At 45.3% G+C, this 144,179-nt stretch overlaps 3 protein-coding genes and 1 non-coding gene across 5 annotated transcripts; 3 read left to right on the top strand and 1 right to left on the bottom strand.

Annotated features, from left to right (window-relative positions):
- Nucleotides 1-71,420: 71,420 nt before the first annotated feature.
- On the top strand, nucleotides 71,421-88,162 carry CHRNB4 (cholinergic receptor nicotinic beta 4 subunit). The gene is made up of 6 exons (XM_069560037.1): nucleotides 71,421-71,639; nucleotides 76,032-76,180; nucleotides 81,816-81,860; nucleotides 81,964-82,073; nucleotides 82,835-83,828; nucleotides 87,200-88,162. The coding sequence occupies exons 1-6, from the start codon at nucleotides 71,585-71,587 to the stop codon at nucleotides 87,338-87,340; spliced, it is 1,494 nt and encodes a 497-aa protein (XP_069416138.1). The 5' UTR covers nucleotides 71,421-71,584; the 3' UTR covers nucleotides 87,341-88,162.
- A 3,378-nt stretch (nucleotides 88,163-91,540) lies between these two features.
- On the top strand, nucleotides 91,541-112,584 carry CHRNA3 (cholinergic receptor nicotinic alpha 3 subunit). The gene is made up of 7 exons (XM_069560120.1): nucleotides 91,541-91,940; nucleotides 93,531-93,670; nucleotides 93,784-93,828; nucleotides 94,951-95,060; nucleotides 101,252-102,263; nucleotides 107,310-107,434; nucleotides 112,320-112,584. The coding sequence occupies exons 1-7, from the start codon at nucleotides 91,856-91,858 to the stop codon at nucleotides 112,321-112,323; spliced, it is 1,521 nt and encodes a 506-aa protein (XP_069416221.1). The 5' UTR covers nucleotides 91,541-91,855; the 3' UTR covers nucleotides 112,324-112,584.
- On the top strand, nucleotides 97,903-97,975 carry TRNAE-CUC (transfer RNA glutamic acid (anticodon CUC)). Its single transcript has one exon. It is a non-coding gene; the product is annotated as a tRNA-Glu (tRNA).
- On the bottom strand, nucleotides 111,761-138,334 carry CHRNA5 (cholinergic receptor nicotinic alpha 5 subunit). Of its 2 annotated transcripts, none has more exons than XM_069560121.1 (6): nucleotides 137,990-138,334; nucleotides 124,710-124,861; nucleotides 120,360-120,404; nucleotides 118,625-118,734; nucleotides 115,802-116,633; nucleotides 111,761-112,426 (listed from the first exon to the last, which is right to left on the bottom strand). In XM_069560121.1, the coding sequence occupies exons 1-6, from the start codon at nucleotides 138,114-138,116 to the stop codon at nucleotides 112,265-112,267; spliced, it is 1,428 nt and encodes a 475-aa protein (XP_069416222.1). In that variant the 5' UTR covers nucleotides 138,117-138,334; the 3' UTR covers nucleotides 111,761-112,264. The 2 variants fall into 2 exon arrangements, with proteins under 2 accessions (XP_069416222.1, XP_069416223.1); XM_069560122.1 differs by lacking the exon at nucleotides 111,761-112,426 and adding an exon at nucleotides 115,512-115,598 and having other exon boundaries at nucleotides 137,990-138,286.
- Between the last annotated feature and the right edge of the window lie 5,845 nt (nucleotides 138,335-144,179).

The following is a 144,179-nucleotide window of genomic DNA, read 5'->3' as shown; positions in this document are numbered from 1 at the left end:
GAATTTAACCATGTTGGTTTATTGAATTGCAAATAGACAAGTCCCATTAAGCAGGATTCTTGTATTTCCAAGATCATCCTGTTAACTCCATTCAATCCCAAATTAGCATGTCATTTATCCCCTTGTTTCTGAATCCTTTTCACTTAATAGTCTCACAAACATCCATCCATTGCAACAAGGGCTCAAACTTTTCTCACTTCCATTTTTAGTTGATTCACTGATATCCAAGTAATGGTTTTGTCAGGGGGAGTCATTAGGAGAGAACCATGCCCTTAAATGTATTTTTAGAGTTGGATTTTGCTAGTTAATAGCCTACCTCTTTGTCATTCACATTCACTACAAATGACTAAAGATTTCTGTCTTAACCTAAAATCTAAGTTAGGCATTTTGTTTTATCTGAATAGAGTAGATACTGTGAGAAATAAAAAGTTTTTACTGAAATGTTCTCAGGTGGCTCAGGACAGTAAAGAATCTGCCTCTGATGCAGGAGACTTGGTTTCAATCCTGGGGTCGGGAAGATCCCCCGGAGAAGGGAATGGCAGCCCACTCCAGTATTCTTGCCTGGAGAATTCCATGGACAGAGGAGCCTGGAGGCCTACAGTCCATGGGGTTGCAAAGAGTCTGACACTTGACTGAGCGACTAACACTTTCAAGAACCACATGGTCACAAACATGCATGTAAGCAAGAGGAAAATTAGGCTCTAAATGTTATAGGAAGAGAGGGATCCCTTTCAGGGCCTGATAGTGGGCTCTTGCCTAACACTCAGAAATGAATTGTCTGAGGAGAAAAGTGCTAACCAAGCAAGAAACTGTATTGGGAGGGGGTGCCTCGTGGAGAGCAGTAGAGTAGGGGAACGCAGGACGACTGCTCTGCTATGGGGCTCAGTCTCGGGTTTTACGGAGATGGGATTAGTGTCCAGGTTGTCTCTGGCCCATCACTCTGACTTCAGGGGCCTCTTTCCTGGTGGCTCAGCACCACTTAGCCAAGATGGATTCCAGCCAGAAGGATTCTGGGAGATTGGTAGACATGTGGACTGGACTTTCCTCTCTCCTTTTCACGTTTTCTGGTTTGGTGGTAGCTTGTTAGTTTCACATTCTTTACCAGGATCTCCTGCTGCAAGATAATTCATGCAAGTAGCTAATATCTTCCCTGGCCAGGGCAGGTGGTTTCAGTCAGTGGTTCCCCTAACATAAATATATAAAATGTTAAACTGTTATTTTTAGAGACAAGATTGTCTGTGTTTATTTTTTATTAGTGAAGTACATTTTACATATGGTGAGGTAGACATATCTTAAGTGTATAACCTAATGACTTCTTGCATATATATATATACACTGGTGTGGTCATCCCACTCCAGTACTCTTGCCTGGAAAATCCCATGGATGGAAGAGCCTGGTAGACTGTAGTCCATGCGGTCACTAAGAGTCGGACACGACTGAGCTACTTCACTTTCACTTTTCAATTTCATGCATTGGAGAAGGAAATAGCAACCCACTCCAGTGTTCTTGCCTGGAGAATCCCAGGGACGGGGAAGCCTGATGGGCTGCCGTCTATGGGGTCGGACACGACTGAAGCAACTTAGCAGCAACCGTGCCCAACTCAATATAAAGTTTCCATTACCCTAAAAGGTTCCTTCATGCCTGCTCCCAATCTCTATCCACCTCAAAAATAACTGTTCTGACCTCCACAATCACAAATTAGTTTTGCCTGTTCGTGAACTTCATATAAATGGTATCATGCACTATGTGCCCTTTTGTGGCTGACTTCTTGCTCTCAGCATAATGCATGTGTGATTTATCCATGTCACTGGAGTGTACTGGTAGTTACTTATTTTTCACTGTTGCAGTTTTCCATATTTTATTACTCTCCTATTTATGTCTATGGGCTTCCCAGGTGGTTCAGTGGTAAAGAATCTGCCTCCAATGCAGGACACGAGGGTTCCATCCCTGGGATGGGAAGATTCCCTGGAGTAGGAAACGGCAACCCACTCCAGGATTCTTGCCTGGAAAAACCCATGGACAGAAGAGCCTGGCAGGGTACAGTCCATGGGGTCACAAAAGAGTCAAATACTACTTTGTGACTAAAACAACAGCAATTTATGTCTAACTCAGTGTCTTATGGCATCTGTTGTTCCTTTTAGCCGCTGCTGCTGCTAAGTCGCTTCAGTCGTGTCCGACTCTGTGCGACCCCATAGATGGCAGCCCACCAGGCTCCCCCGTCCCTGGGATTCTTCAGGCAAGAACACTGGAGTGGGTTGCCGTTTCCTTCTCCAATGCATGAAAGTGAAAAGTGAAAGTGAAGTCGCTCAGTCGTGTCCGACTCCTAGCGACCCCATGGACTGCAGCCTTCCAGGCTCCTCTGTCCATGGGATTTTCCCTTTGGCTAGATGGATATTAAAAACCTTCATATCAATAGGGCTTAGAAATTTTTAGAAAACAAAAGCCAAAATCATCCAGCCTCTTTTTTTTATAGTTGTTAAAAAGCCATTTATTTCAAAAACTGTTGATGATTTATGTAACAGTCATGAAATAAAATATATGAAATTAAAGCCATTTTTAATATTGTAGTATATTATGAATTACACATATTTGAAAGTTCTTCTTAAATGACATTGTAAACATAGCTAACTCATTTTTTTATGTATTAGTAGCAATAAAGTCTGAATATTTTAAAAATTCCATTTTCTTAATAAAATTAAACATGAAAAAAATCAAGTTTAATTAACTTTTTCCATATATAGGTCTCCCCAGCTTGGATCTTGCCCCAGAAAAGAGAATAAAAACTATATGAAAACCTTAAGCATTAAGATATTTCAGAGTAAATAAGAATGAGTATAATGGAAATCAGTCCTGAATATTCATTGGAAGGACTGATGTTGAAGCTGAAACTCCAATACTTTGGCCACCTGATGCGAAGAGCTGACTCATTTGAAAAGACTCCAATGCTGGGAATGATTGAAGGTGGGAGGAAAAGGGGACGACAGAAGATGAGATGGTTGGGTAACATCACCGACCCAATGGACATGAGTTTAAGTAAACTCCAGGAGTTGGTGATGGACAGCCAGGCCTGGCGTGCTGCAGTCCATGGGGGCACGAAGTGTCGGACACGACTGAGTGACGGAACTGAACTGAGTGGCTTTCTCTAAGAGGTAAAATGATAAATTTTTAAAATAATTTCATTTATTTTCCATACTTTCTACAGTAAGCATGTACTGCTTCTATCATGTAAATTACCCAGTTCTTCAATAGAAAAGTTTCCTTTCTGCCTTAATACAGATGCAGGTGAAGGGAACAAAAATGAAAGCTATAATAATTCTAACAGCAACATCACAATTTTACAATTAATTTAGTTTTCAAAATTTTTTCTTTTTAGTTTTTATTGGCGTTTAGTTGCTTTACAACATTGTATTCATTTCTACTGTACAGCAAAGTGAATCAGCTATACAGATACATGTATCTCTTTTTTGGATTTCCTTCCCATTTAGTAAAGCACTGAGTAGAGTTTTACATGAGATAGGATCTCTTTAGTTATCTATTTTATACATAATACCAATAGTGTATATATGTTAATCCTAGTTTCCCTATCCACCCCATCCCTCCTTTCCCCCTCAGCACTCTAACGTTTGTTTTCTATGTCTGTGTCTCTATTTCTGCTTTGGAAATAAGACCATCTATATCAATTTTCATCTGATTTCACATGTATGCATTAATATAGATATTTGTGGGGTTTAAAATTTTTTTAAATTAATTTATTTGTGATGGGTCCTTGTTGTGGCACAGGGATCTCAGTTGTGTCTCTCATTGCAGTCCATGCACGGACTCGAGTTGTGGCACGTGGACGCCAGAGCACATGAGCTGAGTAGCATGGGCTTAGTTGTTCCGAGGCATGTGAGAGCCTAGTTCCACCACCAGGAGTCAAATCTGCATCCCCTGCATTGCAAGGCATATTCTCAGCCACTGGGTCACCAGGGAGTCCCCATACATGATATTTGTTTGTTTTTCTCTTTCTGACTTACTTCATTCTGTATGACTGTCTCTAGGTCCATCCACATCTCTATAAATAACCTATAAATAACCTTTTTGTGGCTGAGTAATATTCCCTTGTGTATATGTACTACATCTTCTTTATCCATTCCTCTGTTGATGGACATTTAGGTTGCTTCCATGTCCTGTCTATTATAAATAATTCTGCAATTAACATTGGGAGACATGTGTGCTTTTGAATTATGGTTTTCTTTGGGTATATGCCTAGTAGGGGCATTGCTGGGTCACATGGTAGTTCTATTTTTGGTTTTTTTAAGGAACCTCCGTAAGATTCTCCATAGTGTCTGTATCAATTTACATTCCCACCAACAGATCAAGAGTGTTCCCTTTTCTCCACCCCCTCTCCAGCATTTACGGTTTGTAGATTTTGTGATGATGGCCATTCTGACCCACGTGAGATGATATCTCATCATACTTCTGATTTGCATCTCTCTAACAATTAGTGATGTTGTACACCTTTTCATGTGTTTGTTGGCTATCTGTATGTCTTCTCTGGAGAAATGTCTATTTAGGTCTTCTGACTATTTTTTGATTGAGTTGTTTTTTTTTTTTTTTTAAATTGAGCTCCTCGAGCTGTTTTTACATTCTGGAGGTCAACTCTTTGTCAGTTGCTTTGTTTGCAAATATTTCCTCCCATTCTGAGGGTAGTCTTTTCATCTTATTTATGGTTTCCTTTTTGTGCAAAAGCTTTTAAGTTTAATTAGGTTCCACTTGTTTATTTTTGCAAAACCATCCAGTCTTAAACCAAGTTTCCTCCTCATACCTGCAGCAATCAACCTTCTTCTGATGGTACTTTTCCTCACAAAATTGGTAGAAAATCAAGGAAACTTAAAGCTTTTCATTAAGTTATCAGCTGAGGGATACTTGCTATCTGGACAACAGGACAGAATATTTACAATTCGAAATGCTAAAATAACTGTAGCAGACCCTTACATAGCACCTAATAGAATTCAAAATACTTTACATATATTGTGCTGTGCTGTGCTTAGTGGCACAGTCGTGTCTGACTCTTTGCAACTTCATAGACTGTAGCCCACCAGGCACCTCTGTCCATTGGGATTCTCCAGGCAAGAATACTGGAGTGTGTTGCCCTCCTCCAGGGGATCTTCCCAACCCTGGAATCGAATCGGGGTCTCCTGCATTGCAGGGGATTCTTTACCAGCTGAGCTATCAGGGAAGACCTTTACATATATTATTTATCCTGAAAACAACTCTGTGAAGTAGATACTATTATTGTCATCCTCGCTTTTGCAATGGGGAAATTGAGGCAAAGATAGTCCAAGTAACTGGCCCAAGGTTGTGGAGCCAGAATTTGAGCTTGGATGGTTCTGGTTTCAGAGCCCTCACACTTCACTACCATCTTGTGCAGCATGAGCCTTTCTGAAGTATTTTCTTCTATTGGCCTGGGAGCAGTTTCTGAATAATTCAAATCTTATAAATTTGCTTCAAAGAATACAACTAAATTGAAGTGGAAGATCTAATGTAGAATGTGTGGCATTCATGAATAAATTATAAGATGCTCTGGTTTTAAATAATAATTATTTGCTTATCTTGTGACTTCTGCCAGACGGGATGATGATGTGCCAAGCCTCATTTCCCTTCTCTTCCAGGAGAGGAGAAGGGCTCAGTGAGAGGCATGTTTTATCATACAAATCTCATCAGCTTTATCATCTGGAAAGCTGTAGACAGGTTTGTGCAGTCTTAACTGGTTGAGACAGAGCTGAGTGCTGCCACTTGTAGCAGCGTGAGCTTAAGAAAGCTGGTTTTGCCCTCAGTTCTGTTGCACAGGGTCATGTGAGCTTCGACAGTTACCGTAAGTAATCAACAGCTTTCACAGAAATGATCAGGGTTCTAGGTGAAGTTGTCTTCAAGTTTCCTTCTGTTGCTAAAGACAGGAGGTGGGGGGCAGGCTGACTCTTCCGCTTCTAGAAATCTGGTTATGAGCTTGATGGGGAAACGACCGTGGTAAAGGGGAGAGAGTATTTTAAAAAATCATTTATTTTTCTATTTCTGGCTGTGCTGGGTCCTCGCTGCTGTGCGAGGGCTTTCTCTAGATGCGGCGAGCCGGGGCGTCTCGGGTGCGGTGCTCTGGCTTCTCATTGCGGTGGCTTCTCTCATTGCAGAGCACCGACTCTAGGGCGTGTGGGCTTCAATAGCTGGCAGCTCTTGGGCTTAGTCTGGATCTCCCCAGGCCAAGGATCAAGCCCATGTCTCCTGCATTGGCAAGTGAATTTTTTTTTACCACTGAACCACCAGGGAAGTCCAGGGAGATGGTGTTTTAATTCTCCAAGGCAACCTTTTCCCCTTGCCATGCTCCACTCCGGAACTCAGCCCCTTTGATCAGCCTGAAGCCTGCACTCGGGGCCATACACCCAGTTTCCTGGCTTGTTTCTCAGCTTCCAGCTGTTGCTTGCTTGTTAACCTCTCCCACCACTGGTGCAAGATCCATCCCCTGAATACCCCTTGCAGCATGTAACCTTACCTCCCACCCAAGGCACCTTGCACCCTACAAGAGATATCTCCAACTTCAGCCTGGCATTCAAGGCTCTTCCTGATGTGGCCTTACCTCTTTCTACTCCACTGGGTCTCCCCTTGGCCCCTGCCAATTTGGGCCAGTTTTCCCCGTACACAGACTGGGCTTTCCCACCTCCAGGCCTTTCCTTTCACTGCAGCTTTCCCCTGAATGCCTTCTTCCTCCCTCTCTCCAAGTCCAAATCATATCGTTCCTCCAAGGGCCTAACTTAACTACTAGGTCTCCAGAAAGAATACCCTCTCTCTCTCTCTCTCTCTCTTTCTGCTCTCTCTCTCAATAGTGGCCCTGTGTGTGTACTTTTCTTGGATGTTTTTTACAGTGAGCTTTGGGCTGGAGTCGTGTCCATGCTGCATTAATCCAATTAGGCTGGAAAGCTCCATCAGGACAATGACCTTGTCTTTTCAGCTTTGAGTACCCTGCCATCCCCAGCACACTGTAGGCATTCAAAAACTTGAATGGATGCATAAGTGAACAAATGAGTGGGTGATATGAAACAGAAATAAACTCTCCCTGAGATGAGAGGAGAAAACCCACTCCTGTAGGTCATGGTCAGAAAAGGTTTTGAAGGACAGTGAGGATCTGGACAGGCAGGGGAAGGAATTAGAAAGATCCCAGAGATGAGATCATACAGGCGTGCTGGGGACAATGAAAATGCATCTGGCCAGAGCAGAGGTTCCCACAGAGAGGCAGGAAATGGCCATGTTTGCAAACTGGAGAGAAAGGTTTGCTATTGTTGCTCCAAAGGCAAGAGAAAAGACTTGACCTGTGGACATAGCGATTCGAAATTCACAGTCAATGCCAAGTTTTTACAGTGAAACCTCTGGGGATGGCTCCTCAAAGATGACACCTTAGCTATACAGGAAAAGAAATTGAAAAAGAGCAGATATGTGCTATGTATAACTGATTCACTTTGCTGTACACCTGAAACTAATACAATACTGTAAATCAACTATATTCTAATTTAAAAAAAAAAAGGTGAAGGCTTATGTTGAAAAGGAATGATTCCAATCCACCCAAAGAAGGCTGTGTACTCACTTGTACATTTTGGAGGAGAAAGGGCTCTTAGAAATGATTTGGTCAAACTCTCTTATTTGGCAGGAGAAACTGAGGCCAAAGAAAGGAAGACAGCCAGACAGTGATACAGACAGGATGAGACAGAGACAAGTGCCATCCAGGCTTCCTTGCTGAGTCTTTCTCCCTGGGGCAGCCTAGGCAAAGGAAGCAGGGTGGGAAGATAGCCTCAATTTGTGCTTTTTTTTTGGTTCAGCTATTCCCAGGGAGATGAGACAAGTTAGGACAAGCAAATCCGACAGTAGGCGCTCGAGGTGTTATGTGGGTTTCAGCCCCAAAGGCCACTGCTATAGATCTAGAATGCATTTCACCCATAGTCACGGTGGGATCAGAGAAGGCCTTGAATGCCTCTGAGAGCTGGACCTTAATCAGGCAGATGAAAGCCTCTGGGGAGAAGGAGAAAGGCAGGGACTGGAGAGGCTCTAGCAGCTGGTGAGGAAGCACCTGTGGCAGCTTGGGGAGGGGGGCTCCCTCCTTGTACTTCCAGGTGGGTCAGAAGGAGCCACCTCCCATCTGGCCTTCTCTAAGAAGAATTATATTTCCTTTCCCAGTTCTGAGCTTGTCTCTCTCCTCACTCAGTGATAACATTGTTTTCCTTTCCCAGTGATCAGCAGCCCTGGGAAGCAGCAATTTTGAAAGAAGAGGCTGGCAAAGTGAATGCAGCATGAACCCACCCAAAGACCAAGATCTATTTTGCAGTCTCTGAGCACCCTGCACCACCCCCCCCGCACCCAACCACCCCTGACCCCGTGTCTGGCTGAAAGACAGTGCAAACATTTGTCATTAGAGGCTTTTGTTCCTGTGGTGGCTCTAACAACAAGTTGCTGTATGACTGTGGGCAAATCACCCAACCTCTCTGAACACAAGTTTTCTCCTCTGTAAAGTGGGGAGAATGCCACTATCCTCTCTAGGTGGAGTGTCAAATGAAAGTTCAACTCTACACCCCTTGCCACTGTTCCATTTATGATCTCACTCCACCACCACCTGCAAGTGATCGGTTTCTGCTCTGCTGGGCTGGAGATGAGAGGGCCAACCAGGAAGCAGCTGAAACTTTGGCAGAAGTGCCCCTGGGGAGCAGATCATAGGGTGTGACCCACGACTAGGATTCTCAGTGATGAAGGAGAATGACAGGAAGGAGTGGGGGAGAGAAGGAAAGGAAGAGGACTGGGTCCATTCATTCGGCTCTTGCTTATTTGAGCCTACTGTGAGCTGGGCCATGGCCATGAAGGAGTCGAGTCCTAACCACTGGACTGCTGGGGAATTCTCTTTCCTTCATTCTTTGAACAAACTGTTGTTGAAGGACTTCATGAATATGCCAGGCCCTGGAATACCCCGGGATGGAGAGAGAGGTGGGCAGGCAAATGAGCCACTGGAGAGAGGCCTCCTGTTCCGTTTCTGGAGGGGAGGGGAGCAGGGAGGCTGGGAAGGCCAAGGAAGACTCTGAGTGCCCTGACACGTTTGGGCTACATGGTCACAAGGAGCTGCTGAACCCCTTCTGGGAAGGGAAAGGCCAGCCTCAGGTTCTAATTGGCTGCTGTGGCCAGTGAAATGGAAGTGGAGGACGAGGCAAAGATGATGGGAGGAGGAAGGGGTGAGAGTCTGGAGATGGTGGGAGGATCCGGTGACTGCTTGGCTCTCGGGGGTAAGGAAGGGGAGTGGGCACCATGACAGCATGTGTTCACTGCAGCCGAAGATAAGTCGCGGGCTAGGAGAGCAGAGCCTCCACTAGCTCAGGTTCCCCATTCCCACTCCAAGACTTGTCTCATGGAATCAGAAGGGAGTGTCTGAATGGGCCTGGATGGCCCAGGCTGTTCTGTTCGGGGGGAGAGTGGGGTAGGGTGGACGGATCACTTCCACAGGCCCTCCCAGTCCTACCCTTCTGTGGTCCTGTGGTTGTGACTGGATCTCCAGGCTGTAGCTTGACTTTTATTAGTCTAAGCGCTGAAGATATTATGGTGGTCTTCCTTGGGAGTTGGAAAGGGGATTCACAATAAAAACAAAACTAGAAACATGAGAACACACAACATTTGTACGGTTGCTGAAAATAAAATGTCTTCTAAGTTTTCCAGTTGCAACAGACAGAATAGTTATGCCAAATAAGTATTCAGAAGCCAAACTTCTTTTGTTCTTTTTTGGAGGGTGTATGGGCTTTGGAGTTACATTAGGCCTGCCTCAGTTTACTCATTTATTGGGTCACTCTGAGGACCTTTCAGTTCCAAGCCCTTGGGGACCCCGTGCACTTCAGGGGGTGGGAAAGGCTGTAGGAGCCTACACTGTTCTCCCTGGGGCAGGGGACCTGTTGATCCCTCTGTGATATCTGGCATTGCCCTGCCTGTACCCTGAGGGCTCAGCAGGTTCATCCAGGGGAGAAAGGCTTTGATGCATTATTAAGGGCTCGGCCTGACGGATCAGCCTTCAGCTGATTCCCAGCCTGTAACTCACATGGGCTGGAGCTCAACTGAGTTCAGGGGAAACCCTGGTGAACAGAAGCTGTCAGGCCAGGACTGGGAACAAGGGGAAGGGGAGACCATGATTGGAGTGAGCTCTGCTGTATGGACTGCAGAAGCCTGGGGATTTTTGGTCGACATGTCCTGGAGCCTCTAGCACAAAGATGGGCATCTAGAGAGAGAGGGATGTAAGCTATGAAAACTAAAGCAGAGCCAAGAAATCCAGGCCAGAGCAGAGCACACAGTGGCAGCTGGTGTGATGTGGTATGCCTGGGGCAAGGCTTGTGCCTGGCACTTGGTAAGAGCTCAAAGAGCAATGATGAACTAAATTCCCCACCAGCAGACCTCATGCAGGGTCACTCAGGACTCTCCTACCACTCTGGCCCCCACAGTGGAGTTTGGCCTTATGATGCTAAAGATCTGACACCATTACACAGTCAAGCAGCCAGTGGCCCTCTCCCGACCTGGTCCTTCCTGGCCTCAGGCCACACACCACCTCCAGGAAGCCCTTTGTGTTCACTGTAATCTGGCTTCTTCTGCTCAGTGTGTGGTCTAGGGCAGCCACACTGGGCAGACCCCAACCAGCCCCATGGTGTAAGCTTGACATGGAAGTCGCTTGCCTGGATTCCGACTCTAGGTCCCAGTATGGCAATGCTGTCCACTAACCATGTGGTCTCAGGTAAGCTACCTAACCCTTCCAAGGTTCTGTCTCCTCATCCATAAATGAGAACTAATAATAGTGACTATTGTTATTGCTCCTGAGCTGTGTAAGGTTTCCGTGAGAAGAGAAGGGCCTGGCATAGGAGAAGCACTAAATATACATGAGCTGGATGAATGAACGAGTGAATGAATGAAGTGAGACCTTCCTACGGCAAGGCCTAGAGAAACATCTCCTGGCTGGCGAGCACCAGAAAGGTCTGGGCTAAACCCTCCTTATCACTCAGAAAGCAACAAGAGCCAGCAGGCAAGGGCACAGGAAAGAGTGAGAGTGAGGAGGATACCTTCAGGAGGAGGTCTGCGGGGGGAGGTCCTTCCTGACACCAGGCACTGAGGCAGAAGAGGGTTAAAGGCTGGAGCCATCCCAGGCCTACATGAGTCATCATGAAATTGAATTGTAGGCACCCAATTTACATGACAAAGCTCCTTTTGGCAGGAGTGGAAATAACTATGGTTCTAAGAAATAATTTAGCCACAAAGAAAGACATTAAGAGACAGAAATAAATGTGAATGCCCAGTTCAAATTCTCTCACCTCCAAAAATGGTCCAACTCCCTGGAAGCTGGTACTTATAAGAGGCATCTCCATCACTCCCACCCAGACTCTGCCTCAGAGGACCCCACTCAGAGGTAACATGCCTAGTCCTCTAGCAGGGAAAACAGTTCCATTTGCTGCCAAACCTTACATGCCATTTCTTTCACTTAATTCTTTTTCCTATGGTCTTTGTCATGCCACCTCTTTCAAAAGCTATGGTCTGTGAAGGTCATGGGGTAACATCAAGGAGGCAGAAGCTAGCACATCTCATGAGATTTAAGGAGATTTTATTGCCATCTCCTATTGCTATTGGTGAACCTGTGAGGTCCTGTGACATTCACTTTAATGTCTGAGTGCCAGTTCCTCCAGCATGATGTCCAGTATCAACAGGTCAGTTGAATACCGAAATACTATAGAAATCCTACAAGTCAACCGGGAAAAACTAAAGGCCAACCATCCAAGGCAAAATGAGTAAGTGATGTATAACCTGTTGATTCAGGTTAATTAAGGAAATACAAGCTGACAAAGGACTCAGAACTGATCCCAAAGAAGTGTGGGAAGGAAATGCCATCTCCAGCAGCTTTGTCTTTGACAGAGAAGAATCGGCATTTGCTGTTGCAATTCTAATAGAAGCCACCTATGGTAAATCCATTGGTGACCCCTAGAAAACACTGTTCCCAGGGTTCCGGGCTTTGTGTGGCCCCTCCCACTCTGGGCGTGGCCATGTGACTTCCTTTGGCCAATGGAACATTAGCAAGTGTGATACACACAAATTCCTCTTAGAACCCAGCTGCCCTGCTGTGAGGTAGACAAAGAGAATCACATACAGAGGCCCTGGAAGGTAAGACACTTCATGAGGAAGAGTTAACATGAATGATAGAGAACCAAGACACTCCAGCTGAGTTCCCAGGTAAATTCAGTCACGTGAGTGACCCCAGCCAACTGCATCTACATGAAGAAGAACCAGTCAACCTATAGAATAGCATGAAAGAATAAGTCCTTTTAGCCACAAAGTTTGGGGGTGGTTTGTTATGCAGCAATAAATAACCTTAGAGTTTTATGAAATTGAGGTGGTGAGTTCTCCATTCTTAAGGCTCTTCAGCTAAAGACCTGGTGGTGCCAAATGTGGAGACAATGTTTGCAATGAGTAGGAGGTTGGACCAAGATTACAGAAACCATTCATCAAAGCTTATCTGCTGCTAAGTCGCTTCAGTCGTGTCCGACTCTGTGCGACCCCATAGACGGCAGCCCACCAGGCTCCCCCGTCCCTGGGATTCTCCAGGCAAGAACACTGGAGTGGGTTGCCATTTCCTTCTCCAATGCATGAAAGTGAAAAGTCAAAGTGAAGTCACTCAGTCGTGTCTGACTCTTCGCGACCCCATGGACTGCAGTCTCCCAGGCTCCTCTGTCCATGGGATTTTCCAGGCAAGAGTACTGGAGTGGGTTTTCATTGCCTTCTCCCAAAGCTTATCTAAATCATACCAAATTCCACCCTATTGTCTCCATCAACTAGGAAAGTAGTCATATATGTTAGCTAGGCAGTGAGTATGTTGGTCAACACCCTAGACTCAAACTTTCAGGGTTCAAATACTTACTCTGCAATTTACTAGCTATGTGACCTCAGGCAAATTACTTAACCACTTTAAGCCTTGATTTCTCCAACTGTAAAATGAGAGAGCAATTGTGTCTAGTTTTCACAAGGGGATTATAAAGACTGGGTGAAGTTAAGTATATAAAGACCTTGGAACAGTGGCTATGACATAGAAGTTAGCTAATATTACCCATAATGTTAACACTTATTACCTCCCAGATGGTCTCTCATACAGCAGCTGTTCCAAAACCTCTAGCAATGCCACAAGTCCAGGTTTCTGTCTCATATAATATGGTCCCAGGAAATAAGACGGTCCCCACGCTTTCTTGCTCCTTCTTTCCCTTTCTCTTCCTTCCTATCACACCACCATGCTGCTCCACTTTGCAGTCTTTGTGACTTACTAACTTTCATATTCCCTCTTCTCAAGGGTGAGTCCAAGGATACTGAGGGGAATGGGGCTACAATGGCAAATAGCAGAGCATGTATGATTAGGCCAGGGACACTTCCTACTGCCTCTCAGTAAGAGTGATCCCTGAAGAAGAAATTAAGAAAATAATCTCACTTATAATTGCATCAAAAAGAAAAAAATACCTAAGAATAAATCTAACCAAACAACTAAAATACGTTAATAAAAGAAACTGAAGAAGATACAAGTACAGGTTTCCTCTGCTATCCAAAGGTAGAGTATTCTTAGGAAACCTTTTGTAAGCTGAAATAGTGTAAAGAGAAGAAACAATTACCTTGGGACACATCTTACTTGAGTGTAAAAAATAAATTTAGATAAGCTACAGATGCTCACAGACACAATTCAAAGCTATGATAGCTTGATGATGAGCTGCTGAGTGCAGCTCCTGGGGCAGGAAATTGGTGGTGTCCCTCTCACTGCCTCTATAAGGGCTTTCTATACAACAAACACTGAATACTATTTCCACTTTTCACCTTTTTTATAAAAGCAAAAATCCTCTTCAGGTTTCTGTCAGTTAGTGAGAACACATACTAATGTAGTAGGTCTTTGGTAAAAGCAAAGTAGCACAAAGCAAACTTTCGAAAAGAGGGGATTCCTGTAAATGGAAAGATACTTAATGTTTATAGACTGGAAGAATTAACATTGTTAAAATATCCATACTACCCAAACCAATCAACAGATTCAATGCAATCCCTATCAAAATTCCAGTGGCATTTCCCACAGAAACAGAACACACGACCCTAAAATTTGCATGAAAACACAGAAGACCTTGACGAACCAATCTTGAGAAAGAACAACAAAGCTGGGGCATCATGCTCCCTGATTTCAAACTATATTAAAAAGCTATAGGAATCAAAACAGTATGTTATTGGCATAAAAATAGACATATGAATAATGGAACAGAATAGAGAGCCCAGAAATAAACCCAGTAGGTGGCCAACCAATATATGACAAGAGGGTAAGAATATACAATGGGAAAAGGACAGCCTCTTCAATAAATGGTCCTGGGAAAACTGGATAGCTTCATGCAAAAGAGTGAAACTGGACCATTACCTTACACTGTAAGTGAAACTTAACTCAAAGTTGGTTAAAGCCTTGGATATAAGGCCTGAATTCATACAACTGTTAGAAGAAAACAGGTGATAAGCTCCTTGACATCAGTCTTGGTGATGATTTTTTTTTTTTTGACAACAAAAACAAAACTAAACAAGCGGGACTACTACAGTAAACTAAAATGTTTCTGCACAGAAAAGGAAGCCAAAGTGGAAGCAACATAATGAGAAGGCAACATACCGACTGGAAGAAAATAATCATGTATCTGAGAAGGGTTAATATCCAAAATATATAACGAACTCCTAAAACTCAATAACAAAAAAAATCAAACAACTCAATTTTTAAAAATGGGTGGAGGATCTCAGTAGATATTTTTCCAAAGAATACAGATGGCCAAGAAGTATATAAAAAGGGGTTCAAGTTCACTAATCATCAGGAAAATGCAAATCAGAACCACAGTGAAGTATCACCTTACACCTGTTATAATGGCTAGTATTGAAAGAACAAGAACAAACTGTTGGTAAGGATGTGGAGAAAAGGAAATCCTTGGGCACAGTTGGTAGGAATGTAAATTGGTGCAGCTACTATGAAAAACAGTATGGAGTTTCCTTTAAAAATTAAAAACAGAACTACCATATGATCCAGCAATCTCACTTCTGGGTACTTATCTGAAGAAAATAAAAACACTAAATCAAGAAGGTATGTGCACCTCCATGTTCATTGCAGCACTACTTACATCAGCCACGATATGGAAGCAACCAAGTGTCCACTGCTGGGTGAATGATTAAAAAATATGACACACAGATATAGAAATAGATATTCCATTACACACACACAAATATGGGATCTTGTCCTTTGTAACGACTTTGAGGTCATTATGTTAAGTGAAATAAGACAGAGAAAGACAAATACCATATAATCTCACTTATATGTGGAATCTGTTTTAAAAAACAAAATAAAAACAACACCAAACTCATAGATACAAAGAACAGGTTGATGGTTACCAGAGGTGGAGGGGGGGGAGAGGATGAAATGGTGAAAGTGGTCTAAAGGTACAAACTTTTAGTTATAAGATAAATAATTCCTGTGTATATAATGTATAGTATTGTGACTATAGTTAATAATATTGTATTGAATATTTGAAATTCACTGAAAGTAGATCTTAAAAGTTCTCATCATAAGAAAACAGTTGTAACTGTATATGGTGACAGATGTTAATTAGACTTACTGTGATCTTTTCGCAATATATACAAATATTGAATCATTATGTTATGTACCAGAAATTAATATAATGTTACATCTCCATTATATCTGAAAAAAAATGACTCTGAGCAAGACTCCAGGAGCTCCAGGAAAAAGATCTATAGACCCTGAAGGGCAAACTAGGTCAGGAGGAAGACAGAGGACAGGTGTGTTGGAGAGAGGAGTATTTGCTGCCTTTTAACTTCCTTTATTCCAGAAAAGGTAATGGCACCCCACTCCAGTACTCTTGCCTGGAGAATCCCATGGACGGCGCAGCCCAGTGGGCTGCCGTCTCTGGGGTCGCACAGAGTCAGACACGACTGAACTGACTTAGAAGAAGCAGCAGCAGCAGCAACTTCCTTCATTCAGTCCACAAGTGGACAGTGGCCTGATGGTGACCACTCATAAGTAAGACACAATCTCCAAGTAACTCACAGACTTGGGAGGATAAAAGGATCACCCAGATAAACTTAGAGATTCCTTCTGAGTTTTGGGTTCCTGTGTTCAAAACCTTGAAAATCTGGTTTTCAAATTCACTAACTCTCATAGAGCCAGGATACTGGACAAAGTAAGCAAAGCTTGCTCCATGCATATGTAAAATAACAGCCTCAAGATCCCAGCTTCTCCCTACTCTTTCTGCAAGAAGTCACTAATATGGTTGATTGGATTCCAAGGTGCCATGAGGTCATGTTTACCAGTGGGCAGGGTCATTACCATGAAAAGATTCTGCACTTGGACAAGGCACATGAGGGTTCCTCTGCCTCCGCGTGTCTCCCTTCCCAGGACAGGCTGACTCTGCTTGGCTTAGTCATCTCACTTCCATTCCTGTTCTAGGCCAGAACTATCCTGTTGCCTTCATCTCCTGCCCCACGTGCCTGTTGAGGGCAGTGCAATTTTCAGGTGCCTTGGGTCAGAGCAGTGGGTTTCAACCAGGGGATGTGTGGCCATGTCTGGATATTTTGAACTGTCATAACTCCGGGGAGGGTGCTGTTGGCATCTAGTGCGTAGGAGCCAGGGATGCTGCTTCACTGCATTCTACCTTGCACGGAACAGTCTCGCAACAAAGGACCACCCAGTCTGGGATGTCAGAGCTGAGGTGGAGAAACCCTGGGAGAGTGGAAGCAAAAGCCCTCTTAGGCATCCTCCTGAGCGCATGGCCTTGGCTTTCAACCCCTCAAGAAAGAAATGCTGCTCATCTTTTTTCTACATCTCCTGTGGGGCCACGAGAGAGTGAGAGAGCGTTTAGAACACAATAGGATTCAAGCACTCCTGTATCCCCTAGCCAAATATAGTTCTCCAGGTAGCATAAATTTCCCCAACACAGCTAGAATCGGGTAGATAGGAAAAACACCTCCTTCCATCTTCTTGTATATTAGATTTGAAAGCCCACTTAAAAAATATAACAAAGATATTCACTGTAGCACCACTGATACTGAAAAGATTTTTTTAAACCCCTAAATGTCCACTAATAGGGACCAGATAAGTAATATATTCAATAGTGAAAGATATATTTACAGAGTAAAATTCCATGCAGTGGCTGAAAAGAAGGAGGCAGCCCATAATATGAGATAACCTCCAAGACCTATTGTCAAGAATGCCAGCGAGATGCAGGAACGATGTGCTTGCTTTCCTAATATTTGTGTGAAAATATATTTGCTAATGTTATTTAAATGTACTGCTGGATATGCATTGACTCTCAGAAGAGATGCATAAGAATTCAGTCACAGCACTTGTCTGACTGTCTCCTGGGAGGGGATCTGAGGCCTGGAAGGGACAGGAGTAGAAGGCGTTTTTCTTCACTCTATGTCCCTTTGAATTTTATGTTCTCTTCGTATGTTATCTTGTCAAAAACAAATACATGCCATAAGTTGGGTGAGGCCTGAACGCTTTAGGCTAAGTAAAAGAAGCCAGACATAAAAGGTTAAATGCTATTTCCCACTTATGTGAAGTACCTAGAATAGGTAAAGCCATAGAGGTGGAAAGTAAAGTGGCAGTTTCCAGGGGCTGAGGGGAGAGGGGATGGACAGTCATTTTTTAATGGGTGCAGAGTCTTACTTTCAGAAGATAAGAAAGTTCTGGAGATGGATGGTAGTGAATATACAACATCATGAATGTACTTAATGCCGCGGAACAGTAGACTTAAAAATAATTAAGATGGTAAATTTCAGGTTGTGTACACTTTACCAACCGCAAACATACATGGCATGATCCATTTAAAATCCATTTTACATATTTATTGTCTAATGATTATAAAGATTTTAGGCTTTGCAGGCCATACACAATCTCTGTTGTAAGCAGTTGATAAAGCAGCAAGTGTTGACAATATATAAATGAATGAAAGTGTCTGTGTTACAGAAAAACAGGCACAGCTGATCAGATTCAGTGCGCTGACTGTGGTTTGCCAACCTCTGCTCCATGGCTCTCAGTCCCCTCATTTGTAAGAAAGGGACAATAATGTACTTACTTCATAAGTTTGTTGTGGGAATTAAAAGGAGTAATGTGTTAAGTACTTTGTTCATTGCCTTACACACAAAGAGCGGCCAATAAATGTTCAGTTCAGTTCATTTCAGTTCAGTCGCTCAGTCGTGTCTGACTCATTGCCACCCCATGAATCGCAGCACACCAGGCCTCCCTGTCCATCACCAACTTCCGGAGTTCACTCAGACTCATGTCCATCGAGTCAGTGATTCCATCCAGCCATCTCATCCTCTGTCGTCCCCTTCTCCTCCTGCCTCCAATCCCTCCCAGCATCAGAGTCATTTCCAATGAGTCAGCTCTTCACATGAGGTGGCCAAAGTACTGGAGTTTCAGCTTCAACATTCCCTCCAAAGAAATCCCAGGGCTGATCTCCTTCAGAATGGACTGGTTGGATCTCCTTGCAGTCCAAGGGACTCTCAAGAGTCTTCTCCAACACCACAGTTCACAAGCATCAATTCTTCAGTGCTCAGCTTTCTTCACAGTCCAACTCTCACATCCATACATGACCATAGGAAAAACCATAGCCTTGACTAGGCGGACCTTAGTCGGCAAAGTAATGTCTCTGCTTTTGAATATGCCATCTAGGTTGGTCATAACTTTTCTTCCAAGGAGTAAGCGCCTTTTAATGTTAGTGGCTATTATTGATGTGGTTGCTGAGGTAGGTGCTGAGCATGCAGAAGGAGGTCACATTAGCTTAGCACCTACTGTGTACATAGCAGGCCTGAGTCTTAAAGGGACAGGACTTCACTGTTATTTTATGTTCCTTAATAAAAACATCTCATATTGGCAGAGAGCTTTCTGCATTTGGTCCATTATCTCATTTCATCTTCATGATTACTCTCTGGGGTAAATTTCCAGATCAGGAAGCCAGGCCTCCAAATTCACTCTGCTAAGAGGAGCAAAGGGAAGGTTTGAATCCTCAGCTATTAATATTCCAAAATCCATGTTTTCGACCAGGGGTCGTACTGCCCCCCAACTCTACCCAGTCCTACTCTCACCCCAGGAAATTTGGAAATGTCTGGGGTGTTTTGGTAGGTAGGGAGGTTAAAGAATGGAGAGGAACTACTGGAGTTTAGTAGCTGGGATCCAGGAAAGCTGATATCCTAGAGGACAGCCCTGTAAAATGAAGAATTGTCCCAAAGGCCAGTGGTACCCTGCAGAGGAACTCTGCTCCACATCATACTGCTTGGTTGTATGAGGAGATAGGCTCAGTAAAAACACAGAGGGAGGAACACCAGCAGGGAGAATGGGTGGGCAGCAAGAGGGCCTAGAGGGCGTGTGCTCAGATCTGTCAGCAGTAGAAGGGACAGGTGGTATGAACTGTTAAAGTTTGAGCTCAGTGGATTTTTTAAGTTTCCCTCTAGATTTGCCTGAAAGAAGTAGTGTAGTAGAGTAAAGAGAGCACTTAGTTTTCAGGGGCTGAAAGCACCAACCCGCTGTGCAACTTGGGGCAACTGAATTGACATCTCTGGGCTTTGAGTGAAATGAGAATAATTGCCCGATTCTGCCCCCTTGCAGGGCTGTAGAGAGGATCCAATGAACAACACAATGAAAACACATAGCTCTATACAAAGGGAAAGAATTTTACTAAATGAATCATAAAGCAATTGTCAACAAAATCGAGTTCTTCCCTTTTAAATCTTGATTTTGGCTTCCACAGGCTGTGGGGAGGTTTATCTCACAGTGCAGGTGCTGGCCTGCTACCAGCTGCCCCTCCTGCTCAACAAATTGAGATTTAGTTTTGATTGCATCTGCAGCAAAACCAGGCAGCATGAAAAATGAGCCTAGGAAAGAACGACCTTGCTTCCCGTTGGCTGTAACTCCTGGGAGCCATGGAGAAGTCATCCATATCCAGCCAGATGTTGAGCTACAGAAGGGACTGGAACAGCTTGATGGGGTCACCTACCGGTCAGGCCCCACAAGCTGTTTTCCCCCAGGGAGAGGAGGGGCTAATAGTTCCTTTGGTCAAAATGTCAAGCTGAAATTAATCTATATAAATGTCAAGCGGGCTCTGTGAGCAAAAATGAGGAGGTTCATCATTGCCAAAAGCCTGTCTGTATGATAAGGAATAGACATTTTATCTATGGAGCTCTGATTTCTATTTTTCTACCCAGAGACCAGCTGGATCCCCTGCCTCTAGTGATGTAGTTAATCGTGGTCCTAGCTTGTCAATTCTGCACTTTCTGAAGCCTTTCCTTATCTGCAAGGGTCTGGGGGCTGTGGGCTTCCCAGGTGGCGCTAATGATGAAGAACCTGCCTGCCAATGCAGGAGATATAAGAGGCACTGGTTGGATCCTGGGTTGGGAAGATCCCCCTGAAGGAGAGCATGGCAGCCCACTCCAGTATTCTTGCCTGGAGAATCCCTTGGACAAAGAAGCCTGGAGGGCTTATACTCCATGGGGTCACAAAGTTGGACACAACTGAAGCAACTTAGCAAGCACACACGCTGGGAGCTATATCTCAAGACCTCTCCTCTGCTTCCCCTTTGTCTTTTGTCAAACAAGCCAAGAAACTTGACCCATTCTCTAGTTCTAAAAACAGCACCAGAAAAACAATCCTAGAAGGATCCAGAAACAAGAATAATTTGAGGACATTTCCACCATGCCAACACAGCAGTCAATCTTGTTTTGCAGAAAATAGATTTTGGAGTCCAGCTTCTCGGATAGGAACACCAACTGCCTCACTAATGGGGTGACCTCAGGAAGTCACTTCGTTATTGGCTTCAGTATTTTCATCTGTAAAATGGGGCTGCCAGTCTCTACATTAAAGAGTTGTTGTGAGGACTAAATTAGATTAGTTCATGTAAATAGTAGGCACCTATTATGTGGTCACTTCACTTAGAACTCTTTTCTCTACAGATTGGTTTAAACAGAAGGAATGGATAGGCTGGCAATTGGTCAGGCTTCAGGCATAGTTTGATCAGGGTCCTGGCTCTGGCTCTTTACATTCGCTGGGCTCTGCTCTCCTCTTTGTAACTGTCTCCTTCTCTGTCCAGCATCCTTCAAGATTACAAAATGACTCCCATTGTATTGGGTCTCACATCTACCCTCTGAAACATCCAGAAGAAAGCTCCTCTTACTTTGACCACTGAACAAAAGTCCTGTTCACCTTGATTATAATCCTTAAGGTCAAGTACTCTCTTCTGAACCAGTCACTGCGGCTGGGGCTATGCTCTGCCCTGATTGGCTTGGGTGGCGAGGGATTGGATTACACTCAGGTCCCTGAGGTCTAGGGATCACCCACGTGGGATCTTGCTTGTGTCTCCAAAGCCTGGCACAAGGCACAATCTTTGACATATGAGAAGATGCCCAGTAAGAGGTTGTTGAATGAGGATTATAAAATCTGAGGCAAGAGGAAGTGTGTGGTTAGAACATCTAATCATTCTCTGAATCAGTTGCCCAGTTCATGGTAATTTCCCAGGTACTCTCCTCAATGAAATCCCAAATTACAAATGTTGACCTTCACTGTTTCCCAAAGAACATCCTGCTTAATTCAGTAACACCAGTGAAAGCCCAAATAACCCCCCTTGTCTGGGCCTCCTGAGCTGTCTTTACATAGCTCACTCCAGCAGGGAGCATTGGAAATAAAAAATCCAATCCCATTTTTAATGACTGGATCTGATAAAGAATATTAAACTTATCTTTAAATAGCTTTTTAAAATTTTGTTTAATGGAAATGAGGAGGAAATTGAGGTTTGAAAGGGCAAGACTTAAAAAAAAATTTTTTTTTAATCAGAATGTGTGGGGGCCAAACTTTAGGCAGCCATCCTAGGGGACATTCTCTGCTTCCAGCACAGAAGTCCTGGTGGGGAGAGGATACAGCATCCCAGGGGAGCAGAGCCACAGTGCCCAGACCTTGGGATGGGACAGAAGGGATGAAATCGCAGAGCCCACCTCTCAGAGATCCTGTGTCCTGGGTCTAGCTGAGCACCCGGCATGGGAAGACAGGGGACGGAATTGAGTCACGTCACACAGCATTTGGCCTGGGCTGCCCCTGTACCTCCGCTGCCAAGATCAAGGAGTGGGATGCCCGTTTATTGGTGTCCTAAACTTGGTGGGTGGCGTGAGTGGTAAAGAACCCGCTTGCCAGTGCAGGAGACGTGAGAGATGTGGGATTGCACATCGAGCCAATGCAGGGTTTGACCCCTGGGTTGGGAAGATGCCCCGGAGAAGGGCATGGCAACCCACTCCAGTATTCTTGTCTGGAGAATCCCATGGAGAGAGGAGTCTAGTGGCCTACAGTCCATAGTCAGACGCGACTGCAGTGACTTAGCATGCACAAACTTGGTGGTGGTGGGGATTTCTAAAGAGTAGCTGCAATACATCCCTGGGGTTCAGACCCACACATCCTGCTGGTTAATTGTCTGGATGGCCCGCTTCCTCCTCAAACTCACCTTGTTCTAATATAGACTCATCACCTTGCTCCTGCCTGCTCCCTGACTCCTGTATCCAATCCATATCACCCCTCCAGCCCCTGTAAATTTCCTGGCCAGCTGCTTGGTTATCCTCCTAGACCACCGCCACTCCACTCTCACCTGCCAGGGTCACTGGTTAACAAGACCTAATAATTCTATCATCACATCTTTTGATTCCTCCCTCCTATGCTTCCCCATCCCCTCCCCCAGAACTTTTCTGCCTCCAGGCTCACCTCCTCCAGTCTTCTCTCCATGGGATCACTGGATCTGGGCTTCTAGCACACAGATCACGGCCTGCTCTTCATCTCCTTGCAAATCTTTCATAGCTCCGCCATCACCTACTGACTTGTCATTTCATCCTCTTGCACAAAGCCCAAGGAGTCTTATCCCCTGAACCAGTTTCCTGCCTTTGCCTGGCTGCTCTGCACACAGGGCTTGCCATCTCCCATCTCATCACCCTCAAGTCCTACTGTTTTCCAGGCTCAACACTGCCTCCTTCAGGACACCTCCCTGGAAGGTGAGTGGGTCATTGTTTCCTCCTTTTGCTGATGCCTTTTGCTGTTGTCTCTATTTCAAAATGCCTTTCATTTTGCCCAGGCAGTGAGGAGGAAAGTGGCCGGCCAACATGTATTCAGCTTTTACATCTGCACCGGGCACTGGTCAGGCAAATTTACATGCTGGGTCGCATTTAATCTGAGCAGCTGGGAAAGGTGGTTTCGTCCCCATTTCATAATCGGCAACCTGTGGTTCAGAAAGGAGAAATGACCTGCCCAGGCATGTGAGAGCAGGTTCCATTCTGCATCTTCTAACTCCTTGTCCAATGCTGATCCTCCCCTAACTCCCTGTGCAAGGCAGCCCCGGGCTGGGAGAAACTCTAGAAACACATCTGTCATCTGTTTTATTTAAAGGGCCCTTGAGTCCGGAGCCGGCTGGCAGGATACACGGCTACGATCACTAATCCAAATTTCGCCCCCCTTCCCAGTCCCTGCCCTCCTGATGCCCTTCATGAATCAGGGCCCCAGGCCCAGGAGTGAGCAGGTCTGCATAATTTCCTGAATGTCACCGAAAAGATCTATCACTCTCAGAGTTTTCCAAATGCCTTGCCGGGTGCACCCAGGGAGGCTCTGAGCCATATGGCCAAGGAGCCCTGCTGTGAAGTCCCATTACCTCTCTCCACTAATTGGCTTCAAAGCATGAATGGAAAGTACGCCATCCTGATGCGCCCTGGGAGCTTCCTCGTCGCTCCCTCCCTACCAGGAACTCGGCCCTTTCTAAGTATCTTCTTTCCCTCCCGTGGCCTAGGCTGCCTTGGTGCTGCAGGAGGATGGCCCAGTGAGACATTTATATTCAGACACACGGATACTTGTGACAGGAGTGATTTGAAAATACTAACCTCTGGTTTTCTCTCCTTCCTGTCCTTCACCCTCATCCTAGTGGGGAGTGCGCTCTGGACCCCACTGCCAGCAAGGAAGATTACAGTACAGTGGAGGAAGGGGAGGGCAGGGGGAGGACCCTGGCCCTCTCCCACAGCACTTCCTGCACCCCTATCAGCAGAGGGAGCAGCTCTCTAGGGGGTCCAGGACCACCCTGGGCCACAGAACAGAAAGGATGGACATCTCAGCAGTAATCTGCGTGGAAGGATGACCACAGACAAGGTGTCTCCCTGCACCCCAACCCCCCCTGACTTTGTATAAGACCACAGAACAGAGTCAGACATCCTGGAGTATGAAGTCAAGTGGGCTTTAGGAAGCATCATTATGAACCAAGCTAGTGGAGATGGTGGAATTCCAGCTGAGCTATTTCAAATCCTAAAAGATGATGCTGTTAAAGTGCTGCACTCAATATGCCAGTAAATTTGGAAAACCCAGCAGTGGCCACAGGACAGGAAAAAGTCACTTTTCATTCCAATCCCAAAGAAAGACAATGCTAAACAATGCTCAGACTACCAGACAGTTGTGCTTATTTCCCATGCTAGGAAGGTTATAATCAAAATCCTTCAAGCTAGGCTTCAATAGCATGTGAACCAAGAACTTTCAGATGTACAAGCTGGGTTTAGAAAAGGCAGAGGAACCAGAGACCAAATTGCCAACATCCACTGGATCATAGAAAAAGCAAGAGAATTTCAGAAAAACATCTACTCCCATTTCATTGACTTCCTTAACTAAAGCCTTTGACTGTGTGAAGTGAAGTGAAGTCACTCAGTCATGTCTGACTCTTTGCCACCTCATGGACTATAGAGTCCATGGAATTCTCCAGGCCAAAATACTGGAGTGGGTAGCCTATCCCTTCTCCAGCAGATCTTCCCAACCCAGGAATTGAACTGGGGTCTCCTGTATTGTAGGCAGATTCTTTACCAGCTGAGCTATGTGTTACCAGTATGGATCACAACAAACTGTGGAAAATTCTTCAAGAGATGGGAATACCAGACCACCTTACCTATCTCCTGAGAAACCTGTATGCAGGACAAGAAGCAACACAACTGGATATGGAATCCTGGACTGATTCAAAATTGAGAAAGGAGTACATCAAGGCTATATATTGTAACCTTGCTTATTTAACTTATATGCAGAGTATATCATGCTAAATGCTGTGCTGGATGAATTACAAGCTGGAATCAAGATTGCCAGGAGAAATATCAACAACCTTAGATATGCAGATGATGCCACTTCCATGGCAGAAAGTGGAGAGGAACTAAAGAGCCTCTTGATGAAGGTGAAAGAGGAGAGTGAAAAAGCTGGCTTAAAACTCAAAAAATTAAGATCATGGCATCCAGTCCCATCACTGCATGGCAAATAGAAGGGGAAAAAAATGGAAGTAGTGACAGCTTTTCTTTTCTTGGGCTCCAAAATCACTGCAGATGGTGACTGCAGGCATGAAACTAAACAGTGTTTGCTCCTTGGAAGAAAAGGTTTGCCTCTGACAAACCTAGACAGCATATTAAAAAGCAGAGACATTACTTTACTGACAAAGGTCTGTATCATCAAAGGTATGGTTTTTCCAGTAGTCATATACAGTTGTGAGAGTTGGACCATAAAGAAGGCTGAGCCTGAAGAACTGATGCTTTCTAACTATAGTGCTGGAGATGACTCTTGAGAGACCCGTGAACTACAAGGAGATCAAACCAGTCAATCCTGAAGGAAATCAACCTTGACTGTTCATCGGAAGGACTGATGTTGAAGCTGAAGCTTCAATACTTTGGCCTCCTGATGTGAAGTGCCTAGTCACTGGAAAAGACCCTGATGCTGGGAAAGACTGAGGGCAAGAGGAGAAGAGGGATATAGAGGATGAGATGGCTGGATGGCAGCACTCACTCAATGGACATGAGTTTGAGCAAACTCAGGGAGACAGTGAAGGACAAGGAAGCCTGATGTGGTGCAGTCCATAGGATCACAGAGTCGGACACAACTCAACAACAGGACAGAGGCACAGCTGACTGTCCAGGAAAGGGGATGCTGAGCTTTGGAAATTCAAATGTTACGTTTAAGAAGAGGAAGGCTGGACTTCCATGGTGGCTGAGAATCCACTTGCCAGTGCAGGGGACATGGGTTGCATCCCTAGTCTGGGAAGATTCTATATGTTGGGGGGCAATTAAGCCTGTACATCCAAACTACTGAGCCTACACACTCCAGAGCCGGCGCTCCACAACAAGAGAAATCACCACAATGAGAAGCCTGCACAGCAACTAGAAAGTAGCCCCGTTCTCCACAACTAGAGAAAGCCTGTACACAAGAACAGAGACCCAGCACAGCCAAAAATAAACTAAACTGATAAAAGAAAATAAAGGTCAGTGATACTTCCTATGCATCCGACCTCTAGATTGGGATCCTGCTCCATGGAGGGAGTGCCGACTAGGGTTGGGGTCTTGTGTGTGTGGAGTGTTGCACTTTGCATCCATTCTGTCTGGCCTCCCCCGGCACCCACCATGTGACAGGTGGGTCAGAGGCCACAGGGGAAGAAGGAGATGAAGGTACCTAGAGTCTGAGGCTGGGCTGGGAACCAGGCGAAGAGTCTTCCTCTCCCTCCGTCCTAGGGCTGGGCTCTCCAAGAGGCTGCCATGGGACGAGGGCCAGAGCTAAAGGAATGGACAAGGAATCATAGACCCTCCGTGGGTCGCTGTATTATTTCCAGAGCCTTCCCTATGGAGGGACTTTTTGTACCAAGTGTTTCTAGCTCACTGGGCCTGGTAGCACTTTCTGTGGCTAGAATTGTGTGACTGTCACAGGGGGCTAGGACGGTGATGCCCCCTTTCTACAGAGTTCAAGGGAGGCTGGAAGAAGAGGCAGGAGCCCAGCCAGTGGGCATCCCAGGGGAGAATGAGGGCTGGGAGGGGTGAGAGAAGAGCCTCTGTTGGTGACTGGGTCAGGGCCCAATTTCAAATATTGCCCTCTGAGTAAGGCCGCCCATCCAGGAGATCCCGGGGCTGGGGGACAGAGCTGCAGTCTGATAGGTGGTTTCTGCAGCACTCCCTGCACCCAAGGGCTTAGGGTGAAGGTAGCCCGCGAAGCAGGGAAACCTACATTTAGCTAATGGAACACTGACAAGACCTGCTAAACATGGCTGGCCCTGAGTAATTCAAAGGCAGCTAGGCCAATGCATTATTTAAAAAGAAGACAAGACGTGAATCTCACTGCCAAAGCACTGAAGTGTGACATCCAGCATCAGTGGTGGTTTCATGGGGACACGGAGGAGGTGTTTATGCAACATATCACATGACAAAACATCCCCTAAATCCCTTCTAAGCACTTCTCACCATGAGCCCAGTCCTTCTAGTCACTGCCCAAACTTCTCTTCCTCTGTTCCCCTGCTCCCCCCAAACCAAAGCTATACCCTTTCTTCCTTTACCCTTCCCTCCCCTTCCTGGAGGGCCTCCCCGCCTCCACTCCAGGGGCTTCCTCATCTTTCTTCAAAGAGTCAGTCTGGCCTCTCTTAGCTTGTCCTACTCTGTATCTCAGACTTTCTCCCTTCATGACACAAGAGACACAATTATATCCAGGAGGCTGAAAGCCCACAGACAAGGAGTCCTTCCTTTAGAGAAGGGTGGGAGAGGGGACTACAGGTCCTTGGTTATAGTCTCCTCCCCTGACATACCGGTTTACACGGATGGCACCAAGCCCTGGTCCTGGAAAGACCCCGGGACCAGCTCCCATGAGCAGTGGTGCAAGCAGGGCCCAGGGAGCCTTTGATGAGGCCCCCGCATCCTGCTCCACAGCCACTTCCCACCCTGACCTCAGGCCCTCCCCATCCTCCTGGGGCCTCCCCTGCCACCCTGCTCCGTCCTGCCTCAGCCTGCCCCAGGAGGCTCTTGCTTGAGGCCCTCAGGAGGCTCACCCCTTCTGATGGGGCCTGATGAATCCAACCTGCAGTGTGTGGCTGGGATTTTTGGACCAGCCAGGAAGCTGACTTGGACTGGGCTGGCTTGGGGTCGAATGGTGGGCCAGGCGGGCCTGGTCTGGAGCCCTCATAAATGCCTCCTGTCCGCTCTTGGCTTCCTCCTAGCACCCAACGCCTGGATTCCCTTTTCATACAGCCTGAGTAGCAGATTTCCACCACTGCATTGGAAGAACAGAGCTGCAGAGGGTCCGGGAAAACATTAGCTGAGTCCAAACCTGCTGACTCAAGTTGGGGTATGCTGAGACCCCAAGAGAGTCAGGGACCCTCTCAAGGTCACAGAGCTTTGACAGAAGGAGCTACAACCAAGGTCTTCTGCTTCCAGGTCAGTGTTTTCCGCACAACACAATTCATAAGCTATGGAGGAGGGTGGAGGGCGACTGTTGGTTGAAGTGAATGAAATTAAAAATGCAGACTGTGGTCCTCTGGTGGTGATTTGCATTTTAAGTGGAATGCAAAGATCAAAACAATCTTCTTGACTCAAAGCAAATCTATGCAGATGGAAGGCAGACAGTGGTAGCCAGTGTCTGGAGGTGGGGGAGAAAGGGGAAGGGGCTGTTTTGAGACTGTGTGGTTTCCAGAAGTCCTAGAACCAGGTGATGGTGATGGCTGTGCATTACTGTGAATGTAGTTAATGTCACTGAATTGCACACTTTTAAATGGCTAAAAGTGTCATTTGCTTTGCCAACAACGATCCATATAGTCAAAGCTATGGGTTTTCCAGTAGTCATGTATGGAAGTGAGACTTTGACCATAAAGAAAGCTGAGCGCCAAGGAACTGATTCTTTTTAACTGTGGTGTTGGAGAAGACTCTTGAGAGTCCCTTGGACTACAAAGAGCTCAAACCAGTCAATCCTAAAGGAGATAAACCCTGAATATTCATTGGGAGGACTACTGCTGAAGCTCCAATAATTTGGCCACCTGAAGCAAAGAGCCAGCTCATTGGAAAAGACCCTGATGCTGGGAAAGATGGAGGGCAGGAGGAGAAGGGGGTGACAGAGGATGAGATGGTTGGGTGGCATCAGTGACTCAATGGACATGAGTTTGAGCAAGCTCTGGGAGATGGTGAAGGATAGGGAAGCCTGGCGTGCTGCAGTCCATGGGGTCACAAAGAGCTGGACACAACTTAGCAAATGAATAACAGCAACAAACGGCTGAAATGGTCGATTTTATGTTACGTGGATTTTACTACATTAGCTATCCCTGTGCATGGGTTCTGAGTTCACAGATTCGACTCGCCACAGATCAGAAATATTTGAAAAAAAATTTTTCAGAAAGTTCCCAAAAGCAAACCTTGAATTAGTACACACCAACTATTTACATACCATTCACACTGTATTGACAGCTATTACATGGCATTTATACTGTATCAGGTATTTTAAGTAATCTAGAGATGACTTCCAAGTACATGGGAGGATGTGCGTAGGTTATGAGCAAATACAATACTGTTTTATATACGGGACTTGAGCATCTGAGGAGTTTGATATCTGCAGCGGGGCCTGGAACCAATCCCCCATGAATACTGAGGGATGACTGTACAATTTCTAAAACTCTTCTTGAAATTTATTTTGCTTGTCTCATGTCTCCTCCTTCCCTCCCTCACCAGCCGAGTGCTGGGAAACTTCCTACGGTCCTCCACATCACGGATCGAACAACCAAGAATCTACTCAAGAATAATGGTAAGAAACAGAACAGAACAAAACGATAGAAGGAGCTGCTTCTGACAATACATCTGGAAGTTGGGCACTGGTGGTTCAGTGGTAGAATTCTCGCCTGCCAGAACAGCCAGGAAGAGGATACAGCCTGATATCAAGCCGGGGAAGGGGCCTGGGAGCCCCCGACATCCCGACACTCACCTGGGCACCCCCAGCCCAGGGCAGAGACGACGGCGTTCTCCCAGCTCTGAGGGCAGTGGCAGACGTGCAGCGTGCTGGGGGCTCCAGCCTGCCATCTCTCCACTCTACGCTCACCGCCGTGCTCCCCAGCCACATCCTTTCCTCACTACCAGCCCAGGCCCTGCCCTCCATGAGGCTTGGGTCCACTTCACTCTAGAGGCTGCTATCGGCCTTGTGAAGGTCTAGATTCAGAGGTATTGACCGACTGAGTAAGGTGTGAGATGGGTCTTTCTCCCTGAGACTCAGAGATACAAAGAACAAACAGGGAGGTGGGTGGAGTAGGGGTCTGAGGCCTAAAGAGAGCAAGAAATATGCCCAGTCCTTCATGGTAAAGAGGGCACCTCACCTCCTCTGGTGCCCAGGCCCAAAAGCCCTCAGGGCAGTGCTGAGCCTCTGCCCCTCCACTTCCCTAAAGTGTCAGTAGCAGGTCAACTGTCATGTTCAAGGGACTCTGTAGCCAGCAACCCTTAGCTCGGGAGAGGTTGTAGTAGTTTCCTGTGGCTGCTGTAACAAATAGCCACCAACTGAGTGGATCAAAGCAACAGAAATATACTCACAGTTCTGGAAGCCAGAAGTCTGAAACCAAGATGTCAGCAGTCATGTTCCCTCCTGAGATAATAGAAAAAAAAAAAAATATATATATATATATATATGTCTCTGTTTCTAGCTCCTGACACTCTTGTAATTTCCTAAGTGATAACAGCACTAGAAACATCTTTCGTTCCAATATTTAGTCTCTTCCCCTTGTTCCTGACACAGAGATCCTGAAACCTTTGTAATTTCCTGGGCAATAGGAGCTTCTTTTGTTCCAGTGGGCTCCTGGATGGCTCCCTGACGAGGGGTGGTCGCCAGAAAGAACATGCCTTAATTAGAAGCTTGGAATTTTCAGCCCTGCCCTCCTTCTCAGGAAAAGACACACGGTGATGGATGTTGAACTCCATCCCGCCTACATGATGAAGCCTCCATACCAAATCCCCAAAGGGTGAGGTCTGGAGAGCTTCTGGGTTGGTGATTACACAGGGGTGCTGGGAGAGTGGTGCCCAGCGAGAGCATAGATGCTCTGTGCCCCTTCTCACATACCCTGCCTTGTGTATCCATCTACCTGGGGGTGATGCCCCCAACTCCATGTGCTCAATACCCAGGTGTCAAGCTATGAATCTCCTCACCTGGCTATTCATCTGTATTCTTTAATATATCCTTTGGTAAACTGGTAAAATACTTAAGGGGCTTCCCTGGTGACTCAGCAGTAAAGAATCTGTCTGCAGTGAAGGAGATGCAGGAGATGCTGGTTCGATCCCTAAGTCAGGAAGATTCCCCTGGAGGACGCATGGCAACCCACTCCAGTACTCTTGCCTGCAGAATCCCATGGACAGAGGAACCTGGTGGGCTGCAGTCCGTGGGGTCACAAAGAGTCAGACAAGACTGAAGCAACTGACACACACAAAGGTACTCAAGTGTCTCCCAGAGCTCTGTGAGCCGCTCTAGTAAATCATCAGATCCAACAGGGAGGAGGTCCCAAGGCCCCCCGATTTGTAGCCATGTTGGACAGAAGTTGCAGGTAACTCATCACTGGCATCTGAAGTGAGGTGAAGACCAAGATCTTAACCTGTGGGAACTGAGTTAAACTGTAGGACACCCAGCTGATGTTGCAAAGATTTGCTTCGTGTGGGAAAAACACTAACCCTACTCCTAACAGATAACATTCACTGAAGGCTTACTAAGTACTGGGCACCATGATAAGCCCTAAACATGTATTAACTCATTTCATTGTCACCCCAATGCTTTGAAGTGTGTCCTCTGATCTCCAGGTTACAGGTGAGAAGCCTGAGGGTCACAAAGGAGTACGTTGTTGGTAACAGGTTGATACACAGCTCAACTCCCAAACTCCCTGAGGCAACAGCAGACCCCAAAACAGAGACAGAGAGGTTAACCCCAGGGCTGGAAATTGTGAGGACCCCAGGGAGGTGATGGAGGGGTTCTGGCGGGCACAGCTCTGCCCTTCTGGCTGTGTTACTCCAGGCAGGGCCCTGGCGTCTCTGAGCCTCTGTTGAATGAGGTGTGGAGTGAATTCTTCCTGGCTCAGCCAGCCATGCCTCAAGGACACTGATCTTAACCCTAGATGTACAAGAAGGTGCCTTGGGAGCTTTTAAAAGTCTAGGCCACACCCCAGCCAAGTAAAGCAGCATCTCTGGGGATGGGATCCAGGCCCAACTGACTTTTAAAGCCCTCCAGGTGATTCCACTGTACCGTCCAGGCTGAGAATGGCCACGCCAGGCTATCCCTTCTCTCCCTGGTTCATCGTGTCCGGCAGGGAAGCAGAGGCTACCTGCCCCCCAGCTCACTCACCTGATTGCTGCAGGTAAGGGAAGCCTGGGGGCAGCAGTGTGTGCGGTGCCGGGAGAATGGGAAATGGGTCCCTGAGGGTGGGGATGGCGCTGCCAGACCACTGATGTGGGCTCAGCCTCTGCAGGCCTTCTGGGCCTCATGCCAGGAGGGGGCAGCCTGAAGGCTCATGCCCAGCAAGTCTGAGGGCAGGATCCAGGGGCACCACCATGCGATCTCTGGGACAGAGGGCCAGCAGCAAACAGATGGAGGCTTAATGCCAAACAGGTGCAGCTCTAGGGCAAGCTGTCAGGGCCACGGCGATGCCGGCGGGGGCATCGTCCTGCGGGGCCTGTGTACCGTAGCTCTGGCAGCTGGGTGGTGGACCCACACCCAGGAAGGGCTGCTGAGGGGAGAGAGGGTCAGGCCAGCAGAGGTGGCTGATGAGCCAGTCAAAGCCTGGAATTCTGCGCCTGGTGATGGAGAAAGCAACTGAGAAGTAGCAAGGACAAAAACCCACGTTCCCTCTTTCCTAAGAATGAGGAGACGTGGGCATTCTCTGATCATTTGGGAACTGGGTTTTGAGCCCAGGCTAAGAATTCTACTGGACTAAAAATACAAAGCAAAACAAAACTCTAAGGTTGCTTGTCACTAACAGGTAATAAAATTCCAACGTTAAAAAAAAGGTACTTCTTGTCTTCCTACCTTAGGGTCTTTCCTCCATTTGTCCCCTGGAGAACGTACTAGATCTTTCCATTTCCCATCCTTCTGAACCAAAATGTCACCCCCTCTCCCTCTGCATCCGTCCTCCCCTAATCTCTCTGACTGGCCTCCAGCTTTCTGTGGCTCTGTCTGTCTGCCTGCCTGCCTGCTTCTGTCTGTGCGTCTAACTTGCATGGGCCCTCTCTGACTTCCGGGTGTTTGTGTCTGTCTCAAGTTTCCCCTCTCCCCTCAGGATGCTCATTTGGGGCAGACACCACTTTGTAGCTAAATTTTGGCTTCAGTCCCTTTCCCTCTCTCAATCTCTCTTCCTGTCTCTTTCGGTTTTCTTCTCTCACTGTCTTGCTCTGTTTAAATGTCTTTGTCTTTTCTTTCTCTGCCATTTTTTTTTCCATTTGTTTTCTTTTTCTAAACTAATTTTCACCGGAGTATCGTTGCTTTACAATGTCGTGTTAGTTTCTACTATACAACCACGTGAATCAGCTATCTGCATACATATATCCCCTCTTTTTCTCTGGTCTTTTTCTCCTTCCCTGTTTCCCAGCATTTTTTTTTTAAACGTCTTATTGTGTTTCTCTGTTTCAGTCCTTCTCTCATTCTGAGTTTTCTGACTCTTTCTGTTCTTCCTAATCTATAATGACAGCCATAAAATCAAGAATGATAGTGCTGGAGACACACACAGACACACACGCACATAGACACACAGATACACACACACTCAGACACACACACAGATACACACACACAGACACACACACAGACACACACACACACAGACACACACACACACAGAGACACACACACACACACACACTCAGGTCCACTCCTAGAGTAGCTGATACATATGTGGAGATCAGAGGTCTGGACCTCTGGATGTCCCCTAACACTAAACCACCACCCATCACACTGTCTGGACCGGTGGTGCCCAGTTGCTGGCAGAGGCCAGGTGCCAGACACAGAGCCCACCCCACACTGGGCCCTGCCCTTCCACCTAGAGACAGAGCTCTCTAGGCCCACAACTCAGGCCTTGTAAGTCTTGTTTCTGGGAAGCCAGATTGAATTAGCTGTGGGCCCATCTGGCCAGTCCTTACCCTAATACCGTCTGGCAGCTCATGCCTCAATGCCAACCTCAGCCCTGTGGCCTCACGGCCAGAAATCCAATTTGCCACAGCTTAATTGAGCCCTGGACTCCCAGGGGCATTGGCCCTCGGGCCCTCCTGCCCAGCCAGCAGCAGATTTCCCGGTGATTAGGACAAGGAGGAAAAAACAGCAGGAGCCAAGTTAATTTCAATTACCCTCATTTTCTCCCTAGAGCAGCTCAACACTGCTCGCTAAGCGCGGCTTTGTGTCAACTGCGGTGGGTGCTGATAAGTATGAAGTATTTGGAGCACTGGGGGTACCCCAGACACATTGCATTTATCTGCAAGACCTTGTATTTATCTGTGGGCCCTCAGCATTTAGTCCTATAGCCATGTTGCCATAGACAGAATCAAAGATGGGCTCCAACAAGGTTTTATGATAAGAGTCACCCCTCTGTTCCCCACTGCCCACTCCCACCCTCCTGGAAGCTCAGCCAGAACAGTCAGTTCTATCGAGATGCTGGCCTGATAACTGTGCCTCCTGCAAAGGGCTAGCTTAGTAGGAGGCAGTCACCTTTCTTACACTGGAGATGCTAGGTCCAGACTGTTTAGAGCCTCACCCCGTCCAGACTCAAAAAGATACCAGCATCAGTCCTTAGGGATGATCAAGTCCAACAGTAAGGCCAGAGACAGGAAGACACTTGTTCAAGGTCACACAGCCCATCAGTGCCGAGGCTGGAGCAGGTCTGCAGTCGTATAAGCCTCAGTCTGGGGGCCTTTGCCATCTGACTGAGTGGGTCTCCCCCCACCCCCTGACTGAGCACTCCCACTCACCAGTCTCTGGGAGGTAGGGTCTGAGCAGGGGCAGCTCTGGGTCAGGCAAGTTGACACATTCAGGCACTTGGCTGGATTCACGAACTCACGAGCTAAAAGGACCCCCACATATGGTTGTAGAGCCACACACAGGTGCTGGCTGTCTGCCAGGACCACCCTCCTGGCTCTTGACACAATGGCAAACACCAGGAGCCTGCAGCAGGCCTTGGAGACAGAGTTCCCCAAGTGCTGCTTGTGTGACAGGGAGACTCCCTCAAGGCTGCAGCACAAGGGTCCAAGTCCCAGGGTCATCGGGGGTCCCCTCTGGGGGTCCTCCAAGCTCCCCTTGCCTCCTTCCAGCCCCCAGAACTGCCTTGCTGGGAGGTGGGAGGGGGGCAGATGACTGTCCTGGGTGCTGTCTCCTGGGGGTGGAGAGGTGGCAGGGACTCAGGGAAGGAACCTGAGGGAAGAGGGGCTCTGCTGGGAGCGGGCCCAAAGCTGGGAAAAGGTGGTCAGACCTGGCAACAACTTCGGGGCAGGAGAAGGAGATGACCAGCCCTTTTACCACAGGCATCTGTGGATTTCTCCCCACTGTGAGCACTGGTGAGAGGCTGATGGGTTGGCATGAAATCTGTCCCGTGTTTGAACCTTCCAGAACAGGATCAGGCTGCTCCCTGGTCTAGACAATAGGCCAGGGAGTCTCAAAGCACCAGGATCAGGTGGGCCTGGCGGGAGCCTCCTCCCCACAGCCGGTGTCCTGACAGCCTCCGCTGAGAGGCTATCTGTCACTCCTGCAGGCAGGAGGCCCCGGCCCTCTCTCATGCCGTCCTGGTGGACCCTGGCACAACAGACCCAAAGCCAAGCCTCCTGTCTGTGGCACCTTGGTGGCGGAAGTGCCATTTGCATCCACCCAGCCCCACTGTCTCTATCCTCTACTGGACTTATGTAGGTTGGGGGGTTCACCCTGGGCCTCGGGACCCTAAATGTTCCCCTAGATCAGCCCTTCACAAACTCTTTGATCTTCGGGCCCCTTTGCACTTTTAAAAATTATCAAGGACCCCACGGATTCCTGGAGAAGGAAATGGCAACCCACTCCAGTATTCTTGCCTGGAAAATCCCATGGACAGAGGAGCCTGGTGGGCTACAGTCCATGGTGTTGCAAAGAGTCAGATGCAACTGAGCACACGCACACAGCACAAGAATTCCAAGGGTCTTTGTCTCTATATGAGTTATATCTAATTGCTATTTAGTACTTTAGAACTTAAAACTGAGAAATGTTTTAAAATATTTAGTTTGAAATAACAATAAGCCATGACATATTAACCGAAAATATATTTTTAGGTAAAATAGATGTATTTTTCAAAATAAAGTTCAATGAGAAGGGTGGCATTGCTTCCGCTTTGCAAGTCTCTTTAATGTCTGGCTCTAATAGAAGACATCTGGGTTCTCATAGCTGCTCCTGGTATTGCAATGTGTTCTTTTGGCTGAAGCGTATGAAGAAAAGATGACTTCACAGAGATGTGCAGTAGGAAAAGGGGGGAGGGTCTTGAAATTCTTTTCAGATGATTGTGGATATTCTTCTTAAGCAAAGCGTTAAGAATCAACAAGTGGTAGCTTTCTAAAACTTAGTTGCAACATGGAATCAGAAGCCCTATCACTGAAAATTTGGCATTCTGTTACATTAAAATCCACTAGTCTGTCTTGACTTTCAATGAATCTTTTACCTAGGCCTGATTTGTGTCTGACTCTTTGCAACCCCAGTGGACTGTAGCCTCCCAGGTTCCTCTCTTTAAGGGATTTTCCAGACAAGAATACTGGAGTGGGTAGACATTCCCTTCTCCAGGTGATCTTCCTGACCCAGGGATCAAACTCATGTCTCCTGCATTGGCAGGTGGATTCTTTACCATCTGAGCCACCAGGGAAGCCCTACATTAAAATCCATTAGTCCGTCTTGACTTTGAACGAATCTTTTACCCACGCATAATTTTGTAACTTGCAAAATTGGTTGTGCAAACATTGGTTCCCTGCCACTGTCTTGATGTGCTGTAAGGCACAGCAGTTTTACCCCTGGAAGGAAAAACTCTCCATTTTCCTTCTCCCCACTTACTTCTGGCTACCAAAATATATGGGGAGTTTTCTCACACCAGGCAGTTCCCAGACACCACCTGGGGGTCCTACAACTCAACTTACTTCTGACACTGTCTGCCTGGGGGTAGCGTCAGATCCCACAGGGCTCATTCCCACAGGATTGTCCCTACTTCAGACGCCCATCACAAGTTCAGATTGTCGCCTGTGCATCTGTTGACCCTCCCCCTGTGTGTGTATATGCTCAGGTGCTCAGTCATGTCTGACTCTGCAACCCCATGGAGTATAGCACACCAGCCTCCACTGTCCATGGAATTTTCCATGTAAGAATATTGGGGTGGGTTGCCATTTCCTACTCCAGGACATCTTCCTGACCCAGGGATCGAAACTTCGTCTCTTGCATCTCCTGAACTGGCAGGGACAGCACCACCTGGAAAATTGGACGCTCTCCCTAGCTTTGATAATTTGCTACCGCAGATGGAAGAGACTCATGTGGGGAAAGGATGCGGAGACTCATACCCTCCCAGGTGTGTCCCAGCACCTCCGCATGTTCACCAACCCCAAGCTCTTTGAACCCCACACTTCAGGGATTTTTATGGAGGCTTCATTATATAGGCATAATTGATAAATCATTGACCATTGGTAATTGAGTTAATCCCACGCTCCTCTTTCCTCCCAGGAAGTTAGAAGTCAGGGATGAAAGTGCCAACCCTTTAATCACATGATTGATTCTCCTGGCAGCCAGCCCACCATCCTTAAGAGCTTTGAAAATGCCACTGCATTAATATAAACTCAGGTGTGGTTGAAAGGGTCTTGTTATGAATAACAAAGGTACTCCTTTAGCCTCTGTCTTATCACTTAGGAAATGATAAGGGTTTAGAAGCTGTGTGTCAGGAACTATGAATGAAGAACAATACATCTGTTTCTTATATCACAATATCCCAACCCCCATTGCTTTTTTATCAGTGCATAAGGCAAACATTCTGTATGTTATGAAAATGATTTGGACCTTGTAGGTCTCCTAAGAAGATTGAGGAGACTGGAGTTACGTGGACCCCGCTTTGAAAATCTGCCCTCAAGTGCTGCTGATCAAACTTCAACATGCATAAGAGTTGCTTGGAGAGCTTATAAATACTCAGATTCCTAGGCCTTCTCTCTCAAATTCCGAATCTAGGATGGGGCCTATGCTTCTGTATTCATTCATTCATTCATTCATTTGACTGCATCGGGTCTTCATTGTAGCACACAGACTCAGTAGTCCTAGTGCGCGGGCTTAGTAGCTCCACAGCATGTGGGTTCTTGGGGCCCCACCCAGGGATTGAACTCACATCCCCTGCACTGCAAAGTGGATTCTTAACTACTGGACCACAAGGGAAGTCCCACACCTGTATTTCTAATGAGCTCCCAAGTGATGCTGATGCTGCAGGACTGCAAAGCAAGCTTGGAGGGAAAAAACCCAAGAAGACAACAGCAAATATATTCCGAGGATCCTAGCAAGTGTTCCCCCTGAAAGCATTCTGTGGCCAAAGACATCTGGGAAATGCCAAGTTATTCAAAATAAACAAGTTTCTTTGCTATACGATGCATTAGATCAGTCATTAAGCCATGTATGTTAAAAATATCCATGAGAAGTATGGTGTGCAGAGTCCCAAATTGTTTTTTCAGTGGGGGGGGGGGGTCTTACTCACTGTGATCCTCTAAGCATGCCCTCCGGAGCACTTCTGCAGTGGTTGGTTTGTGCATCACTTCCGGGGGTGTGGGTGGAGACAGCCCCAAGCCTCTCTTCCTCCTCTCTCCCTCCTGGGCCAGCTCTGAGCAGACCTCATGCCTTATCCATTTCCTGGGAGAGGGTCATCCACTAGAGCTGAGGGGGCTTCCTCCTCAGCGGCACTTGGCACGTGGTTTCATTTGTTTTTAATCTCTCACCCTGTGGCAGACCTATTTCAGACTCAGATCACCACAATATAGGCAGATCTGTTCCCTATGAACCTGGTGTGTGTTTTTTCAGGGTGTTTTGTTTTTATGTTTCCACACAAATGAGTGCTCTACATCTCTTTACAAGGCATGTGTGTGGTTGCGGAGATCACAAAGACCTTTCTCTGAAGAAGATATGGGCTTGAAGGAGGAACAAACAGAAGTTCAGGGCTCACGCGGAACAATTCAGATGGCTTCTGGGACACGGGAGATCGGGGAGCCCCTTCCTCTGGTGATGCTTGACTCCAGGCATCTGGAGCCTTGGGGACAAAGTCCCATCTGAGAGAGGAAGCTGGTAAGAGGGAGCCCTGCTGACCAGCCTTTCCTTGGCCCTGCGTGGGTGAGGCAGGAAGGGAGAGTGCCAAGAGGATTTAGGACTTGCCAGCCACCTGGGAACAGACACTGGTGCCTCTGAACCGAATGGCAAGGGATGAGCTGTTTAGCTGGGAGGGAGCTCAATGTACAGGACATTGTAGATGAAAGGGAGAAACCAAACCCAGCCTGGCAGTCACCAAGGCTTTCTGGACGAGGTGACTCTGGAGCACCCAAGGGGCTGTGGGTAGTGAGACGATAGGAGTCCAGGACTATTACAGTAATGTATGTCCTTCCATATGGAAGGAAGCACCAAGATGGGGCATAAAGGTCCCTCCCCCAACAGATGGATTTGAACCATCTAAGAACAGAAAGGGTGAAAGGGTGTTCCCGGAAGAGGGACCAGCATGGACAAAGTCTGGGATGCATCCAGGGAAGTGTGACTCACTGAGAAACTATAGATATATGTGATTGGAGAAACAGTCCAGCTCAAAAAGAAGACTAGAATGTCATGCTAAGGATTCCAGTTTTGATCCTGCTGGCTCTAGAGGTCAAGCAGGGAAGTGCCATGCTCAGATCTCGGAATTTGGATGGTGGCTCTGGCTATGGCCGGATGTGCTGGGGAGGGGAGGCTGGAGGCAGCAGTTCCATGATGAGCTGGCAGGACAGTGAGGCTGAGTTAGGGCGGCCGATGTGGGAGTGGAAGGGAGAGAGGCAAGGAGCTCCACAGGTGGAGTCCCAGGTGAGGAGCAGAACAGGGAGGCCGAGACCTCACCCAGGTATAAAGAACCCTGGAGAAGCTGACACCAGACAGCTAGGTGTCTGTGTGTGTGTGGGCGCCCGCGCATGGTGCCAGGGTGTGCAGAGTGTCACAGAGTAGCCTGGAGATTGGGTATTCAAGGGCTCAAAGCCGAGGCTGGCATTGATTCCATCCCTGTGATGATTAGGCAAGTGGTTGGGCCTCAGGACGAGCAGAGTCCAGTTCAAGACAGGGACTAAGAAGGCACTTTCATATCCTCCGCTTCATTCAAGTGATGGATAAGTGAGCAAAAGGTCTAGGGTAGCACAGCAAAGACAACGGGAGAGGGTTCTGGAAGACGGAGAGGAGGAAGAGACCTTTGGAAGAGGGAGCAAAAGCCCAGAAAATGTGTGAAGGGGCTGGAGCCAGGGGGTTCACCCATTTGCCAGTGAAATCTCAGGGCACCTGCGGACATGAGGGCAGGTATCACAGAAGGCAGAGTGAGAAGTGGGGCTGGAACAGGCAGGGCCAGTGAAGCTCCACGTGTGAGTACTCCAGGCTCGTTCTGCCAAGTCCCGAAAGCAGGCAGGCACCTACCCAACTGAGGAAAATCAGTTTCTCCTCCAAAGACAATTGTACGAACAGCCTGGTGAGAGTGCGTGCTACCAGCGTGGTCCTCGGTACTCCTGAGCGAGTCCCCTCATTCCAGCGTTTAGTGGCTCCCCATCTGTTCACTCAGCTCTGCCCATGTGCACATCAGCCTATTTCATATTAAAAGATGCCAGGGAGCCCCACACATTTTGACAAGAACTACCAACATGAAGAGCAAAGGAAATCCTCAGAGAAAATTCAGAGAATAAAAGACAACTTTAAAAAGAAAGAGGGTAGAGAAAAGGGAACCCTCATACACTGTTGATAGGAATGTAAACTGTTGCAGGCACTATGGAGAATAGTATGGCGGTTCCTTAAAATACTAAAAATAGAGTTATCATATGATCCGGTAATCCCACTCCTGGGCATATTATCTGCAAAAGATGAAAACTAACTCAGAAAGATACATGAACCCAATGTTCATAGCAGTGGCATTTACAACAGCCAAGACATGGAGCCAACCTAAATCTCATCAACAGATGAATGGATAAAGAAGATGTGAGATATATATATATATAGATATATATATGATATTCAGTTCAGTTCAGTCGCTCAGTCATGTCCAACTCTTTGTGACCCCATCAATCGCAGCAGCATGCCAGGCCTCCATGTCCATCACCAACTCCCGGATTCACTCAGACTCATGTCCATCACGTCAGTGATGCCATCCAGCCATCTCATCCTCTGTTGTCCCCTTCTCCTTCTGCCTCCAATCCCTCCCAGCATTAGACTCTTTTCCAATGAGTCAACTCTTCGCTTGAGGTGGCCAAAGTACTGGAGTTTCAGCTTCAGCATCATTCCTTCCAAAGAAATCCCAGGGCTGATCTCCTTTAGAATGGACTGGTTGCAGTCCAAGGGACTCTCAAGAGTCTTCTCCAACACCACAGTTCAAAAGCATCAATTTTTTGGCACTCAGCTTTCTTCACAGTCCAACTCTCACATCCATACATGACCACTGGAAAAACCATAGCCTTGACTAGACGGACCTTTGTTGGCAAAGTAATGTCTCTGCTTTTCAATATGCTATACTCAGCCATAAAAAAATAAAAATAATGCCATTTGCAGCAACATGGATGGACCTAGAGATTATCATACTCATTGAAGTAATAAGATAAAGACAAATATCATAAGATAGTACTTGAATGTGGAATCTAAAAAATGATATAGGGACTTTCCTAGTGATCCAGTGGTGAAGAATCCACCTGCCAATGGACACAGGATCAATCCCGGGTCTGGGAAGATTTCACATGCTGGCCACAGGACAACTAAACCCGTGCACCACATCTACTGAGCCCGCGCTCTAGAGACCATGAGTCACATCTACTGAGCTCAAGCGTTGTAGAGAAGCCGCCACAGTGAGAAGCCCGCGCACCACAGTTGGAGGGTAGCCCCTGCTCTCTGCTACCAGAGGAAGCCCTCGCTCAGGAAGGAAGACTCAGCGCAGCCAAAAACAAATAAGTAAATAATGATACAAATGAAAGTGAAAAAAAAAGTGAAGTCGCTCAGTCATGTCCAACTCTTTGTGACCCCATGGACACCAGGCTTCTCTGTCCATGGGATTTTCTAGGCAAGATTACTGGAGTGGGTTGCCATTTCCTTCTCCATGATACAAATGAACTTATTTACAAATCAGAAACAGACTCACAGACTCAGAAAACAAATTTACCAAAGGGGAAAGGTGGGGAAGGGAAAAATTAAGAGTTTGAGAATAACAGATACACACTACTGTATATGAAATAGATACACAACAAGGATTAACAGATACACACTGCTGCTGCTGCTGCTGCTGCTGCTGCTAAGTTGCTTCAGTCATGTCTGACTCTGTGTGACCCCATAGACAGAAGCCCACCAGGCTCCCCCATCCCTGGGATTCTCCAGGCAAGAACACTGGAGTGGGTTGCCATTTCCTTCTCCAATGCATGAAAGTGAAAAGTGAAAAGTGAAAGTGAAGTCACTCAGTCGTGTCCGACTCTCAGCGACCCCATGGACTGCAGCCTACCAGGCTCCTCCATCCATGGGATTTTCCAGGCAAGAGTACTGGAGTGGGGTGCCATTGCCTTCTCCAGGTACACACTACTGTATATGAAATAGATAAACAACAAGGACCTACTACTGTATAGCATAGGCCACTATTGATATATTCAATATATTTTAATAACCTATAACAGAAAAGAATCTGGAATGCAGATCTGTATGCATATATACAACCCAATCACTGTATATCTGAAACTAACATGACCCTGTAGTCTGGTGTACTTCAATAAAAAAGAAATAAAGGAAGGAAATTAGTACCCTAAGGAATGTTCAAGGATATACTGCATCTTAAATAAAAAGACAAGATGTTAAGAAAAAAAGAACAACTAGAGAAAAAGAAATAATTTTAAAAACGATCGTGAAATACACACAATATACAATTTATTGTTTTATCCATTTCTAAGTGCACAGTTCAGTGGCATTAAGTACCTTCACATTGTTACACAACCGTAGCCATTATCCATCCCCAGAAGTTTTCTTGTCTTGTAAAATGGAACTCTTCGCCCATCAAACACTAAATACCTACTCCTCCCTGCCCCCAGTGCCTGGCATCTCCCATTCTACTTTCTGAGTCTATGAATTTGACTAGGTACCTCATATAAGTGAAATCATACAGTATTAAGCCATCTTGTGAATGGCTTATTTCACTTAGCATAATGTCCTTAGGCTTTATCCATGAGACTGTCCAAATTTCCTTCCTTTCTAAGGCTGAAAATTATTCCATTGGATGCACACACATTAATGGACGTTTGGGTAGTTTCTACATTATGGCCGGGCTTCCCTGGTGGCTCAGACGGTGAAACGTCTGCCTGCAATGCAGGAGACCCAGGTTCGATCCCTGGGTCAGGAAGATCTCATGGAGAAGGAAATGGCAACCCTCTGCAATATTCTTGCCTGGATAATTTCATGGGCTGAGGAGCCTGGTAGGCTACAGTCCATGGGGTCGCAAAGAGTTGGACACGACTGAGCAACTTCACTGCATTATGGCTATTGTGAACAATGCTGTTATGAACACAGGCATCAGTTCAGTTCAGTTCAGTTCAGTTCAGTTCAGTTGCTCAGTCCTGTCTGACTCTTTGTGACCCCATGAATTGCAGCACGCCAGGCCTCCCTGTCCATCACCAACTCCCGGAGTTCACTCAAACTCACATCCATCAAGTCGGTGATGCCATCCAACCATCTCATCCTCAGTCGTCCCCTTTTCCTTCTGCCCCCAATCCCTCCCAGCATCAGAGTCTTTTCCAATGAGTCAACTCTTCGCATGAGGTGGCCAAAGTACTGGAGTTTCAGCTTTAACATCATTCCTTCCAAAGAAATCCCAGGGCTGATCTCCTTCAGAATGGACTGGCTGGATCTCCTTGCAGTCCAAGGGACTCTCAAGAGTCTTCTCCAACACCACAGTTCAAAAGCATCAATTCTTCGGTGCTCAGCCTTCTTCACAGTCCAACTCTCACATCCATACATGACCACTGGAAAAACCATAGCCTTGACTAGACGGACTTTTGTTGGCAAAGTAATGTCTCTGCTTTTGAATATGCTATCTAGGTTGGTCATAACTTTTCTTCCAAGGAGTAAGCGTCTTTTAATTTCATGGCTGCAATCACTATCTGCAGTGATTTTGGAGCCCAAGAAAATAAAGTCCGACACTGTTTCCCCATCTATTTGCCATGAAGTGATGGGACCAGATGCCATGATCTTCGTTTTCTGAATGTGGAGCTTTAAGCCAACTTTGCACTCTCCTCTTTCACTTTCATCAAGAGGCTTTTGAGTTCCTCTTCACTTTCTGCCATAAGGGTGGTGTCATCTGCATATCTGAAGTTATTGATATTTCTCCCAGCAATCTTGATTCCAGCTTGTGCTTCTTCCAGCCCAGCGTTTCTCATGATGTACTCTGCATAGAAGTTAAATAAGCAGGGTGACAATATACAGCCTTGACGTACTCCTTTTCCTATTTGGAACCAGTCTGTTGTTCCATGTCCAGTTCTAACTGTTGCTTCCTGACCTGTATACAGGTTTCTCAAGAGGCAGGTCAGGTGGTCTGGTATTCCCATCTCTTGAAGGATTTTCCATAGTTTATTGTGATCCACACAGTCAAAGGTTTTGGCATAGTCAATAAAGCAGAAATAGATGTTTTTCTGGAACTCTGTTGGTTTTTCCATGATCCAGCGGATGTTGGCAATTTGATCTCTGGTTCCTCTGCCTTTTTTAAAACCAGCTTGGAAATCTGGAAGTTCACGGTTCACATATTGCTGAAGCCTGGCTTGGAGAATTTTGAGCATTACTTTACTAGCGTATGAGATGAGTGCAATTGTGCGGTAGTTTGAGCATTCTTTGGCATTGCCTTTCTTTGGGATTGGAATGAAAACTGACATTTTCCAATCCTGTGGCCATTGCTGAGTTTTCCAAATTTGCTGGCATATTGAGTGCAGCACTTTCACAGCATCGTCTTTCAGGATTTGAAAGAGCTCAACTGGAATTCTGTCACCTCCACTAGCTTTGTTCATAGTGATGCTTTCTAAGGCCCACTTGACTTCACATTCCAGGATGTCTGGCTCTAGGTGAGTGATCACACCATCCTGATTATCTGGGTTGTGAAGATCTTTTTTGTACACTTCTTCTGTGTACACCTCTTCTTAATAGCTTCTGCTTCTGTTAGGTCCATACCATTTCTGTCCTTTATCGAGCCCATCTTTGCATGAAATGTTCCCTTGGTATCTCTAATTTTCTTGAAGAGATCTCTAGTCTTTCCCATTCTGTTGTTTTCCTCTATTTCTTTGCATTGATCACTGAGGAAGGCTTTCTTATCTCTCCTTGCTATTCTTTGGAACTCTGCATTCAGATGCTTATATCTTTCCTTTTCTCCTTTGTTTTTCACTTCTCTTCTTTTCACAGCTATTTGTAAGGCCTCCCCAAACAGCCATTTTGCTTTTTTGCATTTCTTTTCCATGGGGATGGTCTTGATCCCTGTCTCCTGTACAATGTCACAAACCTCCGTCCATAGTTCATCAGGCACTCTATCTATCAGACGTAGTCCCTTAAATCTATTTCTCACTTCCACTGTATAATCATAAGGGATTTGATTTAGGTCACACCTGAATGATCTAGTGGTTTTCCCTACTTTCTTCAATTTAAGTCTAAATTTGGCAATAAGGAGTTCATGATCTGAGCCACAGTCAGCTCCCAGTCTTGTTTTTGCTGACTGTATAAAGCTTCTCCATCTTTGGCTGCAAAGAATATAATATTTAAACAAATATTTAAAAAATTTGAAAGTGAAAAGCAAGTTAAGTATAAAAAGGCTTTTAAGAAGTGTTCTGGAAAACGAAGTTAGTGAAATCTCCAGAATGCAGAACAAAATGTCAGAAAGAAAAATATACAAGAGAAAATACTTGGAGAAATAGTTCAAGAAGTCCAACATCCAACTGGTTGGCATTCTGATAAGAAGACAGAAAAAACAAAGGGGTAGGGGTTATCAGAGAAATAATAAAAGATAATTTCCCGGAGCCCTGGTTGGCCGTGTTGAGGCCATGTTAAGTACTGTGTGAATCCTGGGGTTACAACTGCCATAATCCTGCTATACATCACTGAAAGTCTTGGTGGGGAGGCACAGTTACATAAACCAATATAAAAGTGCAACTATAATACACATCATAGAAAAAGTGAAAGTGTTAGTCGCTCAGTTGTGTCTGACTCCTTGCGACCCCATGGAGTGCATAGTCCACCAGGCTCCTCTGTCCATGGAATTCTCCAAGCAAGAATACTGGAGCGGGTTGCCATTCCCTTCTCCAGGGAATCTTCCCAACCCAGGGATTGAACCCATGTCTCCTGCATTGCAGGCAGGTTCTTTACCACCTGAGCCACCAGGGAAGCCCCATATCATAGAGGAACTATGGAAACAGGAAGGGGCTTCTGAAGCAGGACCTTGCTGCCAGGCAGGAGAGGAAGGGCGGAGTGTGTGCAGCAAAGGGTGCAGCGTCTGCAGACGGCATGATGAGTTTGGAACTGAAAGTGGACTGTGTGGCTGGAGCTGCCAGGAGGCTTCCTGGGCGATGTGGGGTCTGAGGCATGGAGCAGACCGCGTGGGGCTTCGAGGGCCTAAGAGTAGTAAGCAGCCAAAAGCGGGTCTTAGAAACAAAAGCAGGTCCCTAGGGAGACAGAAAATGCTTTCTATTCCTTCTGGACACCAGAACTAAGAGTCAAAGCCCTAGTTAAATCCTCAGCAGCTGTCTGGTCCCCTTGCATGTCCAGCTCTGCCTCGATGCGTGCGTGCTCAATCGTGTCTGACTCTTCACAAACCTTTGGACCATAGCCCGCCAGGCTCCTCTGTCCATGGGATTTTTCCAGGCAAGAATACTGGATCGGGTTGCCATTTCTTCCTCCAGGGGATCTTCCTGACCCAAGGGTCAAACCAATGGCTCTTGCATCTCCTGGATTGGTAGGTGGATTCTTTACCACTAAGCCACCTGGGAAGCCCCACCGCCTGGTTCAGCTCAGTTCAGTCGCTCAGTCGTGTCCGACTCTTTGCAGCCCTCTGAACGGCAGCACACCAGGCCTCCCTGTCCATCACCGACTGCCGGAGTCTACCTAAACCCATGTCCATTGAGTCGGTGATGCCATCCCACCGTCCTCATCCTCTGCCGTCCCCTTCTCCTCCTGCCCTCAACCTTTCCCAGCATGGAGCTAAATCCAGTCGTGCCTTGTAAGCCACGAGGGGGCGCTGTGAGGCTCAATCCAGAGAAAGGGTGGGAAATGCTTGCTCTTCAGGGGAAATTTAGACCGTTGGGTCGGAGGCCTTGGGTGACTGTTGGAGTGAGCTGGAGGAGGAGAGTTCGGACTCGTGGACGCGTATTTAAGCAGTTTCTACTTTCCATGAGTGAGTGCCGCTGTGATGCATGCACATTACTGCATCCATTTCGTGCATATAATGATTTCTTTAGGATCAATTTCTAGAAATGGAATTTCTGGTGCAAACAGATGGAAAGCTTTAAGGGCTTTCGCCCTGTGGAGCAGTTGTACCAATATACAGCCCCAGCAGCGATAAGTTAGAGTCTGTTTGTCCAAACTCTCCCCTGTCCGTCATTTTAAAAATATCTCCTGATCTATGCCCATTCAGCTGGCAGAAAGAGGTACCTCAGGGTTTTAGTAGCATTTATTACTGTTATCATTGCAAGTGGTTTCACATGGTTACTGGTCATTTGCAGTTGGTCTTTTTGGCTGTGCCACATGGCCTGCGGGATCCCAGTTCCTGGACGGACCTATGCCCCCTGCGGTGGAAGCACAGAGTCTTAACCACTAGACCACCAGGGAAGTCCCCATTCGTACTTACTTCTAAATCACATGTCTGTTAGGCTTGGTGCCCATTTCTGTTGGGCTGATGTCTTTTCCCTATTAATTTGTAATAATATTAACCCTTCATCAGCTATATATTGAATTCCCCCAATTTATTACTTGCTTATTAATTTTGTTTATGAGATTTTTAATGTGTAAGAACTTTTTGCTGTCACATTTTCCCATCTTTCCTTTAGGGTTTCTGCTTTCAGTGTTAAACTTAGAGGGGTCTCCTCTGCATTGACCTTATATAAATATTTTCCTCTATTCCATTATCTTTTTGGTATCACTGTTACATTTAACTCTTTATCCCATTTGGAATTTATGTGACTATGTGGTTCAAGGAAGAATCAAATCCTTACTTTTCTCAGCCATATTTATCCATTGCCAACCCATTTTGAAATGCCACGTTTGTCATATTCTAAATATTTCAAGCATGTGTGGGACTTCTGGGCTTTCTATTATATTACATTGGTATATCTTTTCTAAGTATCATAGCCCCACACAATGGTCTTTTATTTTTTTCCATATTTATTTGACCATCTCCTCTCATTTACCAGTGATATTCAGAATGGATTTATCAAGTTCGCTACCACTCTGCTCCCCACAAATTCCTTTAGGATCTTGCTTGGAACTTATAAATTAACCTGAAGGTAACTTCCCATTTGAAGATATTCTCTCTCTGACTCAGATGCCCTGCATTAGAGCATGTTGACAATGAATAGGGTCAAAGGTGGTACAGCCAGTGGACTCTTGGTCTTGCTGGAAAGTACAGCTTCTCCCTCCCTGCTGCCCGCAGAGCTTGAGAGGTCCATTTAGAGGAGGCCATCCTCTGTCTTCATTAACTCCTGTGCCCTGCGGGCCGCCCACAAGTGCTAGGAAATAGGGAGGGCCTCCCCTCAGCTCTCCCCACATCCACCCATCCCTCTAAGTGATGGGCTTGCTGGGGAGCAGCGGCAGACTCACTGCACTCTGGTCCCCACCTCGCGCAGGCTCCTGGAGTTAGGGCCACAGGGCTGAAGGAAGAGGGAGGAAGCTTGGCTGCCAGCTCCCTGGGGTCCTGACTGGGGGAGGCGCTGGCCTCCCCTGGGCAGGACAAGAATGCAGATGTCCTGATGCTCAGCTCTCTCTCTTTATACTATTGATGGGCGAAGGGGGAGAGAGACGAAGAGAGGCTTCTAACGACAATTTTCAAGCATAGAAGAGAAAGAGAGGAGTGAAGATGAGCCACTTTCCCTGCAAAGACACCATCCCACAGCTCCCCAGACCTCAGCACCTCCATTTTGCTCCTCTCTGTCCACCCCACCCTACTCCCGCCTCCACTGCCCTCTACACAGTGCAGCAGATGGGCCAACAGCACCCACATCACCTGGGAGCCTGTTAGAAATCAGAAACTTGGCCCCACGAGGGTCCTGTGGAGTCGGAATCTTCAGTTTAGCAGAACCCCAGGTGATTCACAGGCATGTTACAGTCTGAGAGCCACTCTGAAGAACCAAAGGAGGTGCGTTGCCGGGAGACTGAGACTCCGCTGAGCCAGACAGCGCTCTCAGTGACCGCTGAGATGAGGATCCGCCCCAGCACCCTCTCTCCTGAGCCATGTCCAACTTCAGGGTCAGTGCCTGGGCCTGCGTCCCAGCTGACAGACAAAGCTTCTCTCAGATACCAGTTAAATCAGGAGCCAGCCCATTTCTGCACTGACAGCTGTGTAGAGTGAGGGACAGGCTTCAGTGCCACACACACTGGGGTTCCGGGTACAGGGCCTCCCCTTACAGGGGCCGGAAACAAGTCTCACCCTCTCTGAGTCTCAGGAACTCATCTGCAAAAAATGGTAACAACTATGCCCACCTTGCACACTCAGTGGGCAGAGGGAATGTTCATCAAATGCCCAGTAGAATGCTATTTGCCCACTATGTGTTTATCAGAAGAAATATTCTGAGTTTCTACAACTACTGCCAACAAGTGTTTTTCCAAGCCAGGAGGATATTGTGTTCACTTCAGTCTAGGATGTGGAGTAAGTCACTAATTAATTCATTCAACAAATATTTATTCTCTATCTGTACTGTACAGTGTATTAAAAAGCAGAGATATCACTTTGCTGACAAAGGTTCATATAGTCAAAGCTATGGTTTTTCCAGTAGTCATAAACAGATGTGAGAGTTGGACCATAAAGAAGGCTGAGCACCAAAGAGCTGATACTTTCAAACCATGGGGCTGGAGAAGACTCTTGAGAGTCTCTCAGACAGCAAGGAGATCAAACCAGACAATCCTATAGGAAATCAACCCTGAATATTCATTGGAAGGACTGATGCTGAGAGCTTCAATACTTTGGCCACCTGATGCGAAGAACTGACTCATCAGAAAAGACCCTGATGCTGAGAAAGATTGAGGGCAGGAGGAGAAGAGGGTGACATAGGATGAGGTGGTTGGATGGCATCACTGAACTCAAGGGGCATGAGTTTGAGCAAACTCTGGGAGATGGTGAAGGACAGGGAACCCTAGTGTGTTGCAGTCCATGTGGTCACAAAGAGTCAGACAGGACTTAGTAACTGAACAACAGCAACAGTCTAGCACTGTGCTGGGTGCTGTGAATATACAGTGTGCTAGCAAAACCTGTTTCTGCCAGTGTTCGTTTCCTAGTGCTGTTATATGGAGAGGGCAATGGCACCCCACTCCAGTACTCTTGCCTGGAAAATCCCGTGGACGGAGGAGCCTGGTGGGCTGCAATCCATGGGGTCGCCAAGAGTCGGACACGACTGAGTGACTTCACGTTCACTTTTCACTTTCATGCATTGGAGAAGGAAATGGCAACCCACTCCAGTGTTCTTGCCTGCAGAATCCCAGGGACGGGGGAGCCTGGTGGGCTGCCGTCTATGGGGTTGCACAGAGTCGGACACAACTGAAGCAACTTAGCAGCTTAGCAGCAGCAGTGCTATTATAACAAAATACCAGAAGCTGGTTGGCTTTGCAACAAACCAGGAGCCTCTAGGGCCTTCCTGGGACACACTCTTCCCCATATCCTCTGCTTTAGCTCCTCTCTGAAGTACCCAGATGAGAGCTGATGCACACTCCTGAGTTGTTTTACAGAAATAAAACCATCATCAGATGGAAGGCATTCACTATGTGATGATCACGAGCATGTGGCCCCCAGACCTGCTGGGGCATAAGGACTGGCACTGTAAGCCCTGCGACACAGTCCTATACTTCACCACCAACCAGTCATATACTCTGCGACTCCCCTCTCTCACCTGGCCTTTAAAAATACTTTCCTGAAACCCATCTGCTGTTTTGAGCATTAGCCGTGTGGACTCCTTGCTTGGAATCCTGCAGTTAACGCTGCTCTTTCCTTCACCACAACCTGGTAGACTGGCTTTACTGTGCCTGGTAAGAAGATCCGAGTTTGGTTTGGCAACAGCTTAAAGCAACAGAAATGTATTCTCTTGAGAGAGGTAACTTAGGCAGGTTGATAAGGAATCCAAGGCTAAGGCCCCTTTAAGGAGGAGGTAAGCATTTTTTTTTTTTTTCACATTCTTTTGGCTCAAACACATAGGCCTCGTAGGCAGCAGTATCTCTTGTTCAAGGACATGTCTGTTTTTGAGCTCAGAATGTATGTTATGGGAAGATCTGGGGTAAAACTTTCACAGCCTTGAGCTCTGGGTTAACCCGTTTCTTCTGGCTAATCTTGTGCTGATGTCATTCCAAGATATATGTTACGGGAAAGGGTCTGGACAAAATTTTCACAGCCTTAAGGTTTTGTTTTGCTTTTGCTATTCTCAGCAGCTAGCAAAAAGGTATATAATGCCCTGTTTAAACTAGCAAGATGGGTAATCTTTCTACCCTTCTGATGTCTATGTCAGAAGCTTTTACTGTTACTATCACTTTAATAAAATTTCTGCTACACAAAGCTCTGAGTGACTGAGACTGTTTTTGGTCCAGAAGTTAAATCTTCTCTTTGGAGACCACAAATCTGGTGGAACACTGTAAGCCTTCTTCTATCATCTTGAGGGCTTGTCTGGGATCCCAAAACAAGGTGTAGCCATCACTATCATCCTGAGGGCTTGCCTGGGACCCCAAGAGAAAGTGTAAGCTATCATCTTGGGGGTTAAGCTAAAGCTTTCACTCTCTCAGCTCTGGAGGCTAGAAGTTTAGAGTCAAACTCTCATGAGGAACAGGTTCCTTCTTGAGGTTCAGAAGGAGAACCAGGTCCACGTCTCTCGGCCAGCTTCTGTCATGGCTCCACTCTCTGCCTCTGTCGTCACATGGCATTTTCCTTGTGCCTGTCTCTGCATCTCTAGCTCCTCTTCTTAGCAGGACAGCCGTCATTGGATTAGGGTCCACTCTAATTCAGCATGACCTCATCTTAACATGGTGACACCTACAAAGTCTCCCTTTCCCAGACAGGTCACATTCACGGGTTCTGGGTGTTGTCAGACATAAAACCAGACACAGGTTAGAGTGGGAAGTGTAAACCTTGTTCAGTGCTAACCGCTGCAATGGGGAGAATCGCCCACGAACTCAACTTTGATTCGTGATGAGGTAAGTAGTCTTGTTGACTGGTACTTCTCTGAAGGGGAAGCAAACCTCTCTCTCTCTTTTTAATGCATATTTTTCTTTAGATTTTTTTCATGTGGACCATTTTTTCAAGTCTTTATTGAATTTTTTACAGTATTGCTTCCGTTTTATCTTTTGTTTTTTTGGCAGCAGAGAAGCAGGTGGGATCTGAGCTCCCCAACCAGGGATCAAACCCATACTCGCTGCATCAGCCACTGGATCACCAGGGAAGCCCCCAAACCTCTTTATCTTTACGACAGGCAGTAGCAGTGCAAGTTAGAATAAGGTGTGCACTGGGCTGGGAGGGAGTTATTTTTCTGAATGTTTGCATTTTAAAGAGACAGCTCTTAGGTCCTTGAGAAGTCAGATTTGGGTGATTGAAGAGCTGTGTCAGAGAAAAAAGATGTATGACTTCAAACTTTCTAAAGTAGCTGCTTTGGGAAGGGGCTGTTTAGGGACTCTATCTTGGTTTGTTTTTCTTTTCTGTCTTTTGGCCAAGGCATGTGGGATCTTAGTCCTTGAGCAGGAAGAAAACCTTGCCCCCTGCAGCAGAAGTGTGTAGCCTTAATCACTGCCCGCCTCCAGGGAAATCCCTAGAGGGGCCTATCTCTTACCAGGTCTTGACTAGGAAGCGAGATTCTCCTGGCAACATTGTACTAGCTCAGGCAGATACTTTATAGGGGGCACTAGGGTCATCCTAGGGATGTGGCCTTGAGCTGGTAGAACCTTTGTTAGTGTTGGTGCAGGGCTGGGGGAGTAGATAAACCATTTGTCTGAGTCTGCCACTTTTTACAGATCAGAGTTGAGTCCTCATTGCAGAGGGCTCAGAGAAACCCATCTAAAACTCAACAAGAAGAAAGCCTTTGTCAGTTAACAGGAATTTGGGGGAGACATTTTTCAACCTAGCACACTCTCTCAGCCTTCCCATTTCAGTAAGTGGTTCATCATCTACCCAGTTACTCAAGTCCAGGAGCCTTCCTTGACCCTCCCTGCCCTCGTCACCCTCCCCATGCACCCAATATTCAGCCCCGCCAGCAAAGCCTCCTAGCTGTGTTTCTAGTGTGTCCATCTCTCTCCATCTGCACATTCCTACCCAGGCCTGAGCTGCCACCATCTCTAGCTTGAATTCCCATCAGTCCCTACTTGGTCCCCTGCTATAACTCTGGACCCCTAGACTCTTGCCTTTGTCCAGCTGCCAGAGCAAATCAATTAAATCAGTCCCATCAGGTCACTCCCTCTCAAAACCCTTTGGAAGAAAATCTAGATCTTCTGCTTAAATGATACGTGTCCATCGTGCTCTCACTGTCTAACCACATTTTCAGCCCTTCTCCCATTGCTTCCACCCTGCCAGCCACATATGCCAAACCTGCCCCTCTCTAAGGACTTTGCCATGTCCAGTTCCCTCTGCCTGGGTTCTGGAGCTCCGTACAGTTGGCTTCTTTTGTCACTAAGTTATCAGCGAAAATGTCACCTTCTCAGGGAGCTGGAACACTCCATCTCAGTCCCGTGCATCCCACCCCTCTGTTCTGCTTTCTCCAGGGTGCTCAGCACCACAACCAGAGGGTACACTGTCCACTCATTTCCTTGCTTGCTCATCATCTCCCACTTAGTCTTTCCCCCTTCCTCACAAAACGGATGAGAACAGAACTTTGTTTCGTTCATTGTTGCTGTTCAGTCACTAAGTCGTGTCTCAGTCCTTGTGACCCCATGAACTGCAGCAGGCCAGGCTTCTCTGTCCATCGCGGTCTCCCAGAGTTTGCGCAAACTCATGTCCATTGAGTTCAGTGATGCCATCCAACCATCTCATCCTCTGTCACCCCTTCTCCTCTTGCCCTTAATCTTTCCCAGCATCAGGATCTTTTCTTTTATAAAAAACAAATTTATTTATTAATCTTTTAATTGAAGGATAATTGCTTTACAGAATTTTGTTGTTTTCCGTCAGAGTCTTTTCTAATGAGTCAGTTCTTTGCATTAGGTGGCCAAAGTATTGGAGCTTCAGCATCAGTCCTTCCAGTGACTATTCAAGGTTGATTTCCTTTGGGATTGAGTGGTTTAATCTCCTTGCTGTCCAAGGGACTCTCAAGAGTCTTCTCCAGCACCACAGTTCAAAAACATCAATTCGATGCTCAGCCTTCTTTGTGGTCCAACTCTCATATTTATATGTGACTACTGAAAAAAACAGCCTAGACTATGTGGACCTTTGTCAGCAGAGTGTTGTCTCTGCTTTTGAATATGCTGTCTAGGTTTGTCATAGCTTTTCTTCCAAGGAGCAAGCATCTTTTAATTTCATGGCTGCACTCACCATCCACAGTGATTTTGGAGCCCAAGAAAATAAAATCTGTTACTGTTTCCACTTTTTTCCTAGCTGTTTTTGTTCATTACTATATCCCTAAGACTTAGAATAGTGGCTATGACATAGCAAATGCTCAGTAAATGTTTGCAAACAAAACAATGAAGACAGACTTACTCTCTGGCTTCATGAGGCTTCTGTCTGAAACCTTCCTGTTGGACCATTCCCAAGACTGGCTATATAACACATCAGGCCAAAGCAGTGGTTAAAATATTGATTCCCAGGCATCACTTGCTGATGAATGAATTAGAATTTCCAAGGGAGGGCCCCAGAAATCTTTATTTGGAGATCAATGCTTTAGTTGATCAAGAATTGATTCAAGTCAGGGTCCTAGGAAAAAGGCTTTGTGTGTGTTTGTGTGTCAAAATCTTGTGGCTAACCATATGATCTCTCAAGAGAACTTTAATAGCTTCATCCAATCTTGATTCATCCGGTATCAATGCCTGGCATGCAGGAAGCACTTAAGAACTACTCAGCTCAGTTCAGTCACTCAGTCGTGTCCGACTCTTTGCGACCCCATGAATCACAGCACGCCAGGCCTCCCTGTCCATCACCAACGCCTGGAGTTTACTCAGACTCACGTCCATCGAGTCAGTGATTCCATCCAGCCATCTCATCCTCTGTCGTCCCCTTCTCCTCCTGCCCCCAATCCCTCCCAGCATCAGAGTCTTTTCCAATGAGTCATGTCTTCGCATGAGGTGGCCAAAGTACTGGAGTTTCAGCCTCAGCATCATTCTTTCCAAAGAAATCCCAGGGCTGATCTCCTTCAGAATGGACTGGCTGGATCTCCTTGCAGTCCAAGGGACTCTCAAGACTCTTCTCCAACACCACAGTTCAAAAGCATCAATTCTTCGGCACTCAGCCTTCTTCACAGTCCAACTCTCACATCCATACATGACCACTGGAAAAACCATAGCCTTGACTAGACGGACTTTTGCTGGCAAAGTAATGTCTCTGCTTTTGAGTATACTATCTAGGTTGGTCATAACTTTCCTTCTAAGGAGTAAGTGTCTTTTAATCTCATGGCTGCAATCACTATCTGCAGTGATTTTGGAGCCCCCCAAAAATAAAGTCTGACACTGTTTCCACTGTTTCCCCATCTATTTCCCATGAAGTGATGGGACCGGATGCCATGATCTTCTCTTTTCTGAATGTTGAGCTTTAAGCCAACTTTTTTTCCCTCCTCTTTCACTTTCATAAAGAGGCTTTTGAGTTCCTCTTCACTTTCTGCCATAAGGGTGGTGTCATCTGCATATCTGAAGTTATTGATATTTCTCCCAGCAATCTTGATTCCAGCTTGTGCTTCTTCCAGCCCAGCGTTTCTCATGATATACTCTGCATAGAAGTTCAATAAGCAGGGTGACAATATACAGCCTTGATGTACTCCTTTTCCTATTTGGAACCAGTCTGTTGTTCCATGTCCAGTTCTAACTGTTGCTTCCTGACCTGTATACAGGTTTCTCAAGAGGCAGGTCAGTGGTCTGGTATTCCCATCTCTTGAAGAATTTTCCACAGTTTATTGTGATCCACATAGTCAAAGGCTTTGGCATAGTCAATAAAGCAGAAATAGATGTTTTTCTGGAACTCTCTTGCTTTTTCCATGATCCAGCGGATGTTGGCAATTTGATCTCTGGTTCCTCTGCCTTTTCTAAAACCAGCTTGAACATCAGGAAGTTCACGGTTCACGTATTGCTGAAGTCTGGCTTGGAGAATTTTGAGCATTACTTTACTAGCGTGTGAGAAGAGTGCAATTGTGCGGTAGTTTGAGCATTCTTTGGCATTGCCTTTCTTTGGAATTGGAATGAAAACTGACCTTTTCCAGTCCTGTGGCCACTGCTGAGTTTTCCAAATTTGCTGCCATATTGAGTACAGCACTTTGACAGCATCATCTTTCAGGATTTGAAATAGCTCCACTGGAATTCCATCACTTCCACTAGCTTTGTTCATAGTGATGCTTTCTAAGGCCCACTTGACTTCACATTCCAGGATGTCTGGCTCTAGGTGAGTGATCACACCATCGTGATTATCTGGGTCATGAAGATCTGTTTTGTACAGTTCTTCTGTGTGTTCTTGCCATCTCTTCTTAATATCTTCTGCTTCTGTTAGGTCCATACCATTTCTGTCCTTTATCGAGCCCATCTTTGTGTGAAATGTTCCCTTGGTATCTCTAATTTTCTTGAAGAGATCTCTAGTCTTTCCCATTCTGTTGTTCAGTTGGAAGGAAAATGAAATGAAACCGGCACTTGGTTGGCACAACTATCCTGATGCAGAGGAAAGATCACTGCTCTGGGAACCAGGGTGACAGGGATTGCACCCCAATCTGTCTGCTTCCTAGCTGGGCAGCCTCTGAGATTCAATTTTCTCACCTATACAAAGAGAAACAGTACTTACACCATGGAGCTGTTTCATTCACTCATTTATTCATTCCTTCAAAGCATTAAGTATCTTCTGCATTTCAGGATTGAGCCAAGGCACAGGTGATATAGAAATGAATGAGATGCAGTCATTGCAATGAAAAGTGATTTTTCTGTTCCCAGGACTAAAAATTCCAGAAAAACATCTACTTCTGCTTCATTGACTACACTAAAGCCTTTGACTGTGTGGATCACAACACACTGGAAAGTTCTTCAAAAGATGGGAATAGCAGACCACCTTAACTGCCTCCTGAGAAACCTGTATGCAGGTCAAGAATCTACAGTTAGAACAAGATATGTAACAATGGACTGGTGCCAAATTAGGAAATGAGTACTTCAAGGATGTATATTGTCACCTTGCTTATTTAATTTCTGTGCAGAGTAAATCATGCAAAATGCCAGACAAGATAAAGCACAAGCTGGAATCAAGATGGCAAGGAGAAATATCAACAACATCAGATATGCAGATAATACCACCCTAATGGCAGAAAGTAAAGAGGAACTAAAGAGCCTCTTGATGAAAGTGAAAAAGAAGTGTGAAAAAACTGGATTAAAACTCAACATGCAAAAAACTGAGATCACGGTATCTAGTCCCATCACGTCATGGCAAATGGATCGGGGTGGGGGAATGGAAACAGTGGCAGATTTAATTTTCTTGGGCTTCAAAGTCACTGCAGATGGTGACTACAGCCATGAAATTAAAAGACGCTTGTTCTTTGAAAGAAAAGCTATGACAAACCTAGACAGCGTATTTAAAAGCAGAGATATCACTTCACGAACAAAGGTCCACATAATCAAATCTATGGTTTTTCCAGTAGTCATGTATGGATGTGAGAATTGGACCGTAAAGAAGGCTGAGCACCAAAGAATTGATGCTTTTGAACTATGGGGCTGGAGAAAACTCTTGAGAGTCCCTTGGACAGCAAGGAGATCAAATCAGTCAATCTTGAAGGAAATCAACCTGGATTATTCATTGGAAGGACTGATGCTGAAGATCCAATACTTTCGCCACCTGATGCAAAGAGCTAACCCATTGGAAAAGACCCAGATGCTGGGAAAATTGAAGGTAGGAGGAGAAGGGGGGTGACAGAGGATGAGATAGTTGGATGGCATCACTGACTCAATGGACATGACTTTGAGCAAACTCTGGGAGATACTGAAGGACAAGGAAGGCTGGCGTGCTGCAGTCCATGGGGTCCCAAAGAGTTGGACACAACTTTGCAACTAAACAACAAAGGACAAGAAATGTCCTACCCTCATCCTGCTTGTGGCTATGGTCTTAGTGAGGCCCAGAGTAACACAGGAAGAAGAACCAACTCTGGCATGCAGAGTCTTTTTGTTTAAATCTGGAGATTTCCAGCATTATGAGAATATGCATGGGACTTTCCAAACCAGCTCAAAGGTGGCAACTTTCCTCAGAAATTATTTAGGATAAGATGACTTTCTGTACTGCAAATCTTCATCCACTTATCCACATAACAAGTATTTATTGGGTATTTACTTACTGCTATTCCTATTGGGTATGTGCAACTAGTGGGGACTGCAATATGAAGCAAAAGAAATACTGAATAAGAAACTGGTTTGAGGAAAGATTGTGAATTCAGTTATAGAGATGCTGAGTTTAACAGTCCTGTGAGTGGTACATGCCTGGAGCTTAGAGGAGATGTCTGGTTTACTGTGTGTAGAAGACCTTGAAAGCATGGACGTGGGCGGCACTAGAACAGAGTGTAGAACAGGAAGAGGGCTGAGGACCTCCCATCTCTTCCCACTGCAGGACCTCCCCAACTCTCATCGCCATAACAATGCACACTCCATAATAAAAAATCAGAGGCAAAATCAAGGGGAACAGGAGGAGGACGCTTTTTATGCATTTATTTGCAGCTCCATCAGTCATTCTGCTCTTCTTCTTTCAGACTTTTGACATCTTATCTACAGCACTTGACAGTGAGCACTGCAAGAATGCCCCCTTATCCAGGTTTTCCAACACCTCTGTTAGGAAAGGAAGAATACACCATGAAAGTTCTTAACAGCGAGCAATTTGAAAGCAAAATTTTAAAAATCCCATTTAGAATAGCATCAACATTTATCAAATACTTAGGAATAAATTTATAAAACCTCAACACTGAAAATGATGAAACATTGATGAGAGTAAATATCAAATACACAGAGAAATATGCCAGTTTTTGCATTGAGAGATATGAAATGCCTAATATAGCTTCCCTCTACCTAATATAAATTCAATGAAATTCCAATCAAAATTCCATGAAATTCCAATCAACATTCCAGTAGTCACCTTTTTTTAGATTTGAAAAATCTGATTTTAAAATGTATTTGGACATTCCTAGGACCTAGGGGCTTCCCTGGGCTTCTGCGGTGGCTCAGATGGTAAAGAATCTGCCTGCAATGCAGGAGACCCAGGTTCGATCTCTGGGTCAGGAAGATCCCCTGGAGAAATGAATGGCTACCCACTCCAGTATTCTTACCTGGAGAATTCCATGAACAGAGGAGTCTGGAGGGCTACAGTCCATGGGTCAAAGAGTCAGACACAACTGAGCAGCTTTCACTTTCACTTTCCAGGACAAGTAAAGCAACTTTTAAAAAGAAGAACAAAATTAAAGAACTTACCCTACCTGAGTTCAAGGCTTCCTTAAAACTACAGTAATCAAGACCATTTGGTACTGGTAAAAAGATAGACATATAGATCAATGGAATAGAATAGAACCCAGAAACAGACCCACATGTATATGGTCAACTGTTTTTTTGACCAAAATACTAAGGAATTCAGTGGAAGAAGGAAAGCTTTTTTTTTCAACAATTGTGCTAAAATTACTGGCTATCCAGTGGTGGGGGCTGGGAGGGGCGGGGGGATGAACAATAATGCTGTATACCACATTTTACTCAAAATAGAATCAGAGACCAAAATGTAAAATGTAAAAATAGAAATTTCTTGAAAAAAAAAAAAGAGGAGAATATCTTTGTAACCGTGGGATAGGCAAAGATTTCTTGGATAGAATACAAAAAGCATTTTCTTTGATTAAAATAAAAAATATATATATTAGACTTCATCAAAATAAAAAACTGTTGCTCTAAGAAAATAAAAAGGCAAGCCATATTCTGAGAAAAAATATTCATAACATATATAAGACAAGACTTAAATTCATAATGTATAAAGAACTCTTACAATTCAATAAGACATGCAGCTCAGTATGAAAACGGGCCAAGGATTTGAACAGACATTTCACAGGAGAAGGTATACAGATGTCAAATAAGCACATTTTTAAAAAGCTCAACATCATTAGTCATCAGGAAAATGCAAATTATGACACAATGAGACATTGCCATGCATCCAGTGTTATGGGTTCAGCTTTAAAAAGTTGACTATACCACGTGTTGGCGAGATGTGGAGCAACTGAAACTCTCAAACACTATTGGTGGGAATGGGAAAGTGTACAATCACTTTAGAAAACGACTTGATGGACATTTAAAATGAAACCGACACCTACCACATGACCCATCCATTCCATTCACAGATATTTACCCAGGAGAAGAAAAAATAACTTTCCACACAGATACTTGTTTAAGGACGTTCACAGTTTTATGTGCAATAGTAAAAGAATAAAAACAATTCAAATTTTCATCAACAAGTAAATAGCTGGACTGTGGTACAGCCGTACAATGGAATAAAGGCAATGAAAGGGAATAAATTGCTGGACACACTTGACAAAATGGAAGAACCTCAGAATCACTAGAGGCAAACGCATAATGGGAAAATTCTCTGCCCATCCTCCCCAAAGCACACAGACTGTATAATTCCATTTACATAAGATTCGAAAAAGTACAAACTAATCTATGGGACAGAAAGCAGATCAGTGTTTGCCTGGGGAAGGAGTGGAGGGAGTGATGGATTCCAAAGGGGCACAGGAAACTTTGGGGAGTTTTGCAAATATCTGCCCTCTGACGTTTCATGAGTACATATATAAATATCAAAACTGACCAAATTGCACATGTAAAATATTTGGAAGTTGCTGTACTTCAGTGGTTGTCGTGTAATTGTTAAGTCATGTCCAACTCTTGGCCATTCCATGGACTGTAGCCTGAAGCTCCTCTGCCCATGGGATTTCCCAGGCAAGAATACTGGGGTGGGTTGCAATTTCCTTCTCCAGAGGATCATCACAACCCAGGGATTGTCTCCTGCATTGGCAGGCAGGTTCTTTACCACTGAGCCACCAGGGAAGTCCCACTGTACTTCAATCAAATCTCCATAAATTTGGAATTTTTAAAAAACATGTGAAACTAATCTATATCATTAGAAGCCAAAACAGTGGCTTCGTTTAGGGAGGGTAGTGATACAAGGGATCTTTGGAGGGGCACAGGGTGTCTTTGAGGACCTGGCAATACACTGTGTCTCGAATCTCTCCCAGTGCCACAGCTTGCCAGGGCTCCATCGTTGGGCTGCATGCTTTACCCACATTATGTCATTTAATCATCAGGACAGCCTTATAGCAGAGGAAAAGGAGAAACTAACTTTTTTTAAAAGGTCATGTAGGTCCCCAGTGGCACAGCAGGATGGGAACCCTGTGTATCAACCTCACAGCCCTAACTACCAGCCTAGGCTGGAAGTAGGGTGGAGAAAACTCACTCTAACGTGCTTCGTGATGGAGGAGGATTCTTTGAGGCCAGCAAAGTGTTAGGCTGGCAGCAAGCACACGAGCAGGGAGACAGTGGCAGCCCAGATGGTGAGCCCTCAGAAATGCGGGTGTGGGGCCAGCCGGAGGGGAGGGGACCAGCTGTTCCTCATCTCCATCCCCTCAGGTCGGGTGTCTGCACTTGCTAGGTTTTGGCTCTGAGTCAGCCTGGCCCTTGTCTCTGAACCCAGCTGCAGAGCCATCAACGCTGCTGCCTGCCACGGGCCCCAGGTGCCAATTAGCACCGTGGAGAGTGGAGCTTGCCTGCCCGGAGAGCAGGAGCAGGTGGAGCACGAATGGGTGTGGGAGGGGCGAGAGCAGCAGGGTCAGGGAGCAAGGAATCCAAGGAGGCTGAACGGGGATGGAAATCGCAGCCCCACTTCCTGCCCCAGCCGTGAGCAAGTGAAGGGACCGTAGGCCCTGGTGCCTGTAGTCCAGGGTTCAAACACCAACTCCACCAACTGACTTTCTCTTCATTCCTAAAATGAGGCAGTAAATTCTTGTGATGACAAAATGAGAGAGTTAATCAGGAAGTATCTGGCACCTTCTAGAGGCCTGGAATACTGTGGCTTCCTCCCACTTGTCCTCAGAAATGAGGACCAAAGACCCCACCCTGTCCCTGGAGTCCTTTCAGAGTAGTAAGAAGCAGACCTTTTTAACAAACAATTCTATGAGGCTGAATGAAGCAGGTCTCACTGGAGCTGCCAAGGGGGTGTAGGGAAGGCCTCTTGGAGGAGGGGGAGGAGGAGGAAGAGGGAGCATCCTGGTAGAGTGCTTACCACTTCAAGAAGGAACTGCCCAACAAGAAGGAACTGTCAGGGTCCAATCAGGGAAGAAGCAGAACCACCATGAGCAAGAGCTGAGGGATTTATTACAGGTATTAGCCCCTGCTTGGTGGCGGGAGGAGCTGGGGAAGCAGAGGTGCTGGAGGTTCAGAGAAGGGGTCACCATTTGTTCAATCTGAGATGCCTTGTCTGGCCACTTATGTGGAACTGCCAAGGAGATGCTCCTGGAGAAGATACTGGGCAACTGTGCCAACCTGGAGTTCCCACATCTGTGGGTCTGCAGCTCAGCGTTGAGTGGTGGGCTGGGGCCACTATTGGCCAGCACCAGGAAGAAGAGCTGGATGCAGGGCAGACAGCTGGACCCCCCAGGCATCGCTGCATCTCTCACTGCATACGCATACAACCACAGCAGCCTTTAGACAGAAACAGCTGCCTCTTCACTTCTGTTTCCAAATCTCATAAAGGTTCTTCTTTTGGCTGACTCAACCCAAAACCAAAAATGGAATGGGAATTCTGGAAAATATTTGTTGTTGTTTTAGTTGCTAAGTCGTGCATGGCTCTTTGTGACCCCATGGACTGTAGTCCGCCAGGCTCCTCTGTCATGGGATTTTACAAGCAAGAATACTGGGGTGGGTTGCCATTTCCTTCTCCAGGGGATCTTCCCAACCCAGGGATCGAACCCACACCTCCTGCATTGGCAGGCGGGTTCTCTACCACTGAGCCATCAGGAAAGCCTTCTGGAAAATACAGTTCCAACTTAACCAAGTTAACACAGTTTAAACCACCAGGAATGATGAGTGGGGAGCAAAGACAAGGAACAGCATCCAGGCAGAGGGAACCACACTTGTAAAGGTTCAGATGTATAAACGCTCCAAACCCTTCCCACCTTAGTTTCATCCACATTCATATACATTCCCTGTTGTTCTCTCCTGGAGAATTCAGTAGTTTTCCTCATCATACTTCGTCAATATTTTCTTTATGAGTTTAATGTGTGTTTCTTCTACTAGAGGCTCTTCCCTGGTGGCTCAGATGGTAAAGAATCTGCCTGCAATGCAGGAGAACTTGGTTCAATCTCTGGGTCAGGAAGGTCCCCTGGAGAAGGGAATGGCTACCCACTCCAGTATTCTTGCCTGGAGAATTCCATGGACAGACGAACCTGGCAGGCTACAGTCCATGGGGTTGCAAAGAGTCAGACACGACTGAGTGACTAACACTTTCACTTCACTTTCTTCTACCAGAGTGTTAATTCCATGAGGGCAGAGACTTTGCTTAGCTATCAATTCATTTCCAAGAACAGATCCTGGTACAAAGCAGATGCTTAGGGCATAGTCTGTTACTATATCCTGATATCCATTTTCCTCTACTTCTACCATGGTAGAATCCCTAATTATCTGCTGGATTATCACCACTCAGAATAAAGACTACATTTCCCAAGCTTCTTTGGAGCCAAGTGTGACAAAGATCTGCTGAATGGGATTATAAACAGAAATGTTAAGAGGCAGTTTTCCAAGAAGTTTCCTTAAAAGACAGCTGGTCTATGCTCTTAGCTTTTTCTTTTTGATTTCTTACTCCTCTGGCTACCTGGAGTACACATGTGATGCCTGGAGCTTTAGCAGCCATCTTGAAACATACAGATCAAGAAATATTGCCTTAGGATCATAGAGCAGAAAGCTAGAAGGACCACGTGACCCAGGAAATTTGGGAAATAAAGTGACCGTATTAGTCCTATATTGCCAACCTCCAGGTTTCTACGTGTGAGAGAAGTAGGTATCTATCTTATTTATACCATTATGAACAAAGCTGGAGGCATAACCCTCCCAGACTTCAGACAATACTACAAAGCTACAGTAATCAAAGCAGCAATGTATTGGCACAAAAACAGACATATGGATCAATGGAACAGAACAGAGAATCCAAAAATAAACCCACATGCCTATGGACAATTAATCTTCAACAAAGGAGGCAATAGTATGCAAGGGGAAAAAGACAGTCTCTTTAGCAACTGATGTTGGAAAAGCTGAACAGCCACAATCAATGAAGTTAGAATAGTCCCTCACACCATATACAAAATAAAATGGCTTAAAGACTTAAACACAAGACACCATAAAACACCTAGAGGAAAACATAGCCAAAACATTCTCTGACATGAATCAAAATAATGTTTTCTTAGTTCAATCTCCTAAGGCAATAGAATTAAAAGCAAAAATAAACAAATGGGATTTAATTGAACTCATAAGTTTTCGTCCAGCAAAAAAAACCATAAACAAAATAAAAATACAACCAACAGATTGGTAGGAAACATTGGGTTGGCCAAAAGGTTCATTTGGTTTTTTTTGTGAACCTTTTGGTCAACTCAATATTTGCAAGCAATGCAATTGACAAGGGCTTAATTTCCAACATACACAAACAGCCCATATAACTCAATAACAAAAAGGGAACAATCCAATCCAAAGATGGGCAGAAGAACTAAACAGATATTTCTTCAAAGAAGACATATAGATGGCAAATAGGCATATGAAAAGATGCTCAACATCTTTAATTATTAGATAAAAGCAAATAAAAACTATAAGAACTATCACCTCACACTGGTCAGAATGGCCATAATAAAAAATCTACAAATAATAAATGCTGAAGAGGGTTTAGTAAAAAGGGGACCCTCCTACACTGTTGGTAGAAATGTAAATTGGTGCAGACACTATGGAGAACAGTATAGAGGTTCCTTCAAAACCTAAAATTAGAGTTACTATATGACCCTGCAATCCCTTGGCATATACCCAGAGAAAATTCTAATTTGTATTGGCAGGTGGTTTCTTTACCACTAGTGCCACCTGGGAAGCCCCCACCACCACCCCTCAAGCCAATTTGGGTTTCCCGACAAGTGGAGTCTGAGACAAGGATTTGGGTGCAAGGATTTTCTTTAGTGAGCAGTCACAGGAAGAACAAGTAAGACAGTGGGGAAGCAAGGTATAAGGGAAGAAAGTCAATGGAGGTGCATTAATGGACAAGCTGGAAGGACGTTTGAGTTCAGTCTCACTGGGCACTTTAGAGTTATTCCAACCTGCAGGCAAAGAAATTGGATTATTTATAGGCTAACTCTCATTCCTCATTGACTATTTTAAAAATGTATCCAGGATGTGTTTTGATTATGTATAGTAAGACACACAGACATGGAAATGACTGTCATAAAGGAAGAAGTTTTCAACATCATACCCACAGATCCCTAGACACAGGAGGCATGGCAGGCCATGCAGGACCACCCTGCAAAGTCCCAAGATCAGTCAGAAGGCAGACGGAGTGAGGGGAAACGGCATGAGCCTTTATTGTGGTTTCTGCAGGAAAAGCAAGGCAAGGTACGTAGGCTTAGGATTGGCTAGTTTGAATAATTTCAGTGGCCTCTGGGGCATATCAGCTATCTGCAGTTGTCAAGTACTTGGCCCTAGGATGATTAAGCCAGATGGATAGTGGACTGGAGTATAAGAGCCTGATAAGGAGTCAGTTCAAGACTATGGGCTTTAGATAGTTGGTATGCATATGAAAGTTGCACTGGCAGGTAAGTTTTTTATTATTTCTAGAACTTGACTAAGCCCTGGAAGGCGGAGTCTCTACAGGATCAGCAAAGCCATAGATGTCAAATAAAAAGGTATGATTAGTACATTAATGCTGCTAACTTCCTGGCATGTATGGGGTCTGTGATGCTGAAGGGTAGAGGCAGGACACCAGTGGTGTTCGCTATGTTATTCTTGGTCCCTTGATTTCTACTTGGATCTTACAATGCACCCAGTAAGTTCCATGAAAAATTCTATTGGGATTTGTGTGAGAATCACATCAAATTTATAGTTTAATTTAGTAATAAGTAATATAATATACCAGGTTTCTCTGTCCATGAGGTCCTCCTGTTCATAAATATTAGTGGTTCCATTTTATAATTTGAGTCCTTACATTCATAAACATGTTCTATATTTCCGTTTAGTCAGTTCTTCAAGTCCTGGAGTAATTTTTACAATATACTATTCTACATGAAAGTTCTCGTGTATCTTTTGCTTGATGCCTTTTCAGATTTTTGTTGCTGTTGTAAATAGAATCTCTTTTTCTATACATGTTATAATTTGGTACACAAATGCTAATAATTTTTACAAAGTCGATCTTGAATTTAGTAACCTTACTCTCTTACTAGTTTTAATGATTTCTCTGTATGTTCTCTTGGATTTTCTGCACAGACAATCACATTGTCTGCACATACAGGTAGTATTCTTTTCTGATTCTTAAATGCTATTTATTTCTTCCTTTTATAGGTTGAATCATATAAGTTGCTGCTGTTGGGCAGCCTGTGACCTAAAAAAAATGGCAATTTTACATAATTTAAGCTACCACAAGAAGGTGTAGGACCTCCAATATAGTGCTGAATAGAAACTATGATAGAAGACATCCTTGTGTAAGTCTTGACTTTGATGGAAATTGCTTTTAAAGTTTTACCATTAAGTCTGATCAGTGCTACATGTTTATTAGGTTAAGGAAGCTAGTTTGCTAATAGTTTGCATTGCATGAGTAATCTGTTAGGGTAGTTTATTATATTAGTGAGTTATCTAATGTTGACTCACTCGGGTTCTTAGAATAAACCCTACTTTGCCATGACGCAATATTTTTGTGTGTGTACACTGCTGTTTTCAACTTGGTATTATTTTATTTAGAATTTTTGAATCTACATTCATGAAAACTAATAGAAGCTAACATTTATTAGGTGCTTTCTATGTTCCAGGCACCATTAAGGCATTTTACATGAATTATTTCATCCTAGAAGGCCTATTGTTTTGAAGGTTATTTCCTCTGAAATATGAGAGAACTGAGGCACAGAGAAGTTAAGTCACTTCCCCAAGTTCACAGAGAATATTAGTAGTGACACCAGAATATAAATCCAGACTGCTTGGCTCCAGAGGCCACGCACTAACCACTAACCCATGCCGTCTCCCTGTGAAAAATACCCATAAGTCACATTGTACATTCTCACAATTATACTATCCTCAACAAATAAGTTGGATAGCTTTTCTTCTTTTTCTTTTCTTCCTAAAAATTATTTGTCGTATGTCTATAAAAATTTATTTTATCTGGAGTCAATTCACCAATATATTTTATTGACTTAGCCTTTGATTGCTTAAGTTTTCAAATCTCAGTTTGTAAGCTCACTTAGCTTTTTTTTTTAATCTCGAATTTAGAGAAAATTTCCAAGTATCATACAATGAACTTTTTCCCCTTGCATCATTTTGATTACATTTACAACATAAGCGTCTGACACTTTTATGTGCATTATTTACAAAGATATCTTTGTAGATATAGCCAACATATAGTCATCAATATCAAGAAATTAACATTGATATAGCATTATTATCTCATCCCCAGACCCCATTCATATTTTGCCAGTTGTTCCCATAAAGTCTTATATAGCAAAAGGATCCATTTCAGAATCACATGTTGCATTTAGCTGTGATGTCACTTGAGTCTCCTTCTATCTGAAACAGTTTCTTAATCTCTCCTTGACTTTCATAACCTTGATACTTCTAATGATTACAGACCAGTTATTTTATAGAATATCCCTTAATCTGGGTTTGTCTGATGCATCCTCATAACTAGATTCAAGTCATATATCTTTGGCAGGAATATCAAAGAAGCAATCCTGTGTATTGGAACCTATCAGGTAATGTACAATTTTTATTTGCTCCATCATTCATGATGTTAATTTTGATCACTTGGTTGAGGTACTATATTGGTTTCCTAAATCTGGTCCAATCACTTCATGGGAAATAGATGGGAAAACAGTGGAAACAGTGTCAGACTTTATTTTTTGGGGCTCCAAAATCACTGCAGATGGTGACTGCAGCCATGAAATTAAAAGACACTTACTCCTTGGAAGGAAAGTTATGACCAACCTAAATGGCATACTCAAAAGCAGAGACATTACTTTGCCAACAAAGGTCCATCTAGTCAAGGCTACGGTTTTTCCAGTAGTCATGTACAGATGTGAGAGTTGGACTGTGAAGAGAGCTGAGCACTGAAGAATTGATGCTTTTGAACTGAGGTGTTGGAGAAGACTCTCGAGGGTCCCTTGTACTGCAAGGAGATCCAACCAGTCCATCCTAAAGGAGATCAGCCCTGGGTATTCTTTGGAAGGAATGATGCTGAAGCTGAAACTCCAATACTTTGGCCACCTCATGAGAAGAGTTGACTCATTGGAAAAGAGTCTGATGCTGGGAGGGATTGGGGGCAGGAGAAGGGGACAACAGAGGATGAGATGGCTGGATGGCATCACCGACTTGATGGACGTGAGTTTAAGTGAACTCCAGGAGTTGGTGATGAACAGGGAGGCCTGGCGTGCTGCGATTCATGGGGTCGCAAAGAGTCGGACACAACTGAGGGACTGAACTGAACTGAACTGAAAGTTACTGTAACAAATTATCACAAATGTAGTGGCTTGAAACAACATAATTTTTTTTAATCTTACAGGTCTGAAGATCAGAAGTCCAATATCAGTCTTATGGAGCTAATATCAAGGTACTGGCAGAACTAATTCCTTGTGGTGTTTCCAAAGGAGAATCTGTGCCTTGCCTCTTCCAGTTCTGGAGGCAGCCTTGGCATTTGTTAGCTCATATCTACATCACTCCAATCTCTGCTTCCATTTTCACATACATTCTCTTATTCCCTGCTTCCCCTTATAAGGACCTCTGTGACTACATCAGTCCCACTAGGAGAATCTCCCCATCCCAAGACCTTTAATTTAATAACACAAGCCAAGTTTCTTCCACCATATAAAGTCATATCCACAGGTTCCAAAATAGGGATGTAGACATCTTTGGGGGTCATTATTCAATCTACCACAGGTGGTATCTGCAAAATTTCTCCTCTGTCAACTCTTTTACCCCCTTATAATTAATAAAAGTTTTGTGGGGAGGTATTTGAAACTATGTTAAGTTCCTCATTTATCATCAAACTTTCATCATTTATTTACTACAGTATAGTCTTAAATTTTCTCATTTTACTCAATGAATATTCATCCTTATTATTATTTATTTTAATGCTAAAATGTCTCAGGTCTGGTCAATGGAACCCTTTCCACATCATTCTCTGAGCACTTCACTTATGTTCCAGCACTTAGGCTAGTTTGAATGAATAATGTATCCTCTCCCTCTCTCCCTTCCCACCCTCCCACCACTGCTCACCTAACTTAAGGTTTTGCAGATACCTCCAAGTCCCATGGCATTTTCAAGCTCCTATGCTATGGTGTATGAGAGGTAATACACATACTATGAGCTAAGGCCTCAGACAACAGATCAGCAGCAGTATCCCTCTCCAGCATCTTTCAGGGATTGGGATACAACCAAGCCCCTAGCTTCCAGCCAACAGTCTTTTAGTCCCCTTCTATCCCTAAGCACCTGCCACTGCCTTTGACTTCCAGAGCCCAGTTGGCTCCCAATTTCAGCCCCCTCATTACTTTGCTTTCTTTCCCCCCCGAAGTTGGTTCATAAAGATCTTATTTTCAGCCTGGTTATGTCTTTTTGTTTGCTTTATACATTGATTTGGCCAAAAAGTTTGTTCAGCTCTTCCCATAACATCTTACAGAAAAACCCAAACTTTTTGGCCAACCCAATATGTCATCTATTTATTGCTACAGTTTGGAGAAGAGAATGCACTCAATCCTACATTCTCCAAGCCATCTTAAAAGGAAAGGCAGCTCCATTTCAACAGTGTTCTTTTAAAAAGAATAGATGCCAACATGTCAAATTATAGCAAAAAAGACATTGGAGAAATCCATATGATAGCAAGCCTGAGAGTCCTGGAGAGAAAGTGGCAAAGTTACTATCTTTAGGTGACCACTCCCCCAGACCCTGCCCTGTCCCTCCAGGTGCTAGCTCTGCCTGGTGGGGCTCAGGGAGGGGAGGAGGTGGAAAGCTGCAGGAGTACTCCAAAGGCCCTGTAGGATCCTGGATTGAGGCACCACTTCTGGCCAGGTCCAAAAGTAAGGCTGCCCTGGTGTTGATGCTTGTCCTGTAAGGTCCCCCAACTCCCAAAGGAATGATTCCAACTCTTAGCCAGGATCACTTGGCTGGAGGAGGGGGTGCTTGCTCCCTTGAAGCACCAGAGCTGTCTGCGGTCAGCACAGGTTGTAAGGCTCAAGTGAGAGGACACAGTCAGTCCACTGGCCCCATCCTGTCTTTCCCCACTCAATCTATTAGTATGTAAGGGGACCCTGAACCATTTAACCCTCCCCAAATCCACACACTTGCCCTAGGCATCCTTTCCCCAATGTCTGCAGATAGCTGTGCCCCACACCACCAGGCTTATTCCCCACTTCTTGCAGCGCTCCTTGCTTTCAGCAGATCCCGTGCGCACAGACTGGAGATCTTTTTCTGTAAGACCTCCTGAGTCCTGACAGGGCAAATCCTAGAGAACTGCCGGCTAGAGTACAAGCACTTTTCGGAAAGGTAAGAGAGCAAGAGCCAGGGTCCGCCTCAGTCTCCCCAGTTCCACAAAGGGTGCAGGCGCTGTTCTGCCAGCCTCCCTTTAGGGAAAGTGGGAGGCCTGAGTAGGTCTGGAAGTACCAAGGTCAGCCCGTGGGGGCGGGTGACGACCCTAGGCGGTTGGCTCAGAAGAGCCACTGGCGCCCCATTGGTGCTGGCCCCGCCCATTCCCGAGTGGGCGTAGCTCACAGCTGCTGCCCCCAGCGGGGTTCAGCTGGGCTCTCCGCGGGGTCCTAGTGCCCTCCGCACCGCCACTTCATACCTCCGAGGCCGTGGGCACCCGCTCTCACTAGCCTGCTCAAGGCTGCCGGTGCCCGGGCGGTCTGACCGCTGAGCTCGCTTCAGCTACCTCTCCAACCCCTTCCCGTCATGAGAAGCGCTCTCCCTCTGTTCCTTTTCTCCCTGGTTGCCCTTTGCGGGCGAGGTGAGTTCTTTCTGGGGAAGGAGGGAGGGGCGTCTGAGTCTGGCAGAGCCGGGCTGAACTGGCTATAGGTGGGAGCGAAGGGGGCTGCTTAGCACCCGGGGGAGTGGCGCGAGATTGTCCCCGACGAGTGGGGGCGTGGGCGGGGCTAAGCCCACTCTCCAGCAGCAGGGGAGGGGCAGGGTGAATGGGTCTGCGAGGTTTGGGGTGGGGCCGCGTGTCCTCTGCGTGGCCACCAGGGCCACGCTCCAAATCGAGCGCCTTTGGGCTGGGTAGCGGGGCTGAGTGGACAGGAAGGTGTGCTCAATCGCAGCGCTATTGTAGAGACAGCGAAATTTAGCTTGGGGGTGGGGAGGTGGAGGTGGGATTCAACTTGCCAGTCCAGGTGTGTTTGAGGGGGATCTCCTAGGAAACACACTTCGTTGGCACCTCTGCCTCTGGTCACCCAACCCCTAGGAGTTGGCCGTCAGGACAGCCAGCTTGGCTGAGCGCAGGGCTGGTGAAGTGGGGTCTGCCACTCAGGAACCTGCAGACTCTACCTCGAAGGGAAACTCAGCCGTTCCCAAGCAGAGTCAGGTATGGTGAGGATTGCCTGCTCTGGGCCTCAGTCTCCCCATCTGTATTCCAAGGACTCTCAGTTCCTACCCTTCAGCCCAAGCTTGTCCTTCGGCTCTAGTCAGTCCAGAGGACCAGGGCTGTATCTTTCTTGGACAGAGACATACCAGGGGGTGTTGGAAGAGGATGGGGGGACATGCAAGTGTCCTTTTGGGAAGTGGAGCTCTCCCCAGAGATGATGTCTGCACTCCATGTGTGTGTCCTGGCTCTGTCGCCACTTGCTCACTGACCCTCTCTGGGCCTCCGTTTCCCTGTCTGTTCTATGGGTATGATATGCCCGGACTCATGCCTCAGTTGCAGTGTTTCTCAAATATGGTCCTAGGGCCACCTGCATCAGAAACACCCAGTACACATCCCTGGGCCCCATCCTAGGCTCACAGGGTCAGAATTTCTGGAAGTGGAGCCCAGGAATCTGCATTTATACAAACAACCTGGTGATTCTTACACATGATTGGAGAAGCTACTGGTAATATATCATGAGCTCTTTGTAAAAGCTAAAACCCTCAACTTTGGGGGGGAAAAACATCCATAGCTTCCTTTTAATAAATACAAATCTCTTGTTCCCTTCCTCTGTTAAGGACAAACATCCTCAACTGAAAATCATTCCGCCTTTCAGATGCCCACTTGCCAAGATTCCATAAAAGTGACCCTTCACTTTCTGTGGTTTGTGAAAAGAAGAAAGTGTTAGCGACCCATGGACTGTAGACTACTAGGATCCTCTGTCCATGCATGGGGTTCTCCAGGCAAGAATACTGGAGTGGGTAGCCATCCCCTTCTCCAGGGGATCTTCCTCACCCAGGGATGGAACCTGGGTCTCTTGCACTGCAGGCAGATTCTTTACCATCTGACCGTCTGAACCACCAGGGAAGCCCCAATAGCTGTGGGGCTCGTATTACAAACCAGTAGCTATTGCCTTTCCGTTTTTCCAATACAGCTTTTATGATAAGCTCTGCTTTTTCAAACTGTACACACACTCACCCAGTTTAGAATGCCAGCCATGGCTTCCTCGCAGACTGTCTCTCCTCTCAGACTGTTAATGCCTGCAGAGAAGGCCTAGCAAGACAAGGCCCTGGACAGAGGCAGGTCGGGCCCACTCCTTCTCAGAATCACTGGGTCATGACTGACCCCTAGTGGCCTCTTTGTGTATCTCTACCAGCCCCAGGACTCCAAGGTGACCCCCGACTGTGTCTGTGAAGCTTTCACCTCTTCTGGGCCACCCCTGTCATCTGGGAGTGAGAGGCCTGTTCCTTGTCTTTTAAACCTGGCAGGCCTCACAGGCATAAAGCAGCAGATTGAAAAGCCTAAACATGTATTATGTGAACCCCTCCCACCTTCGCTGGCCCCACCCCACCCTGCACCGTGCAAGCATACAAGTACAAATGCAGGCACAGGCGTGAGTACACACTTGGCTCTGGACCCCTCCATGGCCTCTGCAGGGACAGGCTCCTTAAGGGTGTGATAGAGGACCCAGGGGGTGGGGATTGGGGTGGGAGGGGGGCTCTCCCCGAAAGAGCTTCCTAGACCTGGCTCTGCCTCTGACTTGCTGGGGCTCCTTGAGTAAGTTCCTCCCCCTCTTTGGTCTCAGTTTCCCCAGATAAGAAATAGAGAGTGGGATAAGTGGTCTAAAGTTTTTGGAACTGCTTTCTCTGGAGCCCACAGCTGGTCCTCAAAATGGGAAGGGGTCCCTGGGGGCCAAATGAATGCCTGAGAGTCAGGACAGCCCCAAAGGTGAGCAACCTGAACCTCCCAGAGGGCTCAGAGCTGGAACATGGGCTCCCACAGCCTGCAGAGCAGCCCTGGCCTCTTAGATACCCAGGTAAACCAGCCTCCTGGGGCTGCAGAGATGTGGAATCCAGCCCTTCAGGGTTGGGGGCCAGGAACTACAGATTCTGATGTGAGCTGTCCCCGACACGCCAGATGGACTTGGGCAAGTCATACCCTGCTGAAATGGTGTGTCAACTCGGGGGGCTACAGAGTGGCTTCCAGCAGCTGGCCTCTGGGAGGGGGTCCAGGGTATGGGAGGCAGAGCTCAGAATGTAGGCCAGGCATCCACAGGACCCTCTGGGCAGCCTGGGGCAGTTTGGGGGAGGGATAGTGGGCAGCAGGTGCGCTGGGAGCATCTTTCACAGGCGCTGAATATTGCATCTGCTCCAGATAGGCAACGAGTTGGAAAGTGCGTGGAGCAGGCAGGGTGGTAGCTGCCCTCTGTGGCCTTGCATCCAGCCCAGCTCCTACCCAGGAGTCCACCTCAGACTTGCTCTGTCGGGCAGTTCACACTGGGGGTCCTCTGGCCACATCCAGAGATGCAATCCCAGTGCGGGGCCTGCTGAGCTAGCAGACCCACCCCCACCTCCCCAGCCTTCCTTATTCCCTCATCCTTTCCCCCTCTTTCTTGCTGCCCCACTGTTTCCTCTGTACACCCTCATCTCTTCCCTTATCCCTGGATCTCCTGCTCAGGTGTCCTTGACCTTCCTTGGAGGCTCCTTCTTTCCAAGGCCCTTCCCCCACCTACCCTTAACTGAAGTCACCAGAGTGAACATGACAGAGTTCCTGAACCTCACCTTCACTCCCAGACGTGTGAGAGAGACGGGACAAAGGCCCAGATGCCACGTGGCAAGAGATCTGGGGTGTGAGAAAGGGCAGCTGTGGGGCTGTGAGCGCTCAGTGGGGCTCACGACCAGGTCAGACTCCTTGCAGGAGGCTGCCTTTGCTGGGTCTCAAATATGGTTCTGAGCCCAGAACCCTCCTTTAAGCTCCAGACCAGGAGCCAACTGCCAGTTGGACCCCTTCATTTGGTGTCTCAAAGGCACTTTGCTTTCTGTAGGGCAGAGTCTGAGACTAGGAAACTTGCCCCTGGCCCAGGCCTTTTCTGTTTTAATGAAAGCATCACCATCTCCCCAGCTCTGAACACAAATTCACATTTGAGTAATGTCTCTCCTCCACTACACGGGAGGCTCTCTGAGGGCAGGAACCATTTCTGGGTCTTTGCTGGCTGTTATACCCAGCACATAACGCAGTGCCTGGCATAAGAAAGACACTCAGATATTTGACGGCTGGTGGCTATTCTGGCAGAAGAGTGCACTGGAAGACTTAGAAGTGAGACAGTGAAGGTCACATGGGGAAAGGAAAACAGTATATATGGCTGAAATATAGAGCACCCAGGCATAGAGGTGGAGAGGCAAGAAAAGATCAGGTTGAGGAAGTAATGCTGGTGCCAGGAGCAAAGGGCTCTGGATGCCAAGCTGAACCATGGAGATGTGAACTCTGCCTACAGCTCTGAGAGGTTATGGGCAGGGATGGGCTCTGATCCAGTAGCTGTAGGAAGACCACTCTGGCACTCATGGGACATGGCAGCAGGGGCAGAGTTAGGGTGGGAAGACCAGCAAAGAGGTCTCCCTGGAAGAGCCCGGGGGCAGGGTGGTGAGCCAGGATCGGGGCTGGAGGGATGGAGAGAGGAGGACGGACTGAGTGACTTGGAAAGTAGAGGAGACAGAACCGGGTGGCCACTTGGATGAACCAAGAGAGGGGTCAGAAATAGATGTCCCGGTGCCATTCACTGTCAGAGGGGGACAGAAAGAAGATGTAGGGCAAGAGGAGAGAGAGCTGAGCTCTGTCTCGGACAGATATAATTGGAAGACCCCAAGGAGAGGCAGGCCTGCCAGCATCTTAGCTGCTCCGACCGGCCCTGAGGGCACCTGTGTTCCCTAGCCTTTGCAGCTTCCCCTTTCCTTGCCATCAGTTGGGTGCGGATCCTGCAGATCTGACTGTGTGCTTTCCCAGGGGACTGTCGTGTGGCCAATGCAGAAGAGAAGCTCATGGACGACCTTCTGAACAAAACCCGCTACAACAACTTGATCCGCCCAGCCACCAGCTCCTCCCAGCTCATCTCCATCATGCTGCATCTCTCCCTGGCCCAGCTCATCAGCGTGGTAGGTACCGGGGACAGATGTGCCCCAAGGTTATTCATCTGATCTTTTTCCATATGTGAAAATTAAGGAATTTGCCTAAACTTTGAGACCCCTGACTCGGCCTCTAAGTTATTATTTTTCTTTCCCAAACTGCTGTCTGTGTCTTTGCACTTGCTCTTTTCTTTGCTGGAGAGGTCTTGCCCACATTGTACACTCTTGTTCCACACTTTGGAGCCACCTGTACATCCATGACCCCAGTACCAATTACAATGCTTTGGCTTCAAGCATAGCTGGATGATCAACAAAGCATCCGACTATGAGTGGCTAAAACAATAAGGACATTTGTTATATCACATAACAGGAGAGCAGGCCAGTCGCTTCAGTGTTGGTTAATGCAGTAATTCAGTGATGTCAGGATTCTAGGTTGTTGGCAGTGATGTCAGGACTTTGTCATTCTCTTGTTTCCTGCCACCCCCCCAACATCCATCATGGTCATAATATGGCGGCCATGGTTCCAAACATAAAATCTTCATGACAGTGTCTGTGGCAGGAAATGGCAAGTCTTTTTTTGGATACCTTTTTGAGTATGAGGAAGACTTTCCCAGAGACCTCCCCACCTCTGGGCGTCCCAATGGCCAGGGCTACAGCTCATGCCTAAGCTTTCGCTGATTGTTGGCTGGAGGAATGGCATTACCGTGGTTAGCTAAGACTTAAATAACATGTGGTGAGACTTGCCTGGTGGTCCAGTGGCTAAGACTCCATGCTCCCAGTGCAGGGGGCCTGAATTCCATCCCAGGTCAGAGAACTAGATCCTGCATGCTGCAACTAAAGATCTCGCATGTTGCAATGAAGACTTACAACTGAGACCTGGCACGGCTAAATATATAAATAAAGGGCGTGGCTAGGAGGCCGGAGAAGGGCCCATGAAGTTCATGAGTATGCAATATCTAGCAAAGTCATAGTTTTATTAACAAAGACGTTGTAAGGGTGGAATGACCACTGAGTAGGTGGCCAACAGACCTGCCACAGACAGATGGGCCTCCAACTGGCCATAAACATCTCCTCCTTCTACCCTATCATCTCCCCGGTCTGTGGAACAGATGACCTCACATATCCCCTACCTATTCGGGGGGAAATAGGAATCAGGGTACAGAAACTGATGGCTACAGAGACCCAGGTGTAGGGACAGGGCCAGAGTCAGCTGCTGCCTTGGTCTAGCCAACTGGGTGAGGGTCTGGATAAATGAAGGTAGTCACTGTGGGTATGGAAATGAAGAATGGAGTATAGAGTCCACAAGTAGGGTGGTCGTGTGTAGATGCGGGACCTGGGTAGGGGTGCTGAGGAAGGCTGAGGTCCAAGGAGCTCCCTCTCTCCCCTCTGCTGTCTCTGACTTGGGGGTGCCTGAGAAAACCATGGCTCATTGTTAATGTTCCCTGTGGCCCTTTCCACATCCCCACGCACAGGTTTGGAACCCTGCCTCTGAAAGCGGCTCTGAGAGGAGCACTCACATGGGGAGTGTGTGGGGTACTGTGTCCAGGCAAGGGGAAGGAGCCAGCCAAGATGGCTGAACCTCCTCTGGTCCAGCGATGGCCTTCTTATCCCCAGCCTCCCTCCCTAGCCCAGTCGGCCCCCACAAAGCCAGCCCCTCCAACCTATAGACCTGCGAAGGCTTTAGCCAAATTACTGGCTGGCTTCCTCCCCTGGGAGGAAGCACAGCTCCAGAATGGGGGAGGGGTGAAAAGCCTGTGCTCTCTGCCCCTCTGCTCTCCGCAGGCCAACTGGAAGGAATAAGCGCTTCCGGCCAGGCCGCTCCCAGGCTGGTGTCTGAGTGTTATTGTCCAGCCAAGGGCTTTTTGCTTAATGGGGTGAGCCCAGCTGCTGCCCTAGTGAGGAAGGACAGGCAGGCAGCTCTCGCCACCCTTCCAGGGTCAGGCTGCCCCTCCCAGATCTGCTCTGTGGGGTGACAGAAGTTACCAGAAAGAGGAGGGCACACAGCCTCCAGCCCCCACACCTGTGAGCTGTCATAATCCTGAAAGCTGTGTATGGAACAGATGTGAGGTTTGGGGGCTTACTTTCCCTACTCTATTTCAGGGTTTGGTTTTCCAGAAGGGAGGATTAGGGCATAACCAGTTTAAAGACGCAAGTTCCTAGGGTGCAAACAGGGAGTTTGTGCCATGCGAAGGCCAGCAGGCCTTCAGAGATTGCACTCTGGGAATGCTGGGGCTGTCTTTGGGAAGGCAGCTGCTGGGGAAGCAGAGAGGACTGAGACAAGGGACTAAAGAACAAGAGGCCTTTCTGAGTGATAGCATTGTTCTATACCTTGAAAGGAGATGGGCTACCTGGATAATGTATTGTTAAAACTGATCAAACTGTACTTCTTAAGATCTATGCCTTTCACAGTATGTAAATTGTACCTCCACTTAAAAAAAATTTTTTTAAGGCAGATGAAGGTTTTTAGCTTCCATTAATGGCAGAGTTGCTTGTTGCAGATTAACTTTCTCCAAGAATATTTAGGAAAGCTAGACAAAAATGCCTCTCCTCCCGACAGTTAGTTTGAAGGTCTTGGAGAACTTCTAGGTCTAGGATTTGAGGGACCAGGACCCAGGAGGTGGCCCTGACAGTTTCTGGTGCTTTCCCCCTCATTTGATGATTGGTAAACATTGGGCCAAGGGGCTAGGGAGCTGAATCCAAAGTGGTGGCTAAGAGGTTGGGAAGCCTAGCTGAATCATTGCCACTCTTGCAGGGCTGAGATGACACAAATTGGAATTGGAGCCCCACCAGGGAGATGGGGCCTTGGTGAGAACATTGAAAAGACCATCCCTAAGAATCAAAATGAGTCAAGAACAGACCAGCCCTCACAAAAATTAAAACCTGCTTCAAGCCAGCTCAGTCACAGATGATGAAAATGATTTGCCCTTCCTCTGACTGCCTGCCGTAAAGCCAAAGTTGGTCCTCCCTGGAGGCAGATAAAGTCAGATGAAAACCTACCAAGAAAGCAATAAGACAAGATGAAAAAAGAAAAGAAAAAATAAGAGATTAAAGAAGGGAAATACACCCAGATGATTCAGATATTGAAGTCATCAGACATAGACTTTAAAATAACTTGCATTATGATGGTAAAATGTATGTTATATGTATTTTATCACTACTAAAAATAAACAAAATAAATTTTCTTAAAAAGAAAATACCATGCATTAATATGTGTAAGAAACTTAAAGTGATAGAGAATTTAAAATGTATGGGATGGGTTTAACAGCAGATTGGTCATAGCAGAAGAGAAAATAAACGGCAAGAAAGAGCAATCGAAAATATCTAGACAAATGATAGAAAAAAGGAAGGAAACCATGGAAATGAAGATAATATGGTAGGTGATAAAAACGTCAGGTCTGACATGTGCGTCTAGGGTTCCTGAAAGAGTGCATATAAAAATAAGACAGAAGCAATATTTGAAGTGATTCTGACTGAGAATTTTCCAAAACTGACTAAAGATATTAAGATACAGGTGCAAGAGGCTCTATGAACCCTATGTGGGATAAATACAAAGAAAATCTTACCGAGGTACATCATAGACAAACTCCAGACCACCAAAGATGAAGAAAATCTTAAAAGCAGTCAGGAAGAAACAAGTCAGAAGAAACAATAAAACTAAAACAGCTGCAATGGAAGCCAAAAAATTAAATGACATTTTTTAATGCTGTAAGAAAACCCTGCAAACCTAGATGTATGCAACCAGGAAAAAAAATAATTAAAAATGAAGGTTAAATAAAGACGTTTTCAGACAAAAAGAGAGAGAGAATTTAATAAAAGAAGACCCAATACTAAAGGATGTTCTTTAACCATAAGGAAAAATGATCCCAGATGGACGTACAGAAATGTAGGAAAGAATGAAGCATAATAGAAAGGGTAAGTATATGGGTGAATTTGAACTGATATTGACAGTATAAAACAAAAAATATATCATGCAAGGTTTTTATTTTATGTAGAATTAAATACATAACAATAGCCCCAAAGTCAGGAGGGTGTAGATGAAATGTTCTGAAGTTCTTGCCTTGTTCTAGAAGTGATAAAGGTACTAATTTATATTAGGTGCTAAAAGGTTAAGTATATGCATCTTGCAGTCTCCAGAGTAACTACTAAAAGAAGAGTCACATTAATAAGGGGAGAAATGGATAATAAAATAGTTAATCCAAAATAAGGCAAGAAAAGAGAGAAAGGGAATAAACAGAAAACAGGTAGATGGTAGGTTTAACCCCAAATATATCAGTAACTACACTAAATGTAAATGGCCTAAATACTCTAATTAAAACAAGACATTTGGGGGGAAAAAGACAATTGACATGCATCTTCTCTCTCCTCTTTCCATCTACCCCTCAAGAGCCTAGAATGTGGGTATAATGGCTGCAGCTGCAGTAGTCATTGTGGACCATGCAGATGAGGACCACATTCTAGGTGTGGTAGAGAAGACATCTGGAAGGTCCCTATTGACTTTGCAGAGCATAACTGCCATATTACCTTGGAGATACTTCAGGTTTGGTTTCAGACCACCGCAATATAGTGAATATTAAGTCACATGACTTTTTTGGTTTCCCAGTACATATAAAAGGTATGTTTACACTATGCTGTATTAAGTGTGCAATAGCATTATGTCTAAAATGCAATGTACATAACTTAATTTTAAAGTGCTTTATTGCTAAAAAAAAAAAAAAAAGCTAACCATCATCTGAGTTTTAATTTTTTTGTAGTAGTAACATCAAAGATCACAGATCACCAGAACAAATATAATAATGAAAAAGTTTTAAACGTTGCAAAAATTACCAAAATGTGACATAGACACACAAAGTGAGCAACTGCTGTTGGAAAAACTGTCACTAAGATGCTCCACACAGAGTTGCCACAAACCTTGAATTCAGAAAAGATGCAGTGTCTATGAAGCAAGAGATGATAGTGGCAGAGGAGATGGGCGGAAGCAGGCAAATCTGAGACTTGTGTAGGGTCCCCAACCCCCCAGGCTGGCACTGTGGCCTGTTAGTTAGGAACTGGGGTGCACAGCAAGTGAATGGTGAGTGAGCGATCGAAGCTTCATCAGTATTCACTGCTGTTCCCCATCACTCCCATGACCACCTGAGCTGTGCCTCAGGTCAGATCAGCAGGAGCATTAGATTCTCATAGGAGCACAAATCCTAACCCTAAAGGCAAGGTGGAATATCCTGAGATTGCCACAAAATAGAAATAAAGTGCACGATAAATGTAATGCACTTGAATCATCCTAAACCATCCCCACCCCCCACCTCAGTCCATGGAAAAATTGTCTTCCACAAAACTAGTCCCTGGTGCCAAAATGGTTGGCACTGACCTACAGGACTTACTGATGGATCAGAGAGCCAGCAATCAGGGACACCTGCCAGGATTACTGGCTTGTGGAATTGTATGACTGGGGTGCCATTCACTGAGATGGCAATGCCAGTGGAAGGCCAGGTCTGGGTGAAGATAAGGAGCTCTGTCTCAGGCACGCTGGTTATGAAATACCTCTGAGCCTTTTGCAGATGTTAGGTCAGTGGTTGGTCACATGGCCCCGAAGCTCACAGCCTTTTGCTTGATAAAGTGGGATCTGTTTACCTCCTACTTGGTGAACTGATAGCTGCATTTCCCTCCCCAGAATGAGCGAGAACAGATCATGACCACCAACATCTGGCTGAAACAGGTAAGTGCCCTGCAGGGTCCCCAGCCTGAGGAGACGTTTTCTCCAGGGCTGCCCCTTGGCAGCGAGGGACCTACAAGTGACGGGGCCTTGCCTGTCTGCTCAGGAATGGACAGACTACCGCCTGGCCTGGAACAGCTCCCGCTATGAGGGTGTGAACATCCTGAGGATCCCTGCAAATCGCGTCTGGCTGCCTGACATCGTGCTTTACAACAAGTAAGTGAAAGGGTTGGCCACGGTGGTGAGGGCCAAGCCTGGGGGTCCTCCAGTCCTGGGCTTCACCCAGACCTCCCGGCTGTCACGCATCAAGAGGAATTAGAGAGGTACAGAGCCCGCACCCTCAGTTACAGAGAGGAATCAGAGACCAAGAGATGGGAAGGATCTTAGGACTCAGGCACTGCTGGCACCAGGGCCAGCCTTCTGACCCCGAGTCCAGGGCTCTTTCTGTCCTCCATACCGTCTTTTTGACTGTCAGTTGCTTTGACTGTGTAGCACTGACTTGATATGCATACATATTTCAGGTAGGTTGAGGGGGCTAACAGACTTCCCAGGTCGTAGTTGTACCAGCAAAAGCATGAAATGATCATGAGTAGGTGGTGTAAAAACAGAAAGACCAGACTTCAAATCTTAGAGGTACTGCTTACTAGTTTTCTGACCTTGAAGGATGCTGACTTCTCTGAACCTTGGTTTTCCCATCTGTAAAATGGGGACAATAATATTAATAATACCTACTTCGTTGGACCGTTATGAGGCTTAAATGAGCTCCTCTACATAAAGCCTTTAGGCTGCTTCATGGCAGAGTCTCTCTCTGCTGTGCAGTTGCCAATTAAGCAGGCCTTTCCACTGAGAGCATGGGGGGTTGGAAGAGTGACTAGTGAGAAATAATCCCACAGGGCCCTTTGGCCAGTTCTAAGAACAGCCAGATGCCATCTATGGGCTTCATGATGTTCTCCTCCACGCCTTGCCTCTGCCCCCAGCGCCGACGGGACCTACGAGGTGTCTCTCTATACCAACGTGGTGGTCCGCTCCAATGGCAGCGTCCTGTGGCTGCCCCCTGCCATCTGCAAGAGTGCCTGCAAGATCGAGGTGAAGCACTTCCCCTTCGACCAGCAGAACTGCTCCCTCAAGTTCCGCTCCTGGACGTACGACCACACGGAGATTGACATGGTCCTCAAGATGCCCTCGGCCAGCATGGATGACTTCACCCCCAGTGGCGAATGGGACATAGTCGCCCTCCCTGGGCGAAGGACAGTGAACCCGCAGGACCCCAGTTATGTGGACGTGACTTACGACTTCATCATCAAGCGCAAGCCGCTCTTCTACACCATCAACCTCATCATCCCCTGCGTGCTCATCACCTCCCTGGCCATCCTCGTCTTCTACCTGCCGTCCGACTGTGGCGAGAAGATGACGCTGTGCATCTCTGTGCTGCTGGCGCTCACCGTCTTCCTGCTGCTCATCTCCAAGATTGTGCCGCCCACCTCCCTCAACATACCGCTCATCGGCAAGTACCTCATGTTCACCATGGTGCTGGTCACCTTCTCCATCGTCAGCAGCGTCTGCGTGCTCAACGTGCACCACCGCTCACCGAGCACGCACACCATGGCGCCCTGGGTCAAGCGCTGCTTCCTACACAAGCTCCCCACCTTCCTCTTCATGAAGCGCCCCAACAGCAGCCCCTCTAGGGTCCCCCAGTCCAGCCAGGCTCGCCTGACCAAGTCTGAGGCCACCACCACCACCACCACCTTGGCCATGGGCCCCACCAGCTCGTCCAACCTCTATGGGAACTCCATGTACTTTGTGAACCCTGGCTTGGCAGCTCCCAAGTCTCCAGCGGCCTCAGACTCAGCGGGTGTCCCCAGAGATTTCCGGCTGAGGTCTTCTGGAAGGTTCAGGCAGGATGTGCAGGAGGCTTTAGAGGGCGTCAGCTTCATTGCCCAGCACATGAAGAGTGACGATCTGGACCAGAGTGTAAGTTGCTAGCCCAGCCCCCAACACCCACCCAGTGGAAGAGGTTTGGACTCTACTGTTTCCCATTTCCTGAAGTTACTTCAGGAGACAAAGGCTGTCAGATCTTTGCTTGAATAAGAAATCCAAGAGTAAAATGAGTTTTAGTTCAGTTTTGTGCATCCAGGGAGAGGAAGGAAGTACCAATGATCCTTTTTAGTCTGTTTTGGGTTCCCCCAAAGCAGAGCTCGGCGTAAGGACCTAGGCAGAGGTAGATTTTTTTTCTGAAAAGTGATCCCATGAAGCACATTAAGGAAGTGGAGAAAGTGAGACCGGGAAAGGAGGAGAGCCAGTGTGGGTATCAGTGAGCAGGATACTCAGAGACCCCCTGCAGAAGCGTGGGAGCATGCCTCAGAATCAGCCCCTGGGAGGGAAAAGGGCATTTGCCCATCTCTCCCATCCCCCACTGCTCGAGTAGCCCTGGGGCATTAACTCCCCTGCACTTCCCGGTGACGCCAGCTGGCTGTGGAGCAAGCAGCTTTGGTGCGGGAGGAAGCCCAGGGGCAGAGCAGAGAGGAGAAGCAGGCAGGAAGTGGGAGGCTGACCGTGGGCTGGAAAATGATTTTGCAGCCTTTAGGGACACAGGTGGGCCAGGGCACCCAGGATCTCTGCTCCCATGCTTGTCAGGCTTGCGAAGAAGCCACGCAAACATTTCTAGCTTTTAGGAGGGTAGAACTATCCATTCAAATATTATTGCTATGGTGACTACAATTACAGATTTCCGAAAAAGAGGTTAAGCTTACTTTCACAGGGCAGAGCAATGAGTTCTAGAGCTCAGGCATCTCAATCGATTCCACTGAACAAGTAATGCTTCAGAGGACAATTTTATGACAGCTAAACACAGAACGTAATGGTAACAGTTAGCAATTTTCCAAACCCGGCAGGAGAACAAGTTTCAGAGTCTTGTGAATGTTCGCATCTTAACACCTTATCGGATAAGATTCTTTGAACAGATTTTTTTTATGAGACAACATGCAGCTTCCCCGGGGAGAAAGAGGGCATCTCCACGTTCTTACCTTCCTGCAATTCCTTTTCACCGGCCTTATTCTCAAGGGATGGTTCCGGGATTCCATTAGTTAGTGCCGAGAGAAAAGAACAGGGTGGAAAAGCTCCAAAATTACACTGTGAAAAAGCTTTGCTAACAAGCAGAATATAGGACACAAGCTCTTCTCCACCCTTGTCCTGGGAGTGTGGTCCTTGGACCAGCCGCACCAGCCTGGCCTGGGAGTTGGTTAGAGAGCCTGCGTCTCAACTGCCTGCCCCATCTTTCCACTGCCATCCCAGACCTGGTGGCTCAGCAGCTACATTTTCACTGGATCCCCAGGGGATGCCTAGGCTCAGTCCAGTTTGAGAATCACACAGCTCTATAGAATGATCAGATTTCACTTTCTAAAAAGTAGATTGAATTACGCTTGCTTTGGTTCAGAACCATTCAGTAGCTCAGCATCACCTAATTCATTGACTCCCAAATGTTCATATGCAGCCTGGGGCCCTGCTGGCTAATTAGGAACCACTTGGGCAACTTTTCAAAATACAGCTTTTGGGGCCACCTGTTCTGACTGAGCCGGGACCACTGTGGGAGGCAGTCCAAGGGCCACATTTTTAACCAGACCCCTGCCAGTTCCTGTGCAGACGCAGGGTGAGAAGCTAGTCTCCTGCACCCCTGGCTGAGCCGGGCCCCCACCCTGAGCTCTCTCTTCTAAAGGTCTCACGACCCTCTAGCCTTTCCTCTAGACCTCCTCCTGTTTCTAACTCAAATAATTAAAAGCATCTTGTGGGAAGGAGCCAGGCATGACCCACAGTTACCATAACATAATGGCCTATGTCCGTTGAGCTCCAACCACACGTCAGGCGCTCTGCCAGGACCTCACAGACGTTACCGCTAACTCTCCCAGGAACCTGTGATGTGGCATTTACTTAGACTCCCATTTTACAATAGAGAAACTAGGTCCAGAAAGGCTCACTGACTTGCCCAAGGTCACACAGCTAGCACGGAGCAGAGCCTAGCTCCACACTCACATCTTTCTGATGTCGTTAACATTTCTTGCCCTTCCCAGTGCCTTGCCCTGAACTGACACATGGTGGCCTTATTTGTTGATTGACTTTCTCGTGCCTAGCTGGAGAAAAGAGGCTTTCTTCCCTTCCAGAGTGTGCTTGCTTGCCCCTAAGCCAGCCTGGGCTGCTTCTCATCTTCAGCACTTTCACCCTCCCTGGTGATTAACGGGTCTCTATAAATAGTGCAGAAATATAAAAGGGGGAGAGGCACACACACACACACAGAGTCGCTGGCAGTTAGGGCTGTCAAAAAGAAACCCAAGAGCCCCATGTGAAGATTGTGAGGTTTCTGCAGCGGTTGTGTTTGGCTGGGGGTGTGGGACTGGTTGACCAGCGGTTGTCCTGGAGGGTAGATGCCCACCGCTGACCAGGGCTCTGACAAATTGGGTCACTGACACCAGCCTGCCCATTGCTGCCCCAATTTCCAGCTCCAGAGCCTCTGCTGAATTTTGCCGATCCAGCCACTCTCCACCAGAGCAAGTTTGCATTCAGAAGGATCCAGACAGACTGGGCTGGGGGAGGTGGGGGAGGAAGACCAGGAGGCTGGGTCTCTCTGGGGGCATCTCCCGCAGGCCAGGGAGGCAGGCACATCTGCAGTGGCACCTCAGGAGGCCAGCCAGGTTCCTGCCAATCCTTTATCCCACAGCTGAGTCTGAGAAGAACCACACGGAGCATTGTGATGGGGGCGGGGAGCCGGGGGAAGGGCAGGAGGGTGGAGGAGAGAAACCCAGATGATGTAGAAGAGTGGGTCTTGATTAGAGAACTAGCAGACAATCTGCTGTTAACGGAATTGAGCAAATTAAACAGGATTGCCAGCTGTCCTGCAGGCCCCACTGCCCAGCCCCCACTCAGCTCGGTGTACCCCAAGTCTTCCTTTGGGTGAAGCCAGCTCAGACAAGGGGCTTGGGGTGGAAATGAGAACAGGCGCCTTGTGATCCTCAGGTCCTGCCCCGCTTATGTGTAATCGTTTGGTTTTGAATCGCATATGTAGCATCAATAACCCCTTCCTCCTAACCTTCGTGTCCAGCGCAGCTCCCAGTGGCTCCATGATGCCGTGGAGGAGGGGTGGATTGAGATAGGGGTGTGTAGGGGTGGACTGAGGACCCGAGACGCACACAGGTTCCCAGCTGAAAGACCAGCCTCAGACTCAGAACTTGCCCTCCAAGTACTAAGTGGCCTGCAGGGTCCTGGCCAGAGAGTGGGGCCCCGACTCAGGGGGAAGAGGGAGAACAGGACCCCCTCCCTCGGCCCCTGTAACCGGCCCCTCTGTCTGCCCACAGGTCATCGAGGACTGGAAGTACGTGGCCATGGTGGTGGACCGGCTGTTCCTGTGGGTGTTCGTGGTTGTGTGTGTGCTCGGCACTGTGGGGCTCTTCCTGCCTCCCCTTTTCCAGACTCACACGCCTTCTGAAGGACCCTAGGCTGCCCCGTGTGTCTGAGGCCCCCAGGATGTGGGGTGAGATGCTGGGAGTGGCCAGGTGGACAGTGTGCCGCTTCCTTCTGGGTCACGGCAGATGAGGCCCTAAAGAAATGAGTCTGTCAGCCACCAGCTCCATCCAACAGTCATAGCCATGGAGGGAGGCGGGAGAGGGGGCACGGCAAGGATGAGGGGCCTGGACTGTCCTCTCTGAAGGCCTTGGTAGAACCCCAGGAAACCCCCCGGCAGAAGGGTCTTTGGACACCTTAATTCTGGCCTATCTTCCTTCCCCAGCAGACAGTGCAGATAAAGATGAGCATAACATTGTCATCCAAGATGCCACCAGGCATCTTACCTGCATCCCGGCCTACCTCTCACTCCATCTCTCTCCACTCCACCTGTCCACGGGGTTCACTGGCCTTCTCTTAGTCCCTCACGTGCTTAAGTATCTTCCCAGCTTAGCGCCCCTGCCTTTGCTGTACATTCTACCAATATCTGCTTCTCTGGATGCCTCGAAAGCTCTCCAGACGGCTGCATCATTCAGGACTCTGCTCCACCCCATCGTTTGTCCAAGGTCACCTCCCCCAGAGGCCTCCCTCAGCCCTTCATTCCAAAGCACTCTCCCCCACAGCCGTGTTACCCCACCACCTTCCTCCAGTGCCCCTCGGCACCCAAGGCTCTCATTAGAGCATTTATCATCCACCTCTCACCCACTAGAGTGTGAACTCCGTGAAAGCGGGGACCTAGACCTTTGTGTTCACTGCGATATCCCCACAGGACAGAGCTCAGCACACAGTAGGGGCTCAATAAATGTTTGTTGAATGAATACATGGCTCCTATTCCTCCTTCCGGCATCCTCCTCTGAGCTTTTCCGTGGTTCCCCACCTGAAAGGAATGGCAGTCTCCTCCACGCTCCCCAGCCCTGGTCACGTTCTGTTTTTCATCCTGCTTGGGTCAAGTGTGTCTCCTTCACTGATGCTCTGATTGGCTTCCCCCACATATTATGTTTTGCACAGTGCCTGGCATGTAGTAAGCACTCGAAATATTTGTGGAATGGAGGAGGAGCTTTTTTAAAAAATCTATTTTAAAAAGTATACAGTAAAACTGACTTTTATGCACTGTTCTGTTAATTTTACACATGTATAGATTCATGTCTGGTGGTTCAGATGGTAAAGAATCCACCTGCAATGCAGGAGACCAGGGTTCAATCCCTGAGTCGGAAAGATCCCCTTGAGAAGGAAATGACTACCCACCCCAGTATTCTTGCCTGGAGAACTCCATGGACAGAGGAGCCTGGCGAGCTACAGTCCACGGGGTCGCAAAGGATCAGACCCAACTGAGCGACTAGTGCACACATGTGCACGGTGAGTCACTTCAGTCGTGGATTCAGGAATCGGACCTGCATTTCCTGCGGCTCCTGCATGGCAGGCAGGTGGCTCTTTACCACTGAGCTTCGGGGGAAGCCCAACACAAACACAGATTTATGTAATCAGGATACAGGAGACACTCATCACCCAAAACAGTTCCCACCTGCTACTCCTTATGCTCATGTGTCCCCACCTCTAACCCCCAGCAACCACTGAGCTTTTCTCCAGTACAGTTTAGTCTCTTCAAGAATCCCTTCGTCTGGAGAGTGACTTCTTTCATTCAGCATAATGCCTTTGAGATTCATCTAAGTTGGTGAGGGTACCAATAATTTGTTCTTTTGCATCCATCATATGTATGTTGAAGCACATTTTAGGTTGTTATCAGTTTGGGGCAATTATCAATAGCGTTACTAATCCCATGGACGGAGGAGCCTGGTGGGCTGCAGTCCATGGGGTCGCCGAGAGTTGGACACGACTCAGTGACTTCACTTTCACTTTTCACTTTCATGCATTGGAGAAGGAAATGGCAACCCACTCCAGTGTTCTTGCCTGGAGAATCCCAAGGACGGCGGAGCTTGGTGGGCTGCCGTCTATGGGGTCACACAGAGTCGGACACAACTGAAGCGACTTAGCAGCAGCAGCAAACATTTACTTATAGGATTTTGTGTGATCAAAAGTTTTCATTTCTCTAGATAAATACTCAGGAATGTGATTTGTGGGTTACATGGGGTGGTTGTTGTTCAATCACTAAGTTGTGTCCGACTCTTTGCGACCTCAAGGACTGTAGCACAGCAGGCTCCTCTGTCCTCCACTATCTCCCAGAGTTTGGGCAAATTCATGTCCTTTGAGTCGGTGATGCTATCTAACCATTTCATCCTCTGCCACCCTCTTCTCCTTCTGCCTTCAATCTTTCCCAGCAACAGGGTCTGTTCCCATGAGTCAGCTCTTTGAATTAGGTGGCCAGAATATTGGAGCTTCAGTTCAGCATCAATCCTTCCAATGACTATTCATTGGAAGGGCTGATTTCCTTTAGGATTGAGTGGTTTGATCTCCTTGCAGTCCAAGAGACTCCCAAGAGTCTTCTCTGCCACCAGAGTTTGAAAGCATTAGTTCTTCAGTGCTCAGCCTTCTTTATAGTTCAACTTTCACATATGGGGAGAGTATGTTTAACTTTAACTTTGCCAATGGCTAGCGATGTTTGACATCTTTTCATGAGTTTTTTGCCTTTTTTGGTCAAGTGTCTGTTTAACTCTTTTGCTCATTTTAACACTGCATTTTAGTTTTCTTACTGCTGAGATCTTACAACTATTTAGGTATAATTTATGTATTGGATATTCCTGGTGGCTCAGACAGTGAAGAATCTGCCTGCAGTGCAGGTGATCTGGGTTCAATCCCTGGGTCGGGAAGATCACAAGGAGGAGGAAATGGCAACCCACTCTAGTATTCTTGCCTGGAGAATCCCATGGACAGAAGAGCCTAGCGAGCTACAGTCTATGGGGTCGCTAAGAGTCAGAGACGACCGAGTGACTAACACTTTCACTTTATACTTTATGTATCACAAAATCCACCCATTTTAAGTGTACAATTCAATGAGTTTAATAAATTTATCATTATAACTCAGTTTTAGAACATTGGCATCATTCTAATAAGATCCCTCATACCCATCCATTCCTGCTTTTGAGGTTTTTTTTTTTTAAATAAGGAAGATTATCTTTTTTTTTTCAAGTATTTATTGGGCTGCATCAAGTCTTAGTTGCAACACGCGGGATCTTTCACTGCAGCGCACAGACTCTGATTGTGGTGCCCAGCTTAGTTGCTCCCTGATGTGGGATCTTATTTCCCTGACCAGGGACTGAATGGCGTCCCCTGCATTTCGAGGTGGCTTTTTAACCATTGGGCCACCAGAGAAGTCCCTACTTTTGAGTTTTGAGGCTATTTTAGATGTTCTGGATACAAGTCCTTTGTTGGATATGTGATTGGCAATATAAAGGGCTTCTTGCCAGGACAAGGCGAATGCTCTAAATGGGGGCCTGACAGTAAGTCCCAATTCTTACAAACATTTTCGGAGTCTTGTAAAATGTTTGTCTTGTAAAATGTTAGTCTTGTAAAATGTTTCCTTTGGTTCGGTTTTAATGTCGGTAGGTGGACCATTGTGGAAATAATAAAGGTGACTCACCTGTCCTGTGCTAAAGGGACTGCTAGCAAGCCTGCAGCTACCCCACCGCACTCCCAGTGGGTAGACAGCCCAAGGGACCCCAGGGCAGTCTCGATCACACAACCATCCTGGAGCACTCAGGGGTGCAGATGGGCCGGTGGGCAGTGTGGATTTAGGAGGGTTCCCGAGCAGGAAAGCACACTGCTCTCTATGCTGGTTCCATCTCCACACCTCATTTTTGTTATTTCTTTCTCTTGTTTTACTTTTTCATCAAGGGACATTGTAAACATATTTATTCAATAGTAGAATAGCATAACAAACCCCCAGCTCAGGGCCAATACTGTTTCAACGGACTCACACCCTCTCCCTCGTGGTAAACTATAAGGATTCTTAAAATACACAATTAACCATTATCACTTCTAAAATATTGAACAATTACTTAATAGTGTCAAAATTCAAAATTCTGAGCCCTCGTCTTGAAGGTATGTTACAGTCTTCCAGGCAGACAGATGATTGTCCGTTTAGCCCAGTAGTCCCCAACCCCGGGGATGGGGGAAACCCACACTCACCCAGGAAGCCCGGGGACAGAGATGCGGTCCCTATTCCCCGTGGTCGGTCAAGACCTGCTCCGATTGGCCCGGCGCGGAGCCGTCTGTCCGTGGGCGGCACCGACCACAGAGCGAGGGGAGAGAGCGCTCAGCACAGCGCACTGGCGCCCGCGGGTCCGCCTTCCAGGAGCGAGCGCACCTTTCTCGGGTTAGCGGCTCCGGAACCGCGCGGGGGCGGGCGGGGCCGCGCCGAGCCTGCGGGTGGGGCAGCCGGGGCTCAGCGCGCCGGGCCCGGGTCCGACGCCGAGCGGGGCGGCTGCGCTGCGCGCCTGGCCGCGGGAGTCTGTCTTCGCCACCGCCCCGCCGGCTCCGGATTCTTCGGCTCCGCTCCGCCCAGCCCGCCCCCCGCCCCGTCCACGCGGAGCCTCCGGCCCGCGGCCCGGCCCGCGATGGGCGCCCACCCGCGCGGTGTTCGCCCCGCGAAGCTCTCGCCGCTCCCGGCTGCGCCGCTCCTGCTTCTGCTTTTGCTGCCAGGTACGGGCGCGGGGCAACGGAGACCTGGAGGACCGAGTCGGGACCCAGGGTCCGGAGGGGTTGCGGCCCCGAGCGCAGCGCGGAGAGGCAGGGGCAAGGGCGTCGTGGCCGGGGCCCCGCACCCTGCGTGGTCTGGCTCCGACCCGGCGGCGAGGTGGGTGGGTGCGTGCGTGCGAGTTTCCCCCTCGAATCCCCCATTCTTGAGAGTCTTCCGGGCGCTGGCCCAAGGCGCGGGGAGGCCCGCACCGGGGGCTGCCCTCCCCAGCCCGGGGCTACAGATTCGAGTCCCAGCCCTGCCTGTCGTCCTGCTTGGCGCACTGGCGCGCCCAGGCCGCGGGTTCCACTGTCCGCATCCCGCCCACCTCCTCGTTTTACGAATAGATGGGGAAGCTGAGGGCTAAAGGCTTGACCGAGGCCACCTGGGGCAGAGGGGAGTCGTTTGGGGCGCCAGCCTCTCCTCTTTGTCCTCGCCTCTCAGGCGCTGCTGGCGCCTCCCCGCCGTCCGCCCGGTCTCTTAGAGGAGCCTGTTAGGGAAATGCCGGCCCAGACCCGACGACGCCAGAAAACTTTTTGAGTGTCCTGCGAGGGGTGGTAGATACGAGGGGGCGAGGGGTTTGGCAGGGCTGACGGCGGTCCCTGCAGCTGGGCTGGACGTCGGCTGGGAGACCGCGTTGTGAGCATGCACTCAGAACGCTGATCCTGCCTTCCGGAGCTGAGGCCCCCACTACACAGAGCGCCGGCCGCTCCACACGGAGCTCCTGACTGTGGCCCCGTCTTTATCTGCGGGGCGGACGGGGGAGGGCAGTCAGAATCCCTGGAGAAGTTGAATTGAACTTCAACAAGAATTCCCCTCATCCCCTCCCCAGATTTCTCCCAGATCTGTAAGTGAGAAGCAAAAGACAGCTGACTCAGAATGCCTGGGGTGTGGCCTATAAACAAAGGAGATCCCCAGGGGTTTCGGAGAGAGAAGGGCCTTTGATCAAGATGTGAAGACATCGTTAACAGGGACTGTGGGTCACACTCTGAGATCATGGGAGCCATGTAGGCACCCGGCTTCTAAGAGGTTTGGTGGCCAAACCCCTGCAAGGTCCTGGGTGGGAAGAAGGAGAGTCCCAGTCCTGGGCTGCAGTCTCCCTCTGACCCTGGGGTGCCCCTGCCTTGGGAGTGGACTGGTCATCTCTCCGTTGTGGCTGTGTCCTGGCAGACTGCACTTGTATCACCCCTGCCCTGTAGTAACAAAGATAGTCATGATGGTTCTTGAGCTCTCACCACATGCCAGCAACGGACAGGTTAAGCCACTTGCCTAAGTTCACACCACTGCCAGGCAGTCTGTCAGGATTTGCACCAGATCTATCCAAATTCAGAGCCTATGCTTGTAACCACTGTGCTTCTCATTGAAGGTGTGTGATCTGATGGAATCCCTTCTGTCTTGGGCCTCAGTTTTCTAGTCTGTAAACTTGAAGGCTCAGGCCTAGTCTGGAGTTCCAGAGAGTACCCCCAGCAGGTGGAGGGGGGCTGTGGGTATGTGATGTTCCTGGGGAGGGGGAAAGTGATGACTACCCCAGGGTCTGACAGGGCTACTTCCCTCAGTGGCCAGCACCTCCGACGCCGAGCATCGCCTGTTTGAGCGACTGTTTGAAGATTACAACGAGATCATCCGGCCAGTGGCCAATGTGTCTGATCCGGTCATCATCCAGTTTGAGGTGTCCATGTCTCAGCTGGTGAAGGTGGTAGGTGTCAGAGCCACAAGCCGTGGCCGTGGGGGATGGAGCTTCTGGAAGAGCCTTTCCCAGAACCAGCCTTGTTTTTGTAATTCACCGTCTACTTTAATCTCTCTTTCTAGGATGAAGTAAACCAGATCATGGAGACTAACCTGTGGCTCAAGCAAGTAAGTGACCAGACCCTGAGCACTGCTGCCCCCTGGTGGTGACTATTTTATTTGCTATCCCTGAACGAGAACAAAGGGCCTAGATGTGGGCCTAGATTGGGGTCCACTGACTAGCTGGTCTGTCTCTTCTGGGGCTTGGGGTCACATGTAGGGCCCTACACCCTCCTGGAAGGACTGCAGGGTCCAGCCCCTCAAGTCACAGACAATAGACTGAAGCCTGGAAAGAGAGAGAGACCCTGCCCCGCCCCACATGCTCACACAAAATGGCGCAGACCCAGGCCTGGAGCCCTGACCTCTGACTCTAGGGTGCTGCCTGAGACACCTCTTTCCCTTCCTCTTGCTAAAAACTCATGCTTAAGTCAGAATCATATACCATTGTAGTTGGGAGGGTGGGAGCTGGGGTTCTGGATTTTCTTGTTCAGATTGAGACCAAAGAAATCAGCTCCACATGTCCTCCCCAGGGAGCTCTGTGCAGACGTGGACAGATAACTCACTGACCTAAGGCTAACTGGCCACTCAGCTCAGCATCCTTCCTTCCCAGGAGGCTGGGCATGGTGCCCACGGAGCGCTCTGTGGCACAGATGCCCCTTGACCACAGCCTAAGGTCCTTTCTCTCCTTAGGACTCAGGACTCAGCTCAGGACTCAGCTCTCCCAGCCTCTGCACCCAGATACTTCTTGGGTCCTGGTGGGATTATGGTTCCCTCCCCAGAACCCTTCAGAGGCCAACGCTGCTCAACTTGGAGATAGAAAGGGGGTTTTGTGTGACATTAGCACTCTGTTATTAGGGCTTCCTGGCATATCTGAGCCATTTCAGGAATGTAAACAGCAGGCGCATAAGGCAGGGACCTGGACCTAGCCCTGGAAGTGACTGGAGAAAGCCCTAATGGTCCTAATTGATTGTTGGGGGCTGGGCTTGCCCCAAGCATGGAGGCAGCGGCTCCCGGCAGCCAGCACCAGCCGAGTGCTATCCCCGTGACTAGCACCCACAGGAGGAACTGGGCCAGTGTGGTCTTCATCACAGACATGGCTCTGTGACGTGTGGCAGAGGTGGGAGGTCACCAAGATGGGTGGTGTCAAGAGAAGTAAAACCACGCTGGTCCTTCTCCGCCTCCTCCCCCCAGATCTGGAACGACTACAAGCTGAAGTGGAACCCGTCCGACTATGATGGGGCTGAGTTCATGCGCGTCCCTGCGCAGAAGATCTGGAAGCCAGACATTGTACTGTACAACAAGTAAGGTGCCAGGTGGCCCCCACCCTCCCGGGGCTGTCAGCCTAGACCTGGGTCCTTGGCTTTCTGTGCTTTACAGCCTAGGTGTCCTGAGACCTTTGCCAAGAGGGCTTCATTCATCTGATTCATTCCACAGGTGTTTATTGAGCATCTACTATATGCCAGGTGTTATGTGGTGCCTGAGAGACCTCTTCCCTTTCCTCATGCTAAAAACTCATCTTTAAGTCAGAATCATATGCTGTTGTTGTTGAGATAAGGTGGCACAAAACATTAATAACCACCACTCCCCTTGCCTCTAGGAGTTTGCCAGACATCAGGGAAACCAGACATGAGTTACAATATCAAAACATACAATGAGAGAGAGGAAGGGCAAAGAAGGAAATACATGGGAGTGGGCGTTGGTCACCAAGGCAGGAGCTTTACCTTCCTGAAAGTCAGGTCCCATCAGGCCCTATGGTTAGGCCACAGGAAAGCTTCATTCTTCTACTCACCTAACAGATGCTCCCCTCCCAGCCTGATGCTGTACCTACGCCTTTGCCCACCAGCAGCAGGAAGCCCTGCTTCTTTCTCACTTTCAAAGGTTCTTTTCCTGCTGGTCTGAACCTGTGCATCCTGGCACCTCCAAAACCAGCCTCTCTACATGCAAACCTGACACTTGACGCATTTAACCTCTGTTGTTGCTGCTGCTGCTGCTAAGTCGCTTTAGTCGTGTCCGACTCTGTACGACCCCATAGACCGCAGCCCACCAGGCTCCACCGTCCCTGGGATTCTCCAGGCAAGAACACCGAAGTGGGTTGCCATTTCCTTCTCCAGTGCGTGAAAGTGAAGTCTCTCAATCGTGTCCAACTCTTAGCGACCCCATGGACCGCAGCCTACCAGACTCCTCCATCCATGGGATTTTCCAGGCAAGAGTACTGGAGTGGGGTGCCATTGCCTTCTCCGTTAACCTCTGTTAGACACACATAATTTTAATGGATATTTTACAGTATGTACTAGTTTATTCTCTGGGTATTGCAAAACTTCATGTTTGCACCTGTGCTTGATCTCTGGAGTTATAGTGTCTTGAAAAAACACAATGAACAGTTTTCAGCAAAACACTTGATATAAAATTAGTCGAATCTGATTTTAAAGTGTTCTGTGTTTAGGTTTGTCTGGCATATTAGTACAAATTAATATGTTTTACTATTAGTATTGGGACTAGAGGAGCTGCATCCCACTTTCTAGTCATGGGCTAAAAGAACTAAAAGGAGTCCTTTACCCATTCCAAAGATGGTCCATGTTTTATTTATTGCTTTCCCAAGAAAAGACAGCATTCATGTTTCTTTCATGCAACTTGTAAATTGGCCCTTAAAGAACTGTGACAGGGGATAAATTAACTGGTTTGCAGGATGTGAGCCATCCTACAAATCTCCTGGCCCAGAGGCTGTTAGGGAGCTGGACAGGGTGGTGAGAATTTTTCCTGAGATAGGATTAAAGTGGGCACAGCTTTTAATCTTATGATTTGAAAGTCATAGCTGTTTTCTTGCTGGCAATCTTGGGTGAACAGCTGGGGTGCTTTAGGGATGTGTGCTTTGAACAATAATGATAGATATAGTGAAATGTTTCAAATCCGATGTGGAGAGAAGCAAATATCAAAAGGAATTTCCTTGGAATCTGAAGCTGAAAATAACATTTAGAGAAAATCATCTAGCTCCTTTCTCCTAACTAAAACTTCAGTTTCTCTAAACCTCAGGTGAAAGTTTCATCTCAACACACTAGAAACACCTTTTATCTTCTTATGCCAGTTTCTCCTATGGTTTTTTGTTTTCTGAAGTTCGTTCTCTAGTAGAATCCTCAAAGTGTTCATGGACACAATATACCCTAAGTTCTCACACGTTCATAACTCACAGTACCCTTTTTAGGTAATACTTTTGTCATTTTGCTGATATAAAATCCTTGGTTCACATTTTCCTTCCATGAAAATCTTAAAAATGCTGACTCGTATTCTGGTATGAAGTATTGCTGTCAAAAACTATTGCCAATCAAATTTTCTTTTTCTTGTATAATCTGGTGACTCTGGGGAGAGAAAAGGGACTCTATTAATAAGTATGCCTGGGCAACAGAAATAAACCAGGGCTGTTCTTTTTCTTGGGTAACCCAAAGATATTTTTCATTTATCTTTAAAATCTAGTTGTTTTACTCTGTATCATATACATAATAAGACTTCTTTTATTCCAGTAAATTTTTTGTGAATTAGAGTTTTTAAGATTTGTTCTGTTCTATTGCTTTCTTTCTATTGCTGTTCTATCTCTCCAGGAACTCCCTTTTCACATAAATTACAACTTCTTTACCTATATTCTCTGTTATTTTCTCTCAAATTCTTTTTGTCTCTTTTTGATTTACGTTTTTTCTCCTTTCTTTTTTTTATTTCAATCACTATACTTTCCATGGTGTCTGCTTGTTGTTATGTTTTAATCTTTATTTCTAAAATGATTAAAAAAATTTTTTTTCCTGTTCTTTCCTACGTTTTGTCAGTTCTTTATTGAACTCCTGTCACTTCGCCAAATTCTTACCTTTTCTGTCTCTAATTTATGCTGCTCTTTCAAAGTCTCTGAAGGTTGCTCTTTTAGGTTAATTTACAATGTCAGATTATCAGTTTCATCTGTTCTGTGGCTATATTTTTCTGTTGCTTGCATGTTATTCAGTTACTTTTCATATTTTTCTTACAGTATGTTAATATGGGGTCCAATCTATCCTCCTCTGTTGTTTCTGTTTCAGCCTTTGTGCGTAAGAGCGCAACTCTGTGTCGCCCGCTTGGGAGTTCCCTCCTCCAGTCATCCCCTCTGTGTAGCTCTGTGTAGGGACTTCCCTGGTGGTCCAGTGGCTAAGACTCTGCATTCTCAATGCAGGGGGCCTGAGTTCGATCCCTGGTCAGGGAACTAGATCCCACATGCCACAATCATGAGTTCACATGCTGCAACTAAAGATCCTGTGTGCCACAGCTAAGACCTGGTGCAGCCAAATAAGTTAATAATTAAATATTTTAAAAAAAATAACTCTCTTAAAAATTCCCCATGTAGCCACCTCCACAGCCTAAGAGCTGCCACTTCTAGATGGCTGCTGCTTTAGCTTCTGAACCATCTTCTCACCCCCAGTTTCCTGCCCTCTTCAATCTGAATCCTACCCGATGAAGCTGTTTTTCTGGGTGGGTCTCTGTCCTTCTGCAAGGCAGTTGGGGTGGGGCATGTTTTTCTGAGATCAAAAGGCCATACTGGTCCGGACTCCTCTGCAGATCTCCATGGGCCCATCATTTTGTCTTCTCCCACAAACTGGAACCGGTGGCACCCTGCCTGACCCACTGTTCCCCTTGCTAAGGCTGCAGTACAGAGCGGGGTGCTCTCCTTTTTAATGAGACGAGCTAGCATTGATTAAAATGCATTTATTTATTCTTGGCTGCACTGTGTCTTCACTGTGCCCGGGCTTCCTCTAGTTGCAGCGAGTGGCAGCCACTCTCCTGTGGCAGGACAGGCTTCTCGGTGTAGGGCTTCTTTTGTTGCGGGGCACAGGCTGTGGGGTGCTTGGGCTTTGGTAGTTGAGGGTCGTGGGCTCAGTAGCTGTGGTGCACATGCCCAGTTGCCACCACCGCCGTGTAGAATCCTCCTGGGCCAGGGATCGAACCTGTGCCCCCTGCACTGGCAGACAGACTCTCAATCACTGGATCACTAGGAAAGTCTGGATCCCCTCTTTTGAGGACCAGATACTTCTTGGTGATTTCTGTCTGGGGCCCTCAGGACAGGAGAACTCCACTTCCCTTGGCCACCTCCACCGCAGCTGACCCTACCCGCAGCCCGTGTAGGTCCCGTTGGTGGCGGTATTTGACCCCACACTCTCACATCTGAGCTTCATAGGGTTCCACGTAACCTAGTTCTGTTGATGATGTGGGCAGTGTGATGAGTCCTCAAGTGTTCAAGGCTCTGCCACAAACTCTCTGTGGGACCCTGAGCAAGCAGTCCTGCTCTCTGACCTTCAGTTTCCTCTTCAGTGAAATGAGGGACTTAGACTGGAGCAGGGATCATCAAGATTTTCTCTGAAAGACCAGGTAGTATTTTAGGCTTTGGAGGCCTTACAGCCTCTGTCACAGCGATATAGCCCTGTCCTTGTCACTTAATATTTGCAGACAATAGACCACAAATGGGTATGGGCGTGTGCACCAATAAAAATTTATTTACAGAAATGGGGTGAAGCCAGTGGGCCGTAGCTTGCCAACTCCTGGACTAGTGCCTGGGCTCTGAAGGTCCATTGTGTTGATCCCGGATGCCTAAAGGAAAGTTGTTCTGGAGGCTTCTGCCTTCCCAGGGTCCTCTCAGCCCTCCATGGAGTGTAGGCCAGCCTCCCAGAGCTCCTCCCTGCCCCACATGGTCAAGTCCACTTGGGACTGCGTGGGTCCCTACCCCCCCACTTCTCATACCCCTCCTCCTTTCTTCCTGGGGTCAGGAATCATCTTCTTCTTGGGAATCGAGGGCCCAGTATGATAAAGTGGGGCTGAGAACATATAAACGCAGGGCACCTTTGGGACAGTCCAGCTGGAGTAAAGGGGTTAATGGATTTGACATCAAGTTCCACATGTAATGACTGTCCTGCTCAACAGAACATGTGAGGGTGGGAGGGCCAGAGACCAGCAAGGAGACAGGCCCCAGACACCTCCCTTCTGTCTTCATACAGTGATATCCGGTAACAACCAGACAGGATATCTCTAAATGTTTAGGTTTTTGGGCAAATTGGTATGGTAGTTGTTGCCTTAGGACATGTATGCCTTCAAATGCAGAACCCTAAGGAACCAGTCAAAGGCTGGCTGACCCAGGAAAACATCAAGAGCCTTCACTGGGCAAAGCCACTGATTTGAGGACTGGCTGGCTTCACTTTCAGATGTGAGACTGGATAGGGTATTGAGTTGGTCGACAGAAAATCTTCCATTGCACAAGCCAGCTGATAAATGCCAGCAAGCCAACTCTAAGAATAATATCTATCTCTGCCTAGAAAGAAGTCAGGGTGGATGTAGCTAAGGGAGAAGGAGCATGGGGAGAACATGGGGAAGGATAGGGACACAGAAGGCAAAGGAACCTGCCGTGCTGGGTTTAAAAGACAAGGAATCAGAAAATGTGATTATTCTTTCTAGAACAGTGCAGGGAAGAAAGGGGGAGTGTGGTGAACCGGAGAACCAGAATCCAGAGTCAGAGCCTGGTAATAGACCCATCTAACAGGGCTCAGTTTAATGGGACTGGGCTCCCACGGTGGTCTCCACAGCCCTTGGAGGTCCAGGGTGTGGCTCAACATGCATGGGTATACACATATTGGGCACCCAATTGAGGACAGAAGGAGGCGGCATTGCAAGGACCAAACTATAGGGACCTGAACACCTGCCTCCAAACAACCAGGTTCATTAATTTCTTTTATTTTTTTAATTAAAGGAGAAAACTCCCTGGCATTTGGGAATAGCTTCCCCGGTGGCTCAGAGGTTAAAGCGTCCGCCTGCAATGCAGGAGACCTGGGTTCAATCTGTGGGTTAGGAAGATTCCCTGAAGAAGGAAATGGCAACCCACTCCAGTATTCCTGCCTGGAGAATCCCATGGACGGAGGAGCCTGGTTGGACTATAGTCCATGGGGTCGCAAAGAGTCAGACACGACTGAGCGACTTCACTTCATTGCAGTAAATATCAGGGCTTCCCAGGTGGCTCAGTGGGTAAAGAATCCACCTGTGATGCACGGGATGTGGGTTGGATCCCTGGGTTGGGAAGATCTCCTAGAGGAGGGCATGGCCACCCACTCCAGTATTCTTGCCTGGAGAATTCCATGGACAGAAGAGCCTGGCGGGCTACAGTGCATAGGGTGGCAGAGTGGAACACAGCTGAAGCGACTGAGCGTGCACACGCAGTCAGTTTCAAGTAGGGAGTCGTATGGTGTGGAATGAGCCAGTGACACGGCCTGGGTGCGGGAGCAGGACGATGAGTGTGTCAGACTGTCTGTAGGCTGGGGGTCCTGGGCGGCCTCAGTGTCTCCATTGGTAAATGGAATGGTGACCTGGGAGACTTTTTATAGCACTTTGAACGCTTATATTCTGCAGTTTTGCAAGTCGCCACTTGCTGTTTGCCAGCTGGCAGTGTGAGAGGCTGGACTAGATGACGTGTGTGCCACATGCCTCCTGTTTGTTTTCACAGTGCTGTTGGGGATTTCCAAGTGGACGACAAAACCAAAGCTTTACTCAAGTACACGGGGGAAGTGACCTGGATCCCCCCAGCCATCTTTAAGAGCTCATGCAAAATCGACGTGACCTACTTCCCGTTTGATTACCAGAACTGCACCATGAAGTTCGGTTCCTGGTCCTACGACAAGGCAAAAATCGACCTGGTCCTGATCGGCTCCTCCATGAACCTCAAGGACTACTGGGAGAGTGGCGAGTGGGCCATCATCAAAGCCCCTGGTTACAAGCACGACATCAAGTACAACTGCTGCGAGGAGATCTACCAGGACATCACCTACTCGCTCTACATCCGGCGCCTGCCGCTGTTCTACACCATCAACCTCATCATCCCCTGCCTGCTCATCTCCTTCCTGACTGTGCTCGTCTTCTACCTGCCGTCCGACTGCGGTGAGAAGGTGACCCTCTGCATCTCAGTGCTCCTCTCCTTGACCGTGTTTCTCCTGGTGATCACTGAGACCATCCCGTCCACCTCGCTGGTGATTCCCCTGATCGGCGAGTACCTGCTCTTCACCATGATCTTTGTAACCTTGTCCATCGTCATCACCGTCTTCGTGCTCAACGTGCACTACAGGACCCCGACCACCCACACGATGCCCACATGGGTGAAGACCATATTCTTGAACTTGCTTCCCAGGGTCATGTTCATGACCAGGCCAGCAAGCAACGAGGGTAACCCTCAGAGGCCAAGACCCTTCTATAACGCTGAGCTCTCAAACCTGAATTGCTTCAGCCGCATAGAGTCCAAGGGCTGCAAGGAAGGCTACCCCTGCCAGGACGGGCTGTGCGGCTACTGCCACCATCGCAGGGCAAAAATCTCCAATTTCAGTGCCAACCTCATGAGAAGCTCCAGTTCTGAATCTGTTGACGCCATGCTGTCCCTCTCTGCTCTGTCACCGGAAATCAAAGAAGCTATCCAAAGTGTCAAGTATATTGCTGAAAATATGAAAGCACAAAATGAAGCCAAAGAGGTAAGGCTGTGTCTGTTATTACTAATGCAGACATTTAGTAGTGAATTAGTCCTCATTCAACATTTATTGGTTCTTTGTGGACAAGGCTTAGGGTGGGGTTAAGGAATTAGACTGGCATCAGTGAGCTGTTTTCAGTCCTGCTCTTCCATGTACCAGTTACATATCCTTGGATATGCTGCCTCACCTGTGTGAGCCTGTCTTGTCTTCTGTAAAATGGGATGATAAAGGTGCCTTGCATTTAGCTCGTGGGCTGCCAGCCTTTTAGGCCCTAGGAACTCCTAATGCCAAGAGAGAATGGATTAGGAGGTAGGCTGGAAGAGGGAGTGAGACCAGATGATCTCCAATTAGTATTGATTAGCTGAGCTGACATTTTAAACTTTACTGATTGCGTCCCCCCATCCCTCTGTAAGTGTAATTTACATAAGGTACACATGTCTTAAGTGTGCATCCAGTTCAGTGAATTATTACATGTATACTCATGGAACCATGATCTAGATAAAGACATAGAACATTGCCAGTGCCCCAGAAAGCTCCCTCGTGCCCCTCCCAGTCAGTACCCCACTCCCTCCCTCCTTAGTAACCACTGATCCTGGCCTCTTTTACGTTAATTTTACCTATTCTTTAAAAAGTTTTTAAACTTACTTGGCTGTACTAGCTCTTAGTTGTGGCATGCAGGATCTAGTTCCCTGACCAAGGATTGAACCCGGGCCCCCTGCCTTGGGGATGTGGAGTCTCAGTCACTGGACTATCAGGGAGGTCCCTGATTTTACCTGTTCTTGAACTTCATATAAGTGGCATTGCATAACCTCTTTCATATTTGACTTCTTTCTTTCAACAAAATGTACAAAACGTCTGAGGTTTATCCTTTGGGTTTGTTACTGCTGTGTAATATTCTGCAATAAGACAACACCGCCCTCTGTTTATTCATTCCATCTACAATTGTTGGATGTTTGGTTGTTTCCAGGTTGGGGCTATTGTGAATAAGGCGGCTCTAAATGTTCTTATACGTATCTTTGGGTGAATACATACATTCGTTTCTCCTGGATACACACCTAAGGATGGAACTGCTGGATCACTGCAGAGATGTATTTTCCACTTCAATGGATACTGTCGGGTTTCCAAAATGTTTAAGCCGATTGACACACCCGCTGGCAATGTTCGAGAGTCCCCAGCTGCCGCCTATCCTCGCCAGTGGGGTGAACTGGCATCACTTGATGTTTTAATTAGCATGTCCTGGTTGAATAATGAATAGGTCTCCTTTTCATATGCTTATTGGCCATTTGGATATCTTCTTTTGTGAAATATCTATTCACACTCTTGCCCATTGTTTTTTCATTGGGTGGACTTCTATTTTCTCCAAAAATCTTATTTTAGAACTAGTGATAGGTATTAATGATGGGGAAGCTTTACACTCACGTGTTTGGCTGCTCCCACTCTGTTTACCCCCAAGGTTATTATGCTCTGCCTTAAGTTGCTTATTAGAAGAGAGCTAATTACTAGATAATTTCATCTCCTGATGCCCTGGAGGTAATTAATGTTGGTAGGGAATGTCTAGAGCCTCTTTTTCAGCTGTGAATGGCATATTAATGGGAGTGGATGAGATGGGAGGGAGACAGAGACAGCGGCCCTATCTCCTCACCCCACCCATCCGAGCAACTCTGTGCCCATCTTGTGACTGTTACAATGCACAGCCTCCCGATGATGTCAGAAATTTAGCCAAAAGGTCAGGCCTGCCTTCAGATTCTGTTGAAGCAATTGTTGGACATTGAGTATATGATTAGTGAAAATCTCTCGCTGGTCTAACACTAATCACTTTTGCAGATACTCTCTAACATTTATCTACTTTTAAAATCATCACTTCTTTGAGTGATAGTTGGGTGGACCTCTATTTCCTCCAAAAATCTTATGTTAGAAATAGTGATAGGTATTAATGATGGGGAAGCTTTACACTTACGTGTCTGGCTGCTCCCAACTAGAGGCACATGGTTCGTCTCAAGAGGCAGCCACTGCTCACCTCTGGTCATCTGGCGATATGGTCCCATTGTTTTTCCAGAGAATGCAGAAATCTGGACCCCAGGGCAGTGGGTTGCTACCTGTTTGTGAGCAGGTGTTAGAATAAAGATGCCTACTCAGTGCTCTGGGGAGTTGGGCTATCCGAAGGATTCCTTTTTCTGTCTTACTTTGTGACTGACAAGCTGCTGTGTACATAGTTTCCCAGAGATGTTTTAGTTTCCTAATTCCCCAGCTCCAACTTGGCTGGTTTTAACTGTCCTGACCTCCTAGGAATTCAGACCAAACAGGCCCAGTTCTCCCAGAGCCATCTCGTGAGGGTGCTGGGAGCCCATGAATGACTGTCCCTGGACACACCAGGTCCCAAAGGGACAGGAGTGTTACCGTGTCCCCTGCCTTGGCTCTTCTCGAGCTGTGTTGGTGACCCTTACTTGCTCACACCTGTGAGGAGTTTAACACTCTAAATTCAGAGTTAAGGTAGGATTGGGTTACAAATTAGAAAACTAGTTAGGGAGCTTGTGGTGTCACGTTAATACATTCGTTTGATGGTTTTGACAGCTGATCCTTCAAGACTGGTTCCACTGCATGAGTTGCTCTTGAGGTCTTGGAGGTGTGCACAGATCAGAGCCAAGATCTTCTGAGCTAATAAGCCTGAGACAACTTGTTTGGTTGAGATATAGATACAGAGATATATCTATAGATGTATGTATATGCTATTTCATTTATTCCAACCAGAGTCTGACTTTTGATCACTGATTTATTTATATGTATTGTAATTACTGTTTTCCGAGGGTTAAATTTCAGCCATCTTATTTCATGTTTCCCATCTACTTTTTTTTTTTTTTTGCCTCAGTTCTTGTTGTGCTTTAGAAACGTTAAATTTCTTGTGCTGATTGAAAGCCATGTGCTCTCTTTTTATTCTTCTGTTACCTTGTCCCCCAAGATCTCCTCCTCATCCCTTTCACTCCGCTGTGGTGGTTTCATCTTTGATGTGGGGAGTGAGGAGGGAAGTCTCAGGCCCCGCCAGTCAGTGGGCACCTTCTCTGCTCTCTTCCCAGCTCCACTTTGCTCACAGGCGGCCCCACCTGCCTCTCTGGGCCAGGAGTAGCAGGCTGGAAGGAGGCACAGGGTTGAGGGAGAGGAGCACAATCAGTCCCTCCCCAGTTCGTCCTTCTAACAAGACCCTCCTCCTCCAGCCCCACGCTCATGCCCACACTCACCGAGCCACACCTGTCCGCGTTTCTGACCATCTTTACTGCAGTCTCCTTTCTGGGACATCTGCGGGGTTGGGCTGAGGGATGACACCAGGCGCTTGGGCCAGTTTACCATTCTGCCTAACACTCATCTACCTGTTCGTGCATCATTAGTGCCAAGGTTTCCAGAGAATAGCCAGTATCATTGTGCTGAAATACCCAGAGCTAGACACACAGTTAATTTTCACCCAGAGCTCTTTGCAGCACTATTTGTATTATGTGTAAGACCCGAGTTCACTCTTTCTTCCCCAGGCTAAAACATGTGAAATGCTGTCAGAGGGAGATTTATAATGCATCGTTTTAGAAATCAGCATTAATATCAATAGGTATTATTCATTAAGGACCCTGTGCCAGGCACACATTTCATTTAATCTTCATAACAATTCTCTGAAGTGGGCACTGTTCTTATCCCTGATTTACCAATGAGGAAACTGAGGCTAAGTGAGGTCACATATTTGAACCAGATTCTCACACCTAGAAAGGAGCAGAGCTGGGAATTGTAACAAGTCTTGCTTTTTCCACCCCACTGCTTCCTAGAGCCTTAGGAGGTTTAGCCAGTATTGGGGTTAGTAGGAATTACAGGGTCTATTTTATACTTGAAGCTTTTACAAACCAGTCTTAGGGATATGAATAAAGTACCTTGTGGCAAATAGGGCATTATAGTTCTAATCCATTGACTTCTCAGTGTCATCGAGAGGACACGCTGACTCAAGTTCATAATGATGAAATAAAATCTTGGTCTACCAGCCCCATCTCAGTCCACTTAATTAAATTACTAAATCGCATGCTGCCTCTTTATTATGTGATTATTTCTTAAAAAATTAGTTGATTCATGGGTTCTCTTTTTCTCAATTCAATTATGGTTTCCTTCCTTTCTGAGTTGTCTGGGAGTGTAATTAATGTGCAATTCTCCTCCCTATTTCAAGCCAAAATTGAAGCTCTATTATATACAATTCGACTTGCTCTTTCTTCCATCTTTTTCTTTATTGTCAGCAATTGTTTCTGACTTTGAACCTATCCTATAACTATACAGAATTCCATGATACTTTGGCCTTATAATTGAAGATGATAATTAGCTAGTTGGAGACAGGGGGGCTGTGTGAGAGAGAGTGATGAGGGGCTTGCCCTGGTGTGCTTGTTTATCTAAAACTGGATAAGAGCTAGTACTTTGAAATAATGGTAAATGATGTTGGACTGCATTAGCTATTCTAACAAGGGCCCAGAATCCTCCCACAGAAGTATAAGTCAAGTAACTGGTTTAACTAACTTTATAAATTAGAATTCAATGGGGGTGGGGGTGGGGGAAATGGGTTATGTATATATTAAGAAATGTCTTATTTATGGGAGTTCCCTGGTGGTCCAGTGGTTAAGGCTTTGCCTTCCAAGGCAGGGGGTGCAGGTTCGATCTCTGGTCAGGGACCTAAGGCCCCACATGCCTCCCGGCCAGAAAACCAAAATATAAAACGGAAGAATATTGTAACAAATCCAATAAAAGGTTTAAAAATGGTTCCCATCAAAAAAAAACCTTAAAAAAATTTCTGATTTTAAAGCATTTAATATGACAGATACTTTACTCCTGTTTCTCTAGTGCAGAGAGAAACACGAGAAGGGTAGATTTCCTCAGACTGCATTCATTAATTAGGGGAAAAAAGCTTTCTTGCATGTTGGCAGCAGAATGGTTTCTTCTCCTCCTGAAACCCATTTATTAAATATTTGGTATTGAAAATATGTTCAGTTTGCCTTTTCCTTCCTGCTTTTTCTTCTCGTGATTTTTGTTTTTCAGATTCAAGACGATTGGAAGTATGTTGCCATGGTGATTGATCGTATTTTTCTGTGGGTTTTCATCCTGGTGTGCATTTTAGGGACGGCAGGATTGTTTCTACAACCCTTGATGACCAGGGACGATGCGTAAGAACCAAACTATGTGTTATTTATGAGGTTATTCATGGGCGTTGAGGGAGAGGGGGCTTACTTTTTATTTTTTGCTGTGGTAAAGTACACTTAGCATAAAATTTATCCTCTAAACCATGTTTAAGTACACAGTTCAGTGGTAAATATATTCACATTGTTATGTAACCATCACCACCATCCCACCCAACTCTAGACCATTTAAACAATCACTCCCCATTCTCCCCTCTCCCCAGCAACCACCATAATACTTTGTCTTCATGATTTTGACTAAGCTAAGTACTTCATGTAAGTGCAATCATACAGTATTTGTCTTTTTTGTGACTGGCCTGTTTCATGTTGCAGAATGTCCCTAAAGGTTCATCCATGGTGTAGCATATTGCAGAATTTCCTTACTTTTTAAGGTTAAATAATACTCAGCTGCAAGTATACACATTTTACTTGTCCATTTATCTGTTGATGGACACTTGGGTTGCTCCCAGATTTTACCTGTTGTGGATAATGCTGCTACGAATATGGGTGTACAAATCTCTCTTCTGTACCTTGCTTTCAGTTCTTTTAGCGATAAACCGAGAAGTGGAATTGTTTGATCATTTGTTAATTCTATTTTTAATGTTTTGAGGAACTGCCATTGTTTTCCACCAGGGCTATGCCATTTTACATTCCCATCAACAACGCACGAGTTTCTCTACGTCCTCATCGTACTTATCGTTTTTTTGTTTTTTTTTTTTGACAATAGCAAACCTACAAGTTGTGAAGCGGTATCCCATTGGGGTTTTGATTTGCATTTCTCTAATTGTTAGTAATTTTGAGAATTCTTCATGTGTTTAGTGGCCATTCTTATGTCTTCTTTGGAGGAATGTCTCTTCAAGATCTTTGCCCATTTTTGAATTGGGTTGTTTTTTAAGTTTTAGGAGTTCTCTTTATATTCTGGATATTAATCCTGTATCAGATATATGATTTGCAGATATTTTCTCCCATTCTGTGGGTTGTCTTCATTACTGTTGATAGTATCTTCTGATGCACAAATTTTAAAAATTTTCAAGAAGTCCAGTTTGTCTGCTTTTTCATTTACCTGTGCTTTTTTTGTAATATCCAAGAAACTACTGCCAAATCTAATGTCATAAAGCATTTGTCCTGTTTTCTTCTGAGTGTAAATTCTTTTTTTTTTTTTGAAATTTGATTCTTTATTAGAACTCTTCAGATTCATATTTGCAAACCTTTAACAGGGAGTCGCGGGGACCAGGGAAACCAAAAATCAAAAATGCACACCATTCTTTTCTCAGCTTCTGCAGCAGAACAGGACTTAGGAGAACAGGGTTCCAGGAGGGGCTTTCACCTGGACCTTGCCTGGCTCTCTTGCTTCTGAGCGCAGAACGCCTTCAGAAACTGGTATCTGGATCCTGCGTAACTTTGAGGAAGCTCTGGGTTCCGGCTTCCCGGGCTGTGCCGGGGAACCGCTGGGTCCCAGTCTCCTGGACTTTCTTGGGTGACAACTGGGTTGCTGCCTGCTGGATTGCGCTGGGGGATCACTGGGTCTTACATATAAGCTTTTTCTTACTAGAGGTTCCTATCATCACACTACTGGCTTTGCTTTTGGCATTTCAAAGCTTACTTATTATTCCAGTTGTCTTGACTTTTGTTAAAAAAAAAAATTCACGCAAGAAAAATGTCCAGAGTATTATAGGTAAATGAACATTTAACCAGCCTTTGGATTAGGTAAAAAAATGTCAAAATATAATTCTTCTATAGTGATAAGTAGCATGCTGTGCTATGGACCATGTAAAAATGGACTAAATACAGAAACTGTAGGTTTTTTTTAGTGGTGGAGACATAGCTGGATGAGAAGGAGAAAACAACCTTGCTGTTCAGAAATGGGAAGAATTGTTTGGTTCAGTATCACAACAGATTTCCCAATGGTTTTCTTATTTAGCTCATGATCGCCTTGAAGTTTATATCATTTCAGCAAGACCTCACTACTATTATTTCTTACCATGCACTTCTTTTTTTTTTATCTTTTACTGTTTTTCAAGAGTCCTAGGACCATGCCCCCATTTTGGATGGCCTTATTTATCTTGCATAATTCTAAATGATTAAGAGAGATTATATCCAACCATTCCATGCTAAAGGAGATCAGTCCTGGGTGTTCATTGGAAGGGCTGATACTGAGGCTGAAACTCTAATACTTTGGCCACCTCATGAGAAGAGTCTCGACTCATTGGAAAAGACCCTGATGCTGGGAGGGATTGGGGGCAGGAGGAGAAGGGGACGACAGAGGGTGAGATGGCTGGACGGCATCACCGACTTGATGCATATGAGTTTGGGTGAACTCTGGGAGTTGGTGATGGACAGGGAGGCCTGGCGTGCGGCGATTCATGGGGTCGCAAAGAATCGGACACAACTGAGCTACTGAACTGAACTGAAGAGAGCTTATGCTTAGCCACGCATTCGTTGTTAATGAGTCTCCAAATGTTACCCACTGGTAACATTTGGGGCCAGATTAATTCTGTGTTGAGGAGCAGATCTATCCTGTACACTGTAGGATCTTTACCAGCACCCTGGCCCCTACCCACTAGATGCCAATAACATAACCCCATCCCTTGCCAGGTACAATGACCAAAAATGTCTCCAAGGATTTTTAAGTGTCCCCTCGAAGCAAAACTGCCCCTGGTTGAGAACCATTGCTTTAGATAAATTATTAAAGCGAGCATATCCCATACCCTACTTCTGAATCTGAGTACTGGCAAAAGATGATGATTTACAGAAACTGTTTTAATCTTCTCACTAGTCATTATGATGTTTTTCCTATGCAAAAATAAAACTGACAAAATTGCAGCCCACCGTGACTCATGTTTCAATAAGCCAAAACATGTAAATTTTTAAAGTAAGGCTTCCATGGTGGCTCGGCTGGTAAAGAATCCACCTGCAATGCAGGAGACCTGGTTCGATTCCTGGGTCAGGAATATCCACTGGAGAAGGGATAGGGTACCACTCCAGTATTCCTGGGCTTCCCTGGTGGCTCAGCTGGTAAAGAATCCACCTGCAGTGCAGGAGATCTGGGTTTGGGAAGATCCCCTGGAGAAGGGAAAGGCTACCCACTCCAGTATTCTGGAGTGGAGAATCCCATGGACTGTATAGTCAGTCCATGGGGTCGCAAAGAGTCGGACACGACTGAATGACTTTCACTTTTTAAAGTAAGAGTAGTGGAGATATAATAATAAGGATCGGGGATATTGACAAGCTGTGACAACCAACAGACTTATTTAAACTCATCAAATCAGGAGACTGTCACTCGTTAAATAGCATTAAACACCTGCCTACAATAAAATGCAAATTAGATAGGATCCCCTCTGCCTTCCAAAGAGTGTTGACTTGAACACAGACCTGTTGCTTACTATAAATAAATAAGTTATCTGTTGTCTCAAGAGCTAAGAACTCTAAATTGAATGCAAGATTTCTATCAGTATTTTCTTCCTGGTCATAGCTGAATCAGGAAAATTTAGAGATGAAATTTTAACTTGTCCACCTGTGATATATGATACTATACTGAATAAGTAGTAATAGGCTAAGACTAGGCTAAGACTAGATTACGTCTGGGAGAAGGCAATGGCACCCCACTCCATTACTCTTGCCTGGAAAAATCCCATGGACGGAGGAGCCTGGTAGGCTGCAGTCCATGGGGTCGCGAAGAGTCAGACACGATTGAGTGACTTCACTTTGACTTTTCACTTTCATGCATTGGAGAAGGAAATGGCAACCCACTCCAGTGATCTTGCATGGAGAATCCCAGGGACGGGGGAGCCTGATGGGCTGGCGCCTATGGGGTCGCACAGAGTCGGACACGACTGAAGCAACTTAGCAGCAGCAGCAGCAGCAGATTACGTCTAAAGGCCCTCGCAACTCTAATATTCTACTACTGTACTGTAATTTTTGGAAGGAAAGAGGTAAAATTGAAACATCACAGGTATGTAACAATGGGCTTATACATAATTAGAATGTCACCTTTAATATTAGAAGATGGTTTTCTCACAGAACAATTCAGTAGTATACACAGACGTGTTCTTAAAATGGGATTCACTTAGTTGTAGTGAACACTTCTAAGGTTAAGGATCAAAAGATGCTACCAGAATTTATATAAAAGGTGGTCCTATTAATTGTGGAAAAAGTAGACAAGAGAACTGAAATAATGTTTGGGATATACTGTATTGCACGTCCACAGGAATTGTCTATTGTATGACCTCATAATGGAAGGTAAGCTGTAAAAATAGTTAATAACAATAATTGTTTAGTTTAAGCATCTACAAAATAAAGCAAGCCTTAAAGGAATTCCCAATTCCCATTTTTTATTTTTTAAAAATGCTGGTTATAAAAAAGCTGCATCATATTCAATCATTATCATACCAAGTAGCCAGCTTACTTAAAACAACAGTAGACTGTAGCTGTTATGCAATAAATACAGGACAGAGCGAATTTTTAAATGTGTACCTTTACCAAATGAAATCAGTCTTCAAATACAATAGGATTTTCCAGCACAATCAAAGGATGAACTTCACTGCTGATTACAAAGAATTATTTGACAGGATATAAACATTAGATTTTCATTAGTTCAGTTTAGATAATATTTTGTGCTATTATTTTTAGAAGATCAAATATTATTCACTCAGTTATTACTTCAGTCATGCAGCTAAATATTTTAATGGGCAATCTATTGAGATAAACTGATGTTGGTTGCATCAAATTTTAAACACAGTTTACATTTTTGTAATTCATAGGTGCCATAAGAAATATGTGCCTTTTAACTAAATTCCTACTACAACCCCTTGGAAAGTGTCACTTATTTTCATTTCCAATATGAATTGGTACTATTATATTTGCCCATTTATAGATAACAGGAACAAAAAGCCCAAGAGATCCAACAACTGAAACCAGGAGAAAAGTCCACAGAAACATCCGATCAAGAACCTGGGCTATGAATTTCCAATCTTCAACAACCTGTACCAAAAAAAAACAAAAACAAAAACCAATGTTAAATAATTAAGACACAATTTGTAAATTTACACGTCAGCTTATAATACAAGTGGCTTATTTTCATAGATTTTTAAAAAAATATAGTATTTGCATATCTTACAATATGCTTTTAAAATATTTTTAATTCTTACTATATATAGTTACTTCTATTAATTATTCTGGCCCAGGAGTATTTAATTTTTAAAGACAATCCAGCCTGAAGTTAATCTCATGACAAATGAAAAGTTGGTTCAGAATAATATACATTCAACAGCTGTTAATCTTCTTCCTCGCCTCACTTGCTTTATTTAGTTCTGGATTTCCTAGGGACCATTTTAACCTAAGCTCATGAGTTCAGATCAAACCAGTCAATCCTAAAGGAAATCAACCCTGAATATTCATTGGAAGGACTGATGCTGAAGCTCCAATACTTTGGCCACCTGATGGGAAGAGCCAACTCATTAGAAAAGACCCTGATGCTAGGAAAGACTAAAGGCAAAAGGAGAAGGGTGATGGCAGAGGATGAGATGGTTGGATGGCATCACCACCTCAATGGACATGAATCTGAGCAAATTTGAGGAGATAGTGGAGGACAGAGGAGCCTGGCATTCTGCAGTCCATGGAGTCACCAAGAGTCGGACATGACTTAGCAACTGAACAACAATAACGTGAATTCAGATCTGCCAGCTGAGAGCTCATTCCCTCCCCGTTTTTGCATCCCAAGCAGAGATCTGGCTCAGCAGGTGTGAGTGACCTCAAGGAAAGGGCAGGCTGAGACCAGGCCCTGAGCACCAGAGGGTCCTACTCAACAGGCCACGTCCTTGACCATGGGCTTCCTTAGCCCCTGCTATGAAGCACGGAGTCTTCTATAGGAACTGTGCCCCCAAGTTTGAGGATAATGTAAAATTTAGAGGATTATAAAACCCTACAGCTTCTCTACTTATAGGTTTTTCCCTTGAAAATAAACCCCCTTTACTGGTCTCATGGAAGGAGCCCTGACCCTGCTGTATAGCACTTTGCAGACATTAATTAAATACAGTGGTTAAGACTCTGAACTTCCAATGCAGGGAGTGTGGGTTAGAGTCCTGGTCAGGGATTTAAGATCCCACGTGCTGCACTGATTGGCCAAATGAATAAATCCTCTCTCAATCCATACTATTATCTAATATCTGTATTTTTTAAGACTCCTTTGATGGCTTCACCTTATAAACTAATTTAACTAGATATATACACCAAATAGAAACTTTATGTTTCACAAGTATTAAAAGTTTATAGATTAATACAACATTGTAAATCAACTATACTTGAGTAAAAATGTTTTTAAAGTTTATTAGAAACTTATGTCAATGTCCCTTTGGGGGAGAGGGCTGGTATTTTACCAGATTCATTCCATCTGCTTACCACACCTGCTAGAAATTTTTCCATTTAACAAAGTTTTAGAGATTAGAATTCATATACATGTTTTATGTTAGGTACTATTTTATTTTCTTTTGATTTACAATATTATATTAGTATCAGCTATACCATAGTCATTCAAAATTTTTATAGATTATACTCCACTTAAGTTATTGTAAAATATCGGCTAGGGACTTCTCTGGTGGCACAGTGGATAAGAATCCGCCTGCCAATGCAGGAGACGGGTTCAATCCCTAGTCCGGGAAGATTCACTTTCTGAGGAGCAACTAAGCCCGTGCTCCACAGCTACTGAGGCAGCATGCCCTAGAGCCTGTGCTCCACAACAAAGGGCACCCCTGCTCCCCAAAACTAGAGAAAGTAATGAAGGCCCAGCACAGCCAAAGAGATACACATTTAAAAAATATTTCCTGTGCTGTACAATATATCCTGATAGCATTTTTATATACAGTAACCTGTACCTCTTATTCCCCTGGCCTGTCTTGCCCCCTTTTTCCCTTTCACCACTGGTAACCTCTAGTTTGTTTTCTGTTCCTATGAGAAAATTCATATAATTTTAATGCAACTATTGAAAGTAAATTCAATTATAAAAAATAGTATTATACTGCTAAGTCGCTTCAGTCGTGTCCGACTCTGTGCGACCCCATAGATGGCAGCCCACCAGGCTCCCCCGCCCCTGGGATTCTGCAGGCAAGAACACTGGAGTGGGTTGCCATTTCCTCCTCCAATGCATGAAAGTGAAAAGTGAAAGTGAAATTACTCAGTCGTGCCCTACTCTTAGCGATCCCATGGACTGCAGCCTACCAGGCTCCTCTGTCCATGGATTTTCCAGGCAAGAGTACTGGAGTAGGGTGCCATTGCCTTCTCCGAAAAAATAGTATTATAGTCATACCTTTAAAAATATTACACAATAGAAATAAAGAATAGTGACAAGACTGAAATATTTTGAAAAGAATACCAGTTCAATATCATATTAATAAAATGTATTCATAGTTTAACTCTTGCATTTTAAAAATTAACTTTAAATAAGGACCCAGTGAGTTATTTTTCTATAACAAAGTTTGGAGCAAACTTTTGTTTTTAAGAAATTAAGCATATTATTAAACACTAGATATGTATTTGATGTATAATGCATAACACCTGAGACATTACTGCTGTTAAATTCACTAACATTCTCTTGTGAGCGAACAACAAGAGGATTCTAGAAAAATATCTTGGCTGTATTTATAAAGCCTACATTAGAGTCATTCTTTAAAAAACTAAAATCACTTTGGATAAATTACAATGCAGTTGTGCCTGCAGATGACCGGAGACTTCAGAAACAAAGTTACTGAAGATCAAATTGAGACAGTTAATCATGTTAGCAGAGCTAACTATGCCTTAGAAAAACAGAACAGTCAGAATCACACAGCGTTACTAAGTCATTCCAGCGCAGACTTAGGGAACAGACTTGCGGACACGGTGTGGGCTGGGGAGGGTGGGGCGAATTGACAGAGTAGCAGGGAAACGCGCACACACACCGTATGTAAAATAGAGAGCCAGGGGGAATGTGCTGTGTGACACCGGGAGCTCAGCCCCGGGCTCTGTGACAACCTGGAGGGGTGGGATGGGGTGGGAGACGGGAGGGAGGTTCAAGAGGGAGGAGCCAGATGTGTACCTGTGGCTGACTCATGTTGATGTATGGCAGAAACCAGCACCACACTGTAAAGTAATTATCCTCCAATAAAAAAAGTCATCCAAGATGCTGATGGGGGAAAAGGAGATGTGAGATTTGTGTATAAGCCACATTTTGCAGATGTTTTTCACTGAAATTTTAGTAACAATCTTTTACAAAACAGTCTGTCACTATCTCTGGCCCTCAACCTATACTTAGTCTTAAGGGTCATGCCAGGGGCCTGACTTCAAATCAAAACAGACGTGCGTTTGTAAAGACATGTGGTCACAGACCTCACGGACATCGTTCTCCTTCACGACGTGTCTTGTGATATAGCGAACGGAATCCAGTGCAGCTTCCAGTGTGTTTCTAGAAGATCTGGGTCCGCGGCTGCTCCGAGTTTCCTCCTTCTGACTGAAGTACCTATCTACATGACTTCGCATGCAAAGCAGTTTCGGTAGCTTGTGAAGAAATATCTTGCGGACCCACGGAGCCATAGCATTGTGCGTTGAGGAAGAACGGTGATGAATGTTGATGGCAAAGACAGTGACCATGATAGACAGCGTCACAAAAATCATCGTGAACACCAGGTACTCTCCAATCAGAGGTATGACTTTGGAAGATGAGGGTATGATCTCTTCAATAACGAGAAGGAAGACAGTCAGAGACACAAGTACTGACGTGCAGAGACAAATCTTTTCACCTTCATTTGAAGGAAGATAGAAGACAAGTACAGTTAAAAATGAGAGCCCAATACAGGGTATAATGAGGAACAAGGTATAAAAGAGAGGCAGACGCTTAATTACAAATGAGTAAGTGATGTAAGGATACCAGCAACAGCTGTCGGTTCTGTTTCCCTTGCTCCCTGTCGCGCTGACAATTTCCCATTCTCCATTATCAAAAAAATCTCTCTTGTCTACATCTTGGTCCTCCAAAATTATATCAACCTGTGATCCATCGTAAGTCCAAGAACCAAATTTCATGGAACAGTTTTGCAGATCAAATGGGAAAAATGTGACGTCGATGGTACATGAGCTTTTGTAGTTTGCCGGTGGAGTCCAGGTCACCGTGCCGTCGTACCTGACGACGGTTTTGGTACTGGCCCCTTCAAAACGTCCATCTGCACTGAAATACACACATACACAGTAACAAGGCAGAGAGGAAACAACCCGGGCATATGTTTTACAAGCCTAATGTCTATAAGAAAGCCTACAATATAGCATGAAATATTCTTAAAATTATTACACTTGAGATATACCTACAACATGGAGGGGACTCTAGAGTCCTTAAATATCTAACTCTGCTGAAGTCGAACCACGGTTTCCATGTCTACTCCAGGACCAACAGATCTGTATTTACAGAATCTTGAGATTCATGTAGTGGAAATGATTTCACTTTGATTACACACAAAAGGTAATTGGCGCTAGTGGTAAAGAACCGATGCAGGAGATGCAAGAGACATGGGTTTGAGCTCTGGGTCAGGAAGATTCCCCTGGGGAAGGAAATGGTGACCCACTCCAGCATTCTTGCCTGGAGAATCTCATGGACAGGGGAGCCTGGTGGGCTACAGTCCATGGGGTCACAAAGAGTCGGACACGACTGAAGCAACTTAGCATGCATGCACACACAAAATATAACTAGGCTATTTATAACAATGGACATGCAGTCAATGTATGGCAAAACCAATACAGTATTGTAAAGTAAAATAAAGTAAAAATAAAAATTAAAAAAAAAATGGACATACATACAGCCAGAACCTAAATCCATATTCCTAGACCCACTCCCTCCAGTGACTGTCCCCCTCCATGACAGATACTGGACACTTCCTACAGTGATGGGGAAAAAATGACAGTCCCAAGCTGGGCAGAGCGCTGGAAAACAGCTGTCCCCCTCGAAGTCTGTTACCACATGAACTCAGGCACTGGAGAAGTCTAGCAGGAAACACCACCACCAACATGAGCTCTCTTTGGAATATTGTTCTCTATGTTAAAATTCATGTAGCTTTTGCACACTCCTCTGTAATATACCCATGTTAAATATAAAACTGTCTGCAGTGACTCCGAGTAAAATGATGCTCCAGGAAGCTGCATCATGCTACCTTGCAGCTTTGTTCACTCCTTCCATGTTGAGAAGCATGGAGGTAAAGGTTTGAAAAGTGAGAAACATTTTTTCTCAGCCTTTGCTCTGTCCTCATGCCAATGCCTTTTTGCAAATAAGATAAAGTACATTAGGATAAGCACAAATTCCTCAGTGTCCTGGAGTGGTTGGTCCTAAAAAAAAATGAAAGTGGAATCCAGAAATACCCTCTCCCCTACGTCAAAAACCATAATCGAAATACAGTTAGGTAGAATACTCATTAATATGAGCTAATAATCAACCCAACATTCCTCACTGTGGGGAAATTATGACAACATAATTTTCAAAATTATGGAAAATCACAAAAATTACAACATCTAAGCAAAATTAAAAGGATGCATCTTTAAACATAAAGTATGACCTTAACTATTAAAAAAAATAATAATACCAAAAAATCTGGAAGGCAGTCAGCAAATACGTAGGCTTGAAAATAGGAGGTAAATGGGACTGTCAGGCTGCTTTACTATGAACACCTCCACCCCCACCACCGCATGTGAGCTGTGATCTTAGACAAAACGTAACTAGCCCTGGCCTCCATTTTCTCATCTGGCACATAAATGTAGTCATCCCTAGTTCGTGAGGTTATCCTGAGACTCAGACTAAAGCACACACGGCACCGAGCGCGCTGCCAGGCAGAGTAAGCTCACTATGCATGTAAGCCAGCAGCTGTGGTTGGGCTAACAGGACTGATTACGTCCCCCCCCGCAACTTCTTTATACCTTTCTGGACTTTCCAAATGGATTACAAAGTTTTAAAATCCAAGAACACTTTTATGATCAGAAAATAATTCACAAGCAAAATGGAGAAAATCCACAGAACATATTTGTAGCCTCACGAAACAAAAGAACAGAAGATTAAGTCATGGGACTTTATATAGGCAAAAAATTTTCAAAGGGAATTAAAAAAAAAATACTGGTGCCTAATGGTGATACAATTTCTCTGTTAAGAAAACATAAAATGGCATTTTGACTATAACTTACTTATCAAACAAAACGATATCTGGAGTCCAGAGAGAGTCTGAAGGGACACGTATAAGTTTTATTCCACCGTAGTCATCAGGGTTCCACCTTAATTTCATATCTATCCACTCCTTTAAAACAAAGAAACCTGAATCAATTTCAACAAAAGCAATAGCCAAAAACAGTGAAAACTCTACTCTTTTTGCCAAACTCAGATATTTTAGACACGAAGTCACCTCTACTCCCAGCAGAGAAAACTCACCTCCACATCCTTATGGGCTCTGGGGGACAGCCCTGTCCCCTCGTGCGGTGGCTGTAACCATGGCCCTCATGAGACACAGGTGAGGACCAGAGCTGGGTGCGTTCACGGCTCTGCTCAACACCTCTTCTACCAGCTAACCATACCCAGGAGCTACAGCCTGGTCCAGGCCAGGCTAAGGTCCAGGTTCAAGGAAAACGTTCTCTTTCCTAGCCATTTTGTCATTGACTTGGCTGGACTAGGCCATGCAAAGAGCAGACAGATTTATGACGCATTCCACATAAACACACCGTCCCACCTCCACGTCGTAATAATTCTGTTATCAGGTCAAGACTTGCACCCAAGGAAAGCACATATGCCTTTAAGAAGTTTGGGGTTAGGGAACTGGCAGTAAGTATTAAAAATCAGAGACAGGACTTCCCTGGTAATCCAGTGGTTAAGAGTCCAATGCAGGGGACCTGGGTTCCATCTCTGGTCTGGGAAGATTCCATATTCTGCAGGGCAACTAAACCCATGCGTCATAACCACTGAAGCCCCCGGGGCCCAGAGCCCATGCTCCACAACAAGAGATGCCTCCGCAATAAGTCTGTGCACCGCAACAAAGAGTAGCCCCACCCCCTGCTCTTGAACTAGAGAAAGCCTGTGTGCAGTAATGAAGACCCAGTGCAATCAAAAATAAATAAAATCAGGCGTAATAAAGAACAAACAAAGGGAAGCGCTCAACAGCAGTTGGGCACATATGACTGTCCAGAAACAAAAAGAAAGAAAAACTCCTTTATATAAAAGGGACTATGAAAATAAAAATAAATCATTACATTCTTGCCTGCTCCCATCTCACTCAGAGTAAAAACCAAAATCCTACAGTGGCCTAGAAGCCACTACTCATAACCTATGCTAGGAGTACCCATCGGCCTCTGGTAGCTTCACTGACCTCATCTCCCACTCCCATCCCCACGGCCACTCACCCCTAGCCAGCTGGCTTCTTTGCTACTCCCTAAACACACCAGGCACCCTCCAACCTCAGGGCCTTTGCACGTTTGTGTCCCTCTGCCTGGACGTTCCTCCCCCAGATACTAGTGTGGCTTGCTTCTTCCTCAAGTCTTTGTTCAAATCTTACCTTCTCAGTGGCACTTCTCCTGCCATCCGATTTAAAAGTCCAGTCCCCAACACTTCCTGTCTGCCTTCTCGGTATTTTTCTCCAAGCTTATCAGCTTGAAAAGTACTATACAACTTCCTATTTATCCCACCACCCTCCATTGGAAAGATGTTCCTTGAGGGCTAGACTTTTGTCTGTTTTGTTCACTACCATTTCCCCAGTGCCCGCCAAATGCGAGGCATTCAGTGTTAACTGCGTGAATACAAGACTCCATCTGCCTCACCTTTCTGCCTCCTGCCTGTCCACCGAAACCAAATATTCATGTCCCTTCTGTGCTACAAACTCTGTAATAACAATGGCACCAGTTAACAGTTACATGGCCCTTCAAATTCAAGACATACCTGTTTCAACCAGACATTGGTTGTCATTAACTGATTTTTCTCATCCTATAAAATAAAAAAAATTTAAGAGGCTGATTATTTCAATTACAGAAATGGTAATTCTTTAAGTAAGAATTTTATCAGTTTTTATATAAGCACTCCTCTCTATAGAATACTACGTTCTGTTCATCAGTCCGGTTCTCTAGAAAAGCAGGATCTTTTTTCCAGCCTAATCTCACATTATTCCTTCCAACATACTCTGCATTTCGGATAACCTGCCATAAAGGCCACCATTGGCATTTTCCCATTTAATGTTAATAGTCTCAACAACTACATTTCTTCAAATCTAAGATGCAATCTAAGAAGCACAGCATTATTTTATGTACTTAGCACTAAGGAAGAAAGAAAAATGCTGATAATGAATTGTAAGCTGCCATTAATTACAAGACATCTTGATTTCAGAAGTACTAAAATGTGGGGAAATGTACATCCTACAATTGGTGAGATACAATGTATGCATTCTTGAGGGGCTATTACTTGTCATTTGCTTCTGCGAAGGCACAAATGTCACTCTATGGAGCTGTTATGTAGAAAAAAAAGTGTGGAGGGCAGAGACTTGGATGTTAACTTCATAAAGCTTTTACATCCGACTTTTCTAGAGAACCAGGGGTCCTTGCCACTTATACCTTCCTATTGTCTCATCTTTGCTTATGCCAGTCCTTCGCTGAATTTTCAAGGCCTAATTAAAGTGGCAGCTCTTCCACTAAATTTTACTGAAATATAGAGCCAACTGCACCACTAAAATATCATCATGGTCATCAGCCACAAAGGGACCCTGTATAGGATACAATGCTCAGAGGACAGAGACCCACAGAAGCCAAGGCAGTCGCTACAGCTGGGGAGACAGGCTGGGGTATAAATAGCTTAGGCGACTGGAGGGTCCCCATTGCCTATCCCATCCCAACAACACATGAATGACCTAGGAAAAAGGAGCAGGACAGAAAAAAGCATGCCCCTAGGGACAAAGGCAGCTGTTAGTCCCTACATGGAGAATGGGGCCTAGGAAACAGCATGGCCATCCTCCTTATGGTGTGTTTTTCAAAGAGCAATTTTCCTCGATTAAAATATTAGCGCTGGAAAGGAACGAGAGATTTTATCTATCATAATCCCTTCATTTTGCAAACATGGAAACTGGCCTGATGGAAACTTGCTTAAAATCACACCACCAGTTTGTGGGTAAAATCTACTCTAGAACTCAAAACTCCCAAATTTAAACCCTATACCACCAGCTTTGCTGCCCACCCTGAAATCACACACCATCCAGAATAACTGCTGAGCCCTCTATTAGAATATGTCTTTCAGGCAGTTCTAAATAGAGGCATTAAAAATTAGGGGAGTTTTGGTAAACACATAATGAGCATGCTGCAGGCTAGTAGGTCATCTGTGAGACTCTGATGAAAATTATAGACCATTTCCCCAGAAAATGTGAACACACATCAATTTTACACTGGGAGGTAGGACCTAGTCAGTACTTAGTATCTTCAACAGTAACATAGATAAAAGAACAATCCATAAATTCACAACTGGCTCCGAAGATGTGGAATTAGCCATTGACTCAGGGGATATAGCTTATTTCGATCTCAAGTGTCTCTCGAGCATCTATTGTGTGTTAAACACAGTGGAGGATGCAAAGAAAAGATGAGTAAAGAAAAATGTAAGATGACACTCAGGGGGAAACCACAAATCAATGAAATGTTAATACTCGTAAGCAAAGCAGAAAAGTTTTAGGGGTGGTAGGTTTATTTTAACCTGACCATAAAAGTAAGATCAAAACAGACAAGCCAACACTGAGATTTTAAAAAAAGAGCGAGAACACCATGGAATAGGGATCTGAGGAACCTTCAAGAGCCACTAAACATGACCACAAGGTTGCAGGGCAAAGACTTCAGCGATTAAAAGCAGCATAAACCTGCTGAGAAGCAATTCAGTGAAACGTCTAGTCTCAATGTCCAGGACCCTTGGCCCTCACCTTCCTTGACTCCAGTCCCCCACCCTCCTATCGCCACTGACTGTGCATTTTCTGGGCTCTTCTCTTCAGAAGCCACCCCTCCCCAACTTCTCTGCTTGGCTAACCCACCAGTTTCTATGAACGTTCTTGAAGGATCAGGCTCCTGCTCTCTCTGCTTTAAAAACACACCAATTCAAAGTTTTTAGCAATCACCCCAAGGCCAGTAATTCCAAAATGACCTCCTCAGCCTTGTCTCTCACTTCAGAGCCAGACCTGACCTTCCAGGGGCCTCGCCAACATTTTCTTTTGAATGCACCACAATGACCTCACAGCAAAGCAAACCCATCATCTTCTCTGTCCTGCCTCCATAACAACTAAGTTTTACTTTCCAACTGGTTACCCTTCTAATCACCCAGGCTTCAGAATTAGACACCTCCCTCCATAATCAGTGGTCAAGTCCTGTTCCTTCTTATATGTGGTCTTCTAACTTGCCTCTCAAGCTTCTAATCTTTCCCTCCTCAAAGCCACGTGTTTATATTATATTAATCTTCCTAAAGTTCTGCTTTTACCATGTCTGTTACCCATCAGATCTCTCATTCACTCAGCATTTACTATGTGCCAGACACCATGTTAGAAGAGACACAAGGACTAAAGCTCACTCTGCTTTAGTGAGGAGGCCTTGCCAGCACATGAGTGCCAGTCAGTGTAACTGGAACAGAAGAGAGACTGTCTTCAGAAGTTTGGATTTCAGTCTGACAGATGAATTTGGCCTTGAAGGAAAAATGGCTTGTGCTGAGAAGAAAAGTCCCCCAAACAGAAGCAACGGCAAGACTAAAGGCACCGTGGCACCCAGGTATCACTCGTCACCTCCTCTACCGTCCAGTTAGACCACTGATCTAAACCGCTGGACAAAAAGGCTTAGCACCACTTATGTAATCACTGTGATTATACTGTTCCTTGTTATTAAAGTTCTTTCTCCTCTGCGTGCCAGATCCTAAGCTTAGCACAAGGCCAGCTCAAGCACTCTGCCTTCTTTGATAGTCTCAGTCACCAAGATCTGAATAGCCAGATATCTGTGACATCACGCTTTAGTACTGCAGTGTTCTATCCTTACTCCATTTACATGCTAATGATCCCAACTGGAAAGAAAGGTTGAAAGCAAGTCCTATTAACTACACCCTGCTTCCCTATTTTTAATTTGTATTTAAAATCTCCCTGGATTGCCCAGCAAAGGATCAAGTACAGAATCCATATTGATTGATCTTTCTGGAAGCAATGAGGTGACCTATATTAATCAACAGACTTCAAAAACTGTATATCTTTTGATTTACCACCTTCCTTGCTTATGTACAAATATATTCATCATTGTCATTTATAATAGGAAAAATTGGGAACAAGTTTACAACAGTTTCTGCTATTATAGAAGAATGTTTACAATAAATTATAAATTAAATATAGCCATGAAAGATTATGTATTAACATAAATATGTTAATCATATAACAATAGGGGAAAAAGTAGTAATCAAAATCATATCTAAAATAATATCACAATTTTATAACGTACTCATAAAGAAAAAACTGGCAAGAAATACAACAAAACATTACCAGTGGTCACCTCTGGGTGGTAGAATTACAGTCAATTTTTGTTTTCTTATTTGTATTTTTTTGAACTTTCAAAACTCCAAAAACCATGCACTACTTCTATAATCAGAAAATAAAGGCACACTTGACGTTATACACACACACACACACACAAATACTTGTCAACTATTCTGGGAACACAACAGGGAAATAATTATTGATTAATATGATCAGAACAAGAAGAAACTAGTTTGAAAATTAGTGTGAACCTTTCAGTTTAAAATAGAAAGAATCTCTTGACAACAAAAACAAGTTTATGAAGAGAATTTACTTCCTGGTAAATCTCACAGGAAAAGATCTCAGAAACGTTATATGTGTGATACTGAAGCAATAATCCATTGAGATCCTTTTTGGTTCTAAAAATCGACAACTCTAACTCTTGGATTTTTTCTTTTAAAATTTTGATCTTTTGGTCATATTTTTAAAACACATTTAAGGAGAAACCTCCATATAAAATATTTAATCACTTCAAATTTATTAAGAATAGGCCTATTTTAATCACCAAATGAGATAAAATGATTTCTAAACTCTACCAGATTACATAAACATACAGTATTCCTGTGTCTGTGGTGTAATCATTGTTTTTCCCTGGTGAGTTCCTTGAGGAAAATGGCTATGTTCATTCACCCCTGTTATCTCTGTGGCCTGGCACCGTGCTTGCGTGCACAAGAATCTCTGCATAAACCTATGTGAAACGAATACGTAATGACGCGCACACCTACCACATCCACTAATTGAGATATTGCAAGGCCAAACTTTATTTTTATTCTGTCATTCAGGTGTTCCACAGGACGAACCCATCTTTCGTAGTCTTGAAATAAATTCTTAAACAAACTATCTTCATGTTTGGCAACAACGGATGGTTCAGCTAATCCTGTACAACAAATTTTTAGAAGTTAGTGGATTGGCATCTCTCCCACTTTTGTACTTTTAAAAAGTTCAGCACTACGAATGAACCAAAGGGGGCGACAGAGGGAGAATGAGATGGTTGGATGGCATCATCGACTCCAAGGACATGAGTTTGGGCAAACTCTGGGAGATAGTGAAGGACAAGGAAGCCTGCGTGCTGCAGTCCATGGGGTCACAAAGAGTGGGACACGACTGAGCGACTGAACAACAATAAAGTATTATTTAGGCTATGGACATGGGCGATTTTAATATAAAATGTTAACATAAATGTTTGTGATCCAGGAGGGACACTCTGGTTCAGATATATTTCTTAGTTAAATCAGATTATTAACACAGAGTAATTTAAAATCTAAGTAACAAAGGTCCGTCTAGTCAAGGCTATGGTTTTTCCTGTGGTCATGTATGGATGTGAGAGTTGGACTGTGAAGAAAGCTGAGCACTGAAGAACTGATGCTTTTGAATTGTGGTGTTGGAGAAGAGTCTTGAGAGTCCCTTGGACTGCAAGGAGATCCAACCAGTCCATCCTAAAGGAGATCAGCCCTGGGTGTTCTTTGGAAGGACTGGTGCTAAAGCTGAAACTCCAGTACTTTGGCCACCTCATGCGAAGAGTTGACTCATTGGAAAAGAGTCTGATGCTGGGAGGGATTGGGGGCAGGAGGAGAAGGGGATGACAGAGGATGAGATGGCTGGATGGCATCACTGACTTGATGGACGTGAGTCTGAGTGAACTCCGGGAGTTGGTGATGGACAGGGAGGCCTGGCGTGCTGTGATTCATGGGGTCGCAAAGAGTCGGACACGACTGAGCGACTGAACTGTACTGAAGTAACAAAAGCTTTTAAATTACCAGGGCTGGGGGGTTGCTTGTCATAAAATTCCAAACCTAGAAAACAGATGTATTAAAATTTATTGGTAAACTGGCACTAGTGGTAAAGAACCCACCTGTCAACACAGAAGACATAAGAGACATGGTTCAGTCCCTGAGTCTGGAAGATCCCCTGGAAAAGGAAATGGCAACCCACTCCTGTATTCTTGCCTGCAGAAACCCATGGACAGAGGAGCCTGGCGGGCTACAGTCCACTGGGTTGCAAAGAGTCAGATATGACTAAGCGACTTAGCGTGCAGCATAAATATAAAATAAACATGCTTTAATTTGTTGTTCAGTCACTATGTCGTATCCAACTCCTTGAGACCCCATGAACTGCATGCTTTAATTTACATGCATTTAATATATATGGACACAAAAATACTGAGTAAATTATTCAGCTTTGTCATATCTTTGCTACACATTTGTATACAATTACCTTAGGGTTCAAGACTTAAAAAAAAAAAGACAAAATTTTACAAGTTTGAGATGCCATAGCCAAAGAAAGATTAATTAGATTTATGGATCACAGTAATGTTTACACTTCTACTGAGTTTAAATAAGTCTCTTTAAAGAAATGGGTTTTTAGTGTTTTATGGACACTGGAGTCTCTGTTAGGAAATGTGGAATCCATGAAATTCAAGGATGATATTTACTCAAAACTCATGATTTTACAAAGAAAAAACACTTATTTAAAACAAAATGTCAATGGCTTATTTATCATAACGTATATATTGCAGATTTAGAGTAGCTAGTGTTGATCTTTCTCTAACCTGAAAGAATGATTTGACAGAAAATTAGCACTTTCACAAAATCTCTTTTTGTAATGAGAGACCATGTTTTCTATACAGAGCTATTAAAAAGTATCTAATTATTTTAGCTAGAGGAAATCCATCCTCTGATTTTCTCTCACTGCCTATTCCTTAATTAATAGAGCAGCTTAGTCTTCAGAGTTTATGTCTTGCTTCCCTAGGCTACTTAAGATATTTGATTTAACCTATAAATACCGTAAGAGTTTGTGCCATGCCTCTGTAGAAGTCTCCTTCTGCTGAAATGCAGTACTGGAGCTATTGCAATTCAATTAGAATATTACACGCTAAGGAGTCATTCTCTGTAATTTTAAAAGCTGTTAATTTCAGAGGTTCAAGTTAAAATAGCATTACTGACCAGTTTCTCCTATTCTAATTCTATTTTTAAACGTTATAGTCTCTGAAACACCAAAAGTTTAAGGTTGTTTAAAAGACAGAGATAACACTCTGATGGGATTGGGTAAATATCGGATGGTCGTGTACATCATGTGTATAGTGAAAACATCTATGCCAGGCACTGAGTTTCTGAGACTTTTCAGAACCATGAGGTTTGTGTCCAGAAATGCTGTTGAGGGAAGTTCCTTTTCCATTATAGGTTATTACAAGATATTGAGTATAGTTCCCTGTGCTATCCAGTAGGTCCTAAAAAAAAAAGTTTTTTAATAGCATCTAAGGAAACTGTCTTAGGGGAAAAAAAATACTAACTCGAATTGCCACCTCAAATTTTGTTTGAAAGAAAGTAGATAGGGTATAAATAAATAAAATGATAATCGTTCTACTTAATGAGAACCCTTAAGATACTACCTTGTGAATACTTTCTTAGTACATCCAATACTAGAAGTAACATCTTCCTAGTACAATGTTACAGAAATGATAGGTGCAAAGGTCGACGGTATTTTAGCACAAAAACTTAATGGTGCACTCAAATTCTGCTTAGAGGCCATGTTTCTTTATCTGGTTCTAAATGTTTTCAGTTCATAGTGCTCGTAAACCCCAAAATATTAAGAAGGAGATGATCCAACACATTCCCTTACTTAACAAATGAGGATATAGACCAGAAAGGCCAGTGCTACAGAGCTCATAAGTGGCAGAGCTCAGCTCCCCTCAGCCTCTTCCTCTTTCCACATTAATTTCTTCTGCCTCATGACAACTGGAAAGAGGTTTATGGTTATATCCCCTGAGAGCTCAAGCCCCACCAATGTTTGCTCATTCATTCAACAAACATTTAACAAAATATGCCTTGTATCAGGCACTATGCCTTTCAAATGCTGGAAATGCACTCGTACTCAAAGACAGGTAAATCCACATTTATCATCCAGTAGTAAGGACTGATTCAGAAAACGTGATACTATATATAAGCTAAATTCTACAGAAACTGAATCAAACTAAAGAATTATTTAAAAAAATTTTTGTGAATAATTAACATTTGCTCATCCTACTCAAAATAAATACTTTAAAGCAATCACTTTCAACCAGGATTCCTAGGAATCCTGTGGCAATTACTATACAGAAAGTACACTACACATGAATGAGTTCTGTTCTAAAAGTATATTCATAAGTCAAATTTGTTCATAAGTCTAAACAAAGTTAGCCTAGATATCCAACTAACACAGCTGAATAGTACTGTACTGAATAGATTTATAATACTTTGCACACAAATAATACATAAGAAACAAACACAAAAATAAAATATTTTTCATCTTAAAGTACAGTACCTTGAAAAATATAGTAGTACAGTACAACAGTTGGCATACAGGGGCATATTCACATCTTAAAAGTTCACAACCTGAAGGTTCATATGTAAGGGACTTACTGTATTGCTCTGCACTATTTTTCAATTATGTCACATAAGTCGTGGGTCTCCAGGAAACAAACATCCTGGAATGCAGGAATCATTTCTTTAGTCGGGCATTCCTACAGCATTATACTTAGTGCTGAACACAGTAGTAAGTTAAGAGTAGCTTTTCTTCCCTTACTACTTAAAGAGAGAAACAGGAGAAATAATTTGCAGATTATACATCTTGACAAGGGACTTGAATAAGACCAACAACCTAATCAATTTAAAAACAGATACTTCAGTTCAGTTCAGTCACTCAGTCGTGTCCAACTCTTTGCAACCCCGTGGACTGCAGCACGCCTGACTTCCCTGTCCAATACCAACTTCTGGAGCTTGCTCAAACTCATGTCCATCGAGTCAGCGATGCTATCTAACCATCTCATCCTCTGTTGTCCCTTTCTCCTCCTGCCTTCAATCTTTCCCAGCATCAGGGTCTTTTCAAATGAGTCAGTTCTTTATATCAGGTGGCCAAAGTACTGGAGTTTCAGCTTCAGCATCAGTCCTACCTTTTCCTGAATATTTAGGTCTGATTTGCTTTAGGATTGACTGGTTTGATCTCCTTGCAGTCCAAGGGACTCTCAAGAGTCAATTCTTCAGCACTCAGCTTTCTTTGTAGTTCAACTCTCACATCCATACATGACTACTGGAAAAACCATAGCTTTGACTAGACAGACCTTTGTTGGCAAAGTTATGTCTCTGCTTTTTAATATGCTGTCTAGGTTTGTCATTGCGTTTCCTCCAAGAAGCAAGTGACAGAAAGGCCAATAATTACAGGAAAAGATGTTCAAACCTTTAGCCATGAGATACCATGTCATACCCCCTAAGATGGCTATAATAAGTAATACAGATAATAACATGTTTTTTGGTTAAAATGTGGAGAAATTGGGACCCTTAAAGCTATGGTTTTTCTAGTAGTTATTCACAAATGTGAGAGCTGGACAATATAAAAGGCTGAGTACCAAAGAACTGATGCCTTTGAACTGTGGTGCTGGGGAAGACTCTTGAGAGTCTCCCAGACACCAAGGAGATCAAACCAGTCAATCCTAAAGCAAATCAGTCCTGAATATTCAGGAAAAGGAATGCTGAAGCTGAAGCTCCAATACTTTGGCCACCCGGTGCAAAGAGCCAATTGATTGGAAAAGACCCTAATGCTGGGAAAGATTGAAGGCAGAAGGAGAAGGGGCTGATAGAGGATGAGATGGTTGGATGGCATCACCAACTCAATGGACATGAGTTTGAGCAAACTCCGGGAGGTGGTGAAGGACAGGGAAGCCTGGTGTGATGCAGTCCATGGAGTTGCAAAGTCAGACACGACTGAGCGACTGAACAACAACCCCAGGTCCTAACAGCATACTGGCACAGAGCAGGTGGTCTGTGTGCTGAATGCATACATGAACAGATGAAGCAGTTAATACCATCTGACAATTTCCACTTATTTCTAGTAATTCAGAATTTCACCCTTGGTTGTGAAAGCAACTGTCACAAGAGCTACAGAAGTTAACTAATAAGGATTAAGAAGTCCCACTAGACATCTTTTTAAAGATAGAGAGGCCTTGTGCTACTCAGATTTGAGTATGAAGAGAGGCAATATAACATGCTGGCTAAGAACTAGTAGATTTTAAGTCCACGAGTGGAGTTCTATCTAACTTCTAATACTTATTGTCTGACCTGGAGATAAAACTTCTTTGCATATTAGTTTTTTCATCTGTAAAACTGGTCTAAAACAATACCAACCTAATAAAGTAAGTTATTGTAAGGATTAAGTAAAACTGTGCCTAGAAGTGCCAGCAGTCATTCTTATCAGCCTCTAAATGATTGCTAAAGTAAGGATAACTGATAGACCTCAAAAGGCAAATACACAAAAGTACTATCACAAAGCAATTACTGCCTGTAGTGCTCCGATTTCTACCTAAAACTTTCCTGATAGCCTAAAAGATCATCTCCCTATAGAATACCATAGACAGTGGAAACTTGCAAAAAAAAAAAAAAAAGGGAATAACATATCTGTGGCATCAGGCACTCTCAACACTGCAATGACAGTTCAGTGAAAAGCTCTCCTCAAGTCTCTACCCTTTACAGCTAATAATAATTAAATACCAACCTACTAACAGCACATGAATCACACATCTCAGAAAAACAAAGGGAACCTAGCAGTGAAACACACTAAAAACAGGACAAGAGTAACAACAACAACAAATTAATGGACAATTCTTCTGAAGTAGTTAAAAATATAATGACAGAAAAAACTAAATTGAATACATAAAAGGTACAATATGTATACTGTTATTAACTCTGTGAGATTTAAATTTGGGTTTCACAAATCCATCTGTAACTCCAAGAAGCATTACTCTGGTATCATCTCAAGTTTGAGGAATTAAAAGAATGACTTATCAAAAAAGTTTCACTTTTAAGTTACTTACTGAAACCACATATATTCTCAAAGAAATGTAAACTTGATCCTTAATTTTAGTATGGTGATTAAGAAAGGAAGCAAAACTGCAAAGCTGAAAACTGTGATTTGAGTACTTGGCACCAGTAATTAGGTATTAAATTCATATGTCCCCACTTTCTAACTTACTTAAATAAAACAAGACTATCTGTTGGAAAAATGCTGAAAATGTTTGGTGATGTTTTGGACTGTCACATGGAGGGGGTGGTGGGAGTACTGGATGGAAGCCAGGGATGCTACCAAACATTCTGTAGGGCACGGTATATCTGTTAGTCACTTAGTCATGTACGACTCTGCGATCCCTTGGGTTATAGCCTGCCAGGCTCCTCTGTCCATAGAATTCTCTAGGCAATAATACTGGAGTGGGTTGCCGTATCCATCTCCAGGGCATCTTCCTTATCTAGGAATTGAACCTGGGTCTCCCACGTTGCAGGCAGATTCTTTTCTATCTGAGCCACCAGTAGTGCACAGGACAGCCCCTATGACTAAGATTTATCCAGCCCAAACTCAGTAGTGTTGAGTGATGCCGTGTCAGACTTCAGGGCTGCAGCCATATTCTCATTTGCAGGGAGTGCCCTTCACATTGTGGGGTGTTCTCTGCACAGCCATACTTTTAACAGTATGATCTGATGAAAGTAAATAAATATGCAAATTTGTCTTAAATATGCCCGCCAGGAAGCCAGGCACCAGAGTTTTCTGCTCTACCTCTAGCACCGAGACTGACACAGGAAGCAGCCACTCAACATCTGTTGAATGAATGAACGAATAAACTAAACTGGGTATCACATGTTAGGCTCTAATATACCAGAGCTGTAGCAGATGCTAAAGATTTAAGAAGACTCTTTAAGAATCACTGGTCTAACAGTAGCCAGAAGGCAGCAGAGGCAGAACTAGGACCCAGATTTGTCTCTGTTCTTCTCAAAGTAATACTTTCATTATAAAAGTTACATATGATCATTGTCAAGATTCCAACCAAAAGCACATGAAAAGTAGGAACTGTCCATCTCCTCCTCTTTATCTCCCTTCCTCCAAGGCTAACCACTTTAAAGTTTATTGTGTGGCCATCTTAAAGTGCACTCACACACAGAGGAAGAACAAATGTTTTCTTTTTCAAGTTTTGTGACTTGCTTTCTTTCATTCATTTCTCTATATCAATGTACACCCATCCATCTCCACGCTTTCTTCATAAGACACGAAGTGGTATGGGTTACGGCCGTATCATAATTTATGTAAGCTCTCACCACTGGTAGGCATTTATACTGTTGTTGCTGCTACTGCTGCTGCTAAGTTGCTTCAGTCGTGTCCGACTCTGTGCGACCCCATAGACGGCAGCCCACCAGGCTCCGCCGTCCCTGGGATTCTCCAGACAAGAACACTGGAGTGGGTTGCCATTTCCTTCTCCAATGCATGAAAGTGAAAAGTGAAAGTGAAGTTGCTCAGTCGTGTCCGACTCTTCATGACCGCACGGACTGCAGCCTACCAGGCTCCTCCATCCATGGGATTTTCCAGGCAAGAGTACTGGAGTGGGGTGCCATTGCCTTCTCCGATACTGTTGTTAGCTTTTGGTTATTTCTAACAATGCTATAATGAAAAAATGCTGTAGTTAACATACAAGTTAAATCCTTGTATTAATACAAGGACTTCCATGACACCTACTCTCAGATGTAGAAGTGCTGAGTCAAGGGTACACGTTTTCAATTTTGCTGGTTACTGCCCATAGCCTTCCATTTCTTCTTTACACATCATCATAGAACAAAATAATATATCTAAAAAGTTTGTAAGAGTGATATATATTATATACCCTCAATTCATAATTAAGGCATTCCTGGAGTAATCTTCCCCTACAAGTCTCCTTGTATTTTTATAAGTTAACGAAAAGTGTCTTACATACTTTTTAAAAGATCCTCTCTGCCGCAGTCCAAAGAGGTCTATTTTAAGCAATAGCAAGGTAAAAAAGTGAACATAATCAATCATTTTGTACATGAGAAGAAATGTATACTATGTCCAACATTTTCAATGTGGCAAGTAGGCATGCTTACCAATCATTATTTTAAGTGTTATAAATGAAATGCAGAGGGTTTTTTTTTTTCACTCAAGGATTTTCATTATATTTTCTATTGATTTTTATCACAGAATTATCGAATAAAGTTTCTCTGTAACTGATATGCTTTAGTAAACCTAATTTAACATCTTGCCCTGACTCTCAGAACACTGGCGGTAAGAAAATGACCTTAGGCAGTGTTAAATTTAGGTCTAGTCAATAGTTTTCAAAAAGAGACAACTTGCACACTTTAAAAGTTTAAGCATCATCAGATTGGATAAATGCAGAGTTCACTATCGTAATTTGACACCTCAAACCTCTCAACAGGCAATAAATATGTATCATGAGCTCATATATTTACAGTGTCATGAACTAAAACACCCGCCAGAACATGGACCTTAGGCAGTGTTAAATTTAGGTCTAGTCAATAGTTTTCAAAAAGAGACAACTTGCACACTTTAAAGTTTAAGCATCATCAGATTGAATAAATGCAGAGTTCACTATCGTAATTTGACACCTCAAACCTCTCAACAGGCAATAAATATGTATCATGAGCTCATATATTTAGTGTCATGAACTAAAACACCCGCCAGAACATGAAGTTGCCTCAGCTCACTTCAGCCTGTGTGACCTTGATAAGACTCCTGCAAAATTCCTCCTTAGGACTGTCCAAAGATGAATGAGTAGTGGGGCTTAGGAGGACAAATGCAAACGGAAGATGGCTCTATTTGTTAGGCTGGTGGGATGGAGCTTACTTTCTATTGGTCTTCTCCTGTTTGGGCTACAGTTCGTTGTAAATCCTCTATTTCCATAATTACTATCATTGCATCCTCTTGAGAATCCATCCACTTTATATGAACGGGAAACTGTCTGCAACTTTGCTACTCAGTGTGTGGTACTCTGACCAGTAGCATTCACCACCCAGGCGCTTGTTAGAAATGCAGAAGCTCAGCCCATGTCTCTGAATCAGTGCTGCAATTCTAACATCCCCAGAGGATTCTTGTGCACATTAAAGTTTGAGAAGCCCTGGTCTACAAGACTAAGAGCAGTGATTCTCAAGGGTGGGGAAAAGGGAGACAATTTTGTCCCCAAAGAACCATTTGACAATATCTGGAGATATTTTTCAGTGGGTTCCACAGGCATCTTGTGGGTAGAAGTCAGGGTTCCTGCCAAACAACCTACAAGGCAAAGGACAATCTCCCATAAGAAACAAATATCTGGCCCCAAATGCCAGAGGTTGAGAAACACTGAAAGGAAAACCAGTTTTGCCTAATTATACACTGTAAATCACAAAATAAAAAGAAATATATCAAAAGTTCATATTGGACTTCCCTGGTGGTCCAGTGGTTAAGAGTCTGCCTGCCAATGTAGGGGACATGGTTTGATCCCTGGTCTGGGAAGATTCCACATGGCCATGAGGCTCAGCCCATGTGCCATGAGTACTGAGCCTGAGCACTCTAGAGCCCACGCCCCACAATGAGAAGCTACAGCAACGAGAAGCACTGCAACTGCAGAGAAGCCGCTGCTCGCCCCAACGAGGGACAGCCCACGAGCAGCAGTGAAGACCCAGCAGACCCAAAAATAATTCAGTACCTTTTAAAAGTTTATATTGTATGTCAATGTATGGCAAAATCAATACAGTATTATAAAGCAAAATAAAGTAAAAAAAAAAAGTTTATATTGTTCTTTTTGTCAGAATTCAAATATTCGTATTTAATTCCTATTTTTACTGGCAAAAGACTATAATTCTCCTTTAGAAGAAAGGAGCATGTGGTCACTGAATCAAACACAGTTAGAAGAAATGATATCAGGCGTCCCCAAAGTGGAAACAAAACATTTAAATTAAAATTTTAGTCACCAAGCAGAAAAAGACAGTTAAAAATAATCTCTTCTGTCCTATTGTCATTATAAAACCATACCTTTGCCATTTTGGAGAGCAGTTTTACAGACGCAAATTGTAAACTTTTTTCCAAAAGGAATATTCACCAACTCTCATTGTCAAGACATGCTTATTTAATATTAAACTTAAAATTACAGCTGAAAGAATTCCAATTTTTTAGGGAAGAAATATAATGCTATTAGAAGAAAAATGTTCTATACTGAAATTACATATTAAAAAACTCATATCCTAATTATAAAAAATTACTAGATCTAATTTGTACATTATAGGTTGAAAAAAAGCCCTATTCTGACGAATGATTGAAAACCTTTTTAAGGTTCCATCAACAGGCTACATTTACAAACTCAGGTACATCTGAAACGTATCAGGAAATACACAAATAAAACCCTATGTTCCAGGTGCTCAGTCTAACTCAGGGCATATTTAGCATTTGCAAGAAAACAAAAATAATTTTTACTTTCAATTAAACTGTGTGAAAACTCTGTGTCCTTACATAAAGTATCTCAACATTCTTTTGGATGTAATCATAATAAAAGTAAAGAGGATGGTCACTATATGTGTATTTTATTAGCTTCTTAATATGTTAATGAAAATGACTAAAGGTGAGGAGAAAAAATCTTTCATAGCTCTCATTTTCCACAAAATAATTATTTTATTTCCCTTTGAATGAAACAGAACTCAGTCACTACAAATAAAGTTTCAACCATTGAAAATGTTTCACAACTATACAGCTAAGAAATATAATTGACCAATGACTAATTTCCATAAATCACTCTCCTAATCAGGGTCGGGTCAGTTTAAAAGGTTTATATTATTTTAATGTACTAGGTTAATTATCTACTCTTTAATATAGACAAAATTGCCTCCTGAGAATCTTTCATAGCTCTGTGACCTTACACCAGTTAAATAAGTATGGCAGCTGGCAGACCAGACATTTTCTTTTCCTAGAGACTGGCTCCCAGGAAACCACAAGGAAGAGTTATTAAGATTCTAGGATGAATATGAAAACAATAAAATGTAAATGTAAAATTAATTATGATTGGAAGCACCTGAAATCCATCTATTATCACCTTCTAATTTTAAAGATGGAGAAATAACAGTTCAGTAAGGTCAAGCAATATGCCCAAGGAAACACAGCAAATTAATGGAGTACCTCTGGGGCTTCCATGATGGCTTAGCTGGTAAAGAATCCACCTGCAATGTGGGAGAGCTGGGTTTGATCCCTGGGTTGGGAAGATCCCCTGGGGAAGGAAATAATGGCTACCCACTCCAGTATTCTAGTTTTCTGGCCTGGAGAATTCCATGGACTGTATGGGGTTGCAAAGAGTCGAACATGACTGAGTGACTTTCACTTTCTGCAGTTTTACACAAAAGCATATAAATTAGCCCGTGTGCAATTCCATTGTCTTTTCAACATTACTCTTCAAATGATCACTTGCTAAAAGCAACAGTTTTTTGGAATTTTAGAGCTAGAGAGGGAAGCCTTTAATGCTCACTCATCTTACAGATGAGGAAACTGATATTCAGAGAGATCTTACTGTTCCATCATTCATCCACCAACATTTACTGGACTGCTACAATAAGCTAGGTCTTAAGAGATACAAAGATACACAGGATAAGATCACAGTTCTTAAGAAGCTCATGTGGGACCAAGAGAAAAATATATCTATAAATGTAATACAACATGAAAGTTATCCACTTTCACCAAAAGGCATAGAGACTACTATTTTCTAGAATGTCAGGCACAGTGCTTGGCATTTCACATATATTATTTAATCCTGAAAACAACTGAGAGGTAAGCAGTATCATCCGTTTTTCAAAGGAGGAGGACAGCTGAGACAAGCTTGTCCAAGTCAAGATACACGTGTCATAATCTGAACCCAGGTTTGCCTGGCTCCAAAATCACACTCCTTTCTTACTGTTAAATTATGACACCTTCTGCACCAGATTTTATTTGTTTAAATCATCCTTCACCTTATTTCTCTACAGTCCTTGTAAAGCAACACATCCTGCAAGAAATAATTCTAGTCTTCAAGATTATCACTTCCTAGAATCAGGAATCAGAGGTTAAAAACCTTGAAGAAGGTTCTGCTTATACCCAAATAAAGTTTCCTTACTCATAAAAACTGAAATACTGGCGTAGTGAACTTCAGCTTTTATCTCCTGCTTAACGGACCATGTGTGTGTTAGTGTCTGACTCTGCCACCCCCTGGACTGTAGACTGCCAGGCTCCTGTCCATGGAATTCTCAAGGCAAGAATACTGAAGTGGGTAGCCATTCCCTTCTCCAGGCGATCACACCACAGGTGCTCCATAAGCGGTAGCATTTTTTCTTCAAGGTATTGAGAGGGCTGACAAACTTCCTAAAGCTTTCAATTTGAAAAAGTACTAAGCATTTTCTTTTGTTTCTATTCCTGTCCAAAACATTTTGAAATAGAGAAGGCTAGAAGAAAAACCTCTATTCCAAGATGCTGAGCAAGAACTTAGGATGCAAATAGCTCTGCAGCCACGTTAGTCCGCTCCCCAGTCTTACACAACTCACACTTTTCATCATCGGCGAAAGGAAAGATTTGGAACGCCAAGGGGCAAGTTAGAGGACAGGGACAAGCGGTAAATCAAATCAGATCAAATCCTAATCCCTAGTATTAAACCCAAGGAGCCTCGATGTGTGTGCGAGCGCAACGCTCAGTCGTGTTCGACTCTTTATTCACCCCACTTTATTCACAGTGGGATGTTCGACCCCCCTTTATTCACAAGCAAGTATGAAGGAGCCGCCATACTCGTCTAAGAATAAAGTAACAACGTGGGAAACCCAGTTGAAACCAAGAAAGTAAAGCCCTGATGGATAAGGAGGGCATCTTTTATTGAAAAAGTTGTATCGAAGTATATATATACTAAGTCACCCAGAGAGATGAGAGTCACGGAACAAAAGTCAAAGTGGCCTTTCCTCTATATTTAAATAAACACATCTGAGCACTTAGGCTGAAACCTTACTCCAAGCCCCCAGGAGAAGAATATAACCGCCCTCGGTAACAGGCTTTCCCGTGACGGCTGCAACCTCGCGGCTCTCCGGGTACCGGCGTGGAGCTGCCCCGGCCGCCCCGAGGTCCCAGCTAGGCGCACTCCCGCCGCCCTGAGCCCCTCCGCCCGCTCTGAGGGCGAACGCCCGAGACCGCCCTCCGTCGCCAGGCTCACCTCCGTGCACGCCGCCCCCCGCGCCCTCCGGACCCCAGCGCCCTGCGACCAGCTGGAAAGGGAGGAAGAACTGGAGCAGGAGGGGCCCGAGGCCGAGGACCCAGCGCCCCAACGCCGGCGCAGCCATCGACCAGGACCCGTGCGTCAACGCAGGGAGCCGCCACACGACGGTCGCGCGGGGAAAGCGGACCCGAGGAACCGAACCGGGAGTGTGGGCTGGAGCCAGGTGCCAGCAGCTGCAGCAGACCGGGTGCTCCGCTCCTCCACTGGCGCCAGGGTAGCCTCCAGTCCCGGCTGGATTTGGGCGGGCTCAGGGAGCGTGAGGAGACTCGGGAGCCTGGCCCCACCCAAAGCCCGCCCCACTACCTCTTGTCCCGCCCAAGCCCCGCCTTGTCCCGTCTGGCCCCACCCCTCCAGCTCATAGCCCCGCCTCCATCCTGCCCAGTTGATCCCCAGGCCCCGGGTTTTGGCCCCACCCTGCCTGTTCCTCTTCCAATAACACAAGAGAAGACTCCACACAGGGACATCACCAGCCGGTGAATACTGAAGTCGGATTGATTATATTCTTTGCAACCAAAGATGGAGAAGCTCTATACAGTCAGCAAAAACAAGACCGGGAGCTGATTGTGGCTCAGATTATGAACTCCTTACTGTGAAGTTCAGACTTAAATGGAAGGAAGTAGGGAAAATCACTATACCATTCAGGTATGACCTAAATCAAATCCCTTATGATTATACAGTGGAAGTGACAAATAGATTCAAGGGATTAGACCTGATAGAGTACCGGAAGAGCTATGGACCGAGGTTTGTGACATTGTACAGGAGGCAGTGGTCAAGACAATCCCCAAGAAAAAGAAATGCAAAAAGGCAAAATGGTTGTCTGAGGAGGCCTTACAAATAGCTGAGAAAAGAAAAGACGCAAAAGGCAAAGGAGAAAAGGAAAGATACCCATTTGAATGTACAGTACCGAAGAATAGCAAGGAGAGTAAGAAAGCCTTCCTCAGTGATCAATGCAAAGAAATAGAGGAAAATAATAGAATGGGAAAGACTAGAGATCTCCTCAAGAAAATTAGAGATACCAGGGGAACATTTCATGCAAAGATGGGCTCAATAAAGGATAGAAATGGTATACCTAACAGAAGCAGAAGATATTAAGAGGTGGCAAGAACACACAGAAAAACTATACAAAAAAGATCTTCACCACCCAGATAACCACGATGATGTGATCACTCACCTAGAGCCAGACATCCTGGAATTCGAAGTCAGGTGGACCTTATGAAGCATCACTATGAACAAAGCTAGTGGAGGAGATGGAACTCCAGTTGAGCTATTTCAAATCCTAAGAGATGATGCTGTGAAAGTGCTGCACTCAATATGCAGCAAATTTGGAAAACTCAGCAGTGGCTACAGGACTGGAAAATATCTGTTTTCATTCCAATCCCAAAGAAAGGCAATGCCAAAAAATTCTCAAACTACCACAAAATTGCACTCATCTCACACGCTAGCGAAGTAATGCTCAAAATTCTCCAAACCAGGCTTCAACAGTACATAAACCTTGGACTTCCAGATGTTCAAGCGGGATTTACAAAAGACAGAGGAAGCAAAGATCAAATTGCCAACATCCATTGGATCACCAAAAAAGCAAAGAGTTCCAGAAAAAAATCTACTTCTGCTTTATTGACTACACCGAAGCCTTTGACTGTGTGGATCACAACGCAAACTGTGGAAAATTCTGAAAGAGATGGGAATACCAGACCACCTGACCTGCCTCTTGAGAAATCTGTAGGTCAAGAAGCGACAGAACTGGACATGGTTCCAAATCTTGAAAGGAGTACATCAAGGCTGTATATTGTCACCCTGCTTATTTAACTTATATGCAGAGTACATCATGAGAAATGCCGGGCTGGATGAAGCATAAGCTGGAATCAAGATTGCTGGGAGTAGTATCAATAACCTCAGATATGCAGATAACATCACCCTTATGGCAGAAAGTGAAGAAGAGATAAAGAGCCTCTTGATGAAAGTGAAAGAGGAGAGTGAAAAAATTGGCTTAAAACTCAACATTCAGAAAATTAAGTTCATGGCATCAGGTCCCATCACTTCATGGCAAATAGATGGGGAAACAATGGAAACAGTGGCAGGATTTATTTTGGGGGGCTCCCAAATCACTGCAGCCATGAAATTAGAAGACGCTTGCTCCTTGAAAGAAAAGCTATGACCAACCTCAGTTCAGTTCAGTTCAGTCTCTCAGACGATTCTTTGCGACCCCATGAATTGCAGCATGCCAGGCCTCCCTGTCCATCACCAACTCCCGGAGTTCACTCAGACTCACGTCCATCGAGTCAGTGATGCCATCCAGCCATCTCATCCTCTGTCGTCCCCTTCTCCTCCTGCCCTCAACCTTTCCCAGCATCAGGGTCTTTTCAAAGGAGTCAGCTCTTTGCATCAGGTGGCCAAAGTATTGGAGTTTCAGCTTTAACATCAGTCCTTCCAATGAACACCCAGGACTGATCTCCTTTAGGATGGACCGGTTGGATCTCCTTGCAGTCCAAGGGACTCTCAAGAGTCTTCTCCAACACTACAGTTCAAAAGTAGCAATTCTTCGGCGCTCAGCCTTCTTCACAGTCCAACTCTCACATCCATACATGACCACAGGAAAAACCATAGCCTTGACTAGACGGACCTTAGTCGGCAAAGTAATGTCTCTGCTTTTGAATATGCTATCTAGGTTGGTCATAACTTTTCTTCCAAGGAGTAAGCGTCTTTTAATTTCATGGCTGCAATCACCATCTGCAGTGATTTTGGAGCCCCAAAAAATAGTCTGACACTGTTTCCACTGTTTCCCCATCTATTTCCCATGAAGGGATGGGACCGGATGCCATGATCTTCATTTTCTGAATGTTGAGCTTTAGGCCAACTTTTTCATTCTCCACTTTCACTTTCATCAAGAGGCTTTTTAGTTCCTCTTCACTTTCTGCCATAAGGGTGGTGTCATCTGCATATCTGAGCTTATTGATATTTCTCCCGGCAATCTTGATTCCAGTTTGTGTTTCTTCCAGTCCAGTGACCTAGACAGCATATCAAAAGCAGACACATTACTTTGCCAACAAAGGTCCGTCTAGTCAAGGCTCTGGTTTTTCCAGTAGTCATGTATGGATCTGAGAGCTGGGCTATAAAGAGAGCTGAGCACCAAAGAATTGATGCTTTTGAACTGTGGTGTTGGAGAAGACTCTTGAGAGTCCCTTGGACTGCAAGGAGATGCAACCAGTCCATCCTAAAGCAAATCAGTCTTGAATATCCACTGGAAGGACTGATGCTGAAGCTGAAACTCCAATACTTTGGCCACGTGATGTGAAGAACTGACTCATTGGGAAAGATTGAAGGCAGGAGGAGAAGGGGACAACAGAGGATGAGATGGTTGGATGGCATCACCAACTCTATGGACATGAGTTTGAGTAAGCTCCTGGAGTTGGTGATGGACAGTGAAGCCTGGCATGCTGCAGTCCATGGGGTCACAAGGAGTCAGACCTGACTGAGTAACTGAACTGAACTGCCTGTTCTAGGGTCTCCCTGGTGGCTCAGTGGTAAAGAATCTGATTGTAATGCAAGAGATGCGGGTTCGATCCCTGGATCAGGAAAATCCCCTTGAGAAGGAAATAGCAACCCATGCCAGCCTGGAGAATCGCAAAAGGTCTGACACGACTTAGACTTGGCAACTCAGCAGCAGTATCTTTTCTACCTCCCCCCTTTTCACACCTGGCCCGCCTCACGACCTGGGAGCTCAGAGTCCCAGGAAGCACAAGGCAAGAAGATAGCATCACAGGTGGGTCCTCAATCTAACCACCGAGTGACCTTGGGCAAGCCACTGCATACCTATGATAACTACCATCAGTTAACATCTGCTCTGGGCCCAGCACCAAGAAGGGAACCAGACAGACAGACAGCTCTCAGCAGACAGAAAACCATTAATCATAAATGAAGTTACTGAGTTGTGATGAGAGATGCAAAGGGAACACAAGGGAGCCTGAAACATAGCGGGAGGGGACTTTCTCCCTTGCTCCTGGCTAAAACTGTCTCTGCTCAGCCCTGCTACCCACTATATTCTTCCTTGTCAGGTAAATACCAGTGGCAGTTTACATGCCTCAAAAGTCTGTTATGGGAGCCAAGTGATCCCAATAGGAGGCCAGCAGGCAACCATTGGCAAATCACCCTCCTTCTCTGGGCCTCTTTCTTCATCCTTAAAAGTAGGGGGATCAAATAGAGGACTCAGAAGGTCCAGTTCTGACACTCTTTCAAGCCATCCACAGAAATGATATGCTGGCACCTCAGAGTGGACATCAATTAACATTAGTGCTGCCATCAATTAACACTAGTAAATATTAGTGACTCTATCTGCGACAGATACTTAGCAGCTCAGGGTGTGACTGATGATGGCTGCTAGAATCCCATCTCAAATCCCACTAGACCCTACATTTCATCCCTTCTGTTCATAATTGATTAGAAAGCTTCATTTGGCTGAAGAGATTCAGGCAAGTCATCTTTAAACTTCAGTGGCAGTGTGCTTTGCTGATTCTTCACAGAAAGCTTTATGGATTGACGCCTCTAAGACTCCTTGTGAGCAGAAATATCACTCCAAGCTCCAGACTCTGTGAATCTGTTTAAAAACTAAACCTGGCTGCAAAGAATCCAAACGGTGAAAATAGAGACTTTCCCCCTCCATCTAAGTACAATCAGGAAATTGGGAACAATACCCGTAGAAGCTAGTCTGCTTAAGCTGGACTTAAGGAAAGAAAGGAGCCACAGAAAATGATAACCAGGTTAGTCATTAATTACACTTCTCCATAAGAAGAAAAAACAGTATTTATTGTTCTTTATTTGTATTTTGCTCTGAAGAATTTATGGAACATGTAGACACTTATGCAATTCACTCTAACTGTATTTGGAGAAAGTAAAGTGTTATTGCACTTCAACAGCTAGAGGATTTAAAACAGAATGGTTTAAACTGTTTAATGAATAACTGTTGAAGGTCACAGCACCTGTCAGTGGCAAACTAGAATTATATGGTTGTTAACTTAGCCACGGCAAGCATGACTGGAACTCCTTGGTCTCCCCAGAGTCTTATATATCAATAACCATGAAAACAATAGTTATTTAAATAATCTGTGGGGGAAAACACTAGATGTCATTACTGTTTTTAAGTGAAAGGTAAAGTGTGTAATTTGTTGGGCACTTTGAAATCCAAGCAAATAAATACAGACTATAATGTATGCATCTTGGATGGTTTTTTCTAGACGGATACACCGGTCACTCTCGGTTGTTGGCTGTGGGGCAGCACCTGCCTCTGATAAGAGGCATTTTCACACTGCTAGGAGACGCTGGCGGATCGAATGACAACGTAACTGCAGCTGTTGCTGTGGCCACCACTTACAAAGGTCCCCTGAAGCAGCATCTACCAACTTTCTGAGATTTGACCAAAGGGACTGTCATATAGTCTGCAGAGCACCCACATGCCAGACACCACATTTCCTCTGAAGATTGTGGAATTTTTATTATACGTCCTTACCTTCACGGATCCAACCTTCCCTGAATATCCAAACCTACCCCTTCTTTAAACGTCACTTGACTTTTGAAGCCTAGCCTGGCTCCCTGACCAGCCGCAGCCATCTCCCTTCTCTGAACCTCCAGAACACTTTTACTTCTCTCACAGCACTTGCCGCCTTCCATTTTCGGATCCATTTCTCTATAAACCTTACGTCCCCTACTAGATAATGAGCTCCTAGGATTAGAGTCTAGGTCTCATCCATCTTTGTAATACCCACTAGCCAGTCAAAGAGTTAGACACCATTGAGTGGCTAACACTTTCACTTTCATGCCATAGAAAGTGGAGTTTAATAATTATCATATCACCCTTGCTATGTAGTGGGAGAATGTAATAATCTAATCACTATTTAATGTACTAGCACATTTAAACTCCAGCAGTATTAGGAGGGTGGCACTTTTATTGTTGTTCAGTTCCTTAAGTTGTGTCTGACCCTCTTGCGACCCCATGGACTTTACCCTGCCAGGCTCCTCTGCCCATGGGATTTCCCAGGCAAGAATACTGGAGTGGGTTGCCATTTCCTTCTCCAGGAGATCTACCCAACCCAGAATTTCAAAATGCATCTCCTTCACTGCAGGTGGATTCTTTCCC

The sequence above is a fragment of the Ovis canadensis genome, chromosome 18 (genome assembly GCF_042477335.2).
Source record: "Ovis canadensis isolate MfBH-ARS-UI-01 breed Bighorn chromosome 18, ARS-UI_OviCan_v2, whole genome shotgun sequence".
NCBI classification, from domain to species: Eukaryota; Metazoa; Chordata; class Mammalia; order Artiodactyla; family Bovidae; genus Ovis; species Ovis canadensis.
Note: the sequence above shows the minus strand (reverse complement) of the source record. Positions and strands in the feature narration are given on the sequence as shown.

Excerpts from the sequence above, each read along its gene's own strand:
- CHRNA3 (XM_069560120.1), top strand. The coding sequence starts at position 91,856 with ATGGGCGCCCACCCGCGCGGTGTTCGCCCCGCGAAGCTCTCGCCGCTC. Across the intron at positions 95,061-101,251 it reads GACATTGTACTGTACAACAA|TGCTGTTGGGGATTTCCAAG; the intron begins GTAAGGTGCCAG and ends TTGTTTTCACAG. Across the intron at positions 102,264-107,309 it reads CACAAAATGAAGCCAAAGAG|ATTCAAGACGATTGGAAGTA; the intron begins GTAAGGCTGTGT and ends TTTGTTTTTCAG.
- CHRNA5 (XM_069560121.1), bottom strand. The coding sequence starts at position 138,116 with ATGGCTGCGCCGGCGTTGGGGCGCTGGGTCCTCGGCCTCGGGCCCCTC. Across the intron at positions 124,862-137,989 it reads GGGGGGCGGCGTGCACGGAG|GATTAGCTGAACCATCCGTT; the intron begins GTGAGCCTGGCG and ends TTTGTTGTACAG. Across the intron at positions 116,634-118,624 it reads GATATCGTTTTGTTTGATAA|TGCAGATGGACGTTTTGAAG; the intron begins GTAAGTTATAGT and ends TGTGTATTTCAG.
- CHRNB4 (XM_069560037.1), top strand. The coding sequence starts at position 71,585 with ATGAGAAGCGCTCTCCCTCTGTTCCTTTTCTCCCTGGTTGCCCTTTGC. Across the intron at positions 71,640-76,031 it reads GGTTGCCCTTTGCGGGCGAG|GGGACTGTCGTGTGGCCAAT; the intron begins GTGAGTTCTTTC and ends GTGCTTTCCCAG. Across the intron at positions 82,074-82,834 it reads GACATCGTGCTTTACAACAA|CGCCGACGGGACCTACGAGG; the intron begins GTAAGTGAAAGG and ends CTCTGCCCCCAG.